General features: G+C 37.3%; 11 protein-coding genes across 22 annotated transcripts; 7 read left to right on the top strand and 4 right to left on the bottom strand.

The window, feature by feature from the left end:
* The first annotated feature begins 7,959 nt into the window (after positions 1-7,959).
* On the top strand, positions 7,960-21,011 carry LOC125226053. Its single transcript, XM_048129883.1, has 4 exons — positions 7,960-8,091; positions 8,239-9,360; positions 17,441-17,540; positions 19,361-21,011. Exons 1-4 carry the CDS (start codon positions 8,083-8,085, stop codon positions 19,465-19,467), a joined length of 1,338 nt encoding a protein of 445 aa, XP_047985840.1. The 5' UTR covers positions 7,960-8,082; the 3' UTR covers positions 19,468-21,011.
* LOC125226054 (peroxisome biogenesis factor 2) lies at positions 9,227-25,646 on the bottom strand. 4 transcript variants are annotated; one of them, XR_007177044.1, is made up of 7 exons: positions 25,533-25,646; positions 25,257-25,334; positions 25,094-25,171; positions 24,592-25,017; positions 24,135-24,356; positions 23,341-23,513; positions 9,227-9,348 (listed from the first exon to the last, which is right to left on the bottom strand). XR_007177044.1 is itself a non-coding variant. In XM_048129885.1 (6 exons), exons 2-6 carry the CDS (start codon positions 25,287-25,289, stop codon positions 23,430-23,432), a joined length of 843 nt encoding a protein of 280 aa, XP_047985842.1. In that variant the 5' UTR covers positions 25,290-25,334; positions 25,533-25,646; the 3' UTR covers positions 23,167-23,429. The 4 variants fall into 4 exon arrangements, 3 of the variants coding, with proteins under 3 accessions (XP_047985842.1, XP_047985844.1, XP_047985843.1); XM_048129885.1 differs by lacking the exon at positions 9,227-9,348 and having other exon boundaries at positions 23,167-23,513; XM_048129887.1 differs by lacking the exons at positions 9,227-9,348; positions 25,533-25,646 and adding an exon at positions 25,450-25,475 and having other exon boundaries at positions 23,167-23,513.
* Positions 25,647-25,792: 146 nt separating this feature from the next.
* On the top strand, positions 25,793-27,347 carry LOC125226155 (chromatin modification-related protein MEAF6). The gene is made up of 4 exons (XM_048130055.1): positions 25,793-26,103; positions 26,261-26,464; positions 26,546-26,582; positions 26,667-27,347. Exons 1-4 carry the CDS (start codon positions 25,957-25,959, stop codon positions 27,098-27,100), a joined length of 822 nt encoding a protein of 273 aa, XP_047986012.1. The 5' UTR covers positions 25,793-25,956; the 3' UTR covers positions 27,101-27,347.
* On the bottom strand, positions 27,339-30,233 carry LOC125226154 (osteopetrosis-associated transmembrane protein 1). Its single transcript, XM_048130054.1, has 5 exons — positions 29,944-30,233; positions 28,437-28,744; positions 28,113-28,348; positions 27,709-27,880; positions 27,339-27,597 (listed from the first exon to the last, which is right to left on the bottom strand). Exons 1-5 carry the CDS (start codon positions 30,012-30,014, stop codon positions 27,545-27,547), a joined length of 840 nt encoding a protein of 279 aa, XP_047986011.1. The 5' UTR covers positions 30,015-30,233; the 3' UTR covers positions 27,339-27,544.
* Positions 30,234-30,649: 416 nt separating this feature from the next.
* LOC125226011 (gonadal protein gdl) lies at positions 30,650-33,081 on the top strand. Its single transcript, XM_048129824.1, has 4 exons — positions 30,650-30,917; positions 31,005-31,165; positions 31,394-31,527; positions 32,116-33,081. The coding sequence occupies exons 1-4, from the start codon at positions 30,817-30,819 to the stop codon at positions 32,248-32,250; spliced, it is 531 nt and encodes a 176-aa protein (XP_047985781.1). The 5' UTR covers positions 30,650-30,816; the 3' UTR covers positions 32,251-33,081.
* On the bottom strand, positions 32,727-55,229 carry LOC125226010 (1-acyl-sn-glycerol-3-phosphate acyltransferase gamma-like). The gene is made up of 8 exons (XM_048129823.1): positions 55,121-55,229; positions 54,226-54,444; positions 53,607-53,779; positions 52,848-53,009; positions 41,120-41,320; positions 38,295-38,432; positions 36,588-36,807; positions 32,727-34,195 (listed from the first exon to the last, which is right to left on the bottom strand). The coding sequence occupies exons 2-8, from the start codon at positions 54,404-54,406 to the stop codon at positions 34,119-34,121; spliced, it is 1,152 nt and encodes a 383-aa protein (XP_047985780.1). The 5' UTR covers positions 54,407-54,444; positions 55,121-55,229; the 3' UTR covers positions 32,727-34,118.
* Positions 55,230-55,777: 548 nt separating this feature from the next.
* LOC125226501 (40S ribosomal protein S6-like) lies at positions 55,778-63,408 on the top strand. The gene is made up of 4 exons (XM_048130484.1): positions 55,778-55,865; positions 60,463-60,687; positions 62,365-62,430; positions 63,326-63,408. Exons 1-4 carry the CDS (start codon positions 55,778-55,780, stop codon positions 63,406-63,408), a joined length of 462 nt encoding a protein of 153 aa, XP_047986441.1.
* A 7,458-nt stretch (positions 63,409-70,866) lies between these two features.
* LOC125226665 lies at positions 70,867-78,661 on the top strand. 9 transcript variants are annotated; one of them, XR_007177104.1, is made up of 8 exons: positions 70,867-70,974; positions 73,054-73,132; positions 73,380-73,461; positions 73,558-73,656; positions 75,186-75,380; positions 75,950-76,038; positions 76,649-76,798; positions 78,424-78,661. XR_007177104.1 is itself a non-coding variant. In XM_048130720.1 (6 exons), exons 2-5 carry the CDS (start codon positions 73,109-73,111, stop codon positions 76,755-76,757), a joined length of 321 nt encoding a protein of 106 aa, XP_047986677.1. In that variant the 5' UTR covers positions 70,867-70,974; positions 73,054-73,108; the 3' UTR covers positions 76,758-76,798; positions 78,414-78,661. The 9 variants fall into 9 exon arrangements, 5 of the variants coding, with proteins under 5 accessions (XP_047986677.1, XP_047986676.1, XP_047986673.1 ...); XR_007177106.1 differs by lacking the exon at positions 73,380-73,461 and having other exon boundaries at positions 75,950-76,062; XR_007177103.1 differs by lacking the exon at positions 73,380-73,461.
* A 14,556-nt stretch (positions 78,662-93,217) lies between these two features.
* Positions 93,218-94,892, top strand: LOC125226219 (probable tRNA N6-adenosine threonylcarbamoyltransferase, mitochondrial). Its single transcript, XM_048130136.1, has one exon. The coding sequence runs from the start codon at positions 93,302-93,304 to the stop codon at positions 94,544-94,546; it is 1,245 nt and encodes a 414-aa protein (XP_047986093.1). The 5' UTR covers positions 93,218-93,301; the 3' UTR covers positions 94,547-94,892.
* LOC125226220 (protein stunted-like) lies at positions 94,893-95,998 on the bottom strand. Its single transcript, XM_048130137.1, has 4 exons — positions 95,841-95,998; positions 95,637-95,767; positions 95,473-95,500; positions 94,893-95,001 (listed from the first exon to the last, which is right to left on the bottom strand). The coding sequence occupies exons 1-3, from the start codon at positions 95,867-95,869 to the stop codon at positions 95,487-95,489; spliced, it is 174 nt and encodes a 57-aa protein (XP_047986094.1). The 5' UTR covers positions 95,870-95,998; the 3' UTR covers positions 94,893-95,001; positions 95,473-95,486.
* Positions 95,999-96,368: 370 nt separating this feature from the next.
* On the top strand, positions 96,369-112,703 carry LOC125226568 (traB domain-containing protein-like). Its single transcript, XM_048130568.1, has 11 exons — positions 96,369-96,508; positions 97,581-97,801; positions 98,708-98,803; positions 99,140-99,270; positions 99,877-100,001; positions 102,237-102,363; positions 105,282-105,421; positions 106,256-106,407; positions 108,331-108,436; positions 109,881-110,003; positions 110,656-112,703. Exons 2-10 carry the CDS (start codon positions 97,600-97,602, stop codon positions 109,993-109,995), a joined length of 1,194 nt encoding a protein of 397 aa, XP_047986525.1. The 5' UTR covers positions 96,369-96,508; positions 97,581-97,599; the 3' UTR covers positions 109,996-110,003; positions 110,656-112,703.
* Positions 112,704-117,325: the final 4,622 nt, after the last annotated feature.

A 117,325-nucleotide genomic window follows, 5' to 3' on the forward strand; every position in this document is an offset into this window, starting at 1 on the left:
GACTTGTGTGAACTGTGGGCAATGGAACTGCCTTTACCCCAGAAGTGGTACGCTTTCATAGACTTGCAAAAAAATTATAAATTGAAAATTAAATTACGTAGCTAAAGGCACAATTATTATATTAACATATTACTTGTCGTTAATTAAATATTAATGCAGGTTAGATGCATTAGCACATTGCAAGTCAATATTAATAATTATACAGAGTGGGGCCTGTAACAAAGGCGAAGAATTGAACTCTAGGCTATTCTCCTTATACTGATCAACATTTGTTCGGCGACTTTTAAAAATAACTTGTATTTTGATTTTCATCACCCTTGAAAGTTTTTTCTAAGAGGTAATGTATTGCGAATTCTGTTAAGTCTAAAGTGTGACAGACAACGTCAATGACAACAATAATGGCGTACATTGAAGCTAATATTTATTTTGTATGAAAAATTAAAAATTTAAAGACTTCATAATTTTTAAAAGTCACTTAACAAATGTTGATCAGTATAAGGAGAATAGCCTACAGTTCAATTCTTCGCCTTTGTTACAGGCCCCACTCTGTATATATAACTGTATAAATGGTGCAAAGTCATCGCACTTATATTCTAGTTATGGTGACATACGTTAGGACACTCATTAATATGTCGTGTCCTCTGACATTTGAATAAAGCGATACAAATGAGCTACACCATTTTAAAGGTACACTGTGTCCTTTATCCAGAAAAGGACATGTCTCTAAACATATGGAACCATTCATTTGGTTTAGGTATTGTCGTTCGGCTCCAATTTAAATATATTGGGTAAGTTAGGTACTTAAGAAATGCTTAAGAGTTGCTTAAGAGATAAATCTCTGTAGCCGACTGTATTATTTGATACTATTTAGTACCTTACCTTTTGAAAATTTAGCCTTGAAATTCTAGTATATCTATTTTGTTACTACATTTCTGAAAATATTACCTACAAAATAAATTTAGCCTGTGTCATGACATTACTGTTTGACTGATTGATGGAGAAAGTGATCAAAGCTTGAAAAGATTACTTAGTCAAACCAAAAATTACATACATTTTGTGTGGCGTTTACGATAAAGAGTAACGTAACTCATGGTAGAAGCTCGAGTTTTATTTTAAGACGCTACGGAAGCGAAAATGCTAAAATGGAAAGGCCCTTTCAATTTGGGAATTTCAGTTAAATAAACTAGTGTTATTAACTAGATTTATCGAAAAAAAAAATGTCCATTAAGAACAACTCAGTTCAAAGATATTACGAAAAAATCTTTAAAATTGAGGTTCTTCTCTCGACTATTTCCTCCTTCAAAACTTATTTAAACGGAACGAAATTTGAGAGTCTGAATAACAATGAAATAATCTGTGTCGGACCGTTTAGATTTTTTGGCTAATTGTTACCGATCTTGAGTATCACACCTTTGTTTGAGCCATATTGAAAAAGGCCGTTTTTAGAAATTTTGATTGGCTCTAGCGTCTTTTAAAATAAAAATAGCAAAAAAATCAAAACGGTCCGACACAGATAAAAATAATAATAATCTGTGTTAAAAAAATCATTGCTCTATTTTCAAAAACCAGGGAGGAAATAGTCGAGAGCGTTTGTATGGAGAATTGACCTGTATCGTATCGTCTTAAATAGATTTTAGGTACTCAAAGAAATGTTCATATTTCAAGCGACCGAATGCAAATTCGCTGTAATATGTACATATAATTATCAGTTATGTCACGATGCACGTGTCCTTATGGTCGCGCAAAATTTCATCGACAGTCCCTAACTTACTAATAGTGATAGGGACCATTTTTATCGTCTATCGCGCGACCATTAGGTGTTTCTCGAACTGATTTCGATTAGGTGTAGACTAGGAAGTTTGCGACAGAGCTGGATTAATCGCTAATCATGAGTGTCGGTCCAATGAGCTGGTTGCATGTTGATAAACTTACATGATAACCACTGGACAGTTTACAAAAGCTAGTGTAAATTTGGATTAAGTTTGATGTCTAGTGGCTAGTACAGAGCGTAAAATGGGGTATTTGACTGGAATGAAGCTTGCCTTGCTTGAGTTTTGACGATAATTAACGATTAATAGGCATTATATTGATATGATTATGTCCGTAAGTTGTCATCGGTATTCTCTACTACAACTATAATATATGAATATTTTGAACACTGATATTTTTGGCAGTTCGTTAGGAATATTTAAGAAAAGTGTTTCGTTTTCTTTCAACCCCTTATTTGCCAAGAGTGGCCCTGAAGCTTTAGTAGTTTCATGTGCTCTGCCTACCCCTTTATGGGATACAGGCGTGATTGTATATATATATATATATATATATATATATATATATATATATATATATATATATATATATATATATATGATTGTATATATATAGTGTTTCTTCTTTACTGAGTTAGATTTTAAAGTTTATGGTCAGCTATTCTTATCTTATTTTTGTATTAGATTTTTTGCAGTTGTCATGTAACTAATATTCATAGTATTAAGTTTATAAAAAAGTATATTTACATATATGAAACTATAGGTCTATTCTATAAGAAATTCTAGCTTTTAGCATATTTACATACATGTTTTATAAGACTGTTTGTTTCTCAATAAATTAAAAATATATATATATATTCAATTGCGTTCTTAGAGATGCCGGTGAGCTTTTATTATCTCATATAAAATTCTTGTGCCATACCAATTTTTTTACTTTTAGCAGTTTTGGAAAAGAATTTGACACGAACTCACAGCCTACAAACTTCTCACTCTGTATCTCATAATTTAATTTAATTTCATTCCAATTCATTTCATTTCAAAATTTTATATAACTAATTTTAGATACTTGGTGAGCTAGTAGCTACATAAATACATAAATATTATTGGCCATCCTTACACAAACTAACTAAGCCCCACGGTAAGCTCAAGAAGGCTTTTATTGTGGGTATTTAGACAACGATATTACAATATACATAATAACACAAACACTTAAAAACGTATTAGTTACGTAACGTACGTAATTATTTATTTATATCTTTGTGACAAAACTTGAAAGTCAAAAAACCTAGCTAGTTCAGCAAGTCTTGTACTTGGTTGCAATACAGCATAACAGGCACGTGATAAATTACTCTTATTTTTCATCGAAATCTAGATTACCTAAGTGGCTTCATGCCAAGATAAATATGCTCTCAAGTTCATACTGAAGAAGTGTGTCAGTACAGAAAAGCTTCAACTCGCTTATGGATTAAATGCCTTACAAGGACTCATTACTCAGCTAACACCAACTAGCATTTAGACTTACATTCATTATGTAATCAGGACTACGCTGTCAGTACTTAACGTACTTTAATATTTTCAATTCAGTGTAATCGCGACCGCGAAGAAATCAGAACGGGCTGATGAGGTCAATAATATGAATGGATTGAAAGGTTTCCTCCTTTTAATTAATTTGATAGCTCCGACCTCGCCGAACACAATAAATTGTCCCAATCACTGTGCGAACCTCGCACCAAATTACGTAATCTCATAAATAGCCTTTTTTCTTAAGAGTACTTTAGAAAGACTCGATAATTGGTACACATCTATTAACAATCAAGTTTGTGTAGCTCGTGGGGCAAAACTCGTATGTCGCACAATCAGAACCCCGATGGCGAATCTATATCCCGGTGACCGGACCTTATCTCCTAATCGCGAATTGCGAATTTTATTACTGTCTCTGCAACACTCAGTTGCGAACCTCATAATTAACAGCTCTGGGGACCTAGCCAACGTCACAATCGCTTATGCTTCGTAAGAGCGTAGCTAGCTGTCCATATCGCTCTTCTATTAAGGCACGACAGAGCTAGGCTGCGTTTCAATCGCCACGCAGCGTCAACTATTGTCACTTCGGCTAGGCGGCAGTGCAGACGGGCCGGTCTCATGCAGGCATAAAATACGATATTATGCACTTAATACGTAATAAAATAAATAATATTTATGTAAATAGTCTAAGATACGGCCAGCACCTTCAGGGTCATAAACCTTAAACCTGGGGTAAGTTTGACTATATACGTGTTAAAATACTTACGTGAAATTAATAGGTATAAAAGTACAAAGCACACTCACGCCCTACCAAACGGCTGCCAGTGCTTTGAGTCCTATTCAAAACGTAAAATTCTTTAAAAGAGATAAAATCTATCCATTCAAATGTATTTTTTTATTCATTTAACATTATGCAAGAATTTAATCATAGGTACCTACTAGTAAACATAAAAACTAAATTATGTGCATAAACGTATAAAACAAATTCAATGCTATTCGGGTACTTAAAGGCTGCCATTAAATAAGTTTTGCCCGTAACCTACCAAATTCCTGTCCCTACATTTGGTAATATCCGCTTCTTTGCTCCAATTCAATTAACTAAAACGCGCCAACGCCATTTGAATGGTTTTAGCTTTTAGCGGTTCCAAAGACATACATTATAGGTATAAATATAACCACAAAATATTGTCTTCGGTTACCGCGATAGTTACTCATGATTCATGAAATAAAACTATGGAAAACGCATTATCGCGTATAATGAATTTACATTTACCCCGTCAACCGTTGACCACGAATCCTGTAAAGTGTTCGAACGTCGAGATGAACTGTAATTTCATTATATTTACGCGATGTAATCCGTTTCCATAGTTTTATTTTACCACAAAATTAAAATTTTGAAAAACCCTCCGACATAGTGGACCGATTTTCATGAAACACGGCTAAGAACACTCCCGACTAACTCAGCTCTCAAACAAAAAAGAACTAATTCTAAATCGGTTTATCCGTTCGGGAGCTACGATGCCACAGACAGACACATACACAGATAGACAGACAGGCAAACAGACAGACACGTAGCGCATCTCTGGTGAAAAGGCACCCCTAATCCTTTGTCATTATCTAAATCTATATACTCAATTCTCTTTTGGCCATTCAACGGCGGCGGCCAGCGGCCCAGCTAATGTATTCGAAGTCCTTCCACGAGCATGCGTGGGGTGTCGTAATTTACATGTAAGCTGTAAAGAGCTTAGGGGCTTGCAGCCTTGTGCAAGGCGCCAAACCTCTTTTAAACGACGTAAATTGCCGGCTGGAACATGTGCGTTCGGCTGTTAGGAAACTGTCTCAAACAAGATGGATTTTCACAATCCTTACAAAGCTTTCTGTTGCGCAAATGGTTTTCATCAAACGTGATAATCTAAAATAATGAATGAAACAATTAGTTGATGCGATTATCTCATTTTCCCTTAATTAGTTTGAACTTGACGTGAGAATACGACGTAGCCCTTAATAGATTAATTGATAACCTTTTATCTCGAGCAAGCACTAATGAATTGTACCTATGCGGGCCGTCATCTAGAGCGACCTCGGATCGGATTTCGGAAAGTAAATTATAAAAATATACATTTTCAAAAATTACAATAAACGATGAGTGTTATTGATATTAAACGGTAATTTCTAGCAATCAATCATGTATGACAGAATAATTGAATGGTGATTAACTGATGATTCATACTCGTATACCTACAACCTACATACTGAAGCTGAACCGGCTCTTGCCAATTCATCCATTGATTGATCCAAACAGCATTGCATAATTGACAACTTGCATCTGAACTGCAGGCCCCGTAGCCGAATGGCATTTCTGCGAAACGACGCCACCGAAACGCCGCAGAAATGTAGTCTGGCTCTGTCGCGCGCGCCAATACGCAAGAGCGATAGAGATAGATAGCTACGAACGAGAGATATTATCGTGAGCGTTTGTGCTTTCGGCTACGCACACAGATATTGTGCATGTGCAGTGTATGTATACATATTTAGTGAGGGCCTAATCCTGGAAATACAATTATCAAAAAAATATGTAATGATTAGGTACCTATTTTAAATAACACTTTTAAATAATGATTCTAATATTTTTTACAAGCTTTTTATTAACTTTACATAGCAAGTGTACAACTATGTTTGTACGTATTGGTTAAATTTTGCAAGTCAATTCTCACATGTGGGTTTATGTACTTATGTATTAAATAATTACGATTAGGTACCTACATGGAGCTGATCTAATGATGGGGACAGGAGATTTCTAAAGAACTTTGTAATAAAACAACATTACCTATATCTGGGAATTTTGCACGAAGAAAATTAAATACAGTCATCGATAAAAGCTCATACCAATAAAAATGATTATTTTGTCCGAAAACTTATTCGATAAAGAATAAAAACGTTTCAACTTTATAGCACCGTGACATCTACACCAATTTAAATGTAATTTAACTAGTCAAATAAGTAGGTTGGTTATTAATCTTATCTTATACTTTTAAACGAGCAATTCTTGTATATTTATTTATTTATTTATTTATATATACCGACGATCTCGGAAACCGCTCTAACGATTTCGCTGAAATTTGTTATGTGGGGATTTTCGGGGGTGAAAGATCGATCTAGCGTAGCCTTAGATCCCGGAAAACGCGAATTTTCGAGTTTTCATGAGTTTTTCTTTCGCGTTAGTAAACGTAAAATATGGTCGTTAATTTCGCCGCGCGTGCATCGATTCCGCTTAGCTCACAGTCGTACGAGGTTGGTCTAATGTACGCAAATAGATCGTAGGTGTCAGGGTTTCGAATCCCGGCCAGAAATTAAGTTTTTGTTTTTTGTCTTTTTTTTTTTTTTGTATTTATAAGAGTTTTTTTTAATCTAAAGACGTGATATATTAAAATAGAACCGAGCGAAGCTCGGTCGCCCAGATATTATGTAGTTATACACAAATCTGTTCGTATTAATGTCTAATCAAAAGGGATTAGGATAATGTGAGCGTATTAAATTCTCCGCACCCGTTTACAAACGTAAATATAATCTTATTTCATTCTCATTTAATATATTCACCTGCAAACTATAAATGTCGCACGCATTGCATACTACTCATATGTTCTTAAATCGTAGGTAATAACCTAGTTTTCGTATCCACGTTAAATGCAATTATTAGGTTTATTATATGCCGAATGCACGAATGATATAGGTATGCAAAGCAGTATGTCGATGCAGAAATAAGGTGAGGTTGTAGGGACAAGCACGACTAACTTAACTTGACCACCGTCATTGTACTCATTGTTATAACAACTACCTACAGATCAATAAGATTCATACTTTAAATCAATAAAATTATTTATTTATGAAGGAAGGAAAATAAACTAATTGGAAGAGAAGGACATGCTGCGCCGACCCCAAATGACTGGTCAGGCGAATGATGATTTTTGAAAAAATACAAGCAATTTATTTAAGTAAAATGTTGCTTATAGTTTATACATATAATAAGTATTTAAAATTCGTCTCTTTTGTCAAATTTTGGGACAGTAAAAATATTTTTATTTATTCTTAAATATTTATTCTTAAAGTATCAAATATTTGGTAGCTAACAGAAGGCGTGAAAAAGGACACACCTAATGATGCTGAAAGAAGAAATACCTCGACTACGAGTATTTGTGTGTACGCCTGTACGGTCAAAAAACATCTGTTAATGCACTTATACAAAGAACGTACTTAGGTACACTAGTCTTATTTGAGAGGTATTTCAAAAGGCTTATTTCTCTATGGAAACCAAACAAAATATATTAATTCCTTAGAGAAATAAGCCCTTTTATAAAGGCAATAGTCATTTACGTCTCATTGCAGCATACTTTAGATACAAATTGACTGTAAACTTGTACAATGATTTCATTAAGCAAGTAGCAAATCCATGTCCCGATAATGATGACAAAGGACGTACTAAAAGTTTATTAAAGGATTTAGTTGAACTATGACCCGAGTTGGAGCTCGTTGCTGCACGCGTTGTGCTAGGTCGGCGGTCGGTGTGCGGCGCGCGGCCGCGCCCACCGGCACAGGCGAACGTGAAAAAGTATTACCCGTTCTTACACATATGAGATCGCTATATAAGTCTTAGCGGACTCATTTTGCTCTCATTTAGACTCACGCTCAACTTTGGCTAATACATCAATATTTGGCGGGTTGAACTCATATTTTATGAGATACGAAATTTGTATGATATAAATTTTAGGTAGTACCACTGAGATAAAAAAAAACAAATATGAATACGGTAAACCGAAATTTCGAAAATATATATTATTTCATCATACTTTTTACTTCATTACTACTAAAAATATTATGACCCAGTCCCGAATGCAGATTACTTGACACACATTGTCTCTTTTATCCCTTCAAGTGATTAATCTTTTTATTGCAGATAATATTGGCGGTCGCGTTGACGCTTACGAGTGTGTGTGCGTATCACGATCCGGACCTTAACTACCACTTGAGCCAATTGCAAGCCGCTCCGAACTGTGACAACGGCCACACGGGCTCCGGTCCCGGATATTCGTATCTGCCACCAGCTGTTCAGCTCACCACCTCTGGAGTAAAAGTGGCCGCCCCTGTCGTCTCGCAACAAGTGTTCTCAGCCCCTGCGTATCAGTATTCGGGATCTAACAGCTACCAAGAAGGAGCTGCATACCAAGCCGCAGCAGCGTATCAATCAGGAGCCGCCTATCAAGTTTCTGCACCCATTCAACAACAACTTGCACCGGCATTCCAAACCTCATCATTGATTTCACACGCAAATGCCCCTGCATACTCAGCTCAGAGAGAATTTCACGGCTACGCCACCTCCGCCGGGCTGTCTTCAGCGGCTTCGTCGGGAAAAACAGTGACACCTCTGGCGACGTACGCTCAGGCGCCCATCATCGCCAAAGTGACAGCGGCTCCGCTTATTGCCCGATTTGCATTGGCTGCGCCCAAAAATAACTTCGTGGCTCAGAACTTAGTGTCTCAACAGGCGTCTTACGCTGCCGGGTCATCAGCAGCATACAGTTCGGAGCAAACCGCTAGCCCAGTCGTAACGCAGGTGTATGCGGCACCATCTTCTGGATACGCGACATCTCCCGCCCTAAGACAACAGACTCCCCAACTTTTTGAGCCGTCACGATACCCCGTAGCGCAACCTGCTGTGTCACAGTATAGAAGCGCGCCGATTTCTGGATTGACATCCGCTGCGCCGGTGATTTCGCAATACCGAGCGCCAGTAATAGCTCAGTATCAGTCTGCTCAGCTCGCCCCCGCCGTGTCCCAGTACGCTTCACCAGCAGTTGCCCATGTCGCGCCTGCAGTGACCCAATTCGCTGCTCCAGTGATCTCCCAGCACGCGGGTCAGTCGGTGGCGTACTCCACGTCGTCCATCAGCCACCACTCCGGCGGCGGCGTCGCGCAGTACGCCGCGGCGCCGGTGGCAGTCAACCACAACATCGCCCTGGCCGCTCCAGCGAGGATCGCTCATGTCAAAAATGTTCACACGGACTTCCTGCAGAATTATGTAAGTTCTTACAATTTTTCCTTATATTTTAGAAGATTTAATCCATGGTTTTGATCCTTAATTATTCAGTCCGAATTTTAAAAAACCAAAATTTAAAAACTTCTAATTCTAAGATGTACATAAAATCATACGAGTATTGCTTTAAAACTATATATACTTACTTAAGTTGAAAACTTTTGTACCTAATGATAAACGTCTAAGTGACTGAATAACCGACCATCAATAACTGCTGCTATTTGTCATTGTCGAGTCGCAATTTTATCAAAGCCCCAATTAGCCAAATTTCTTTCTCCTGCTAATCTACCACTTATCAATTAGCCATCTCATGATTGATAGAATATTACACGGCTCAAAATGCAGCTAATCACCGCGTCCCGGCTTACAGCACACATGATTACTTCATATCCCGGCTAATAGGTGACGTAACGGATTTGATCGACTTCATTTGACTCCCAGGACGAGTTTTGCGCACGTCAAAATCTTGACCAATTACCCCGTATCGCTAGTGGCAAATTGTGCAATGTACCTACGGACCTACTGATTTACTTTTGCCTCTTAGTGATGTTTGTCACGTTGTTTGCTCTATTCAATTAATATGCGTCAAAATGTTATTAATGTTAACATGGTGTGTCTTAAAATGATCTGATTACCCAATTTCATAGAACATAGGCGAATATTCTTAATGTCTGATTTCTGTTATTGTTTTATCACGTTTACATTTCAAACTGCCAATGTGTAGGCAGAAATACCTACTTATACCTACTCAGAAAATAGAAACAAGTCGGTACCTAATACTCCACCAATTATGTGCCATACATTTCGACCATACGAGTACCTATAAAACAAATCTAGACTACATAATGTGATATATCGGTCATTTCGTCCTACTCAACATCGATACAAATTACATTTAGGCTTATTATTGTACATTCTTCAATCGATCAAGCACCGCCTTGCAAGGTCGAAATCAGCACACAATACACTGCAAGCGCGCATCGATCTTAATTTCAATAAATAAGTCACGATTCTAAATTTATTTCTCATTGTTCAACTGTTGAACATGCTTATTGTTTCTCTAATGTCCTTAACGATTATCGCTTTCATTGTAAATGAAAATAGTTCTTGTTTTATTATTTGTACCAGCATCAATTACTGAAAGGATAAAATCGATATTTAGAATTTCAAAATTAAAGAAGTACGCATAAACTTTTTCATGCACTCATACATTATACGATCATGATACAATAAGAGTTCATGATCCATGCACTGATGGCGAAATATTTTGTCCCTTTACGTATACATACATATATGCGCTCGAACCAAATTCAGGTTTTTAACGTTCGTGATGCCGAAAACCGTTGTTCCGTAAACTTTAACAATATCAAGTCTCATGGTAAACATTCAACGTGTTTTAGCAACAGACAGTGACATGACGACCATATGGCGTCTCGAGTGAAAAATATTTGAACTGTCGAATTTTGACAAAGTATATTGACTCTCATCTGTCATCTTACAAATTTGAAAATTGACTTGGGATTATAGGTACATTTTTTAAATGCGAAACAAGAATTGCGATGTTACGAGTTATTAAAAAACTTGATCGAATATAACTTCAGTTAAATACCATGTTGCAATCGTTCTGACGCATCACACAAAAGCTTTTTACTCGGGTATGCCTTAAGAAGACTTTATGTTGACAGAAACTTAATTCATTTTGCAATCAGGACTTTAGAAACTTGGACGCATGGAAAGTACAAACAGTATACTGCGAATTTTATTTAAGCAATAAAAGTCGAGATAAAAAGTCAGCTCTCGTTACATTTACACTCATGCGTAACCGATGCGCTTTTGTTCTTGTAGCTGCTTCAAATGTTGAGTACATATGTGGGAGTTTGTACAATCCCGATTTAGTGCGTTTTCACATTATCCGATCCGATATCGGATGCAGGACCGATATTCCATACATTTAAGCCGCCATTTTTGAATTTTTCCTTTGAAATCCTTCCGACATCCGATATCGGATCGGATAATGTGAAAACGCACTTACGGTCATTTGCACCAACGTCAATTACCAGACTGATTAACATCACGCAGCAGAGATCTATGAAAAATCCCATAGAATAAAGTTTTGCGAACGTTTTAACTGTGACAAACGGTTTGATGAACAATTGTACATAAATGTCCATTACATTTAATTACGCGTGCAATGGTAAATAAGTATATCGTCACTACTTTTTAAAAAACTTGTATCTTCATCTGTCAATGAAAAGAAAATTGTAGTAAGTATGTATGGAATGCATATAGACTTACTGCGTTTTAACTTTGAGGAGCAGCGTGAGATACGAGATTTTTTCAAAGTAGTGACGATATGTCCCTAACTTGGTTATAGATGTTACAATAATAGTTATTTGTTATACAAGGGGGCAAATTGTATTTTAACGCCGAGTGTGGAATTGAAAAACGAGCATGTGAAAGGATTCTATAGTTGAATCACGAGCGAAGCGAGTGGTTCGAAAATAGAATCCTGAACTTGCGAGTTTTTTAACACACGAGAAGTAAAATACATTTGCACCCGAGTGTAACACAGAACTTTTCCCCTCACTATAGCGAGGAAACTACAACGCAAAAAATGCGTTTATCACTGCTTCCAGTAGTTCCACAGGTGGTAAATCATCTTTATTACTAGATTCACCTACTTTTATCAATTTCAAAGCAGTTAATTTGACTTTATTCAAGGACAAATTACTTTACCCACTAGTGGATAAAATGCGTTTTTACCCGCTGGTATTAAAGGACAAAACACGTGTTTCCGAGCTAGTGAGGGGAAAACATATTGTTTTCATCAAACGCGCTTGGACTATATTCTATGTTCTCTCGCATTCATCTCTTCGCCTAATCAAGCATTGAGATATCCGCACGCGCCTTAATTGACAAATCATTTACCTATACGGCTTTAAAGACAGCCAGCTATATATGCAGCACCTGCTATGCCCTAATAGTAAAACATCTGCTCAAAAACTAAGGTCAAAGACCAGAACTTCAATATCGTAGACAAACCTCTTTTTTTCGTCATACAAAAGACATCAACTGGCTCAAGTTCGTATTGCATAACAGCAAAACAACTATCGCGACTTTAAAATAAAATGGTCTTAACTGCAAAAGTTTCGAGTAATTTCAACTTTATCAATTATTTTACAAAGGTTAGTTTTCGATGTGACTTTTGGTTACATTTTAGTAATTGAAATCTACATATCCCGTGTCTAATTACGTGTTCCTCATAAAGTACCTCAACATATCGGGTAGATAAAGCATAGTTAACATAGTATTGGCACGCGTTTAGCGACGAATAAAAAAAATATATTTAAAAATTAAAAAAAAACTGATAATCACATCTTAATTTTAATACGTTGATAACTCTATATTAGAAATTTGGTTGATCTAACTTTTTGCGTTTGTAAGTTATTGATGATGGACGTTGACCGGCGAAAATGCACTGTGAACAAATACGTGAAAAATCCCCTTGGTCTGGGTCAATGATTGCTAAATTGTTGAATTTCCAGAAAACTACTAGGCAATAATTATTGCCCAAATCATTATTTCATTAAAGGACAATTAAATAATAGTGGCAAAATAATTCAAAATATCCACTCCTTGCGGTCCACACGGAATCAACAGACAAAAAAGATGGATGAAAATCTTGTTCAGAGGATGATGAATACTATTTTCAGAAAAGTCCGTAATTTTGTGCATAAACATACTGAATGATTGAAATATATGTGACACGCTATAAATTAATAAACGATCTTTTATATTCTGCAATAAAAAATATTGTTTACTTTTTTCTTTTCATTTAAAAATTAAATTTCTCCCATCGCGTACCAATTCTAAATTAACTATGCTTTATGGTTCAAGTAGTAACTTACGAAAACTTTACTCAATGACGCTCACAAATGTGATTGTCATATATTTTGTTACCAATTAAAAAGTAAGTGTCAAATATCGTAACTAGATGTCGTGCAACGATCTTGTTTGTAAAAACGCAATAGCATGTTCTTGTTTTACTATATATAAATAATTTACCTACGTAGGTATGCAAAATTATGTGTACGTATACCTATGTAGAAGTAAAAATATGATACCGCGAAATGGTGTACATACGGGACAGATAGGCGAATATGTATTCCAATGCTTATAGGTAGATACATTAATAAATAAATAGGTATAGGGGTACTTCAGGAAAAGTATTCTCTCTCGCAATTTTAATACATAATTATTCGCTGTAAAATATTTATCAGCATCGAATAAATAAACAAGTGTAAACAGTATATTATGCAAATACATCGAATATAGTCTCTCAAAATACTGAATTATCGGAAGAAAGTTATTGGTTCTTCCTATGTACCTACCTTACAAAATCGTATCTTTGTAGATACTTTAGCAAATCGGCTTAATTAACCCTCTTAACTAATATGACACTAAGCCTTATTAAATGACTACAATTAATTTGACTGCAAAAATTACAACTTACTTAATCCTATTAAGTGCTAAGCGTGCTCCCATTACGTCTACAACTGTGCTTAAATATATCATGTCTGATAGTGTCAATGTCGTGGCCAGATCATACATAGAAATGTTATCATTTAAATATGAGAAAGAACACTAAAAATGAGAAAGAGTCCATCTAAGGCGAAGTTGTGTGTGTGGTCTAGGTAAGGTAAGGCGGGGTAAGATTGAAGGGTTTTTATTGAGAGGTCAGTGAAACATCTTCCGTAGAACAAAGCGCTACACGCGGCTTCCTATATATTCCTATCTTAACCCTTATTAAAAACCGGCCAACGGCGTGTCGGGCCACGCTCAGTGTAGGGTTCCGTAGTTTTCCGTATTTTTCTCAAAAACTACTAAACCTATCAAGTTCAAAACAATTTTCCTAGAAAGTATTTATAAAGTTCTACTTTTGTGATTTTTCCCATATTTTTTAAACATATGGTTCAAAAGTTAGAGGGGGGGACGCACTTTTTTTTCCTTTAGGAGCGATTATTTACGAAAATATTAATATTATCAAAAAACGGTCTTAGTAAACCCTTATTCATTTTTTAATACCTATCCAACAATATATCACACATTGGGGTTGGAATGAAAAAACAATATCAGCCCCCACTTTAGGTACATGTAGGGGGGGGTACCCTAATAAAACATTTTTTTCCATTTTTTATTTTTGCACTTTGTTGGCGTGATTGATATACATATTGGTACCAAATTTCAGCTTTCTGGTGCTAACGGTTACTGAGATTATCCGCGGACGGACGGACGGACGGACGGACGGACGGACGGACGGACGGACAGACAGACATGGCGAAACTATAAGGGTTCCTAGTTGACTACGGAACCCTAAAAACTTCAATCTTTTCCCCACCTTACATAATCCACACTCTTGAACGTGATAAAAAAATGTAAAGTTTTCAAGGAACAGGTACAGCATCATCGCTTACCATAGGTACGAAATTTACTCGTATGTTTAAACGAATTATGTTAGAGCGTCCTTCTGCTTAAGCGACTATGTGCAATATCTTTTTCTTGAACACAACACAATGCCTATTAAGACGCTACAGGAGCGAAAATGCTAAAATGAAAAAGAGCCCCCCTTTCAATTTGGGAATTCTAGTTTAATATACTAGTGTTATTAACTAGATTTATCGAAAAAAAATTGTCCATTAAGAACAACTCAGTTAAAAGATACATACATACATACATAATTATACATATAATCACGCCTGTATCTCATAAAGGGGTAGGCAGAGCACATGAACTACTAAGTTTCAGTGCCACTCTTGGCAAAAAGGGGTTGAAAGAAATCCAAATTTGTAACATTGCAGTTACAGGTTGCCAGCCTCTCGCCTCTCGCCTACACCACAATTTAACCCATATCCCACAGTCAACTTCTACGACACCCACGGGGAGAAAGGGGGTGGTGAAAATCTTAACCCGTCACCACACGGGAGTTAAAATATATTGCGAAAAAATCTTTAAAATAGAGGTTTGCTCTCGACTGTTTCCTCCTTCAAAACTTAATCAATCGGAACGAAATTTGAGAATCTGAATAACAATGAAATAGTCTGTGTCGGACCGTTTAGTTTTTTTGGCTAATTGTTACCAATCTTGAGTATCACGCCTTTTTTGCGCCATAATGAAAAAGGCCGTTTTTGGAAATTTTTGATTGGCTCTAGTAGCGTCTTTAGAAATAAAAACATCAAAAAAAAACTGTCCGACACAGATAAAAATAATAATAATCTGTGTTGAAAAAATCATTGCTCTATCTTCAAAAACCAGGGAGGAAATAGTCGAGAGCGTTTGTATGGAGAATTGACCCCTCCTGTATCGTCTTAAGTTTTCAACCCGCTCCACCATGAGCCACCGCGGCGGACATTGCCACAGCGCTTCGTAGGCTCTTCTCGTAACAGTAGCTCAAAACTTAGAAAGAGATAGTAATATTTGCAAAGAAATTTGACATTAATACAGACTTAACCACACTTTTCGATTGCAAATGCCATGCAGCTCGACTAGCCCTTTTACAGCACCGTACCTATAGTTATGTAGCTATAGGTACAGCTTAACCTTTTTACTTCTCAATTAATGAACAATACGGTGACAGGCAGAACAGGTAATAATGATCAGGCTTATAACCAATTAGTAACAAGAAGCAGAAATGATAATTCTATTCGCAGTAACAATCTGTAGACCGCATGGTTTACGAAAGCTCGAACTTTAGCTGGCATTCCCACGGCATTATCCGAGATGGATTGTGGATCGAAATGCGCAAGCCCAACTAAGCCTACAAACAGGCCTATTCAAACGTGCACCGACATCAGAACGAGGTACGAAAAGTGTCACTCAGTCCTCGTGCGTCTCGCAACAATACGGCAAGCACGAGCAAAGTGCACGATATCCAAATCGTCCACATCGTTCAGGGGGCCGATTTTTGAGTCTCACTGTCACTAAAATACCGGTTGAAAACGGTGAATTGCCTATTATTTTCAGTGACAATTTTCTGAATTCGAACGCCGTGAGACTCAAAAATCAGCCCCCTGATGTCCTAATCATATTAGTGTGAGTTAGAATTGCCTTGCTAACCTCACTCGCGCTTTTCACGGATCTTAAATATGTTGTGTTAAAAAACTCGCAAGTACAGGATTCTATTCTCGAACCACTCGCTTCGCTCGTGGTTCAACTATAGAATCCTTTCACTTGCTCGTTTTTCAATTCCACACTCGGCGTTTAAATACAACTTTGCCCCCTTGTATAACAAATAACTATTATTGGTTTGCCAGCATGTTTGGATGCCTGGTAGTGATATTGATAGTTGGTGCTCATTTATTTGATTCTGCCTGCGATGACCTGCCTATTATAAACGATACAAACAGATACAAAATTAAAACCTAATAAGTACCTAGTGAAAACATCTGCAGTAGTAGGTAAGTAGGCAGATATGTAAGAACACATCAATGTAAACGCCAACGAATTTGAAAGTTGTTTGTGGTATCAAATATACCGATCAGTCTATTTCCACATGTGTAACACTGTTTGTATCAATATTACATATACTAAGTGTCTATTGGTTTAACTGAACTCGAAAATGAATAAGTAGATAACATATCTTTAATGTCTTTTGGTACATACTTAGACACTACACAATACCCATATTTAATAGCACCTATCTTATGATACCTATCTATAAACTAACACAGAAAAGAAGTATGTATGTAGCCTAAATAGGTAGACAGTTAACAAATAAAGACTAATGTCACAATTAGTCTTTATATTACGGATACGAAATGAGTACATTCTTACTTAACTCAGCATCTACCAATAGGCATTAACAAGTTTTAAGAACTAAAATGTCCGGTAGAAAGTCTTACTTAGCTTACTTCCAGCATGATCGTGCCATTGCCTAAAGTTATACGAAGATTTGTCTTATTTACCTATCAAACTTCTACGAAGTGAGCGGATATCATTTCTATTTGTTAAGCTTAGCTTAATTCTATCGGACTACAGTGGTTAAAGAAAGGGTATTTGTCATTCGCAGGACGCGCACCCTCGCTACGCGTACGAGTACGCCGTGAACGACCCGCACACCGGCGACATCAAGCACCAAAAGGAGCAACGCGACGGAGAAGTCGTCAAGGGTAAATAACGTTAATATTTTATAAGATAACGGTTACAACCGGTATATAATGTGCCCATCGTGAACCCGCACAACCGCAAGGTTGCCCCATTGTGGCTCCATTGTTCCTACACTTCAGCTGCTTAGTGCAGGCAGACTCACCAGTGTCAGAAACCAGTAGGATGGAGACGTAGGTAGTCATGGGTAAGGGTAGGTACCTAACGTTATTTTTTTAACAGAATTGTGACTTTTGAACCCGAGTATCTACAGTAACAATAGATACCTACGACGAGAACGATCCACAAGGATAATATCAGGGCGACAAAGCTAATAACTAAATAATGAACTAATACTTTTTCCGCCGCTGGCTTTTGAACCCGAGTATCTACAGTAACAATAGATACCTACGACGAGAACGATCCACAAGGATAATATCAGGGCGACAAAGCTAATAACTAAATAATGAACTAATACTTTTTCCGCCGCTGGAAATGGTTAACAAGACGTACCAACGGAATACCATAGATGTTTATAGGCAGGGGTGCAGGCAGACCAAAAAAGAGGTGGCGGGACGACTCATTCTACCCGTAATGGTGGTCTCTCATACTACTGTTGAAATCTACAAACAAATTATTGCTCAATGAGTCTCATGGCAAGTGTATTCCGTTTTCTACTATTAAAATGAAATGAGCTTTGATATCACATAATATCATGATATAAAGATAAATATGCTATTTAATTTCTAATGATATTGATGGTTAGATAGATGGTAAAACCTGGCTGGTATTCGACTGAGTTCTGCCAAAACGTCAGCGAGGACGCTACTGTCTAAAAGAACAGAACCGAAAAACAGATGATGAACGGATGATTGGAGGCTGTCAATCGATCTGCAGGGGAAATGGTTGAGGAGTGCTGGCGTTGTTGGAGATTCAGAATATTAATGAAAAAATATGTAAAAAGTATACCTAAAAATATATAAATATGTAAGTTGTAATGAATTGATGATGTAATGTGACAAATGTAATATTGATCATTTGTTTATAAATATACTGACAGAAAACATTTAAAGCGTAGGCAGACAATCCTTTCTAAATTGCCGCCTTCGGCACAACGTGTCATTAATGTTGTCAATATACCGACCAGTCGACCGGATTTGACGACTGGTCTAACTTAGTGGGTAGTGCTAGCGACCGTGCCTGCTAAGCCGACTGTCCGGGTTCGAATCCCGGTAACATCTAGTAATAGTGTGATGAGTACGCATATTTGTTCCTGAGTCATGGATATTTTTTATGTATTTAAGTAAGTAAGTTACCTAAGTATTTGTACATATACCGTTGTCTGAGTACCTACCCACTACACAACCCTTTCATTGCAGACTGCTGAGATTGCCTGCAATTATTTTTTTCAGATAATTGCACCTTACCCACCAACGTACAAGGTGCTATCTGCTACAAAAAGAAATCGCAGATTTCGCCTTGTACGTTGTCGTCGAATTCAGAGCACCAATCAAATGCGTTTTCGTGCCGTGTAAATAGGCCGTAAAGGCTAATTTAGACGCGCGTCTCGCATGCGATTTTAGATACAATTGCAGACTATTGACATCCTATTATTTCTATTTAGCCGAGTGATATGACGCAATGCAATGACTATATGTCATATATAGTCCCTACTTTGAAAGAAACTTGTATCTTCTTTTTTCTATGAAATGAAAAATGTAGGTACAGCGTTACAGCGTTTTAACTTTGAGTACTTAGCAGTGTGAGATACGAGATTCTTTCAAAGTAGTGACGATATACGACTTCTCGCACCTTATAAAAGCCCTAACTGTGTCTCGTTATCCAGGTCAGTACTCGCTGGTGGAGCCCGACGGTTCCGTGCGCACCGTCGACTACGTCGCCGACTGGGAGACCGGTTTCCATGCCAACGTGCGCAACGACAGACACCACTAGTGCCCTGAATCGGGGATTACGTCAATGGGTCGATAACAGTGCAATTCTACAGATCCAGGAACGATAAGCTTGCTGTGCGACTGTTAGGCATACTTAGGCTAGAAGCGAACGATTACCAGAAAATAGGTAGAGGTACCTATACCTATATAATTTTGCGTAGGTATTCGCAGCACATTTAATTAATGTTTACGGGAGAAACGAAAACTGTTTCTACTCGTATGAGAGATGTACTTATTAGTTTGGGATCCATAGACCAAAGCGTATAATGCCTACTTTTTTAGGTGCTGTAATCCCTGCTTATTTTAATATTATTATGGTTACCAGGATCATCTTCCTATAACTACACTAATTCCAATAAGGCCTAGTTACCCTTTGGGTTGGAAGGTCAGATGGCAGTCACTTTCGTAAAACTAGTGCCTACACTAAATCTTGGGATTAGTTGTCACAGCGGACCCCAGGCTCCTATGAGCCGCGGCAAATGCCGGGATAACGCAAAGAGGATGGTTACCAGGATCATCAGTCAGTATCTGTGATTAAAATGGGTGCTTCAGTATGTATATCTATATAAGCACGCAGTTTATTTAGATATCTATAAAGGTTTGTGCAAGACTGTTTCATAATAAATTTGAAATTATTGATATAAAGTAGAGCGATCGATTTAAAACAAACAAGCATTTTGCAAAACTAGAAACCAGTTCAATTAAATGATTGCTCTTATATGCCTACCGATGATGAAATAGGTAGATACTACGTAGATGGACCGGACCTATGTGCGAAAATATAATATATCACAATTCCAATTAGATATAGATATCTAAGTAGTAGGTAGTTGGTATTTCAAAACTAATGAACAACTATAGTAACTAAATAGGAGTACAAACTGTAAAAATATTCTTTCGACACTTCTTAATTTTTATATTTGTCATCCAAAATATGGTAAAAACGAGGAAAACCTCATTTTCCTTATATGGCGAAGTCAGGACTGTCAGGAGTTAGTTACCTACTTGCAACCTTTTTAGTGCATGCGAGATGATACTGTACTTATATTATACCTAGGTACTGAAAGTTCGTCGAAATTAAGCAATATGAGTATTATGAGTGCAATACACCAGTCGAATGCGTTGACATATTACAAGAAAGCTAATTAAATTACATCAATAGTTCGATTTAGATAGATATAAGTATTTTATTAAAATTGATTGTGTGCAATCTATAACAGTTAAGTCCAAAACCCTAAATTTAAAATGATACCTACCTACATTCATTGAGAAATTTTGTATGTACCTATATAGTTACGCTAGATATCCTTTTGAATTACATAATAAATAATAAATGGTTATTAATTAAGAATTTTACGTGGATAGGCTTGTGCCATAACTTGAGGCCAATTCCAAACCGGACGCGCCAACTTTTTTTGTCAATAGAATTTCCGAAACGAATCAGTCAGCAATCGAATGACACTGCCGCAATGTTTGTTTTAATTTCTAATTAATATGCATTGCGCGTATGCAATAAACCACGTATGGTTTTTACTTGAGAAATAATATATTTTTCCCCTCACTAGCTCGGAAACACGTGTTTTGTCCTTTAATATCAGCGGGTAAAAACGCATTTTATCCACTAGTAGGTAAAGTAATTTGACCTCGATAAAGTCAAATTAACTGCTTTAAAATTCATAAAAGTAGGTGAATCTAGTAAAAAAGATGATTTACCACCTGTGGAACTACTGGAAGCAGTGATAAACGCATTTTTTGCGTTGTAGTTTCCTCGCTATAGTGAGGGGAAAAGTTTTGTGTTACACTCGGGTGCAAATGTATTTTACTTCTCCTGTGTTAAAAAACTCGCAAGTTCAGGATTCTATTTTCGAACCACTCGCTTCGCTCGTGGTTCAACTATAGAATCCTTTCACTTGCTCGTTTTTCAATTCCACACTCGGCGTTAAAATACAACTTTGCCCCCTTGTATAACAAATAACTAATATAATTATATTAAATAATGTAATTGAACTAAATTATTTCATATGCTGTTCGACTCGACACTAGCTGACCTCGACTATAGGTCTTATTGGATCCACACTTTGAGCAATTTCGATGTCGGGACTCGGGACCGAGCAAAGATCAGAAAAACGATATTTGAAGGAGCCATTGGACCTGCCATTGAAACAAATTATTTCGATAAGCCTCTATAGGTACGTACTATAAAATACGAGGAAATAAAAGGAATTTAGAAGTACCGGTTACCGGTTTAGCAGTAATTTCTATTTTCCAATGCCACTGTGAGGCACTGTGCGATAGAGATAGGAAGGCGAGTAAATGTACGAAATCATGCGTAATACTTAACGTCCATCCATACTTTAAATTAACTAAACTAGGGTAATCAACACTAACGGCCTGTTTCATCATCTAGCAGATAAAAAAATAACACTTTCTCTTTCTTTCGCCTGCAAGAAGAAAGAGAGCGTGTTATTTTTTATGTGATAGATATTGTAACTGGAGATTGTGAAACAGGGCCTAAAAGTTATTTTCTCAAGTTCTGTTAATAGCAACTTAGTTGAGGTAAATATGATCTATAATTTGTAAGATATTTAGTGTAAGTTTTGTATAATAATAAATATGTATACTTATCTCATTTATCATTATTATACACGGTACAGTCAAGTGTAAAAATATGGGTGCGTACAACTTATCAAAAATATGTCCCATAGCACTTTATGTCGGCGGAATAAGGTCTCGGTACATATTTTTGAGCGGATAAAATCGATACGTATTTTTGCACTTGACTGTACAATAATGTCTTCGAAGGTAATGATCTAATAAAGTATTATGTTAACAAAATTATATTATACAAAATGTAAACAATAAATACATTTACCTATATTACTATTTGTTTTTATAACAAATCACCAAAATTGCCCGCCCTCATATGCCAATAGTGGTAAGTGATATACTTATGTTTTTTTTAATAAAATTTAAATTAAGTATTTTACATATATTAACTTTTGAAGGCAAATTACCCTCGAAAACAAAGCTAGATGTTTATCCATACATATACCAACTGATGACATATACTTAACGAGAAAATAAACAAATGTAGATATACCCAATAATAATTATACAATGTGATGACTAGTTGTTACTATTACTACTACCATAGAGGAATAAGTAACTAATGAAAGAGTTGTAACTCCATACATTAGTAAATGCGAGTTATTTGTATCAGGCATAGTTATACTGACATCTAGCGACAATCACGGGTCAACTAGCGTAAATTATCAGTACTGCTACTTGTCAATAGATGTTGCGACGAACGAAGAGTCTAATGCTCACCAATTTTTAACTTATATTACAATAGTATTAATCAGTATTCTGTTTTCAATTATTTCTGCTTGTAATATAAGTTGTAAACTGTTCTAATATTATTTTTTGGCAGACGAGACACTGTTGACACCTTCGCGTAGTGGTACTGACAGTGATAACTCACGTTATTTGACGCATGATTGACGCGTGATTGTCGCTAGATGTCACTATAACTATGCCTATACAAATAACTCGCATTTACTGATGTATGGAGTTACAACTCTTCCCTTACTTATTCCTCTATGCTACTACTACTGTACAGGGGGGTTACCATGACGTACTAAAGCCGTTCAGTTTAGGTTGAGAGAAAGGGACACAGCTATAGCAGTTACATAGCTCCGTCCCTCTCTCTCAACCTAAACTGAACGGCTTTAGCACGTCATGGTAACCCCCCTGTACTAATACATTTTAAAGATACAACAGAAAAAAAAATTTTACAGCTTATTACGCATGTACTAAAGTTACCCTTTAATAATGTAATATAATACGCTATTTGTATACTTCTAGCTAACTGTACCTTATTTTTCTTTAGTCCACACTTCCACCATAGTTAACATTGACACCTCCACCTCACAAATCAATAAAAAGTCATTTTCTCTTATACACTTAAACCATTGTAAACCTATTTATCTCCTTTCCTTTGTAATAACATTTTGGACACGCGAAGTCTGGATCTAGCATTTTATTGGTCTGAAAATGAAACAGAAAATCTTTTAAAACATTTGCCTGTAGTCTGCATCTCTGGGTATTTAAATAAATGCAAACAAAATCAATCCTTAAAAGACTCCTTAAGCCACTTGAGGGTAACTCAACAAAATAAGGTTTAACAGTGACAATAAATGTAAACTTCATCAACTTCATCAAAAAGCACATCATTGTAAATACACCGTGTTTTTTTGTTTTCCGTTAAATTCGACACGCAGTTAGGTTCATCATCAGGAACCACCATGTATATCGCTTTTCGGTAAATTTGGAAAAAATATATTTTTCCTTTTCATACATAATAAATGAATTAATTGGTGTGAGAGGACCTTAATCATAACATGTGTCAGTGTCAAGTGTCTAAAGGCACATGTCAAAACAAATAATATCAGAAAGTGGTAAGGGATGCCACACATGTGTTCAGTAATTAAATTTACTTTTTTAATAATTCGATAACCGTAAGAGTTAGGACGCTAGTTTCTTAAAGTAATTAATTGTATTTGACCTAAAGGATCTTCCCTTAAAGTTAACGGAATTCAATAAAAACAGTGTATAACAATTTAATTGCCTAGAATCAAATTCAATCAAGAAGCAGAAAGGCAATCTCACCGATAAGCAGTAATAACAGAAGATATGTGAGCAGCCCATAGTATGCGGTAACACTGGTCTTGCCAAACAACACGCACACACAGTGAGGTGTGTCATAACGGGTGGACTAGGCTTTGCCAATGGCTTCACATGCTGCCGCCACCACACATACTTTAGTATGTTGCTGAGCCGTCTTTGGAGACCAAATATGTTCATTAAAGATATTATTGTGCCTATTAGTTCCTGAAAAACAAGAGCTGCTGTTATACCATTGATCCTTTATGATATAGACTTTTGAACCAAGTACTTTCAAATGGTTAGACTTGGGTTAGACATAGAAATGTTCTATAAGATATTGCAACATTATTTTTTTTTTTATTTTGTTACAAATTTACTACTGCACTAAGGGCTAGTTGTATATTTTTTAACAGGACTAATAAATCAAATAGTATGTTGAAAAAAAAAATTAAATACTTACAATAAAATTATGCCATAACAGTTCTCTTGTCCATGAGAAATCAGTCAGGTCCTCTCTTGTCAGTTTATCAGCAGTCAACTCCAAGCCCAAAATAAAGTCTATGAGCACTGGATATTTGCCGCTTCTTATAAACCTCAAAACATTTAAAATATCTCCAAACAACTGAAATGTTTCTAACTGATGCACAAAATTTTGTATCTTAGTATTAGAAGTCCAACTGTATATAGATCTATCTTTTAAATATTTTAATCCAATAGTGTATCCATAATACCAATAAAGTTTGGATTTGGAGAAATTAGTTGTGTTATATTTTAATGACAGCATTTTTTGTCCAAAAGTGCATTTGTAGTCATAGACTGAATATTTGAATATCCATGTTCGGAGAAGTAGTTCTAATTCTGGTAGTATGGGCTGCAGAATACCAGGCTAAAATCATAATTCAATTCATTGGTTAAAAGTAGGCAATAAAGTTATAGAGTAATTAAATAATAGTTTAACAAACCTCTAAAAATTTTGTAGCATTAAATAATTGTTGTTTCAGTAACTCTTCCAGCTGCTCATCTAATTGGCCCGCGTCCAACTAGAATGCAAACAATACAATACACTTTTTGCACAAGAGAACATTGTCAAAAATACTTTTGATATTGTTTTATATAATTATATACCTGGGTCACACGAGGAATATAACTTATAGCCATTTCATATGTGCAGAACTTGTCATTTCTTGATATAAATTTGTTTATCTGAAAGAGAAAGATACAAACGAATAACACTATGCAATTTTAAGCAACAAGTGCAACAACATATCTATACACTATATTTAGGAAGCAAAGTAGGTACTTTGAGTGTTATACAAACATGGAAAGTTTGATTATTCGAGTATTTCGTAAAATTTTACGATATTTAATTTAATTATTATCAAATTTCATATAGCTGCTCACCTGTTGTCGTCAGGAATGGGCCGTCGGCCGTCTCCTGTCGTCTCTACTGTCAGTGTCAACTGTCAACGGCAGAATTGCTTTGTTCGGCACAAACTTTAAAACGCTGCTTCAAAAACCATCATTCTATTCTAAAGCTAGGAACATACTACGCGGACGTCCGTCGTAAAACGACCGCGACCGCGACCTATCAGTGTGTTCCTAGCTTAATCGTCATTCCGTTCGTTCATTCGCCAATCGTTCATTCATTGTTCATTGTCTTATCTGTCAAAATCAAAAGTGAAAGAGAGTGCTTCATGATTCACGGCAATGGATATTGTGTGCCTATTTAATCGTTTTTTGTTGTGATATAAAGTTTTGCCGTATTAATTTGATCACTATAATTGATATTGAATTATGAGCACGTAGTAAATCACCAAATAGCGATATGGTTGTGTCACCGCAAAGCCCTGTTGATGAAACCCAAACTGTACGCGCTGCTAAAATCAATATGGCGTCAAAACAAAGTTCTGTGTCTGTTGCTGACACAAGAGCAGAACTTGCTGATTTAGTGAAGAGAAAGGCTGAAGTGGCTGTTAGTATGAACAATTATTAGTCTCAAAATGAATCTGAACGTCTTATAATAATACTTAGATTATTAATGAAACTATTTGACGTTGATACGTCATGAGTCATGACATGAACGTAAACATAGAGATGTTTCTATAAAAATAATAATTATTGCTTTTTAGGAAACACTGGCTAACTTGGAACGACAAATATATGCCTTTGAAGGATCCTACTTAGAAGACACGCAACTCTACGGCAACATAATCCGTGGCTGGGACCGCTACCTAACTACCAACAAAAGCACCAATTCCAAAGCAGACAAGCGCAATCGAAAATTCAAAGAAGCTGAACGACTGTTTTCCAAATCTTCCATTACGTCTATGGCAGTAAGTTCCTCTCTAAATCAACTGGCCTATGCTAAAACTTATTGTAATATATCATATAATGATTCTTTCATTGTTTTGCAGGCAGTTAGTGGACTTGTTGACCCAGCAGAAGCAAAGAGTAAGCATATTGATATTTGTAATTCTTCAACTAATCACCTTATTATTAAGATAATACTAAATGAATTTTCTGATGGTTTTACAGATGAAAGGCATAGTGAAACAGAGTCGCAAACAAATGAGGATTCATCGGACACACAAATCAGCTCCAACTTGAACATTGGCAGTTTGAACCACACAACAATTCATGGTTCTACAGAGAGCATTGCCTCAAAGCCTTCTGGCAAACAACACACTAATGGCATAGAAAAGGTCATCAGCCATTCTCAAACGAAGCAAAATGCTACCCAGAAAATGGCTGCCTCTTCTGGGATGCTGCAAAAAGCATTTGGCAGTGACAGTAAAATGCTATCTGCCGTTGGCCTGGACAGCAGACCTGGCACCCCAAAAGACAAGGATTCAAGTATAAACATGTTGAAGGGGGATTCAACACCAAACTCATTAAAACAAAAACTGAATAATAGCAATAGTAGCAGTAGTGTGAAGAAGAACAATAACAAGAAAGCACGACACAGATAGAACATTTTTGATGAGTTTTGAAATGCAATAATATTACAATGTACAACTCTAGATTTGGCTATGAATGATGTGCCTAGAACAATTTAATATTCCGGTATGGCTAGAGCAACTGGTCTTGTTATCATGCAACAAACATTTTCGAATCACCTATCTGATACAGCACAAAGAACAAGTCTTGCTGACAAAGTCACTGCCAATTGTGTTAGCCTTTCTGGAATTCAACAATAAAATACAGATGTTAACAAAATAATGTCTTTTATTTCTTTGGCTATATTTTTACAAAACACAATTCACAATTATACTTAATTAAACACATTTAGTGACAAACCCAGCTACTGGGTCTTTTACGATTTTGTTCTGTGGCAGATGTCATGTTTGGCTGGGTGACACACCTCCCCAAATGCTATATGAAACAAACTGCCAAGCAGATTGTCAATTGAAGTGTTAATTAATCCTCCCTGTACTAGACCTCATGAAAGTTTGCTTGAATCTGGATTCTGGAATAAAAGCATAACAATATAAACAGTTAAGAAAAAGGCAAGATAATTACATAATTGTCAAAATGTTGGATTAGACCATAAATGCCAATAAAATTCATTCATACTTACGCTTCAAAACATTAGGCAAATCCCTAATTGGCCCACAGTATCTCATAGCTAGATAGAATAGTACAGGCAGTGCTGATATAATTGCAGAACAGCACAAGAATACTATTTCTGGTGCCTTCCTCAACTTGCAACAGTCCAAGTCTTTACTCCACACTGACCTTGTTGTATTCATCTAAAAATATATAAAGTATTATAGGTGTAATCAAAGACCTGCTAAGCTAAACAATTGTATGTCAATTGTGTACAAGGCCTCCAAGTGTCCAGAGCTGGATTAGAGTCGGTGTCCTTTTCTGGACATATAACTAAACTGCTCAGCCATCTGGTAATGGTGGCAAGGGTCAAAATTTCCAAGTATATGACAATTTCTGAAGGTAAAGTTTCAAAAAGAAACATTATAAACTCACCAAGTCTACCACATCCATACAAACACTGTCAACGCCAATGCCATCAGCACTCAGGGACTTGTAGAACTCGTCCAGTTCCACATATAGTTGCATGCAGTTTTCGCACACCTTGTCTGTGTCATTCCCATATTTATTAATATTATCAAGGATACACTCCATAGTTTCATTGTGTAATTTATCAAACTTTTTTGTATTATTTGATGTTGTGGGGATATTTCCATCCCACTCAAAACAATCTGAAAATAATAATAAATGAAAGCATAGTGTAGTTTGTATACTGTAGAAGGCCTGTTAGAAGTAAATGCATCAACAAAATTTACTTACTGTTACAATTTCCTTTATCCCAAACAGATGCTATATGAGTCTGCAAGTCAAGCACGGCATCCAATCTATCCTGAGATAAATATAAAGATCTGCAAGTAGTGCCATTGTCCTCTGCACTCAATAACTCATTGAAATCCAATACAAAATTAGCATATTCATTGACACACTTCTCGCAGAGTCGTACGGGCCTGGCATAGATAATGGAGCACATTGTGAGGTTCGAAGCAGAATGAGCAAATGTTTTCAAGAGTTCTGTACATTTGACCGAGTCATTAGATAAACCACCATTCGCATTGTAGAGGTATGACCTAAAAAGATAGTGCTAATTTAATAGTAGTAGTGTTATAATTATTTTTTTAAATCAGGACTTAATCGCGTATGACTACATATTAAACTGACCTCTAACGTTTCAGGGACGGCGTTGTCCCCGTGGTCTCCGAGACGTTGGAGGCCAGTTTAATATGTAGTCATACGCGATTAAGTCCCGATTTTAAAAATAATTGTGAAAGTTTAAATCAGTAGTAGTGTTATTTCGAACATAATTATTATATTTGACGACCGGTCTGGCTCAGTCGGTAGTGACCCTGCGGCCTGCCTGCTGCGCTGCGGTCCCAGGTTCGAATCCCGGTAAGGGCATTTATTTGTGTGATGTGCACAGATATTTGTTCCTGAGTCATGGATGTTTTCTATGTATCATCATCGGCCTCATCTATAACAGACTATAGAACCAGTGTCAAGAGGGGCGACATCGTTTTTCATGACTATGTAATCCAATACGGGAGCGACAAACACGACCACAACTCGGGCAGGTGAAGTGTGCACTCGACGAACACGTATCGCGCTGATGACGCTTGGCGCGCTTACTTGCGAGTGTTGCAAACCAAGAGTTGTCGTGGATTTTGCATGATTTTCTATGTATACATATAAGTTAATATAATTGACGTTGAATTGAAATGAATTGAATTGAAATACATATAATTGACGACCGGTCTGGCGCAGTCGGTAGTGACCCTGCCTGCTACGCCGCGGTCCCGGGTTCGAATCCCGGTAAGGGCATTTATTTGTGTGATGAGCACAGATATTTGTTCCTGAGTCATGGATGTTTTCTATGTATATAAGTATTTATATATTATATATATCGTTGTCTGAGTACCTGCAACACAAGCCTTCTTGAGCTTACCGTGGGACTCAGTCAATCTGTGTAAGAATGTCCTATAATATTTATTTATTTATTTATTTAAGTATTTATATATTATATATATCGTTGTCTGAGTACCCATAACACAAGCCTTCTTGAGCTTACCGTGGGCCTCAGTCAATCTGTGTAAGAATGTCCTATAATATTTATTTATTTATTTATATTAGAAATTCTGGGAGCCAAGAGGAACACCAAAATAACAGAGGGCGTATAATACCATAAAAATTCTAATTTGTTTATCAGCCTCTGTCGTTTTAATACGCAAGAGCATATTATTTACAGGGGCAAATAAATACTATTGTTACTTACAATGGCACATCAGCGGTAAATAATTGGAAGTGCAAGAGGAAGACTAAGAGCGTAGAGCAGCTTCGATACATTTTGTTAATATTTCAGTGTAAACAATAAAATTACCACTACTTATGTTCTTAATCATTCAAGGTAATCAACATTACACATTTAAATTTCCTTTAGTATTATATTGAAATTACACTTTGAGAGGTTCTGCTAATTAAATTAACATGTTTTTCCAACTGTTTCAGCTTTCAGAATTAACACAAAGAGCTTGTAACATTCCTAATTCCGTCTGTTTTGATTTTGATAGCAACTTGTCAAGTGTCACGCAAGTGTCACTGACACTGACAATTTTATCTCATCAAGTCAATGGAAATCAACCAATCTGCCAGAAAACATAACAGGTCCATTACAAACATAGGAGCATTGAACATTTTAATGACAAGATTTTCTTGACTGTTTATACATAAATAAAGCAAAATATATCTATAATATTTCTGTAATTTCTGTTGTATTGCATCTCTTTCATCACTATGTAAAAGTGAAAGAGATGCAAAACAAAGTTTTCTACAGAAATGAAACAAGTATATATTTCCTTCTCTTTCTCATGATTTGCCATGCCGTTTAAGACTTTTCCTAAAACGCGAGAAATCGCTATTTATTTAGTGTTTTGGCGTTGTTGACATTCGTGTTGTGACAGTTGTGTTTTGTCAACTTTTGATCATTTTTGTTGTGAAAGTGGATACTTGCTTTAAACATAAAATTTTGTTTCTTTTCTTGTCTTCTCTCTCAATAGTTATAAGAAATAGGATTATTAGTAGCAGGATATAGTATTTGTGTATCAACTCTGAAAGTTACATTACATTTACATACTTTAACATAAAATAAATGGAGGCAATGGAATTTGTTGAACCAACTCCAGAAGTCTTGCAAAGGAAACTGTACTTTTTATTAGAACAATTACAGGATATGGCCAGAGAGCTCCCACCGTAAGAAACTGTGTTCTAGCTATATTCTAAACGTTATGACTATAAAATAATGTCTAACTTCATAACATAACCTCATTTTTGTTTCAGAAAGTACCAGATGCGAGTACCCATTGAGTTACTCTCAGGGCTAGCTAATTGCCTTCTGAATGACACGGTTTTTGAAATAGTCAAAGGCTTAATGGAAATACAACATGTAACTGAAAAACATTTGTTTCAGCAAAGGTTGCAAATAATAAGCAGGCATACATGTAAGCAAGATTTATAATTATTGAAATACACATTTGATCTTGCAAATATTTGTGTGAATTAGCCATAAATTGTTATATACTGTGTTAATCAAGCCAAAGTTACCTCCCGAGGTTTTCTTTTAAATCATGGGGTTTACTGAGGGTTTATTATGTCCAGCATGAATGATATGACTTACTACTTACTGAAAGTCAGAAATGCAAAATGAAATTTCTTTCAAATTGTTTCAGTGGAAATTCAAAATATGGTCAATAGTACTCCTAACCAGGAAGAATTAGAATTGCAGAAGGCAATCTTGCTAACAAAACACAAAGAAGAAATCAAACAAACAGACATGAAACTTGTCATGCAGTTAGATCAAAAAGTAAGTGATCTCCATAATTAGCAAAGAGGATCGAGTATTATAGAGAGTTACTGTCGAAGTAAAATGTGTAATCACAGTGCATAGACTGCCATCTCTTGACACAGGATTAAAACTTTTGAACCTCAGTTTTGACAATTTGGCCCATATTCTTAGCTTGATATGTTTTAAAATGTCAAATATTTATATCTAGCTGAGCGTACCCCAAAGGTGTAATGCCATCTAGGCCACCATACCTTTTTCTGTATGCTACTGAGGTACGTTTTTTTCTTAGACTTTATCTGTCTATACGGAATTATATATGTCTTTGATAATTAGTAATACGAGAGCAAGAAAGAGAACAAAACTACCATTCCCTTACTGTCTATGATCTGTTCTAGATAACTCTGCAACCCTATATTTTTTGCTGACCTTGGTCAAGTTGTTGCCTGAAGTGGCTTATCTCATTATGTATCTCCTCTCAAGGACTTTATATTTGCAGCTTTTGGTAATATTAGCTAAAAAGCATATTCCTAGTTTCCTTGGAATGGGTTGTATGTGTACATATGTGATTTTAGCAAACAATTAGTAATCATAATTGATGATTTGCAGGTGAGTGACCAACAAGTGACACTAGAAAAAGCTGGAGTGCCAGGGTTTTTTGTAACAAATAAACCTATTGAAGTGAAAGTGCAAATGTATCTCCTAGATTTCATATTAAGGCTAAGCAAGATGGACATTCCTTGACAACTGTACAGTATATACCTACACATAAATTTAATTGTATCCCAAATCGAGTTAATTGAAGTTAAGGAAATTGATTCTTTGCCATTCCAGTGTGAGCCGACCCTTACACACTATATACAATTGCTATCACAAATATTGGAGTGAAGATACACTTAACACCTTGAAAATAGAGGTGTATTCAAATATTTTCTAGCACCTTGGCTGCTCCAATATTTGTAAATGTACAGCCAAATAACTTGGACCTTATAATGTCCTCAGATACAACATCATAAAAATCTTACCTTTATGCTGACTCTTACTGACTTCTGCAACAAGCTGAAATGGTAAGGTATATTCAGTAATTTGTAAATTAAGTCTTAACTAAGCAATAAAATATGGTTATATATTCACAACTTTTGTGCACTTTTTATTTACGAACTTATCAATATGACAAAAGTTTGATTTTTCGGGTACGGGAATTTAAAAAAACTACTGTGCAAGATTGTAACCATATAATAAAAACAATAAATAAACACAATAATGATACAAATAATCTATCACAAATCTTGTGCTTTTTACGGTAATGATTACAAAAATAGGTATAGGTAGGTAAGTACCTAAATTTTTATTTCAAAATTTTTCGCTTTATTTATGCCAAAACTATCTTACTTAATAACGTTAGGTAGAGATTAGAAAATATTTGCGCACTGATTTGTAAACCATCTTCAGAAAACAAACATTGGCATAGTTACCACTAGGTATAACTCCAAATCCAACCATTAAAATTGGTTTGGTCAACTTTCTAAAATACTGTTGGCTTTTGACCAAATATATTCCTAAAATTGTTGAATAACAAAATTAAAGAGTTAAAATGTCGATTCCAGTCGGACAATTTCAAACACCACAAGTCTTATTCTAAAAAATTAAAGGGAACTATTAATCTATAAAAATACTACACAAATATTCTCCCCATCGCGAAACTACGTGGATGCAATTATATAGGTATTTTACAAAAAACTGTCCTGTGTAGACATATGTATCAGTCTTTAAGATTCAGCTTAGCTAGGATGGGTGATGTTTTCGGACTAAAATTGGCCCGCTTTGGGCATTTGTGCTATATCATTGTGCAACAAGTAAAAAAAGTGATATTTCACAAACATACAATGTAAGGAATGCTTTCAACAGATAGATAAATGTATTAAAATAGTTAATTGCATCCATTGTTTCGGATCACCAATAGACTATAAAAAACAGTAGGTACCTAGATGGGAAAATTAAAAGAACGCACTTTAATAGCATACGTGATTAGAACATTTTAGGATGTATCCTGCTCAGAAGTGATAACACATTCATTCAAATAGTCCAAATTTTACACAGGGTTTTTCATTTTGGTCTACTTTCATTAACCACAACCCAATTTGGACAATCTTCAGCTACTAGAATTTATTGTAGTTCTCAGGATTTTTAACACATCCACTGTCCATTTCCCTCCCCCGCACGGGTTACAGTAAGTCTTATTACAATTCGTAGTGGGAACCTTTAATAAACTTTATAAAACTGAATCATTAATATTGAGTTAATAGAAATGTAACATTCTTTTAATTTCCCGTTTTCGCAAGCATTAAATTAAATGCTTCATCACTCAAAATAATCAAATATAAATAGTTTCGTCCCTTACGACATCACCAAAATATAATACAACTACGAATAGAATACCGTCGTGTTTTGTATCGCAACATTTACAGCCACAATACCAAGTTAAACACACCTAGAAAAGGCCGATTGTTAACTGTATAAAACATTATTTATATAAAGAATTTTCGTTATTTGATTTTTATAGTATAAACTATAATATTCCTTGTGAATACTGTAACAATATAATGTAACTTTTATTTCTTTTCAGTCCCATAAGATGAACCTTCGCTAATTTTTGACATGCCTATTGACTTCTGCAGGATGACGTAAACTGAAACAAAAGAGACACATATTATTTTTGCAATGAATAGCTCTACCTCCTCAAAACCTCAAGTTGACTGGGAGTTATTTCGACTGGTTACCACCAACTACTATACTCCGTTTCTTTTAAGATTAGAATTATCTGTCAAACGGGTAAACGAAGAAGCAGTGGTCGTAAACATTCCTTCTTCGATTTCGGCCGATACCACTGATTTCTCGGAACTTATGCACATGCTGTATGTAGATACTTAGATAGTGACAGTGACGTTTAAAAATAGAGCATAGTGTGAGAACTCTGCCTCTTTAGGTTTTTTAATGTACAACCTTTCCATGAAAAATTGCACACACAATTTTTTTTTAATTCTTAGCTTTCCATCTTACAATATAAATTAACCAAAGTTATGTTTTATTATCTGTTCACAACGCTGAGTAATGTATGTGTTAATAAAACATGATAATAAATAAGAGATATTTATTAACTCGTATTCACTGTTCGATCCGCAGAATGTGCCCGATAAAAAACCTTATATCTCGTTCTTGACAGGTCTCTCTAATGCTAAAAAAACGAAGTATAGGTAGGTACCAAAAGTTTAATATCGATAGGAAATAATTCAGAATAGAATGAATCAAATGACGTCTACTACTTTTGCCTTACAGTTGATTGATTACTGCATAAGAATAAAATACTTATCAGCATGACTCTGCGACTACCAGCCTTATTTCTAGAATTAAAGGCAGGCATAGATACGAAACATATCATAGATATAATCATACCTGCAGTTGTGCGTACGAACGATTAGAAACAAACTGAAATAAATAAACATTATAGGACATTCTTACACAGATTGACTGAGTCCCATGGTAAGCTCAAGAAGGCTTGTGTTGCAGGTACTCAAACAACGATTATATATAATAAACAAATACTTATATACATAGAAAATAGAGGAATTATATCTGTCATCATCTCATCACACAAACAAATGCCCTTACCGGGATTCGAACCCGGGACCGAGGCGTTAGGCCAGACCGCACGTCAAGACTTTGAAGTCTTGTTATCATTATTTTTACGGTATGTTTAGTTACTGACAATCCAGGTCTCTTTAAAGCAAGAGTAAATAGGTATCTCATAGGTAAGCGTGCTCCACCCTAGACCGCATCATGACTTACCATCAGGTGTGATCGTGGTCAAGCGTCTACCTATTCATAAAAAAAAAACTAGTACTAACCCAATCGAGAAGCGAGTACCTATAGTTCTGATACGACAAAATGATTAACTGCATAAAATATCTCTCTTTTACCGACGCGGAATCTATCTATCCTTTATTTTATGAGCTAGAAAAGATCACGTACTAATCTTTACCAAGCAGTTTACTGTCTCCAGCAAGACTCATACTTGCTACCTTTTGGAACTCTGGTCCAATCGCCCGCCCTAGAGCATGTAAACAAAATATGAAGAGAAAGATGTGCACGCTTCTGACTTATCAAATAATCTCCATAGAACTTGCCACTTAACAAAATCGGACGGTTTGTTGGCCGCGAACACATTCATACCAATTTGTATTTCAATCTGATATCAAAACCAGTTAGCCAGTTACCTATCTACTTGGATATGATATGAAGGGCGCGAAGTCAGTATGACATTAAATAACATTCACATATTATCGATCAAACGGTTGCCGGGCAATTTCAATTATATAATCGACGATAACAATGCAATCGATCCCTACATCGAGTAGGTAATGTATAATTATTACAATGACAAGTCATTATATCATACTGTTTCATATGATATCACACAAGTTTTCTATGCAGTATGCAGGGTTAGGTCGCGATTTATGACATAGAATAGAACATACGCATCATAAAATGATGGTCTAAAAAAGGCAAATGGTTATAGTTGAAACGTTTTACAGTTGGAAATTATTTTATGAACAATAACGTCAATAACACAAGGTAAAAAATGGACGAATTGCAACCCATGCGAGCAGGTTATTAAATATTTGACTTAAGTATTTGTCTAAAGTGGGTTGATACATCCAAAGAATATAGCAACACCAATGGAGAAGTACCTACAGCAGTCCACCGCTAAGGCCGATAGTCCACTATCATACGTTTATCATAGAAATATGACCATAGGTCTGTGCCACTCTTTTTCTTCAACGTGAAGAAAAAGGATGGCATGTTGCCTATGATCATATTTTTATGATAAACATATGATAGTGGACTATCGGCCTGCGTAGGAGCCCCATGAGGTAGTATATGGGTGTGAGGGTGACCACGGCCCAGCCTAGCGTGTTGATGAGCAAGTAGATCCGGATAGCTTTCTTAGTCACGCTAGTAAATGAAGTCGCAAGCGAGAATGTTACTCATGCTAACAGTGGCAGTGGTAGGTTGATACTTACATCCAAAGAATATAGCAACACCAATGGAGAAGTACAGCAGTCTCCCGCTAAGTAGGAGCCCCATGAGGTAGTATAACATGGGTGTGAGCGTGATCACGGCCCAGCCTAGCGTGTTGATAAGCGAGTAGATCCTTATAGGGTACTGGAACGGCTCGATCCGTTCCACCCCCGACTCTAGGAAAAAGTCGCCGGTGTTTTGGAAGGATTCCGCCATTTTGTCCTGAAAAGATAATAATGATTTATTAATTTTATTATATATGTGACTGCTCATTTGCGGTTCTTTAGAGATAAAGAAGATAAAGCTCGTTAAGTGGCATGATTGCATCGCGACATGGACAGTAAATAAATAATTTATAATTTACTGCATCAGGCGTTACTTGTGATAAAATAATGTTGTCAAGTAAAATTCAGTGTACCAAACCAATATGTGTTTCGCTTATTGAAGGAATCAGTGAAATAAAATTGCTAGAGTATTAATTTATATCACCACTGCATCGCTTCTGTACCTAATTGTTATATGTACAAGGTTTCATTCAGCAGTAGTTAACTGGTATTTATGTCACAGAATAGTACCCATTTTTTTCAAATTTCCATCAAATAGGTAAATTAAATATTCTGAAACATTATCAAAATATCAATACCTAATCAATTTACGACTTGGATTATCTCCTATTAAAGTTAATCTCGTTACTAACCCTTATACGAGATAATATCTCGAGATAAGACTTTTGGGCACCAATTTGACTGAGAAATGTATGGTATCTTATCTTATTCATCAGATAACTACCTACTGTTAGGCCTCTTGTCCACGACACGGTTTCTCGCCGTGAAAACCTACGGTTAATTCGCCGCGTGTAGGCACGGTCGTCAGTGTTGTATGGATCACTATGGAAGCGGATCACGGCGTGATTTTCATCAGTGTTGTATGGCAGTCTATGGGAGCGTGTTGACGGCGCCGGACGTACGCACGGATTCGTGACTGTTTACATACGCTGATTTTGTTATAGAATGAGCATAAATCAAGAATTAGGTATTAATTACAGTAATATACGACACACTTTTAAAAAGGTTCAAGTAGCCTACGTATATGGGATAAGACCATCGAAGATTATAAAAATAAGCTGCTCTAACATGCCTTTTTTATTCTAAAATCGGATGTATCCGAAACCGTCTTTCCCTTTTTAACTCCCGACGCAAAAACGACGCGGTGTTATAAGTTTGACGTGTCTGTCTGTCTGTCTGTCTGTGACATTGTAGCTCCCGAACGGATGGACTGATTTAGATTTAGTTTTTTTGTTTGAAAGCTGAATTAATCAGGAGTGTTTTTAGCCATGTTTCATGAAAATACGAGTAGGTCCACTGTCGGGGGTTTTTACAAAATTTTAATTTTGTGGTTATTCTTTCTGTTTCCTATTATGTAATAAGCAACGATAATCTTTTTTTTCGTAAGAAAATTCATTGACGCAGCACGTCTTACACAGCCCGGGATAAAAGCGCTACTAGCCCGTACTTGGCCAAAGTCTCGCCCGGTGGCTTTGCCGTGTCATGTACAAGCTCGCACGTTTTTTCAACCGTACGGCTAACACGCCGTACGGTTGAAAAACCGTGTCGTGTACAAGAGGCCTTAGTGTTAGTTTAGTTACCATCAGGCCGGCTGTCTGCATACCTACTATGTTTGCCATCGACAAAGTATTAAAAAAAAGTTACCTTGATGACGAATAAATCGTGCACCCACTGCGAAGCCGCGGCTTCATCTTCGGGAACGTTTTCCACGGGGATGCGTTCGATGTACAAGTGTGCGTGCACTTGCTTGCCGTACAGCAGGCTCGTTATGGTCGGCGGGTTCTAGAAACATACATATTACAAATGTCAATGTGTGTTATAATAGAGAAATTCTACAAGTCTGGGTGGAAAGCGAAACACGAAATTTGAAATTCCATTTTCCATAATTAATGATGTGTGATTGCAGGCGTGTAGGTGAATAACTCGGAAAAGACTCAGCTAACGTCAACTTATGTGTGCGTCCGATCGTAATAAAAGCCCCGCACGCGGGGCTTCGTTAATTAAGGGATCGAGAATAAGGTTTGCATGTTTCATGAATCTTATGAATTTCATAATCTGCTGAATCTTACGATCGGCCGCTGACGATAATTATGTACATGTGGTACTCACATGTCTTAATAAGTAACTATTTTTTTTAGATAAGTAGATAATGAAGATATGCGTACCGTGTTCAATAAAAATTAAAATCGAAAATGCATCGATTAAATGATAAGATTGCAGTCACCAATCACGTGGAAAATACTTAGTATAGACTTAAAAGAGCCAGTTTCAATAAACAAGTCTACCTTTGTACCTAAACTTAACAGGGGATGGCGGCGCCATATGTATGTTAATCGGTTTCTTTATTGTGAATGGTGTAACACGTTCTTAAATTAAATGAAGCTTAACATGCATATTTCTACAATTATAATACAAAATACGTTAACCTCGTAAGACCCAGACTTTTCTCCGATTTTGAATTCGGATTTTTTTTATAATTTACTTCCCAAGTAACAATTTCTGGTACTATAGTGGTCGAGAGCACCAAATTAAATCACATTAAATGGTCCTATAAATAGTCTATATTGGTACTGTAGAGCCGATTTGGCGCAATTATGCAGCCATTTAGTGATATAATAGGGCTATAGCAGTATCATCCGTGACGTTTAAGGACTTTAAGGTCTATAATGGTGATGTGATGATGACTATTGTGCTAATTTGTTGACATAGAGGACACAGTAACGCTATTATAGTATCAATTTATGCTATAGTAGCATTTGAGATTCCGTTATACAGGTTTTTTGTTCTGTAATAGCAGTTTCCGTCCCTTTTAATGCGAATGAATGAAATTTCTAAAATAATTTAATGTGTGTAATATTTAACAAAAACTGTTCTAAACGAGGAACTTTATGAAAAGTGGCGTGTGAACTTGTGAAGTTTAGTGTCAATCAAAATAATTTGGATTTCGTATAATTCCATCATTACTGCAAAAAGGTATGCGATGGAAATTTTATCGTTAAAAGAATATTAGTTTAATGGAGTATTTTAAGTGCGCCCTCGATTTATACCTGTTTTGAATAAAATAAATAAATATAATTTAATACAATAAAATTATTGGCACCATAGTTTCTACTATGGATCCAAGAAGTAAAACATACGCTTTTATAGTTCGACTATGTCACTTATCATACGCATTCACTGCCATAAGCCCGTCATTGTGGATTCAATTAGGGTTGCATGAGACTTTAACTATGATCCAGTTTAACTTATAAGTTCTTTTCTTTATATAGAAAACAATACTTGTTTTCAATGTTTTACTATAGAAAGATCTTCTAAACAGTTTTTTTTTATAAAACATATAGTAAACTCAGCTATAACGCTATTGTGTTTTAAAAGAGATACCGAAACCATTATTCCACAGTTCTGTGATATAAAAGAGTAATTGTGACGTATACGGCGATGAGATATAAAAGGCATTAGAAAACGACTATTAACGCTTTTCAAAGCTATATAAACGTATCCTGAAAACTTCATTATACAGCAAAATAGCTCTATAATGGTATTCATATCACTACTACAGTGTTAAATACTGTAGCAGTGTTTTCCAAAGCCACTATATCCCAAAATAGTGGTATAGTTAGGTTTTAATTTCTGTTAAAATACGACTACTAAAAATACTATAAGCGGCTTGTTGGGAACCTTAATAGCGCAAATTGATAGCATTACAGTGATTCCTAACACTATTATACAATAATATTGTTCTTTAGTAGGTTATTTGATCCTGTTATAGACCAGGCCTATAGCGGCTCTATAAAATGGTGATATAAACGTTTACATCACTTCCTAATAACACCTTTTAGCTGTATAACACAACAACTATAGCGGCTTGTCGGGAACCTTAATAGCGTAAATTGATTGCATAACAGTGATTTCTAACACCATTATATAATAATATTGTTCTATAGTAGTCATATTTGATCCTGTTATACACCAGGCCTATAGCGGCTCTATAAAACGGTGATATAAACGTTTACATCACTTCCTAATAACACCTTTTAGCTGTATAACGCAACAACTATAGCGGCTTGTCGGGAACCTTAATAGCGCAAATTGATTGCATAGCAGTGATTCCTAACACTATTATACAATAATATAGATCTATAGTAGTCATATTTGATCCTGTTATAGACCAGGCCTATAGCGGCTCTATGAAATGGTGATATAAACGTTTACATCACTTCCTAATAACACCTTTTAGCGGTATAAGCTTATAGAGCTAAAAGGTGTTACTGGAGGCTTTTATACGACAAGCGGTCACGCAGAAAACCTTTATACGACATCTATAGTAGCTTTTGGCGTCGAAAACCAAAATTATAGCACTAAAATGTTACTTGGGTTATATATGAGAGTTCAATACTCGATTATTTTTGTATTACTTGTACAACTACGCCGAGACTTACGAGGTTAATAAAATCTTATAAAAATATTACCTTCGCGTCTTTCTCAAATGCCAGCTGGATGTTGTAAATAGCTGGAATCTTCCCCCTGAAGTGCGGCAGGCTGGTGGTGAATCCTCTCGTGCGAGGCGTGAGGTGGTGTTTGAGGAGCGGGAGGTTTTTCTCCTTTGCGAACTTTAGGGAGGCTTCGTGCTTTTTCTTTGTGAAGCGAGTTCCTTCTGGGGTCATCAATAGCTGTAAAAAATAAGTTTGTTTAAAAATAAGACCACCAATACTATGGACGACCGATCTTCATATATAGCCAAAGTTCCTGGGTTCTAAAGTAATACATATATTTGATGAACACAAGTATTTGATCTTCGTCGCCTAGTACCTACGAGCTGATTTTTGGAGCTGTGGTCGATTTGTATATGTTGTCTCCCATATTTATTTTGCTATATTAGTTTTAGTTTTATTGGGCATTTTCCGCAAGTCGACATCCGTCGTGCCTATTTTGCGTGAAATTAACGTTGTAGCACTACTCTAGCCACCCCAGCTCCTCTACGAATCCTAGCAGTGTTTTCAGGTTGCTAAATACCTCTTTCAATGTGTTCGTCGTACCTAGATACTTGTTCCTATATACTTCTACCTGTTTACACTCTAGAAGAAAGTGTTTGGTGGTTTCTTCTGCTTCCATGCACGCTCTGCACATGGGGCTATCGGTTATACCTATGTTATTGAGGTGTTTGTTCAGTGTGTTGTGTCCTGTCATTAATCCTACTAGTTTTCGCAGTTGCTTTCTGGGAGTTCTGAGTAAGATTTTTGTGAGCTTTGTATTAGGTTCAGCAAGAATTTATTTGGTTTGTCTACATGTGTCTAATTCAACCCAGTATTTGTTGTGTAACTGTTTGTAGTTTTGACTAAGTTGGTTTTTCCTGTATGACACTGGTAGGGGTATGATGGGTTCGGGTCCATATGCTGGTGTGGCTGATCCTTCTCGGGCCAGTTCATCCGCTGCATCATTCCTTCTTGATCCACTGTGCCCCTTTATCCATTGTATTGTTACTTTGTTGTCCTCTTCGCACACTTCCGTGAGTCTTTGGTGACATTCTAGTATTAGTTTCGAAGTAAGTTTTGGGCTGTCTAGTGCCTGAAGCACTGATTTGCTGTCTGATAGTATCAGTATGTTTCCATGTTTTACCTGTCGTCTCTTTATGGCATTGCAAGCTTCTATTATTCCCACACATTCAGCTTGGAATACCGTGCTGTGTTCACCTAAGGGCTTGGATATGTGTATGTTTAAGTCCTCTGAGAAGACTCCACACCCTGTTCCCGCCTTTGTTTTTGATCCGTCTGTGAAAATTCTTAGGTTTGTTTGGTGTAGTCCTTCCTTTGGATCTTCTGTTAGCAATGTTGTATAATTTTTGCTATATTATTTTGTTTATTGTATAATTGTATATTGATGTGTGATCGCTTGAGGGTAAAAGCCTCCTCCATCTTCTTCCATTTGTATGTTAATTATATGTAGGTATAATGCCATGGTACTACATGCATAGTGCCTATTAATTACCACATTATGGACCAAGGTTCGATTTCAAAAACAAATCGGTTATAGTATATAATATACATCATATAATACCAATGACCAATGTGGCCATAGTGGGTCTCGGGAGGTTGAAAATGATACGGATTTTAGGTGTTTTATTCAATAATCACTAACTAGTTTCAACAATGTGTTTGCGAAATGTTAATAAATATATTTTTGCAAATATTATTTATTGCCCGTGTTGAACAAAGTGAAGCAACTATTAAGCGAAACAAAGTTCACTTTTCAAATATGTACCAAGAAAACAATAGCCTATTAAAAGTTATTCGCTCTAACCATGTATTTATTGTATTTCTAAAGAAAAACAAGTGAATGTCAAATTGTCACCATTATTTCTTTCGACTTTGAAATACCTTTCCGTTTAATTTATCGACTAATTTTAAAAATCAATAAATTAATATGGAATGTAATAAACATTACAAAATAAATTTCTGGGTAATTTCAATAATTGAATGCATAATTAATGTCCTTCTTATTTAGATCCCTATCTACAGTAATTACCTACAGTCACTAACAATAACCTCGCACAAAAATATCTGACACAATCTTATTTCTTCTAGTCTAGAGCCATAAGAACATGGGCATTCAGAATTTGGGACCCCCCCAATTAGCTAGTTGTTAACAAAAATTAACTCACTGCCAGTTTTGTGACGATAATTAAGCATGAAATTTCAATATAAATATTATTTTTGTGTTAATTACATAAACTTTAAGCGATAATCTACATTCAGAATGAGAAAAGTGTACATTTTTAGACAGATTTCATGCTTAATTGTAGTCACAAAACTGACAGCGAGTTAATTTTTGTTAACAACTTTTGCTGATTGGGGGGACCCAAATTCTGAAAATGCCCACATAACAGTTTTTATTGCTGGTGAAGATATGAAGCGCCTTTTCGTGCGAACGTAATCTTCGTTTTCCTCTCCGAATATTATTTTTTACACCGCTGTATAATCAACCACAGCTACGCCTATTCGTTTCATTTTTAGGGTTCCGTAGTCAACTAGGAACCCTTATAGTTTCGCCATATCTGTCTGTCCGTCCGTCCGTCCGTCCGTCCGTCCGTCCGTCCGTCCGCGGATAATCTCAGTAACCGTTTGCACTAGAAAGCTGAAATTTGGTACCAATATGTATATCAATCACGCCAACAAAGTGCGAAAATAAAAAATGGAAAAAAATGTTTTTTTAGGGTACCCCCTCTACATGTAAAGTGGGGGCTGATATTTTTTTTCATTCCAACCCCAACGTGTGATATATTGAGTAAGGGTTTACTAAGATCGTTTTTTGAAAATATTAATATTTTCGGAAATAATCGCTCCTAAAGGAAAAAAAAGTGCGTCCACCCCCTCTAACTTTTGAACCATATGTTTAAAAAATATAAAAAAAATTACAAAAGTAGAACTTTATAAACACTTTCTAGGAAAATTGTTTTGAACTTGATAGGTTCAGTAGTTTTTGAGAAAAATACGGAAAACTACGGAACCCTACACTGAGCGTGGCCCGACACGCTCTTGGCCGGTTTTTATTTTTACTTTAAATGAAAGAGTGAATATTTCCTGAAAACTTTTGTCATTTGCTGGCAAGACGCTTTTAAACTTACTTACGAGTAAATAAATACATAGTATCTAATTGAAAGTTAAAAAATACCTACAAACCTGGCACCTGCCTACACACTACGCCTACGCAGCCATGAACTTAGCTCGTTTCTGTTACTTGATCATAACAACATTCGTAAGTAAAGATTAAAATACGGATGTATTCTATATCCTGTCGTTATATCTATAGGTATAAACAATGCCACAACTCTGACTCTGTGTTTGCTTGATATCTCGCAAATTACCAATTGGTGACAATACATTAGCCTAGCGGTAAGTACGTGCTACTTTCGTTCCAGAGGTCGCGGGTTCGAAACCCGGTTCGCACCAAACGGCAGTCGCTTTCGTAAAAACTAGTGCCTACGCCAAATCTTGGGATTAGTTGTCAAAGCGGACCCCAGGCTCCCATGAGCCGTGGCAAATGCCAGGATAACGCAAGGAGGATGATGACATTTTAAAAGTATAAAAGTACCGGTATGCCGAAAATGCTACGAAAATTCACGTAAGTAATAATAATATGGTGTGATTGGCGTTTATATCGACTATTGTCATCTCGGTTAAGCCTCCTATCAATTAATTTGTTTCATTTACTTACAAGCAGGTGATCACGCATATTTTGATAAGGACTGATGTCTATATGCGATATTTAATTCGCCATGTTTTGAAGATAAACTTTTTGAACGCCAAGAACACTAACAGGGTGTCCACTACTAAACCCAAAAAAAATTCCCTGACTTTTCCCTGACTTTCCATGACCATTTAAGAAAATTTCCCTGACCACTTTCATTCTACGATGACATTTGCTTAGGGTTGCAAAAAAACAGTTTTTTTTCTGTCTTAAAAAAAAACCCGAAGAAAAGCAATTTTTTTACAGTTCCGTTCCTCAAAAAGGAAAAACGGGACCTTTATAGGATCACTCGTGCGCGTGCGTCTGTCTGTCAGTCTGTCACAGCCAATTTTTTTCTGGAATATGTTTGTTTTCTAAAGTACGAAATAATAAAATTTGCAAGGCAGTTTATACTTTTATACCTAGGGTTTATTTTCCTTTATGTTAACTATTAAACTTTAATTTTTGGTCTTATAAAACTAACATTAACGAATTTATGTTAAAATGTAGTTGGTAGTTATCGCCATTTATTTTTGGCTATACCAGTGCCGGCCCGTGCACTCTCAATCAGGGATATCAGGGTAAAGCGAGTTTGAGTTTCGGCGCCCTTGGACATTCCGAAATTTTTTCCTTTTTTATACGGCCCTGGGGCTAGTAGTTACAGTAGTACATAACATAGCAAACAAAATGGAGTACCTAGTCTATCAGAGCAGAGTCAGGAAAGCAGGCTTGAAATGAAAACGATATTTCGAGCGTATAGTGAGTGCGAAGTATTGACTAAGTAACAATAGTTATTTGTTATACAAGGGGGCAAAGTTGTATTTTAACGCCGAGTGTGGAATTGAAAAACGAGCAAGTGAAAGGATTCTATAGTTGAACCACGAGCGAAGCGAGTGGTTCGAGAATAGAATCCTGAACTTGCGAGTTTTTTAACACACGAGAAGTAAAATACATTTGCACCCGAGTGTAACACAAAACTTTTCTCCTCACTATAGCGAGGAAACTACAACGCAAAGAAATGCGTTTATCACTGCTTCCAGTAGTTCCACAGGTGGTAAATCATCTTTATTACTAGATTCACCTACTTTTATCAATTTTAAAGCATTTAATTTGACTTTATTCAAGGTCAAATTACTTTACCCACTAGTGGATAAAATGCGTTTTTACCCGCTGGTATTAAAGGACAAAACACGTGTTTCCGAGCTAGTGAGGGGAAAAAATATATAACCTGCGTAGAAATAGTAAACGCGAGCGAAGCGAGCGCGAATTTTTTTCTCTGTTGTCAGTGTCGGGATGCCCATTTAGGTGTTTTGCCACTACATGCCTTTAGGTTTTCAAGTGCTTTAAAGTTTTCTCATCATCACGCTTATTATCCTCCTATGCTCCTTTAACTAATACAAAATTGCGCCTCTATGTGACGTTTTGGGCCATTGGCTTTATGAGGAACTCCGCTTTGGATTATCGGATCGGATAGATACTTAGTATTTGGCAGGGCTCGGATACCGGTTAAATTTTCAAACCGTTATCATGTACTTGCGGACAAACCTTTAAATTTCGTTTTCGCTCGAAAAACCGCTATTTTTAAACCGGTTTTTAGGAGAACTCTTTCATAAAGGTTTCGTTCAATTAACCGGTTTAGAACAAAATAAACCGGTTTATTCCGCAGCATGATAGGTAATACTGTTCTAACCAAACAAAAAACTCGCTGCGTGAACATAGGTATTTAGGTGCGTCTCGCCGCTCGTCGAATAAACCGGTTTATTTCGGTTAAAATAAAGTTCTCTTAACGTTCGCGTTCTTTAAAAAGTTAGGAGTAAAATCGAAATAAACCGGTTTTATGTTATGTTATATGTTAAACCGGTTCCGAGCCTTGGGATTTGGACAGCGACATAACTTTGTCTTTGTCGTTTTCACGTCGCCCGCCCTAGCAAAAGCACCTTTCCAGTTAGGTAATCTGAATCACAATAACTGAATTCATACCCGACCCCTCGCCATTTTGGAATATGTGGGTGGGGCACGTAATGTAAAAAAAATCTGGATTTTGGGCCGGATAAATTAAGGTCAAGCATGAAGATATCCCTCATTAGCAATCACTGGAATGGAGGTACTATATTTGTCATAAAAAGTCTTAAGAGACAATTCTAAGTTGCCTTGAAATTACTACCGGGAATCCATCTATGGTGTCATGGATGTGGCCAACCCAAGAAATCATAAATTTTTTTCAATACTTTTTGTTTTTTTTTCTTGGTGCCAAATTTTTCCCTGACCTCCAAATTATTTCCCTGACTTTCCCTGACTTTCCATGACCACTATGAGCTTCCCTGACTTTTCCCTGACTTTCCCTGACTTTCCAGAAAGTGGACACCCTGACTAAATCGTTGGGTACTAATTGTGCTTACAAGAACTCTTCGCGCCTAGGTCTCTGTCATAGTAACATAATTTGCGTTTCAAGTAAGGTATACATTAGATATCTTGCGTTCGTTTAGTATGCATGTGTCTTGGACTGACTTGGGTGGACAAACATTCAAAAGATGAAACGTGAAAAGGAAAGACCCCAAGGCTAACTGAACAGAATAACAGGATTTTTTAGGCATTTGTAACTGGAGCAATTATTATAATCACTGATTGCGTAAAATAAACTTTAGCTCACGGAACTTAGATAAAGGGCTACCTAAGTACCTACCCCAAGTCGCCGACCACTTTGCATAGCCACGTGCGGTCAAAGTTTGCGTCGTCGCGACAGACTGACCGATAATAGCTTTTATATAACAATATATTACACACAATTGCTGTGATTGCGATAACCTGCGAACTTATAGTAGTCTGGACTATTATCTACTTTATTCATAATACAGTTTACTTTTAACAAATATAACTTGGTATCAAGATAAGTAAATACTGTACTTGAACAGAGACCATGGCAATGTTGGTTTTTTAGTGCGATTTCTTTGGTTTAAAGTTAGGCCGTTGGTGTATCCGCATCTGATTTGAGCGCTCGTGCCGTTGGGGTCAACGCACTACATACCGGCCTTACAGGTATCAGGTAAGATAAACATTACGCAACAGATGCTGGTCGGAACATTCTAGAATCAAAATGTTTTGAAGATTTGAGTTATAAGACGTCAAGCTGGTTACGTTTTTCTTGACCGTGAAATACTTGGTTGTAATCGTATACATTTCAATACGTCAGAATGTTGTTATAGTAGTAGGTATTGTATGTAAATGAGACACTCAAAATAACATGGTACCTATATTAAAATATGTAAGTATGTATATTTATTTGCGTTGTGTTTCGTGTAATATGTAGGTAAGTAAAATACTAGACAAGAATCAATTATCCTATCCTATAACTCTAATAAAAATATAATAGGGGTCACAAATGTGTGCATATTAAGATGTCTATATTTTAGTGGCCTGTAAAGGCTATCACAGGGCTAACAAAGGCTAAATATTATCAAATGGGTAGGTAATATAGGTAATGCGTATCTAGAATAAAGCAAACACAACACGCTTACAAGTGATAATGAAAGAACTACCTAATCACTCACAATATAATATCAAAAATCAAATCAAATCAAAATTCTTTATTGTGATATAAACATACATTATTTAATACATGGGATGGGGCCGCCCAGTAAGCAAAATTGCTTGTGTCGGGAGACACCGCTCTTCCTAAGGTTGAAGTTTCAGAGGTATGTAAGTAATTAATATGTTAAACATAATTATGCTAAAAATGTATCTATCTAAACATAAGCAGGCAAGCGTGTGAGCGTGCGTGCATACGCGCTCGCGTTTATGAGCGTGTATGTGTGTGTGTGTGTGTGTGTGTGTGCGCGTGTGTGTATGTGTGTGTAAGTTCCCTGGAGTTATGCTAGTAAATTTTCTATGTCATCGTATCCTTTGGTCTTCAGCCAATTTATTAGTATCTTTTTGCATGCATAGTGTGTTTTAGAATATATATTGAGTTCTTTATTTATCTTATTATATAAGTGTACTGACTTTTCGGTAAACTGTTTGTTGGCAAATGCAGTTCTGGTGCGGTTTGATATTGCAACATTTCCGATTTTCCTTTTATTTTTATACTTAGAATTATAAGGCAGAGTTTTGTGTTTTTTCAGGGTACATTGCAATATGTGTAATTTTCTTACGGACAGAAGGTCACTTATTTTGTATAATTCAGCAGTTGAAAATCTCCTCTTTTTGAAATACATTATTTTTATTAATGCTCGCTGAGCACGTTCAAGATGAATGAAGCGAGTTTTAGCTGCACCACCCCAGACAGGAATGCAGTACGCCAAGACAGACTGAACCAGCGATATATATATTTCGTTTAGTAGGTTACGTGTCTTAGTTTGATTCTGTGTATAAATAACTGGCACAATGTGCCTCAGCGTCCTGAAGATCCACGTCAGTTTTCTAACCCTACAGATGATGTGTTCTATGTGAGCATACCAGTTTAGGTGTTGATCTAAAGTAATTCCTAAATATTTTGTTTGGGTAATTTTTTCTAGAGTTGGGCACGTACAAGGATCAGCACCTAATGACTGACAGGAGTGTATTTTAAGAGCCAGATCAGATTGTGGTTGCGTGCTGTCTGAGATGGAAAATATAATTAGTTTTGTTTGTATTTAATGTTAAATAATTTGCTCTTAGCCACTTAGATATTAGTGCCAAACCAGCCTCAGCATTTAGTTTAACCTCGTCCCAGGATTTTCCGGTAAAAACTACGGCGGTATCATCAGCGTACGAGAATAGGTTTGCGTTCGGGATAGCCATATTGCAGAGATCGTTGATATAAATCAAAAATAGAGATGGCCCCAGTACGCTTCCCTGTGGTACGCCATATAGGACTTCCTCATCTGTACTGATAACATCACCAAGTTTGACTTTTTGTTTCCTGTTCGTTAGGTAACTTTTAAAAAGAGATAGTGGTATACCTCTAAAACCATATTTTTCCAGTTTTTGTATAAGGATGGGAATAGAGACAGTATCAAAGGCTTTTTTTTAGATCTAAAAAGACTGTTAAGCATTTATTATTACAATCCAAATTGTTTGAAACTAGAGAGGTGAGAGCAGTAACTGCATGTATGGAATGCATATTAGTAAGGCGGCGGAATTGAAAAAAGTCGTCTAGTTTTAAAGTTGATGTGACTGGAGAGTATACTGCTGACAAGTGGTATCGTTGTGATCGGTAGACTTTACTGAGTACGAAATAATGACTTGTCACATTCTCAGACTGTGGGGGGGTTAACTATGACGTCACAAAGATCGCGGTCCCGGGTTTCAATTTATTGCCAATTTGTCTAGAACCCCTTATCCAATTTTGAAAAATGAGGTGTCGATTGAAAGCGTATAACATGCTGATTAAGATTTGTTATAAGTGAAAAGTATAGTTTTGTTAGTTATTTTTTAATTAACAATAATGCAAAAAATACTTTTTTTTTTACTCTCTTTTTTTATTTTTGTGACTCAAAAAGGCAATGAAAACGGCCACTTAGCTAAAAAATATGTTATATAAATCATTTAGCTACATTATTAAGCTATCTGCTGCTTTTGAAATTTCTACGATCGGATAATAAATAAGCAAACTACAAGCACATACCTGTAGGCGGGGAGTACCGCTTGACACGCGTTCCCATACATTCGGCGTCTACCAAATTACACCTCGCGCAAAATTCGTTTCAAGCAGATATACCTCTAATCTTATTCATCGTAACCTATCAATATTTGTATCATTTGAAAGTACAATTAAAGTCCTTTAAGAAACAATATCAACCATTTTCTTAAAATCAATAATCGCCAGTCTACGGTGGTTACAAAGAAAAAAGCGGGGATTCAATTTGACTGGTTCCCTAGGTTTGATACCCTAGACGAGTTTAAAAGGGGAGGTAAAGGTGACAAATATGGGTCGTTCTCTGGCCTGAAAGCTACACAGAGGGCCAGGGGAAGAAAAACTAGGGTTTAAGTTATTTTTTCTTTTATTTGTTGATTTTATTGTGTTTAATTTTTTTGTAATTTTATCAAGAATACACGCTGGTTTCTTTTTGTGAAAATGCCCTTTTTTTATGAGAAAATCGATGAATTTCATGGCATTTTCCGATAGAGACTAAAATTAACTTTCAAATAAGGCCACATAGTCATACTTTTACTTATATAATATTAAGGGAAATAGCCCCGGCGGAGTAGTGCAAGCGGGACAGCAGTGTAGCAATCCATAAACCTGACTTCACTGGTTCCTCAGTGCCACACATAGTGTTACGAGGTGCCCTGCGCGCCCTGCTCTCTAATATGTGGGTCAATACTGCTTCAACGCAAACGATTGAGATGTGTGATTTTTTTGACACTGAGTGTATTTGCAGGAGCTGCATGTACTTAACAAGTGTACCCCAACAACTATTTCATGTTTATAACGCATTATTAATAATAAATATGCTCTTAATGTTATCTTGATCTTGACTTCTGTCGAATAATTATGTTCTGAGAAAAGTGGCTAAAAGTAATGATTATAATTACTAAAACATTAAAGGTAACTTCATTTTAGTGATTTAATGTGTATAACGACCGAAGTCTAATCGTTTTGATTTTAAGATTACTTTTTAATACCTACTGGGTCAAAAAACCGCACCTCTAAGTCGTTTGAGTTCAAACGGTATTACTTGGTATTACCCTTAATATTATATAAGTAAAAGTATGTATATGTGGCCTTATTTGAAAGTTAATTTTAGTCTCTATCGAAAAATGCCATGAAATTCATCACATTTCTCATAAAAAAGTGAATTTTCAGCAAAAGAAACCAACGTGTATCCTTGATAAAATTACAAAAAAAATTAAACACAATAAAATCAACAAATAAAAGAAAAAATAACTTAAAACTAAACTTAAACCCTAGTTTTTTCTCCCCTGACCCTCTGTGTAGCTTTTAGGCCAGAGAACAACCCATGTCACCTTTACCTCCCCTTTTAAACTCGTCTAGGGTATCAAACTTTAGGAAACCAGCCAAATTCCATACCCACTTTTTTCCTTTGTAACCACCGCAGACTGGCGATTATTGATTTTAAGAAAATGATTGACATTGTTTCTTAAAGTACTTTAATTGTACTTTCAAATGATACCAATATTGATAGGTTACAATGAATAAGATTAGAGGTATATCTGCTTGAAACGAATTTTGCGCGAGGTGTAATTTGGTAGACGCCGAATGTATGGGAACGCGCGTCAAGCGGTACTCCCCGCCTACAGGTATGTGCTTGTAGTTTGCTTATTTATTATCCGATCGTAGAAATTTTAAAAGCAACAGATAGCTTAATAATGTAGCTAAATGATTTATATAACATATTTTTTAGCTAAGTGGCCGTTTTCATTGCCTTTTTGAGTCACAAAAATAAAAAAAGAGAGTAAAAAAAAAGTATTTTTTGCATTATTGTTAATTAAAAAATAACTAACAAAACTATACTTTTCACTTATAACAAATCTTAATCAGCATGTTATACGCTTTCAATCGACACCTCATTTTTCAAAATTGGATAAGGGGTTCTAGACAAATTGGCAAAAAATTGAAACCCGGGACCGCGATCTTTGTGACGTCATAGTTAACCCCCCCACAGTCTGAGAATGTGACAAGTCATTATTTCGTACTCAGTAAAGTCTACCGATCACAACGATACCACTTGTCAGCAGTATACTCTCCAGTCACATCAACTTTTTCCGAGACCCTCTCGCCGCTCTACTATATAGACTTACTACGTTTTAACTTTGAGGAACAGTGAGAGATTTTTTTAAAGTAGTGACGACATGTTGCTCAGAAAGGCAGAACTCATTCCTGCTTTTTTTTTTATTTATTAAATAGGTGTAAAAAATATAGGAATAAAAAGCAACAAAAGAGCATGTAAACAGTCTTCCCTTAAAACAATAAGTTCTCATTCATCTTATCAGTAATTTTATGGCTTAATTGGTAGAGTATAACAGTTGACTCACCCATACAGGATCTGGATAGTCACATATTTCTTTAATCTGCTTCTTAATCGTCTCCTTATCTTTATCAAAGGACCTCTCCAAAAATACAAATTCTGAGAACTTCCACATCCATCCGATTGGTGGCATGTATTGAATGGACTTCTTTGCGTATGCTTTGCAATTCTGAAAGATTATAAATCATTAATAATATACCCAGTTTAAATTTTCAGGTTTAAAGTAAAATCTATAAAGTCAATAGTTAGACAGAATCTAATTACTAATCCATACTAATATTATAAATGGGAAAGTGTGTGCGCCTGTTTGTTTGTCTTTCACGGCAAAACGGAGCGATGACTGGACGTGATTTTTTTAAGTGCAGATAGTTGAAGGGATGGAGATTGACATAGGCTACTTTTTGTCTCTTTCTAACACCCCTCTCCCCTAAAATGGGGGGTGGAAGTTTGTATGGAGCATTCCGCAACTATCGAACTTAACGCGAGCAAAGCCGCGGCCAAAAGCTAGTCCATATATAACTTTGCCAATGAAGGCTAGCAATGATTAACTCATTTAGGATGGCAATATTTAACGAGGCTTAATCATGTTAAGATAATAGTCACACCTTCCCATTAATTATTCATAGGACAAAATGATGTCCCTGTAAAATCATCAATTATTCTTTTTTGTATCTACAGTTATTAATTAAAAAAGGGGCTTTAATTGAGAACTTTTCTTGTCTTGAATTATAGGATAAAAATTTAGTTACAGTAGGTCAAAACTTACCCCTAAAACTTGGATAACATCACAGAAATGCCAACCCATCAGCCAGTCTATTTCAAAGCTATGGTTCATAAAAAGATAACCATGTTCTTTACCATAATACTTGTCATATTCATCTTTCTTTATATATACAGACATTTTTGTTCTTGCCCACCATTGTGACATGAACACCAACTCTGAAAAAGAAGACTTGTTACTAAAAAAATATCTTTATTTAATATTTACATACTGGGAGAATCTGATAAGTCAGTCATAAAGACCAAACAAAACTGAACACTTGAGAATCCATGTAAAAGTAACGTGAGTTATGACTTCATAGCGTGTCTATTTTAATTACAGCAGCAAATTAAAGGATCTACGCATATATCTAGAAAGTAACACTTATTTAGAGATAGATTATCACTTGAAATTGCATCTTGAATAAATGGAACATGCCATAAAATCGTGAATCATGTTACTCTTGCCGTTGATTGACCCTTGATATGTTCTATAATCAAATTTTAGTAAAATATATCTTGACTTATCAAGTTCTACAGGCCAGTCCCCTTTATATAAATGCATAATGTTTATTCATTAACATTATTTATATCTATAATGTTAAATGTCTTGAGTTATTACTTACGGCTGTTTAATGAGTATGCCAGATAATAGTTTATCTTTCTGTAAAGCCTCTTGTTGAATGGCCTGAGGGTAACCCATAGGGTTGCCTGCACCAAGCTGAGTGCCAACCCTGATGTAAAGTAGGATATGGCGAAACAGACATGGATGAAGGTTGACTGTTTAATTATGTCTAAACTTATCATTTTACAAATTTGTCAGCTACTTGCAGCAGTCATTAAATCTGAAAAAAAAGTAGGACTTAAAATATAATATGTGTGAACAGTACATTATGTATTAATACAAGTGTTCAAAATTGACAAAGCACCATTGAAACCTAAAGTGGTTTTGTATTGTGAGTTATTGAACTGGACTTTGTATTGTTGATAATATCATGCTACAGTCAATTTATTTCTGCAAACTTATAAGGCACAAAGTACAAAAAGTTCGAGTGATCGTGTTATGTACTTTGTACGCAATAGGGAATCGTCTGATGAGAAACCTTGGTTTTCGTAGTTTCACTAAACAATTATAATGTTGTGTCTATTAATCAATATGGAGTTAAATAAGAAAAGGAAGATTGTCTTTCATTATATGGTGTTGCACGCCACACAACGTGGGGACTATTTATATCAGTTTCCATCCGCTTACAGCAACAAAGTTAACACAGAGGCATTCATTCATAGAAGCTACATATAAAAATACTATTGTAATACATAGTGCATCTACATCATAAGTTACAGATAGTAACATTTCAACTGCTGGTATTTATACGCAGCAGGCATCATTAAAATTACAATAATATAATAAATTAGCAAACCTCCGGCTTAAAATACATAATCGCGAATTATATCGCTGTCGACAAAATTATACAATACTACTACCCTTGGGAACTTTCAATTACATTGTTCTGTACTTACCGATTACCAAATGCAGAAGGTAAATTCCATCAAACAGGTTAATACGAATCACTAAATTAAACTGCGGAATTTAGTTTAGATGAGATTCACCATTAGCACATGACAAACGGGAACCACCAATGCGCAACCAGGGAATGCTCAACCCAAGAATGTACAACCCAGCAATTGGCGTCCATGGTGTACGAGAGTTCTTGGGCCGTGAATTGATGGGTTGAGCATTCTCGGTCCGTACAAGCTTGGTCCGGGGCGAGAATTCGAAGCCACTCTCTTCACAGGCCAGCAGTGTACGACCCAGTAATTCGCGTCCACAAATCTGAGTTCCATGGCTTTGAATTGCTGGGCTGCGCATTCTCGGCCCGCCTCGAGAATGCTCGACCCATCATTGTACGACACAAGAATTGGAAGCCACAAACCAGAGACAATTTTTTTTTTTCAAGGGAGCTGTCAAAACCATAAGGGACGTTCTGACATGTGCTCTAATTCTCTTGAAAAATATCGGTTTTTTCTAGTGACAGCTTTCAGTGACATTGACAGTCTTGATACCTATACCTGTCGCTTTGTGTTAGGCAAATGTTAAGTATTTTATTAAATAAATAAAATGAAAGTATGTATTTTGCGTCTGTGTAATGTTCTCTGCAAGAAGTCGTGATAAAGGAAATGGATGACAGAGATGTCGTATGGTTAAAAGGACCCATGGCCCGGCGAGGCATGCTGCGAGAGCGGCATAACAAGGCCGTTGGTCCGAGTGAGTAAATGTACTAATATTATTTAGTTCCTCCATTTCTTCCTACTTACTTAACAATGACGGCTCATATTTCAATTTTTTGACAAGGCGTCATGCCCCATGTTAAAATATCCAAGTTCTAACTATATCTTTGTTCTAATTATTATAATTCCACACTTGCAATTAAGACCGTTATGACCCCCGCTCTCATTTGGTCCTCAATTATTTAATAAACTGTTTGCATTATGTACCAGTGTGAATAATGCTTTCACTGACATGGAAAAAATAATTTTATTTTACGTTTCAGAATCTAACGTAATGAATTGAAGTACAGAAACTGCAATTAACGTATTCTTCAAACAACAAGCATGATTAGAATGTATCAAAGCCACATTATATCAGCCTATCAACCTCGATTGAAGACCAGTGACATGGGCCATTTGTTCAACAGAATACATATGCATTAATGTAATATGTTTTAATACAGCATTCTCATGACATGAATTAAAGTGAGATCAGATCAAACCACAGATCATGTTGTGTAAGTCTTGTGTATTTTTGTATTTACTGAACACATTATTGCTTTAACTTAGAATATGTATATATACTCATCCATACTAATATTATAAATAGGAAAGTGTGTCTGTCTGTCTGTTTGTTTGTCTGGCTATCACGTCAAAACGGAGTGACAAATTGACATGATTTTTTAAGTGGAGATAGTTGAAGGGATGGAGAGTGACATAGGCTACTTTTTGTCTCTTTCTAATGCGAGCGAAGCCGCGGGCAAAAGCTAGTATGTATATATATTAGAGATAAATATGGACTTTGCCAAATATGAATATTCAGATGAACATTCGGTAACACCATATTTTTGAAGCAGATGTTAAGATTAGAACTATTAAATGATTGATAATGGTTACATATGTTCTTATGACTTAGTGGATAACTAAAACTTAGTTAAAACAACTCTGAACTCAACTCTTAAACTATGGTTTTTTTACTTTTTTTTAATACAATTGTACAGTGAAACCTGGATAAGTGAGACTTCAAGGGACGCCAAAATTTATCTCACTTAAAGAGGTATCCCACTTATTCAGGGTCTCAGTTAGATAGGTATAATACAACGTTTGTTTCACTTACAGAGGGTATCACTAATAGAGGCCAGAATAGGGGGATGTGTCAGTTATAGAGGTGATAAGGTGTTTTTCATATAGTTATTATTAGTTGCATGCTAAAAGAAAAGGTAAATATGCCTTGTCTTTAAATAATTTAATATAAATATTATAAGACTTTAATGTCATTGTGTCATATATATTTTATATTATGAAAGCAAGATGAAAGTTATATTTTTTTTTACAATTTTTATGTTACAAATCGAAATTTGAGTTTTAATTAATTAAAATAACCAATAAAACCCTTAAACTCACCTAAACACAAAGAATCAATCGCATAATTTACAGATGGGCTAAGAATTATTAAAAATATGGAAATAGATTTTCATATAGTCCAAGTTACAGAGGTCATAGATTGACTGTATCTCAGATATAGAGGTAAATTTCTATAAAATTCTTAACAGACAATTAAGTGAATAGACATTTAAAATATAGTCTCAGTAACAGAGGTAAAATACACACTCTGTCTCAATAATAGAGGGAAATGTGACTAAAAAATCGAAAAGGCTAATCTCAGTTATAGAGGTCTGTTTTGTCTCACTAACAGAGGTAAATCTGTGCGAAAGTGTCGGGACCGCACCTTGGGTCCCAGCTAAAGAGGTTTCTCACTTATCCAGGTCCCACTTAACCAGGTTTCACTGTATTTATATTTTGATGCATAAGAAGGTAATTATCTCTTTTTAGTACTCATAGTTCCTTAGAAAGCAACTAAAATAGGAGCTTCTTATTCAATAGAATATGTAAGATCATCGTTAGTTATTTACTTTGTTTATTCGGTAAATATTCGGCATTGCCACCAAATCATTTGGCCGAATGTGAACATTAAAAAACTTGCTGAATACTGAATATTTACCGAATATTCGGCCCATCTCTAATATATTTAACCATGTAGGCCTTGTAAAAAGTACTTATGAATTGAATAGTTGTTTACCTACATATATATTTTGTTAGTAAGCTAATTATTAGATTTTGTTTTCAGGGTTCCGTACCAAAAAGGAAAAAAAAACCCTTATGGTGTGACTCTGTCTGTCTGCCTGCCTGTCACATTCCTAAATATCTCAGGAACTACTTAAGAATATAACAAGAATAAGAATAGTTTATTGATATTAAGAAATAATTGCAATAAGGTATATTTGTCCTGTAGCCCCAAACGTGGCAGCCAAAATGAAATGAACATAAGCGTGCATGCGCGCGCCTATAGTTAAGATTTTCAACCAGTTCTTAATAACGTGTTTTGCTACTAAAGGGGACTTTTTAGATATGTTACAGGCTTTAAATACTGAGTTGTAAATACGCGGATGCAGAAAGTTAGGAAAACGTTTAGCAAATACTGTTTTCTGTGTGCGAATACTGTGTGTGGTGGGAGTAGGCATTTGAATGGTTCTATTTCCGAGTAATGTGGTATATTCTTCAGAATTTATAGTTTTTCGATGTATGATAATGAAACGCGAAGTATCAGTAATTTCTTCACACTGAGGACGTCCACATCAATATAAAGGGTCACCATTGTAAACCATTGGGGCTTTCCAAGCATGACTTTTAGCACAAACCTTTGGGCCCTTTCAAGGGGTAGAGCTAGTGGAACCATCCCACACGCCAATGCAGTACGACATGATCAATTCAGACTTTTCTGACTCTTGCCGATAGTACATCAATGTGTTTTTGAAATTTAGGTTTTCATTGAGTGTAATGACTATATAGGTACTTTACTATTCTGCAGTTGCTGACTACATACATCACATGTCCTTTGAGAGAGAGTTGTTGGAACATCTGTAGAATTGTCACAGTAAAGTTTAAGGTTTCGTCGTGTACTGGGGGCAAAAGCCGTTTTATGAAAACATAAATAAGTATTTCCTTTTAAAGATGTTAAGAGAGAGCAGGTTGTCTGCAAGCCATTGGCGATCAAAGATAAACCTGACTCAGCTACAGCAAAGCAATGAATTTGAAATTTGGCATAGTTATGAACCTCTACAAATTGAAAGTATTATTTTTAGAAATTTATTAATGTTAATTATAGAAAATGACCAAACTGAACGGGGGGCACGTCCGTCCGTCTGTCCGTATGTCCGTCCGTCCGTCTGTCTGTGTGTGTGTCTGTCTGTCAGTGGCATCGTAGCTCCTGAATGGATGAACCGATTTAGATTTCGTTTTTTTTTAAGCTGAGTTAGTTGGGAGTGTTCTTAGCCATGTTTCATGAAAATCGGTCTACTATAATAACTTGTGATTGTCTAAAGCCGTAGGTTGCAGGTTCGAGTCCTGTTGGTCGTGTAAATTTTTCCTTTAATTTAAAAATATGCTATTAATTGATATTGATGTTATTATTCCACATTTTTTTTACATTAATATTGAATTGTTGAAATATTAGGTGTAATATTATACGGATTGCCGACATACGTTTTGATATATTGTAAATACTAACCCTAATGGCATGTTTACTAACTTTCTAAGGATACCCTGTTTGTCCGAAATAAAAGATTTTATTAGGTATACAGATATTGACCTATACTTCCCTGTCTGAGTGGGTTCATTTGAGCTGATATTTAGTTTCAGGCTCATACCCAACAAAAACGAAGTGAGCAAATGCATTACACTACACCTTTCCTATTTTGAAAGTCAGACTAAGGTTCAAATCAGAATAGCAGACACTACATAGTTAAATTTTTTGGTCATGTAATATAATAATGGCCACTGTATCTGATAATTATTATTAAGTACATATTTATTTATTTTCCTTTTCAGAACATTGGTGTTCCGGACCTGTGAGAGGCATGTGCAGACTTGCAGAGCTAAAGGCAACCTACGGAGGCCCAGCTGACACATTACTAAAATGTAAGGTTTACACTGGGCAAATGGTGCCCTTACTTCTTGTGCCGTGGGAAGCAGGATAAACCAGCCCCTCTAGCACAACTTGCCTTGTCGCGTGCGAGTCCATACTTGAAGTCGCGCTTGATGTATGGACTCGCGCACTGTTCTTACTGTTTCCCAGATCTGCAAATTTTTATAATAATATGCAGCAGGGAATAAAATCTGTGATATTAAAACACTCGCTCTAGTGCTTAACAAGCTCTTTTGCATTACTTTATCATCCGACATTCTATTTCAATATACCTTTTAATATTAAAAGAGGCATAAGCTATTAAAATTTAAACTCTTTGGCTACCAAAGACGCTAAAATGCTTTGCGCCTACAACCCAATATTGAATTGTAAATTGTCAAAAAGTTCTCCTCAAACATATCAACCCTGATTCGGCTTTCGCCAACCAAAAATCGCTCATTAGTATGAACATGCGTACGGGCCGTACGGCTGCGTTCAGCGGCGATGACGCATAGGCGACTTTATACTAACGAGCGATTTTTGGTCGGCTAGCGCCGATTCCGCGATATGTTTAGGGAACCCTTCTTGTCTCGCAAATTTCAGACACTTTGGTAGTCAATAATTTTGACAGAAAATCCCCGGACTGACCAACGGCAAAGTGCCCCGCCACGCCGTCTCGGCCCCAAACGTGCGTCCGAGATCCGCAAGCTGTTCAACCTGAGCAAGGAGGACGACGTAAGCAGCCATGTCGTCAAGCGCGTGCTGCCGCCCAAGGAGGGCAAGGAGAATGCCAAGCCCAGATCAAAGGTGATGGTGCAAAATCACACAGAAATTATCCTATCAGAGCTTGGAAAGGGTGAGCTCATATAACATCTTCATGGATCTATAATCTTCAACTAAAATATATAATTCAACTTAAATACATTTAAATATGAATGAAAATTTATTAAAATGAATAGTACCTATGTTCAGTAATAAACTGAGTTTTATTAAAAACATATTAAACAATGTGCTAATTCTTATTAAATTAATTTGGTGATGAGGTCTTAGTGGCTCAGTTGGCAGAGAGTTGAAGTATCGCCCAGGGCTACTTAATTTTTCCTCTTTTACGTTTAAAAATGATATTTTTAACCGCCACCTCAAATCTCTCAAGGAAGGTGGTTTTCAATTTGTCTATATGTTTCTTTTATTTATTTTTTAATATTTGTTCCACGATATCTCCGTCGTTACTGGACCAATTTTTTTTTTATTGAATGTATATGCATACAGATTGTTCCCAATTTTCTCAGAACCCAGTTCTGATGATGGGATCCTGGAGAAATCGAGGGAACTCCTCAAATCTGAAAGGAACACATATGGTGATTTTTGTGTTTTTAAGGAACAGCATGCATTTACGTACGGAACAGTGACATTTGGTGCAGTGGAACCGCTGATGATGGTCAGAACGGAACTCCTCAAATCTGTACGGCACGCTTATAGTGACTTTGGTATTTTTATAAGAACAGCATGCGCTTACGTCCAGAACAGTGACATTTGGTGCAGTGGAACTGCTGATGATGGTCAGAACCGAACTCCTCAAATCTGAACGGCACACTTATAGTGACTTTGGTATTTTTATAAGAACTGCGTGCGCTTACGTCCAGAACAGTGACATTTGGTGCAGTGGAACTGCTGATGATGGTCAGAACCGAACTCCTCAAATCTGAACGGCATACTTAGTGACGTTGGTATTTTTATAAGAACAGCATGCACTTACGTCCAGAACAGTGACATTTGGTGCAGTGGAACTGCTGATGATGGTCAGAACCGAACTCCTCAAATCTGAACGGCACACTTATAGTGACTGGTATTTTTATAAGAACAGCATGCACTTACGTCCAGAACAGTGACATTTGGTGCAGTGGAACTGCTGATGATGGTCAGAACGGAACTCCTCAAATTTGAACGGCACGCTTATAGTGACTTTGGTATTTTTATAACAACAGCACATTGACATTTGGTGCAGTGGAACTGCTGATGATGATCAGAACCAAACTCCTCAAATCTGAACGGCACACTTATAGTGACTTTGGTATTTTTATAAGAATAGCATGCATTTAAGTTCAGAACAGTGACATTTATTTAGTTATGTTTGTTACGAATATTGAGTTTTCAACTTTTCAAATCAAATTTTGTCTTCGATTTCTTATAATCAGATTCATGAGGAATTGTTGAGGAAACTCCTCAAACCTCAACGGTATATGTCTGTCGGCCTAGTGAAAAAGGGTATAACTCAAATTGACTCGGTGAAAAAGGGCACAAGTCCTATCTCGTTCTTGTGACCTTTTTCACCGAGTCAATTTGAGTTATACCCTTTTTCACTAGGCCCACAGATGTATATTCATTTGTATTGCCATCAAATAATTAAAGTATTAAAAGCAGTTTTAGAAAATACCTATACATTTCTACATAATCCAACAATTCGCAAGTAGCTTTCACAAGAACCCCAAAGGCGGCGGTTTTTTTTCTTAAAAATTATGTTTTTAAATTTCAGGCACACCCGGCGTCGAACATAGAAATAACAACCAATCTAAATTTGATTTCGCTACTTCTGCCCGAGGTAAATATCGATCCTCTCGCTCACTTAATACTAGTACCTAAGTGTAGGTATTCATTTGTACTTGTGGTAAAGCGCTGGTGGCCTAGTGGTAAGAGCGTGCGCCAATCCGAAGTTGCGGGTTCGAACCCCGACTCGTACCAATGAGATTTCGAAACTTATGTGCGAAATGTCTCTTGATATTTGCCAGTCGCTTTCCGGTGAAGGAAAACACCGTGAGGAAACCGGATTAAACCTAATAAGGCCTACTTAGTTGTTACTCTTTGGCTTGAAAGGTCAGATGGCAGTCATTTTCGTACAACTAGTGCCTATCTCAAACCTGAACGGTACCTATACGTATATTGATTGTATTTGGTTACATAGCGAAAGTGATGCTTGAATATTTGCCAATTTTAACAAATGTTAGTTGTAGGATATGGGTTAAATTGTCAAAACTGAAGGCTAAAAGTTTTAATTTTGTTTCGAGAATATATTTATTCAAAAGACAAAAGTACAAGGTAAATATAAGGTACTAACTTGTGCCCGCGGCCTCGCTCGCGTTAGAAAGAGACAAAAAGTAGCCCATGTCACTCTCCATCCCTTCAACTACCTCCACTTAAACAATCACGTCAATTCGTCACTCCGTTTTACCGTGAAAGATGGACAGACACACACACTTTCCCATTTATAATATTAGTATGGATATGTAAAACTAGGAATGTAAACTATGTAATGTGGAAACTATGTAAATAATACTAGGAAGTTATGAAGGCCGTACTACACTTATTGAAGAATTAAACTTATTTTTTGAATAACTCGATAACATTAACAGTAAGAGTTAAAACACTAGTAAAACACTAGTTTCTTAGATAAATTTATTGTATTTGACCAAAACAATAATTTTGTTTTTCTTTTTCAGTTTCGACCAAACGTGAGGTGATTCTTGAAGTCAAGAAACTTCAAACGGAAATTAAACGTATACGCAAAAAGGAGCTTTCATAAAAGCACCGGTTGGAAGAAGCTCACCAAATGTCCAACAAGTCTCTGCGTACCAAATCTTAAAGAATATAAAGGCCCTGTGAAACATAATTCAAAACACCATGAGTTATGACAGAAAGCGATAGATGTTTTAAAGACAACAAAATTTATGAAAAAAGTGAATCAGGGAAATTAAATTCAATGTGTGCGTGTGGATGAGCACCCTCCGAAAAAAAAACACGCTGATCATTCACTCATTAACAGGTGCTCACTCAGTTCTCACAAACTACCAACGAAAACAGTGAATGTATTCATTTAACGTTTAATATTATATACTTACCAGCATTTAATAAAAAATATGCCAACTTACCTCTATAAATTGTAGATCACCTAGTGACGTAATTGTCAACTATTTTGAATTTCGATCATTAGCAGCTGTTTAATAGACGCCATTTTTGTTACGCATACTACTACAAACGTATACATACATTATATACGCACACAAACAAATATTATCGGCCGACAACTGGCGGGGGCTCCGGCATGCCAAAAAATGTCGGAAGCGTCCTGCCGATATCGGGTGAGCGTCAGGACCCCTGGATCACTACAGATATTTGATGTTTAGTACATACTAAAATTTAGTACCTATTTGATACTATTTGGTACCTGAGTACATATATTTGGTACCTCCACTGATATATAAAAATCGAGCGAATAAAGTGGCCAGACATTCTGACGTCAGGATGTCTGGACCATTTTTGGTTTACATAGTTCTAGACAACACTACTAATTGATATCTTAGTCAATATTTACTACCTATTTGAATAGAATAGAATAGAACTCATTTATTCAGGCAACACATCAGTAAGTACAAATCAATTAATAAAGTAGGATAAAACACATCAAACATCAATAGATAAAATAGGACAAAAAGTTGCACAAGGTAAAAAGTACTAATAACGATGTGAGGCCTAAAATGGTCTCCACTCAGCATTGCAGATGACACGGCTAGCGTGGTCAACGGCGCTGGTTTTCTGTGGAGCCAGCGGATTTGGTACCTGTCAATATATTTTTTTCAAATTTTTTTGGCGTACCAGAAAAAAGTTATGACTGAATTTAAGAGCCCGGCCGTGCCGTCGAAGTATGTAGCGCCTGTCAAAAGTATAGAGGCAAATCCGCCTGCCCTCCTGCGCGCGTCAACTTAAATAGGAATTTAGTTTTAGGCACTCGCACATCATCTCTACTACTGACTAGTGGCATTAATATAGTCGAAATATATAAGTAATTAGTGTAATTACATTAGTTTTCCATTTTCCTCCTGAGAGACCTAAACACGTGGCAACAGTTGGGCAAATTCTAGGGGGGAAATAGCATAAACTGTTATAATTAACAGCGTCATTGGTAATATTGGTATATAGGATGTATTTTGATGATGTGGACCAGTCTATGGTCCACGAGCTCCGTTATAAGGGTTCATCATATAAATAAACCACTGCTTTCGGTAACATTTGTTTTTGCATCGATTAGTGTCAATTATGAATTAAGAATAAATACAAACATCAAATCAATCATCTACTATCAGTACCTACAACCACAATGCCGCCAAATCTGCCATACAGCTCTACAGCTGCTGAACACTCGCAAAAATGACCGGCTGTCAGGGGTAAAATGATTTACAAATTTCTCCGCCAGGAGATGTCTCTCATCGACATGACATGAGATTAGACGTTATTGAGACTGTAGGAGGTTCTCTCAGGAGGAAAATGGAAAACTAGTGTAATAATTACACTAATTACTTTTATATTTCGACTATATTAATGCCACTAGTCAGTAGAGATAAAATAAAAAAAATGAAAATAAATATTATAGGACATTCTTACACAGATTGACTGAGGCCCACGGTAAGCTCAAGAAGGCTTGTGCTGTGGGTACTCAGACAACGATATATATAATATATAAATACTTATATACATAGAAAACATCCATCATTCCATCCATGACTCAGGAACAAATATCTGTGCTCAACACACAAATAAATGCCCTTACCGGGATTCGAACCCGGAACCGCGGCGTAGCAGGCAGGATCACTACCGACTGCGCCAAACCGGTCATCCGGTAGAGATGATGTGCGAGTGCCTAAAAATAAATTCCTATTTAAGTTGACGCGCAGGAGGGCAGGCGGATTTGCCTCTATTCTTTTGACAGGCGCTACGTACTTCAACGCCACGGCTGGGCTCACAACTTTAAATTCCATCATAACTTTTTTCTGGTACGCCAAAAAAATTTGAAAAAGATATATTGACAGGTACCAAATAGGTAGTAAATATTGACTAAGATATCAATTAGTAGTGTTGTCTAGAACTATGTAAACCAAAAATGGTCCAGACATCCTGACGTCAGAATGTCTGGCCACTTTATTCGCTCGATTTTTCGATATCAGTGGAGGTACCAAATATATGTACTCAGGTACCAAATAGTATCAAATAGGTACTAAATTTTAGTATGTACTAAACATCAAATATCTGTAGTGGTCCAGGGGTCCTGACGCTCACGATATCGGCAGTTAGATGGTGCCTCGGACAAAAACTGTTGTAGGAAAGTGCCATCGGCATTATATCCGCAATTTTTGCGTTTTATATCGTTTTTTAGTAATAGTGATCTTATATCGTTTTTTAGTAATAGTGATCTATTAAATACATAAATGAAGACCTGGAAGCGCATAAATCTTACATTTTACATCCTTCCTACATCCGATATCGGATCGGATAATGTGAAAACGGCCTAAGGGTTCCTAGTTGACTATGGAACCCTAAAAACGATTCTGGCCCCGTAGCCGAATGGCATTTCTCCGACGCCAAACGAAAGCGATACGCCGCTGGCTCTGTCGCGCCAATACGCAAGCGCGATAGAGATAGATATCTACTAGCGCTTCATTTCGTGAGCGTTTCGTGAGCGATTGTGCCATTCGGCTAGCCACCCTGAGCAGCGTACTTCTGAACAAATGACGTACGAGCTGACTGGCGAAACTTGACCAAAGATAATGATGCCGGCCAAAGCAATTATGTTTGTGGTTGGGTTTTAAAGAAATGTCTGCAAAAAGTCGTCAAAGGGTGTCCACGGTGTAGGTACGCATTACTTGACAAGTCGCCAAATGAGAAAAACGCGTTCATACAGGCAAAAGAATATAAAAATAAAAAATTTGCCATCCCAGCTAGGAGTTAGACAAGAGGTACAAATAATTGCTGTCCTTTTTAAGGCAAAATGTGCCAAAATTGGCACATTTGTATCATAAACATAATGCGCTACGAGTAGGTATTACGTGTTTTTATTTTGCTCCTTGCTGCTACGTGCGGTTAAACAATGACTTGCCTCGTTGTAAAACAAATGACTTCTCACTTCTAGCACATCTCAGACACTGGCGATCAAAGAGGCGCGTTCCTAGCACACATTCTAAGCTCGTGTAGGTGAACGCGTACTATGCTTGTGTGAGTAAGATATACAGGTTGACGGTTCGCGTTTTTGACAGGCGGTAACTGTGAAGTAACCGAGAGGGGGTGGGCGGTGCTTTCAGCGGGGAGCAGGAGTGGCCATACTGATAGTACTCTTTATTATACTGTGCTTCTAGGGACCCTATGAAAGAAACAAATGGAATTTCATTTCCTTGATTTACTTTAAAGTGTATTGTAAAAATAGTGTCATTTACTTAAGACGATACAGGAGGGGTCAATTCTCCATACAAACGCTCTCGACTATTTCCTCTCTATTTTTTGAAAACAGAACAATGATTTTTTCAACACAGTAGTAGTAGTAGTAGTAGTAATCACTTTATTGTGTACAACAGATTCATATACAGTTTACAGGAACAGAGGTACAAAGGCGAACTTATCCCTATAAGGGATCTCTTCCAGCTAACCTTAGATTAGATGAGAGGAACATTAAAGTAGGCAAGATAGACAAACTTACAGAAGTACAATAAAGGTCAGAAATAAACCAAAATAATGTCCACAAGTAAATAAACTACATAAATACTAAATAATATTATGAAATAAACTACATATACGAATACACAAATAAAATACGATATATAAATATATATATACATAAATATGAATATCGCAAGAAATATGTACTTCTCAAATAGGAGTAGGTTCAGAAGGAATACACATAACCAGATCACGCTTGGTTGGAAAGCCAAAGCTTCTTCAAATTAGTCTTGAGTGATGCCACAGACTGAGACTGTTTGAGAGACCGGGGCAGTTCATTCCACAATTTCACCGCGCGCACCGTGAAAGACTTTGCATACGTACGTGTATTATTTGTCGGAATGGCAAGCGTAAGATTAGTGCTTGAACGTAAGCGGTGTTCACTGCCTTCAGCCAGATAGTTAAATCTCTCAGATAGGTAAGTTGGCGAACAGGGGTTATAGAGTACGTTACACAGATTATTATTATTTTTATTTGTGTCGGAGCGTTTTGATTTTTTTGTTATTATTATTTTTAAAGACGCTGGAGCCCATCCAAAATTTCCAAAAACGGCGTTATTGATTATGACGCAAAAATGTGTGGTATTCAAAATTGAATTAACAATTAAGCAAAAAAACTAAACGGTCCGACACAGATTATTTCATTGTTATTCAGATTTCGTTTCGATTGATTAAGTTTTGAAAGAGGAAACAGTCGAGAGCGGAACCTCGATTTCAAAGATTTTTTCGCAATATCTTTTAACTGAGTTGTTCTTATTGGACAATTTTTTTTTTCGATAAATCTAGTTAATTACACTAGTATATATTTAACTATAGTTCCCAAATTGAAAGGGGGCTCCTTTTAATTTTATCATTTTCGCTCCTGTAGCGTCTTAACTAATATCCTTACTAATGCGCAAAGTAGTACCTAGTTTACTAATAATCCATGTCGAAACTTTAGAGGACAGTATATCTACTTGTAATGTACAATACACGTGCGATTAGATAATTCGTAACTGTTGTCGACTTACAAGTTACAACGTTCCCTATTATTCATTTTATGTCACTCGTTTAGATTTCCCCTTTTTTGCACTTGTATCGTAAATAACTAATAATGTTACTACATTTGATGTCACTTGTCAGTTTTAGTATAGGTTATTTTTTACACATTGGTTTATGCTGAGAATGCGTTTACTCTCAGCAGAAACATTATATTGTAAACGAATGATGGTTGTATATTTTTGAAATATTTCATTAAATAGTGTTTACGAGTGTTTAGTGGACACATCGCCTCGTGATGTGTAATGAATGACCAACCTAGCACACTTGTATCATATGAAATAAAATTCAATGCATTTGTTTAACATTATGTACAGATATTTAGGGTGGTAATATCATTAGTGTTATGTGTGTCCAGATATGTCAATACATTATATGCAATATGTCCTCTATTATAGGATGTATATAATACTAACTTTTGCCCGCGGCTTCGCTCACGTTAGAAAGAGACCAAAAGTATCCTGGGTCACTCACCATCCCTTCAACTATCTCCACCTAAAAAATTACGTCGATTCGTCGCTCCGTTTTGCCGTGAAAGACGGGGAAACAAACAGACACACACACTTTCCCATTTATAGTATTAGTATGGATAAACGAATTCTTAAATATACCTGGCAGGCAACTATGGTCGCGCGATAAATGATAAAACATGAGGCCGCCCCTATCTATATATATATATATAGATGTTTTATCATTTATCGCGTGACCATACTTGCCTACGTGGGCTAAATACTACACCCGGGAAACAGTTCTATTTTCATCTAAAAACTATTGTGTTTTTTTTTACAATGCCAAACTGATTTGATAGATTCGTTTTCATTTATACTCAAATACACTTTTGTTAATTACTTGATAATCCTATAGCAATAATGACAGAGGTAATTAGGTACCTGGGCCATTTTTTTTTTTCAAAGTTGTCCACCCCGCTTTTTTGTAACATGGGTATTTTTTACGCGATTCATACTCAGAATCGAAAGCTCTTTCGATCCTGATAGGAGAAAATAAAGTCCCAAGATTTCCATACATTTTTTTCGAACCTTCCATTCCGTTACCGCCATATAAAATGTATGAAAAAATGGTAACGGAAGGGGAAAAAACTTTGGGACACTTTTTTCTCCTATTAGGAATGAAAGAGCTCGTGATTCTGAGTGGAAAACACATAAACATTTCCAAATCCAAAAACAAAGTGAGGCAGACAACTTTGAAAAAAAAATGGCCCTCCTACTTTTAATCTCCTTTTCTGTGATTTTCATACAAACTTCTAGCCCTCAAGTTTACCTGCTATTGTTGTTATTGTTATTGGCTATTACCGACACATTTAAAGGGAATTGCACTATACTGTGGTGCATTTTCATGCATTCTATCTGTGCCTAGTATACTTTAAATATCACACTATATTCATATTCTTCATAGGTCCACAATTTCAAACCCCCCCCCCCCCCCCCCCCCCCTCAGCTAATCTAAAAGAAATCCCTGTTTGGGTTTTGGAAAAAATTATAGATATTTACATAATACATGTATGGTTTACTCAAATATTCCCTTGTACTTTTCAATATTATAAATGTGTGTAAATAAACTGTTAAGTTTAAATTATGAGGTATTAATTATATTTTCCTTCCTTATTATTCCATCCAGTCGGTACCTATTCAAAAAGCAACTCTATTATAATTATCTCATTGAAATCTTGTTTTGTATAACTTGTTATTGTACAACTTACTTATCGTCCATTTCAACTTTTGAGAATCGATTCGTATTGTACAATATAGGCCGGCTATTGCCGTCAGTCTTAAAATTATAATCTGAAAAAATATTATTTTATAAAAATCAGATCGAGTGCACGCGGAGTTTCATACAATTTCGCGACTGTCTTCTACATACACTCTTGTTATTTAAGATTAAGTACTCAGATCAATCTGACAGATTGCATACAAGTTTTTTTTAAAGATTATGAATTGTAAGGCTGTCTGTTGACGGTCTAAGGGTACCTGAACTTAAAATGTTAAATCCAAATATAATTTGACTACGTTTTATGATTTACTTATTTATATTTGTATATTTACAGAAAGAATGGCAGAGAATTTTGCCAACTGTCACGCGAGAAGGCAGGCACAACTGAACGGGGCCGCGCGACCGACCAGACGTAATCGCGAAGCACAACTCGTCCGAGCGACGGCAGTCAATAATAACATGCGGGCTCTGGAAGCCGGCATCATCACGCTGCGATACTTCCTGGTCGCCGTCAGCGCTCGCATAAACGTCGGCGAAGTGGTCGCAGACCCTGACGTCCCGGAGATGGCCGAGGAGATCGAGGTGGCGGACTGGGCCGAGGAAGTGCCCGACGCCGAGGTGGAGGTGTTGCTGCCCCCCGCACCACCCGCGCCCCCCGCGCCCGCGCCCCCCGCGCCACGCGCTGCGGTATATGCCTGGAGCAGCCACCCACGCGCGTGCTCATACCTTGCGACACGTATTATGTGACCCGTGTCTCGTGGGAGTACAGCAGGCTTCCGGAGCTAACCGATGTCCATATTGCAGGAGTCATATTGGCTCCTGCATTAACATATATTTATAAGGTGGGTCTAGATTCTTTTTTTCTTTTTTATAAACTTTATTTTTGCATATTCATATTCATATTCATATTTATTGATATTGCATATTTATACATTACACGTCAGAAACATAAACATTCATTATTACTAAGTACATAATTCTTATTACTCTAAGAATTAAATTATAAAATTTATAAATGTGTTCTATATAATTTAAATAATTTAAATACATTATCGCGCTAAATATTACATTTCAAGGAATTCATTGATGTCATAGAAGGCATTATCAATAAGCCATTTTTTTAATTTATTGTAAAATACATTATCATTGGATATAGCGGTTATTTGTTCGGGGATACAATTATAGATTTTAGGGCCAATAGCATAGGTCGTTTTGGTAGATTTGGTCAGTCTGAAGTTAGATGTTTCGAGTAAACCCCTGTTCCTGTTCCTTAAGCATCTCAAGTTACCGGCTCTGTGTGGGAATGTGTCAATGTGGGTTCTTACGAACTTTACAATGTTAAAAATATATTGCGATGGTAATGTCATAATACGTAATGATATAAATAGTTGTCGAGCTGGCGATCCAGAAGGCACGTTGGCTATTATTCTTACCGCTCGCTTCTGCAACACGAAGACACGACGCCAGTCAGCGGCGACCCCCCAAAATTCTAGACTGTAGTTTAGCACAGAATGAAAAAGGGCAAAATAACTATTCCGCACTTGTGCTTGAGGATGAACAAAAGACAATCTTTTAAGTGCAAAACAGATGCCTGCCAACTTAGTGCATACTAATTGAATTTGGGTGTCCCATTTTAGCGATTGATCGAATGTAACACCCAAAAATTTGGCAGAGTTGACTTGCGGGAGGATTGTGTTGTTAATGGTAACCACTAGCGGTCTTGGCGGTCTCCCTCCTAGGTTAAAGTGGAGAACCTGAGTTTTTGACACATTGAGGACGAGCCCATTAACAGAAAACCAATGTAGGAGTTTATGTACGTCACGGGTGATTGACGTCTCTAAGCTGTCTATGTTAGGAGCGGTTATTATGTCGCAAGCGTCGTCAGCAAAAACGTACATATTGCCGTCTACGGCGTCCGGTAAGTCATTTACTTGTAATAAAAAACATAGATTAGCCAAGGACGAACCCTGGGGGACCCCAATGTCCACAGACCCACAGTCAGATTTTACCGATCCACTATTTATTACAACGGATTGCTGTTTTCTTCGTTTCTTTCTTGTATGGTACGCGTAAAAAAGACGAGTGGCGTGAGTAACAATTTGAGGCGAAGCCGAAAATTATTAATAAAGACGCCACGAGTGTTTTTTGACTCAGTTAAACACCGTTGCATACAATACTTTTTCTACGACCATGTACTTACTTTTTAATAGTTTTGTAAAATAACTTTCGTGAAATTATTATATTTATTTCCTATATTTTGACTTGTCGGTCTCCCCTCTGTTCCTGCCTCCCCCTGTCGCTCGCTCCCCGGCCGGCGCCCCGCGGCCCGCTATAAAGCTACCTAACAATGCTTTAAGATCTATTTATTTATTTCAAAAATAGTGATACAGCATGACAGTATTTAATACTAAATCACTGCAAAACTAAAAACAAGTACAAAACATTTTTTATACATGATAAACTGTTGAAAGACGTACATCCATCCTCTCGCAGAACCTCAATAATTCGTCGCGTACAGCACTCCATCTGCCAGCAAATAAATCGCACTCAAGTGCTGATGCTAAGAGAGCATTCAGGAGGGGCAAAGGGCGAACAAGAGGAGATTTTCTGTGAGACACGGTTCGCGATACTGGGCCTACAAATAAACCACGATCACGAGGCCGGAAATTGACTCTGGTCGGCATAGGAACATAAAGGCGCAGTAATTGCGCTACGAGTTCAGGACAGTATGATTCACCTCGTATATCGTATGCGTGGGTGCGCAGGGCGCCGAGCGGGGGCGGGCATCCGCCATGTAGGGTTTCAACGATCTATGCACGACACTGTAAATGACGAATAACAACACAGGAGTAGAAAAAATATGAAAAGGGGGAGGGGGGTGCCTCGGAGAATGAAACTAATTGTTTTTATATACCTTTCAGGGGCGAAGGGGGCCAGTGACGGTCTAGCGCCGTCGAGCCGTGGGCTCAAAAGCCTATGAATAATGGAACCCACATTTGGGTAAGATAAATTAATGTTTTTTTTTTATTATCTCTAAGTGCCTCGCTTACTGTAAGAGTGAAGGAACGTTCACACAATATAGTCATAGATAATAAATTAATATTTTTTATAAATAATTCTATTGATATTTATACTTTAAATGATGTTAATGATATAATTTAAATTGTATAGAAATATTCCTTTCCATTCTTGTAAAATTGAATTAAGTTTATCATAAACGTGATAGTGAATATAAGTACAATTTTAGGTCAAGAACTGAGCCACGGCAATAGGCTGACCGTCGAGCCAAGGGCTCAAAATCCTAACCGTATGACAGAGTCCTAAACTAGGTTTGAATAATTCAAATTATTACTTTGTATCAGCTCTACAAATCAGTTTTCAACAAATACTAAAATAATACTTGAAATGGAATTTCAACTTAATAGATGGAGCACGCGATTGCAGCCTTCGTGAAGATTTCATTAAACAATGGAACTGAGTCAACTGACAATCAGCTCATCAATTTTATCATCAGTATGGCAAGGGTAAAATCAACATTTTATCTAGTCTTCTACAGATCTACGTTTTTAATACATGAAACTATCAGTTACATTTTACATAGTAAAACATGCTTAGATACTTTGCATATTTGCTTCCAAGAAATTACGAATGACTTAAAAACTGTTCCTGATAAAATCTTTACAGAAGTTGATATAAATATAATATAAAGTTGATATTAAAATAATATCTTATTGGCCATAATTATCCGGAAAATGACGTTATAGACATTTTCGCGAAAAAAGATTAACAAAACTTTTTTTTAAATAAGGTCAGTGTCGGGAAGGCCCAGAGTAGACTGTCTTTCTACCCAGAAAGACCGTCTACTGAATGTAAATTGTGTATTTATATATCTATCACTTCTTACACGTCCGAAGATATACTAGTTTTCTATCCTTAATCCATTGGTCTTCAATAGATATCCCTAGGACGAACACTAGTTAACAAAAAACTTTAATCGTGTTTCGAACTCGACTATCCAGAGGTTTAAACAAAAAATTTACCTACCGGTACTTTAGAAACTTTCCAAAATGAAGGTGATTATTTATTACTTTTAGGTTTATTTGAGATAATTAATAATTCCATTTAAGCTTAGGAATATGTCCTTGATATAATAGTTTTTGTTATACAAACTTTGCCCAGTTGTATTTTAACGCCGAGTGTGGAGTTGAAAAACGAGCAAGTGAAAGGATTCTATATTTGAACCACGAGCGAAGCGAGTGGTTCGAGAATAGAATCCTGAACTTGCGAGTTTTTTAACACACGAGAAGTAATAGTTATTTGTTATACAAGGGGGCAAAGTTGTATTTTAACGCCGAGTGTGGAATTGAAAAACGAGCAAGTAAAAGGATTCTATAGTTGAACCACGAGCGAAGCGAGTGGTTCGAGAATAGAATCCTGAACTTGCGAGTTTTTTAAGACACGAGAAGTAAAATACATTTGCACCCGAGTGTAACACAAAACTTTTCCCCTCAATATAGCGAGGAAACTACAACGCAAAAAATGCGTTTATCACTGCTTCCAGTAGTTCCACAGGTGGTAAATCATCTTTATTACTAGATTCACCTACTTTTATCAATTTTAAAGCAGTTAATTTGACTTTATTCAAGGTCAAATTACTTTACCCACTAGTGGATAAAATGCGTTTTTACCCGCTGGTATTGAAGGACAAAACACGTGTTTCCGAGCTAGTGAGGGGAAAAATACATTTGCACCCGAGTGTAACACAAAACTTTTCCCCTCACTATAGCGAGGAAACTACAACGCAAACAATGCGTTTATCACTGCTTCCAGTAGTTCCACAGGTGGTAAATCATCTTTGTTTCTAGATTCACCTACTTTTATCAATTTTAAAGCAGTTAATTTGACTTTATTCAAGGTCAAATTACTTTACCCACTAGTGGATAAAATGCGTTTTTACCCGTTGGTATTAAAGGACAAAACACGTGTTTCCGAGCTAGTGAGGGGAAAACATTTTTAATAATAAGCAAGCTTTATAAACGGTATTTTTTTACAGGCGCCGCGCTGACAAGTCGCAAGCCATCGCTGAGTCGCTCGTCAATATAAGGACTTCCACATACTTATTAATTATTCTATTTAATACTTTTACGACTCATTGTGAACCATATGATAGTTTAAATTATTTTATATTTACAGGGACCACTGGCCTGTGACTGCTGAGTGCAGAGCCACCGAGTCATCGTAAAATTTAGTATGGTTTTTTTTACTTTTCTATCTTTGACGTAGAAGTATAAAATAACTGAACTAAACACTCTTTTAGTCCAGTTATATATATTTCTTAATTTAAGTATGTTTTTGAAATTTTTTTAAGTTTATTTTATTTTTGTCTATGTTAAAAAACATAAATAACTGAACTACACTTAGTCCAAGTATGTATGTTTTTTAAACGTCTGTGGAGGGTGGGTGGTGGGGAGCCACATCAGCACGGGAAGCATGGTCGCGCGATAAATGATAAAACATCTGGCCGTCCCTATCGCACTTACTGATAGTGCGATAGGGACGGCCTGATATTTTATCGTCTATCGCGCGACCATGCTTCCCGTGCAGGAAACCTCCTCGAGAGCCTAGGCACTTCTAATTCCTCTTGATCCGATTGATCAGCTGGCATCTGAAGGGTCTTGGCCGGTGCGCCCTGGGGGTAACGGTAAATAATTATTGTCGTGACATACGAGGATATTGCTTACCGATGCCGCTAATGTCCTGATCCTGATATACCGGGGCGGAGAGGGGCTGGGAGTTACCTTCTAGTTTAAGTTACAGATCACCTTCTCATCCACTTGGAGAAGCAAACAGCAGGTTCACGTAAACGACAACTTGAATTTGCTGGGGCCTGCCATAACTGACAAAAAGTGAGTGAGGCTGTAGATATAGAGGTAAATTCATTTTTTTTTACTTATTTTGCTATTTTACATCGGTTTCGGGTAAGTCCCAAGTGGCCTACTTTCTTTTTCCTATGAGTTGAAGTGTCGAGCGAACCTTACAGCCCGTCAAGGACGGAGCGATAATTTACCGAAGATATATAGCATTAGCAACGCATTTATGATATATTTTTGTTACGTACTATTTGACAGAAATTCACACACAAACCCATGTAAGATATATTATATTTGCATAATAGGCTAGTTTCCTACTAGTCAAATCAGCTTCTTTTTAAAAACTGTCAAAACTATTTGCTAATATGGAAATACTATGAAATACTGAGGAGTGACGTCACGGTCAATTCATTGACTTTATATCTTACTCTTTGACATTAAATTTTAAACATGCTACTGTCCATATATTTCGTCTAATTTTGTGGTGCTTTAGGGGCCCCCACATCGGGCGTCTCGCGAGCGTCGCGTCGGGCCAACTGTATGGGCAAAGCCTGATGCCGCGTCGACGTCGCGTCGATGCGGCGTCTTTTTCCATACAGTTGGCCCGACGCAACGCTGTAACTGTACTGTAACTTTCTTCTCTTAGGTCTATGGAGAAGCCACACAGTGACTGTGATATGAAGACAACCGACAAGCTGACTTACCTGCTGCCGCAGCATCACCAACCAGCCTTCGTGCGCGCCTGCATGGCCTAAGTTACCGCCTCGTGTGCAGCCTTTCCCAGCCGGATGAATAGGTATGTACGGTACACTATCTAGTATCTAGCTAGGAACATACTACGCGGACGTCCGCCGTCGAGCGACCGCGACCGATCGGTGTGCACGGTCTTCGGGACGTGGCTTCGGCTGACCAAAACATCCAGCGAGCCAGATTTCGATCGGACGTACATGCGCTCAAGGCCACGTCCACGACCGTCGACCGATAGTTTGCACGGTTAAGTGTATATTCATTGTCCAGATCCGCGTCTGCGGTCGCGCGACGACGGACGTCCGCGTAGTATGTTCCTAGCTTCATCCCCACTTCATTTCATTACGATATGATAGTATGAAAGTGCGCCCACGTTGCGACGCAACTTTTTTGTCTGCGTGTTCGGCGACAAGCCTGCGCACAACTGTCTCCTTCCCTATTGATTTAATGCAAGTGCGCACACGACGACAAAATTGTTCCCGTTCAGTTGTCATTTTGACATTTAAAATGCCGATTGTTTAAGATGACATTGATATCTGTCGTTTAAGTGAAGAAGTAAAGGAAAGACCGATTTTATATGACAAGAATGTTGTAAAAGAATATTCCGACAATTGTGAGAAAAAACGATGCCGGGTTGTAAAATTCTAAGCAGTTCATCAAAACTTTTAAACACTCATTCTGGAGTACCAAAAATTTTTTTTTCATAAGGTCTCAATTTCATGAAAAAAGGAAAAGTTGCGTCGCTGTCGTTCCCGTGGGCGCACCTTGCAAATTGAGACAAAAAAGTCACAACTTTGTCGCCGGCGGGGCGCACCCCACTGCCATCTATGAGCTAATAGAAATTAATTTTAGATACACACACAGATTTAGATTACACTTAGATATCACTATTGTATCTTCAAATACATAATATAACAATTCCATTGCTACCAATAGTAATATTTTAGGTGTCCTGTTTAAAGATCTTTGCTACGTTTACCTGACTCTGTATATCTTTGGTATATCCCGTTTTCTTGTGACAGCTATGTGACGGATCTTAGTACCTATAAATCATGTATTACCAAGTTCTATAACGTCTCATCATCCTCCTTGCGTTATCCCGACATTTGCCACGGCTCATGGGAGCCTGGGGTCCGCTTTTACAACTAATCCCAAGATTTGGTGTAGGTTCTAGTTTTTACGAAAGCGACTGCCATGTGACCTTCCAACCCGAAGGCGAGCCGGGGTAGAAACCTGCGATCTCCGGAACGAAAGTCGCACGTACTTACCGGTAATAACATCTGACCCTTTAGCACAACTTGCCTTGTCGCGCGCGAGTCCATACATCAAGCGCGACTTCAAGTATGGACTCGCGCGCGACAGAGCAAGTTGTGCTAGAAGGACTGATATAATATATAAATAATAATTTTGACGACCGGTCTGGCGCAGTCGGTGGTGGCCCTGCCTGCTACGCCGCGGTCCCGGGTTTTAATCCCGGATGAGCACAGATATTTGTTCCTGAGTCATGGATGTTTTCTATGTATATAAGTATTTATATATTATATATATCGTTGTCTGAGTACCCATAACACAAGCCTTCTTGAGCTTACCGTGGGCCTCAGTCAATCTGTGTAAGAATGTCCTATAATAATATTTATTTATTATTTATTAATATTTAATAATAGTAATTTCCAGGCATGCAACCTCCCCGCGCACCAGTCCGAACAGCCCTGCTAACTGCGGCACCGTGCCTTCTGCCCTTCTCCTTCCGTGCGATCACCAGCATCCTCTGCAACTCTGCCAGCGTCCGCGATGTGTCCACTGGCGTCCTATACCGACGTACTTCAAACGCAGCGTTGTTACTATTTATATTACATGTTATATTACATGGACCTATATATGGGCCAATTAGATCAGTCAATGAATGCTCAAAAGGGGGTCTAGGTGGAATGGCCGAAAGCAGAAAGTTTCACTACGGGATGTTGTTAGGGGTAGACAGGAGACATACATACTAAAAGTCCTCGGACTTTGGACGTGAGCTCGAAGAGGGGGATGAAAAAAAGTCCCATTTTTTTGGTTTTTTGCTCATATTTCAAAAACTATGCGTCATACGAGATTTTGATTTACTACACTTTGAAAGCTTATAAAATTCTCTATAACTTTGATCTAGAAACTTTTTTCTATTCTCATCCATTATCTAGGTATGAGCTCCTAAAAACTGTAAATTTTTTAAAAATCGTTTTCCCCCACTTTTTGCTTCATACATTGCTCCATATCTTGCAAAATATTTATCTTAGACTAAAGTTTTCTTAAAAAATCTTGTAGATCATTCAAGTTACCCTTCGGGTTGGAAAGTCAGATGGCAGTCGCTTTCGTAAAACTAGTGCCTACGCCAAATTATGGGATTAGTTGTCAAAGTGAACCCCAGGCTCCCATGAGCCGTGGCAAATGCCGGGATAACGCAAGGAGGATGATGAATGGGGATGGCACGGAACGAAAGCAACTTACTGATTCCTGTGCAAACCAAAGTACCAGCTGCTCCGGAAGAAATACTGAAGTTAATATTTTGCCGGTGCACAACAGATTGTAGTAGTGGTAGATGTGGGTGTGAGAAGGCCTTTATATACAGCTAATTGTATTGTTACCTGTTGTGTGAATGCATTTATACAGCATCTTAATACAATCATGTTCATGAAATACATATTTTACACGTTTATCACATACATTTGTTGTTTAATTTCGTTTTAAAGTCGTATAATTATTCAACGGTACATGACCCAGAAGCATATGTACACATATTATGAAAGGTATTTGAATGATCTACAAGATTTTTCAAGAAAACTTTTGTCTAAGATAAATATTTTTCAAGATATGGAGCAATGTACGAAGCAAAAAGTGGGGGGGGGACGATTTTTAAAAAATTAACAGTTTTTAGGAGCTCATACCTAGATAATAGTTGAGAATAGAAAAAAAGTTTCTAGATCAAAGTTATAGAGAATTTTATAAGCTTTCAAGGTGTAGTAAACCAAAATTTCGTATGACGCATAGTTTTTGAAATATAAGCAAAAAACCAAAAAATGGGACTTTTTTCATCCCCCCCTCTTCGAGCTCACGTCCAAAGTCCGAGGACTTTTAGTATGTACACAGTATAAACCAGTAATAACTCTTCTTACAAACTTCACGCCGCGCGGTGTGTCCCCCTCCCGCCCCTCGCATGCAGCGAAAACATGCGAAACTGGTAATTATTGGGCTGGACAGTCGGGGCCGCGTTTGCGCGCTGTTTTGATGTGTGTGTGAAAATGACGTCAGTGCCGAGGTCATTTCGTTACTTTAGTGTTTATGGATGTATGGAGAACAGTTCTAAAAATCCGGATATAACATTCTTCACAATTCCTAGACTTGCAGAAAAGTAAGTGGTTTTTATACTTATATTTTTGCAGCGTTAGGTAAAAGTGAAATATAGTGATGCATTAAAATCAATAAGGATTTACCTGTAACGACATTAATTACTTTGTAACCAAATACTTGTTTTTTATTTAGGTAGATGATGCGATCTATCTTATCTCGAAAGTTTGGTACCTACTTAAATATTGTGGAACCATCTATTCAGACATTTTATGTAAATACTTTTTCGTCAGTATTTAAGAAAAAAACACGTACCTACTTGAATGGTACGTAGTAGAAAGTGCGTTTTTGTTTTAAATAATATCTAAGTATAACATATAAATTACCACATACGTGATGTGAAAAGCCGTCCCCGTGAATATCTCATTTTGCTCGGGATCGTTACACAATCTAGTATTGCGCTTATGAGACTAATATATGAATAATATTTTTTTGTGTATTCAATATTGACTGGTGTGGTATTGTTACACTAATACTTACAGTTACCTAATAGTACCTATTAGATAACAACAACTTACTTTGTACGAAGTTGATTGATTAACTTTATAGTAATTTTGTTCAACCCTGCGTGACCTTGCGCAGTAGAGACCGCCCGCATCTACCTGCCGGAGATTAACTACTGAATATTCCTTATACTGTGGTATGTATGTCTCCTGCCTGACTACCCCAACAACATCCCGCAGTGAAACTTTCTGCTTTCGGCCATTCCATCTAGGATCGTTCGTTGACCAAGCTAAATAAAGGTTGTTTGCCAGTGTTTACTTTGTATATTAAGTTTCTTTTCTTGTATTAGTAGGCAATAAAAGAATATCTGTATTATATTTGTAGTATTTTTAATTTACATTTTTATCGTTGGGTATTCCCTGTTGTCACTGCCGGAGGGAGCATATGGAATATGCATGACTGCCATATATCTGTCTATACTGCCGACTGCAGTCGTCACGGCTTTTCATCTTCGTGCAAGAGCGTCACGGCTTTTCATCTTCAGGGGATCAAAGTAGTAATGGGCTAAGTGCGTTTTCACATTATCCGATCCGGCAAAAATCCAAGATGGCGGCTTAAATGTATGGGATATCGGTGCTACATCCGATATCAGATCGGATAATGTGAAAACGCACTAACAGTACTAATGAAATACTTAACCTCAAGGTTAAAGGTCAAAATAAGGCATTTTGTATAAACCGTCGGTGGTAAACAGGTATACGGCCCGCCTGATGGAAAGCGATCACCGTAACCGCCAGATCACCTGCAACTGTGTCCGTCAGGATGGCGTGAGAGATGTCTGAATAGTCACAAAATTTGCTCCAAATAACTGACCTAAACTGTACCTATTTGCTAAAGCGAAGAAAACTGTAAGTACATCAAGAAATTAAGCATTAAATAGATAGTGACATGGACATGCCGTTCTGACGTCAGCTTGGCACGCATAGCCGTGTATCGTCCCAAAGTGTGGGAACTATGTTCTGAAACATATATCAATAAACTGTACCCCACTAAATTGCCAACAATAACATTTTCCCCTCACTAGCTCGGAAACACGTGTTTTGTCGTTTAATACCAGTGAGTAAAAACGCATTTTATTGACTAGTGAATAAAGTAATTTGACTTTGAATAAAGTCAAATTAACTATCTTTAAAATTGATAAAAGTAGTTGAATCTAGTAATAAAGATGATTTACCACCTGTGAATATACTGGAAGCAGTGATAAACGCAGTTTTTGCGTTGTAGTTTCCTCGCTATAGTGCGGGGAAAGTTTAGTGTTACACTCGGGTGCAAATGTATTTTACTTCTCGTGTGTTAAAAAACTCGCAAGATCAGCAAGTCTTTCACTTGCTCGTTTTTCAATTCCACACTCGGCGTTAAAATACAACTGCCCCTTGTATAACAAATAACTATTACTTCTCGTGTGTTAAAAAAAACTCGCAAGTGCAGGATTCTATTCTCGAACTACTCGCTTCGCTCGTGGTTCAACTATACAATCCTTTCACTTGCTCGTTTTTCAATACCACACTCGGCGTTTAAGTACAACTTTGCCCCCTTGTATAACAAATAACTATTAAATCACACCGGATATCGGTCAAATGAACAACAATATTTTTTTCTGCTCTCATTTATTTAATCCTTGAATGACATGCATGTTTGCCATCAATTTGCAACAGGCGCTTGTAGCAAACCTAGCAAAAACCGCGACGAGTGGAGCTGGAGGTACAGCCTCTTCAGAGGCCGTGAAACCCATGATAGGTCCTGGTTTCAAACCTTGGCCCGAAAACAGGCAATAAGGCACAATGATGAACGCTTTCGTGTGGACTTTCATTTTATGGCCCCTGTACACACATGGCCAACGGTTCCACCAGCCCTTTGTGAAACCCCTTGGCCAAGATAAGAGCCGCTGTTTACACATTGGCGAACCAATCACTTGGCATTGGCTCTTCATGAAAGATGGACGTGGAATGAAAAAATCTAGGAAATTCTTGGTCATAGACGTTGTCAGAAAAAAAATATTAAAAAATAATAACCCCGTAGTAAAATTAAATTATTTGCAATATTAACAATTTTTTGAATATTCTGATAAGAACATTTATCTTTTTTAGGAAATACATTAAACATTTGCAAGGTTATTTTATTTCCTAAAATCTACACTATTATTGGCATAGATAAACTTATTATTTTCGTAAATATATCACTACTGTCCTCTCTGACGGCTGACGACCAACTGAATGAAGCGCCAACGTGTAAACGCAGTTGGCCATTGGCGCCAAGATCCTTTGATGTGTGGACAAAAAACCGACACGAATCGGTTGGCCGGCAAGCGCAAGCGCCAACTGCCAACTTACGGCCAAGTAGCCCTCTACACACATGGCCAAGGGGGTTGGTGGAACTGTTGGCCATGTGTGTACAGCGGCCATTGTTTTAATTGTGACATACCTATGTGGTAGATTACGCTGATCACGAATTGGACTATATACAAGCGGTACCTACTGTCGCTCCATCAGAGATGCTGCTTAAATTAAAATTAGGTGCACAAACTAGCTCCGTTGGATGTGGCGGCGTGCTTAATGAAAAACGAAGAATACTATCCTTTGTTTAAGGCTACGTCCAAATCCACCAATATTATTAAAATGGTAAGTAGCTACCATGTAAGTAAGTTCATGAAAAGCATACAAGCACAGTACGCGTTCACCTCATATAATTTCATTAATATCTGGGCAACCGAGCTTCGCTCGGTTCTGTTTCGTATCCTTGACATGTGTCGCCATCTAGTTCAAAAATGAATAGTACCTACATCGAGCGAAAGAATTCTCAGCCTTAACAACACAACTACTCCACACGAGATGGCGCGCATTTCGCCACAAAAACTCAAATAGTGTATTTTCTATTCGTTTTAGCCTTGACCTGTGTCGCCATCTAGTGTTTGCAATAAATAGTACTTACATCGACCGAAAGAATTCTGTCTTAACAGTACAACTACTGCACACGAGATGGCGCGCGAAGAAAAACGCATGAAAACTCGAAAATTCGCGTTTTCCGGGACCTAAGGATAAGTTAGACCGATTTTTCACCCCAAAAACCCCCACATAACAAATTTCTGCGAAATCGTTAGAGCGGTTTCCGAGATCGTCAGTGTAAATAAATATATATATAAATAAATAAATAAATAAATAAATAAATATACAAGAATTGCTCGTTTAAAAGTATAAGATAAGATGTATAAGTATTATACCACTCTTCGATTCACCTACACGAGCTTACGACCATACGACTGTGCTAGGAAAGTAGGAACTCGCCTCTTTCATATATTTGATCGCCAGTTTACGAAGAGTGCTATAATATAATGCTGTTCGCTAGTTTGCAAGCGGCACAGCAACATCTAGCGAAAAATCTGGACATCTAAAAATACTTACACATTTTACGACGCCAAGACATTACCCAGTTTAGTTTACAATGGTAATAGTGACATCTAGTGATAACTTGCACTGAGGCATATTAGGCTAGTTTCTAACTAGTCAAATCAGCTTCTTTTTGAACTGTGAAAACGATTGGCTAATATAATATGGAATTACTATGAAATACTGAGGAGTGACGTCACGGTCAATTCATTTACTTTATATCTTTCTCTTTGACTATTAAATAGAAATTATGTTTAAACAGAACTACTGACCATATTTTTCTTTTAATTATGTGGTGCTTTATTTGCTTTATTTCGATATGCTTAGGGAAATTAACAATAGAGGGCATAAAAATCAATTATATGCCGTAGTACGCTAGATGTCACTGTTACCTCCGCAAACTGGGTAATGACTGGTTGTCGTAAAATGTATAAGTATTTTTTGATGTTCAAAATTTTCGCTAGATGTCGCTGTACCACCCGCAAACTAGCGAACGGCATTCTATGTAGGCTTGTGCCGTTTCGTTCGTTGATCGGAGCGCTCCGATCTCGTTCAGTCGCTCTCACGAACTAGTTCGCTCTTTTAGTTCAGCTAGACCAGCGACCAGCGACCATTGCGGTCGGAAAGATCAGAACGAATGGGACCGAATAGTGTCAAATGATACGAATAGTCCACAGATAGTAACATTCCGGGCCGAAAGGTTGTAAGTAACCGAAGTTTAATATGAAAACTTGACTTTTTTTTTGTTGCTCTGCTAAGTAGCTCTCGCTCTCGGTCGGCGCAGTCACACATTCGTTCTCGATCCAAACCGCTCGCGTTCGCCGATCCTGTACTGAACTAAATGAGCAAAGACCGATTCTCAGAGCATGGAAAGATTCAGTTCATTTCGGTCATTGATGGGATTTTATTTCTAACAGTTCATAGTTCGTGAACGACACAAGCCTAATTCTATGGCTAATTACATGTATTAAATTGGAAATTTTATAAATGCTTTCTTTTTTTGGCAAATAAGTTAGCGTTCAAATATTTATTAATGTGCCTGGTTGATGAATGACCTATTTAGAAATCCCGCCATAAATATGTGGCGTTCCATGTTAAAAGGGTCCACATGCTTTATGTTCTAAAAAAAGGAACCTTTAGGCATGGAAAGTCACATGAAAAGTTGTCGTAACTTAATAATAGATGGCGCTGCATTCGAAAATCTTGACTGATAACTCTATACCATACTATTCAATATACTCTAACTCTATGCTTTATTTCGTGCACTGCATAAAAGCGAACTACCTTAAATATAGGAAACTAGCCTAATGAATGCTGATCGTGATGGGCACCCTGCCGAGGGGCCGGGCCTGGAGGGTGGTTTTTAGGTTTCTTTTTTAGATAAGTATAGTTTAAGATTTTTTCTGCTTAATAGTAGGTACTATATTTAGTTAATTGTACATATTTTATTCTTTAATGTTTTTTGGAAGTATACAATTTATAATGTTTAAACGAGTTACATTAAATTAAATTATAAAATTATAAATAACAGCACAATAAAATAGTATAAATAATTACAGGCATATCATTTCCGGTTGTTCTCATCTTGCTAACGGTGAGTACTTGCACAGGCATAATCTCGTAGCCCGGATCATTCACCAGCAGCTTGCTCTTCAATACGGCCTTGTGGACCGCGAAGTACCGTACTACAAGTACTTACCTGCGCCAGTTCTTGAAAATGGCCGTGCCACGCTCTATTGGGATCGATCTATTATCACTGACAGGACTATTGTAGCCAATAAGCCTGACATTGTGATAATAGATCGACCGCAACGCCGGGCCGTGCTCGTTGACATCACCATCCCCCATGATGAGAATCTCGTGAAAGCCGAGAAGGACAAGTCCAGTAAGTACCTAGACTTGGCTCACGAGATAACCACCATGTGGGATGTTGATTCAACGATCATTGTCCCGATAGTCGTTTCAGCGAACGGTCTCATAGCGAAGAGTCTCGACCAACATCTTAAGAGACTCTCGCTCGGTGGTTGGATCAAGGGCCAGATGCAGAAGGCGGTAATTTTGGACACAGCGCGGATAGTCCGACGGTTCCTCTCTCTGCAGCCCTAACCACCGGCAGCTTGGGCCCTGCCCCGCTGCTGGCGGCACCCTAGGTTAGGTTTTTTATAATGTGTTTATATATTTTGTATTGTTTTGTATGTGGTCTTGTATTTTACTTTTATAATCATATTATAAATAACCTAACTTAAGAAGAAAGATAAATAAAGGATTACAATAATAAGTCCCCAGGGCAGCTTGTGGCGAGCTGAATGGGAAATGGCGTCCTTTGGGTCCCATGGCTCCGAGAGTCAGTCAGGCCCCTCCCTCCGGCTCGCCTTCACTGGCAGGCCGCAGTGAACACTGAGCAGGGGGCCGATTTTTGAGTCTCATTGTCACTAAAATACCGCTTGAAAACGGTGAAATGCCTATTATTTTCAGTGACAATTTTCTGAATTCGAACGCGTGAGACTCAAAAATCAGCCCCAGAGGCCGCAGGACTCTCACCTCTGGCTTGCCTTAACCGGCCGTCCAGTCCAGAGTGGGGTGCCAGAACTATAAAGCTAGGAACATACTACGCGGACGTCCGTCGTAAATCGACCGCGACCGCGACCGATTAGTGTGCACGGAACAAAACATCCAGCGAGCCAGATTTCGATCGGACGTCCATGCGCTCAAGGCCACGTCCACGTCCGTCGACCGATAGTTTGCACGGTTATGTGTATTTCCATTGTCCAGATTCCCGTCCGCGGTCGATTTACGACGGACGTCCGCGTAGTATGTTCCTTGCTTAAAGCTAGGAACACACTACGCGGACGTCCGTCGTAAATCGACCGCGGACGGGAATCTGGACAATGGAAATACACATAAAGCTAGGAACATACTACGCGGACGTCCGTCGTAAAACGACCGCGACCGCGACCGATCAGTGTGCACGGAACAAAACATCCAGCGAGCCAGATTTCGATCGGACGTCCATGCGCTCAAGGCCACGTCCACGTCCGTCGACCGATAGTTTGCACGGTTAAGCTAGGAACATACTACGCGGACGTCCGTCGTAAATCGACCGCGACCGCGACCGATCAGTGTGCACGGAACAAAACATCCAGCGAGCCAGATTTCGATCGGACGTCCATGCGCTCAAGGCCACGTCCACGTCCGTCGACCGATAGTTTGCACGGTTATGTGTAATTTCATTGTCCAGATTCCCGTCCGCGGTCGATTTACGACGGACGTCCGCGTAGTATGTTCCTAGCTTTATGTGTATTTCCATTGTCCAGATTCCCGTCCGCGGTCGATTTACGACGGACGTCCGCGTAGTGTGTTCCTAGCTTAAGACGTGAGTTGGCACAGTGGCTGTTTCGTACAGACTGGGTAGAAAGCGGTGCACGCCTCTCCACACCCTGAGCCGCTCACGCCATAGTACAAGTAGAGAAGGCTTACTCCTTTGATAAATTGATATTCACAAAATGCCGCCATTCTAAATTCTTACCTACATTAACAAACGGACCGCACGCGAGCAGCCGACATTGAATTCTATTGCACCGCGCGAAGGTCGTCACAACTGAATGGGCCGCGAACTCGCGGCCTCCAGCATGTACCTGTAGCGCGGCAATAAAATCGCGGAGTGAGCCGCCCCTGGTTATAATCTTATGATTCAAGTTTTGAAATTACGTACGTTTCTTTATTATTATAAATAAATTTATCCATACCTAAGTACCTAAATTTAGTTTTTCACGAGTACAAGTACAAGGTACGAAAGTCTGGAATGCTATAAAATTTTATATTTTTCATTTCATTGTATGCTGGTTACCCCGTGTTGTTCTAGGATACAACAATTCATTTTAAATTAACGTCCTTCTATTTCGTATTTTAGCAAATATTATAAACAAATATTTCCAGCCGGCGTATTATGATTCCAATTTTATCACTTATCCACGTGGATAAAGCATCCGTCACGCTTTGGCAAGTATGTCAGTGTGAGAGTGACAGTTGTCTTATCCACGTGGACAAGTGATAAAACTGGAAGCATGATACGCCGGCTGGACAAAGTTTATTCAAGTTTAAGGCTTAAAGCATGTACCCATTATACCCATACGCCATGGGTAAAAATAACGAACCTAAAAGCTAAATTTCTGTATTAATAACGAATTTAACAATTTATTTCATATAATTTACCATAGAATCCGTTCGCTAGTTTGCAGGTGGTATAGCGACATCTAACGAAATATCTGGACATTAAATAATACTTATATATTTTTTGATGCCAAGTCATTAGCCAGTTTAAAGAGGTAATAGTGAACATCTAGTGACAATGAAGAGACGACAAAATTAACAATTTATTTCATATAATTTACCATAAAATAACGTTCGCTAGTTTGCAGGTGGGCGATAATCTATACCCGAGATATAAGAGAGGGTGAAGGAACACATAGCGGCAGTTAAAAATCGCCATATACACAAATCTGCAATCGCCGAGCACTTGCTTACTGCGGAAATGAATCACTGGATTGAGCTACACAAACCCAAAGTTCTTTCCACCGAGCGACACTATTATCCCCGGATTGTGAGGGAGGCGATTCAGGCGATCGAAATTAAAAAATATCCTAAAAATCTCCCCTAATCTCCCCTAGGGAAGACGGGTATTAAAGCGCGCGGGTAAACGCACAAGTCTGATCCTGTATCAACTAGGAAGAGAGTTTTAGAGTTTTGGTCCAGCACAAAAAGGCGGTCCGGTTTTACTTGGCAGACGTAGGCCGCTAATTTCGGCTGCCGGCAGGGGCGGCTCACTCCTCAATTCTATCGCCGCGCTACAAGTACATGTCAGCGGCCGCGAGTTCGCGGCCCATTCATTGGCAACGACCTTCGTGCAGCGCAATAAAATTCAATGTTGGCTGCTCGCGTGCGGTCCGTTTGTTAATGTAGGTAAGAATTTAGAATGGCGGCATTTTGTGAACATCAAAGGAGTGAGCCTTCTGTACTTGTACTATTATATATTCTGTGCTGCCGGTAAAGTTTTCCGCCCCTGGATAACTGCATGGTCTAGTACAGCGGGTAGATCTGTCGCCAAATCTAGTATGGTACCAGCATATGGACGGATCTCTTAGTCTTGATGTGGAACGCTCTCGACGACGGCCGGTTGAAAATGGCGCGCGATGAATACCACGAAAAACTGATCTTGATGAGTGGCCGCCAGTTTGCGCCTTTAAAGCAGCAACCTCCCTGGTAAGATCAATGACATGTTTTGCAATCTCGGATATCCCTGCAGCATGAGTAGGTACTGTTATTGTCTAAAGTTTGGACATTCAGAACCTGTGGGATAATCTCGTATACCTTGGCCGCCGATTCTGCTTACTACGCGGACGTCCGTCGTCGATCGACCGCGACCGCGACCGATCAGTGTGCACGGAACAAAATATCCAGCGAGCTAGATTTCGATCGGACGTCCATGCGCTCAAGGCCACGTCCACGTCCGTCGACCGATAGTTTGCACGGTCAAGCTAGGAACATACTACGCGGACGTCCGTCGTAAAACGACCGCGACCGCGACCTATCAGTGTGCACGGAACAAAACATCCAGAGAGCCAGATTTCGATCGGACGTCCGTGCGCTCAAGGCTACGTCCGCGTCCGTCGACCGATAGTTTGCACGGTTATGTGTATTTCCATTGTCCAGATTCCCGTCCGCGGTCCATTTACGACGGACGTCCGCGTAGTGTGTTCCTAGCTTTAAGCTAGGAACATACTACGCGGACGTCCGTCGCAAATCGACCGCGACCGCGACCGAACAGTGTGCACGGAACAAAACATCCAGCGAGCCAGATTTCGATCGGACGTCCACGCGCTCAAGGCCACGTCCACGTCCGTCGACCGATAGTTTGCACGGTTATATGTATTTCCATTGTCCAGATTTCCGTCCGCGGTCGATTTACGACGGACGTCCGCGTAGTGGGTTCCTAGCTTTAAGCTAGGAACATACTACGCGGACGTCCGTCGCAAATCGACCGCGACCGCGACCGAACAGTGTGCACGGAACAAAACATCCAGCGAGCCAGATTTCGATCGGACGTCCACGCGCTCAAGGCCACGTCCACGTCCGTCGACCGATAGTTTGCACGGTTATATGTATTTCCATTGTCCAGATTCCCGTCCGCGGTCGATCCACGACGGACGTCCGCGCAATGTGTTCCTAGCTTTATATGTCTATTTCCATCATTAGTCTCTTTTCTCTGATTTCCATTGTCCAGATTCCCGTCCGCGGTCGATTTACGACGGACGTCCGCGTAGTGTGTTCCTAGCTTCAAGCTAGGAACATACTACGCGGACGTCCGTCGTAAAACGACCGCGACCGCGACCTATCAGTGTGCACGGAACAAAACATCCAGAGAGCCAGATTTCGATCGGACGTCCGTGCGCTCAAGGCCACGTCCGCGTCCGTCGACCGATAGTTTGCACGGTTATGTGTATTTCCATTGTCCAGATTCCCGTCCGCGGTCGATTTACGACGGACGTCCGCGTAGTGTGTTCCTAGCTTCATTGTCCAGATTCCCGTCCGCGGTCGATTTACGACGGATGTCCGCGTAGTATGTTCCTAGCATAAAGCTAGGAACATACTACGCGGACGTCCGTCGTAAAACGACCGCGACCGCGACCTATCAGTGTGCACGGAACAAAACATCCAGAGAGCCAGATTTCGATCGGACGTCCGTGCGCTCAAGGCCACGTCCGCGTCCGTCGACCGATAGTTTGCACGGTTATGTGTATTTCCATTGTCCAGATTCCCGTCCGCGGTCGATTCACGACGGACGTCCGCGTAGTGTGTTCTTAGCTTTCATAACGAAATATCTTTTGCTCATTTTTTGCGCATGGCAACATAATTGAATCGTAAACTTTAAAATCGTCACCTCATCCCTAGAATATCACTCTATGTGAAAAATATTTTATAGTCTGTGGTTGCTAGCGAAAAGTGGACGCCTATTCCTGGGTCATTCTTTTTACAGACAAACGATTCCAAAAAGTGACGCCGACCTGCCCGGCCCGAGTGAGTGAGACAGGCTGGCCGAAGAACCGGACTACCGGACCAGGGAGACTAGAGATAAGGAGGAAAGTCTGTCGAAGTAGAACAGTCGCAAAAATGACCAGCTGAGGCCTTGTAATTGCAGTTACAAATCTCTCCGCTTGGAGCGCATGTCTCGCTCAATGATCAGCGATGTGAGATGACATTAGACGTTCTTTTCTCTAGGCTGATTTCGTCAGACTGAGCAAGTCAAACGTAGTCCCGTGGTAGTGCGCTGGCTTCGTACGCAGATGTTCACGGGTTCGATTCTGACAGCGATCTTTTTGCTTTTTGTTTTTTTTTTATACATTAATTTTCTTTTTGTGTATTTTATTTATTGTTTTATTCATACAAATGTTAACTTAAGCCCTTTTACATTGTTTGCCCCATCTTAGGATTCTTCGGTAATGTTGTAAGTCTTGCGAATGAAATTTCGAAAAGTTGTGACAAAACAAAATATTTTTGGACATTATAAAAATAAAATAATTCAAGAAAAATATTAGTAGAAAAAAATAAAAAAAGGTCTCATCAGGTTTTGAACCCGGGACCTCTTGCTCCGTAGGCGGGGTCACTACCGAGAAGGCAAAGGTGGTTCTGCAATAGCAGGTAGATAAGGTTTGACAATCTCTTAGCCTTCTCGGTAGTGACCCCGCCTACGGAGCAAGAGGTCCCGGCCTCCCGGGTTCAAATCCTGATGAGATCTTTTTTATTTTTTTCTACTAATATTTTTCTCGAATTCTTTTATTTTTTTAATGTCCAAAAATATTTTGTTTTGTTACAACTTTTCGAAATTTCATTCGCAAGACTTACAACATTACCTAAGAATCCTAAGATGGGGCAAACAATGTAAAAAGGCTTAAATTAATATTTGTCTGAATAAAACAATAAATAAACACAAATAAAATACACAAAAAGAAAATTAATGCAAAAAACAAACAGCAAAAAGATCTGTCAGAATCGAACCCGTGAACATCTGCGTACGAAGCCAGCGCACTACCACGGGACTACGTCTTGACTTGCTCAGTCTGATGAGTCTGACTAAATCAGCCTAGAGAAAAGAACGTCTAATGTCATGTCACATCGCTGATCATTGAGCGAGACATGCACTCCAAGCGGAGAGATTTGTAACTGCAATTACAAGGCCTCAGCCGGTCATTTTTGCGATTGTTGTACTTCGACAGATGTTCCTCCTTTATACTTCTATTCTCCCTGAGACAGGTGCATGCAAGCGAGCATAGACTAAATAGACCATGAAGACAAAGTTTTTTTTTTAAGGCTGTCCTGTTTTAGGGCTGTCCCGTACGATTTATTTCGATTAATCGATCAATCGTAATGAAAAACTTTGGGAATCCTTTGCAGCGTCCCTTCCAAAATGTCAAAGTGCCACAAACAAAAAACATATTCACATAATAAAAAAAATATCTTATTATCGCTCTCACGTATACATAACTATCTCCACTTAAAAAATCACGTAATTCGTCGCTCCGTTTTGCCGTGAAAGACTTTCCCATTTATAATATTAGTATGGATTATACTACGAATTAAAATTAAAGTTATCTTCGCTCGCATTAAAAAGTGGCGAAATCAAACGTAAAGTGGCTTTGAAATAAAAAGCTGTTGAGTGGCAAGGATACCCATCCCTTGAACGCTCGCATTAAAAAATTATAATTTCTCAAAAAGAGGGATGTTGTGCAAAACCATGTCACTCATTATGAAACGGCTATCATTCCATAGCAAAAAAATACATGTCAGACTCAAATATCAGGTCCATCCCTTCAACTATCTCCACTTAAAAAATCACGTCAATTCGTCGCTCCGTTTTGCCGTGAAAGACGGACAAACAAACAGACACACACACTTTCCCATTTATAATATTAGTATGGATTATACTACGAATTAAAATTAAAGTTATCGACTATTCTAGTTTCTAATGCCTAATAGACACAAATTGTATATAACTATCGGTTAAAAATTGAGTAGAGGGTCCTCCCTAACTGTATTTGACAGATGTCAACTGTCAGCCATCTGGAGTGTCAGGTCAGTTTAAAGCACTTACCTAGCCAATGCCAATAGGTTATAGTTTAATTCTTAAAACATTTTTTTCTTAAATTGTGTATTGCATCTAATTCAATAATAATTATTTTTATCGTTCCATTAATAATATTTTGAGGATCATTTTTTAATGTTCAACTATGTTTAGTTTCTCCTGTTTAACTCTGAGAAGACTGCATGTAAAATCGCTGAAGTTACTTCATCGCAAGAAACATCTTACTTTCTCAGAAAATACCCTAATTTTAGGAATAGAAACATCATGCGATGATACCGGTTGTGCCATCGTCAGTGGTGCTGGTAACATATTAGGAGAAACATTATATTCTCAAAACGTAAGGCATCTAAAATATGGAGGAATAAATCCTACAATTGCTCATGAACTACATCGTGATAACATTAGAAAGGCGGTTAACGAAGCACTAGATGCGGCATCTAAGCGTATGGATAACATAGATGCTATAGCAGTTACAGTCAAACCTGGGTTAGTGAACAGCCTCGAGGTGGGAGTCAGATATGCAAAACACTTGTCAAGATTGCATAATAAACCATTAATACCTATACATCACATGGAAGCACATGCACTTGTGGCTAGAATGTACCATAACATACCTTTCCCCTTCTTAGCCTTGTTAATATCAGGCGGCAATAGCCTTCTAGCAGCTTTCAGAGATGTTGATGATGTACTCTTGCTTGGTGACACTCTAGATAATTCACCAGGAGAAATAATGGATAAGGTTGCTCGCCGTATGAAACTCAGGAACATCCCAGACTACTCACAAGTTGCTGGTGGAAGAGCAATTGAGCTAGCAGCAAAGAAGGCTGATAAGCCTGATATGTTTGAGTTTCCATTGCCATTGGTGAAACTTAGAGATTGTAGTTTTAGTTTCAGTGGCTTAAAGGATTTTGTTGAAAGAAAGTTAAAGGAGAATGAATTAGAGCACAGGATAATAGGTGATAGACTTATTCCAGAAATAAACAATTTATGTGCAGGTTTTTTGCATGGTGTAGCAGAGCATATAGCACACAGAACAGAAAGGGCTGCCGCATTTTGTGAAGCTAACAAAATTATAACTTCTAACAAGAGCATTGTAGTTTCTGGTGGAGTTGCTTGTAATGATTACATATTCAATTCTATTAAGGTTATAGGAGATAAAAGAGGGTATCAAGTTTATCGGCCACCACCCCGAGTATGTACGGACAATGGTGTAATGATAGCCTGGAATGGAATAGAGAAGCTGAAATCAAAGAATGAGTGTGTTATATTGAATTCTGATGTTACTGTCGATCCTTATGCAACACTTGGAAAGGATATCATAAATGATGTTAAAGCTGCTGATATACAAGTAAGAGTTACAAGAATAAGAAAAAAAATGTCCTCAACATAACTATATAAATGTTGGACACAGGAATAAAATATTAGTGGAATTGGCTAGTACTTCAAGTACTTTCAGAGTCCACTCAATAGGAATTAATGACTACTCAAAAATATTATACATGTAAAATCGGGTAACTCACGTAAAATCTCACGTAGTCTGCGTCAGGATACCATCAGCATCGCGCATGCTCAATGAAAATGCTCCTCGTTACGGAGCGAAACATGTCGAGCGACCTTTGACAATTTTACGTGAGTTACTCGATTTTACATGTTTAATATTTTTGAGTAGTCATTAATTAATTACATTATGTATGTGTATCATGTTACTGTACCATATATGTTAAGAAATAAATAAATAATGTTTTTATCAGATTTTTAATAAATTAAGACTATCACTTGCTGTAATTACAATTATCAATCATCATGCATGTTTGCCAGTGGTTCTGGCTGCCGCTTGTTGTGCATCTGCAAAAATAAATAATAAAATTAACATTTTGTATAAGCTGACAGTGAAATATTAGTTGAGCACACATAGACACACATTATTATTGGGTTGCAATCAAGATCGGCATAGTTTTAGATGGACTGCTTGGCACTTAATGTTTTAGTTTTTTCTAATATCAAACAATTACTAGCAAAGATAGCTAGTAGCACACTTTTTTTTCTAATTTGTTAGTATTTCAAAACAAACATTTTTATCATTGGGACACAAACAACATGTTTCACATTCTACTATGACATTTCTAATCAAACAAATCACAAAACTTATTTGTTAATGTCTAAAAAGTTAGTAAAGGTTTCATATATTACTATGGCATATTAAATTATCTTCATTTGAATTCATAGTCTTATGATAAAATTCGAATAAGACCAGAAGACGTTTATTAATATAGAAAAAAGCATCTAATCACATTTCTGTTGCATCTCCTAACTTACACTGTATACTTAATTTATTCTTTCTCATCTGAAAACATAAACCATATATATATTTCAAATACACAAAAAGAAGGTGGAAATCAAGTTTCAAAGTAGTCGAGTGACAACTCTGAGATCAGATGTGAATGGGGATCATCCTATTTGAGGGTAGAATAGATACTCACGGGCAGGTTTGCCATTAGCCCACGGCGTGATACGAATGCGGGACTCATCTCGCCTCATTGCCTCAGCTCGGAGCTCTGGTTTCAGTGCCCGACGGAGCACCTTAGCGGCGATGTTGGAGTAGTTAATGTAGCTAAAATTAAATAAAGCTATCATTGCACTGTTCACCAAAGAAACTATTATCCCAGTGAAAGATCATAACTCACTTAAGACCGACTGCTCTCCAGGCACTCATTATTGCAAGATTTTGATATCTAGTTTCAGCAATAAGAGATGAAGATTCCCTGAAAACTGGTCTTTTCTACAGCAAGTGATGTAACAGTTACCATAGACTATCTAGACAGATGACGAATAGGTTAGGATACAGATAAGATAAAGATGTGAACGTAGTAAATAATCACAATTTGCAGCAGTTATAATCAAGTCTTGAATAGCCTGAATCGAGTTAAGTGTTGCCAGACTATGATCAAACCACTAAATTGGGGTTTATTGTGTTGAGAAGTCATTATTTGTATATTCATTATTTCAGTTTGTGTAAGCACCACTGAGCTTAAGCTTATATAAAACTAGTATTTTATTACTCTTTACCTTATTTTATTGTTATTATATCTTCTATGTATGTAGTTATGTACCCAATAAAATAAAGCTACCTACTGTAATTAAAGGGATTATGAGTTTTACTTGAGGCAACACAGGTAAAACAACTGTCATTTTGAAAAAATATTTAAGTGACGTTGCGTTGCGTTGATCGTTTCATGTTCATGTCGATATTTTCATTTTAAAAAGAGTTGGAATTCTCTTTTTTCCCTTAATGCTATATTTTGCTTATTGTTACAAAGCTTACCGCTTATGTGCATAAAAGCCTCCACAAAGAGTAAGTTGTATATTATACTTGTTCAACACATTTCGTCGACATTTAGATTTTAATAAAAACAAGTTAATATAAAACTAGTTTAGCCATATTGCGTATTTTATATCCTAAATATATGTATTTCACGATTGAGTGTCGTAATTTATATTGTCTTAGACGTGTTTTATTGCAACATATGCATTTGAATCATTTTCCTTGCACCATAGTTTTAAAATAATTTTAACACGTCACTACCAACGATCGCAAGATGCTTGCACATATTCTAGAAGTATATATTTTATTTTGTATTTACTTGCGTTGTTAAGGTTGCTGGAAGTTCAAGAAAGCACTCAACTTACAGCAACCAACAAGAAAAGTATAGTGGTGCAATGCACAACAACTTTGACATACATACCACTAGGGCAGGCTCCTGTATTTCCCGGTTCTTGATTTCCCGGGTAATCCCGGTATTTTATGGTGGCGAAAGAACCGGTTCAAAAATTTAGGAAACTGTGCTCCCGGATCTTTTGAAAATATCAGATTTATTCATTTTTTTAATTGTATCTGCATTTGGATCTGTGCAATGGTATTTGTAAATAATTACATTTTTAGTATTTGTAATTAATTAGTAAAGTTGAATCTGACAAGATAAACATGATATTTACATTATTTACCTCAAATAGTGCAATTTGCAACATTGCTTGAAACCATTGGTACTATTGTACATCCTTATGTAACGTAAACAAACCACAGTAAAGAATTGTTTAGGGCAAGAATTTGTTAATTATTTCAAATCCAATGTGCTTATTCTCTCAAAATACTCAGACGGACGGACAGAGTCGAGACATAAGGGTTCCTTTTGAATTTTTTTGTATGGAACTCTAGAAATACTAAGACCCGGGAAAAAACTGGGACTCCCGGTCCCAGTCCCAATTAGAACCGGGAAATGAAATTTCGCATGCCCTACATACCACCTTGTTCCAGTCATATGACTATTGTGCCTTTTGTAAAAAATAACAGCACAATATTTTGTCCAGGCTACTGTAGTACTGCTACAGATGTTATAAATCTACTGTAAATAAAATATTGTTTTCAGGTCCGTACTCTAAAATAAAATGGATGCTGCCGACTCCTTGCTAAGTAACAGTGTGGCTGGCAAGCAGGTTCTGGAAGAAGAGGAATCATTATTAAAGCCCAGCCCTAAGCCCAATGTGAAGAGTGACTTGGTCAATGAATGCAAAGTGTTCATAAGGGCTGAAGACGGAGGGGGTGATACACATCTCAATATAACTGGGAACATGAGACCGGGGCCCAGTGGTAATGTTTATTTAAACTTACTTCAATATTGCTTGATTTTATAGAGCCTAGAATACAAAACATTTTTTAGTGATTCTGGCATACTATTCCAAATAGTACTGTAGTCTCCTAGTAGTAGTAGGATCTCAAAAGTAGATTTATTGGTAACTTATAGCTGATACTTCTAATTTCAATTGCATTTGTTTTTAAAATAGGGCTTATTTGGCTTAGTATAACAGTATTTTTTCTGTAACCTTGAGAGGCAATGGAAAAGGCTTGTTAGATTTTCCTAAAGTTTGGTTTAGTAGATATGAGCTATTTCCAAAATTACCACAATTTGAAAGTTATCTCAACTTTACATCTATTGGAGATTTAGTACATTTACATTTATTCGAGTGAGCTTTCAACTGTGCTAATACCCTTATACAATTACAAACCTCTGTTGTGTACTTACTGTAACAATCTTCAAGTGTAGATATTTAAAATTATACCCTACATAAACAATCATATTAACAGCCTGCCTCTCACAATCTACATATTCTCAAATACTGAACTACAGACCTCATTCTCTTTATTATTACATCAAAGTAATTTGACCCAACTACTTAAACTACACAATTTAGACTAAGAACATAAGACCACTAAGCCAAAAACTTATAACAGATTCCACGGCATGAGTAGATAATCTAATAAGTGTATCTTGCAATCCAAGCTGATGCATTGTTAGGGCTTCTTCGCAGTTGAGTGGGTAAATAAAAGTTCAGTAGTGCCACCGCTGACACTTGACACACTTCTTAAAATGTCTCTCAAAAGAAAAAACGCTATAAGAAGAAGTAAATATATAAAAAGTAATCATGACATTTGTGTTTGTTTAACAAAAATACTTTAGCTTTTACTGTAATGTTTTTTATTTGTGTTTATTTACAGAAAAACCTAAGTTTGTGACTTCCACGCCAGATCAGAAAAGAGAGAGCCCTTCAGATAATCAGATTGCTGATTCTAACCCAGAATGTGATATTGAAGGTAAATTAAATTAAGTGTCACGATTTTTATCTTGTTACAGATTGATTTATTGTTAGTTCAAGAAATCAATTGGAAATTACTTGTTTTTTTTTAAATATCTTATGAATTCAAACAAATATTTATATTGCTTTGAACATTATGCCATTGGCTCAGTCAGATATATCTAATAGAAATTAAATCATCTTGTGTTATCCCGGCATTTGCCACGGCTCATGAGAGCCTGGGGTTGACTTGGACAACTAATTCATACTAATACCCTTCCTTATACCTTTTTTCAACAATACTATGACTACAGAAATTATCTCGGGCCTATTCAATTTATTTTTCTAATTACAGGAGTCCCTGACTTGCCCATGGATGATGGAATGCCCAGCACAGTGACTGTGTTGGATGCCCCCGATGGTGGAAAGGTTTATTTGGTGGGCACTGCCCATTTCAGCTTGCAATCTCAAGAAGATGTATCCAGGGTAAGAAATCAATAAAGCAAAAAATAGAGGGAGCTAATAGTGGTTATCCATACTAATATTATAAATGGGAAAGTGTGCGTGTCTGTTTGTTTGTCCGTCTTTCACGGCAAAACGGAGCGACGAATTGACGTGATTTTTTAAGTGGAGATAGTTGAAGGCATGGTGAGTGACATAGGCTACGTTTTGTCTCTTTCTAACCCCCCACTTCTCTAAAATGGGGGGTGGAAGTTTGTATAGAGCATTCTGCAATTTTCGAAATTAACGCGAGCGAAGCCGCTGGCAAAAGCTAGTATTTATTACATATAGAAAAACTATTTCAAATGCCTTGTTGATGTGTTTCTTAAAGTATTTTACCTTGGCTGCCAATTATTGCAAAGTGAAAAGGGAACAGTGTTTTCTACTGATCATCCGTTGCTGCCCTTGGTGTATTTTTTTACTTTAAATTTTGCTGATATACACTGGCACGCCCATTTTGTCAGTAAAAAAATGCTGCAATTTAAGGAATATAGGCGCGAAAGATGGATTTTCCATAGAAAATATGAATTTCGCTTCTTTTCCTATCAACAAAATTTGTGTCTTTGAGTATATGTTGTTTGTATGTTTCAGGTAATACAAGAAGTGAACCCACATATTGTAATGGTCGAGTTGTGTGAACAGAGAACCAACATATTGTTACTAGATGAAGAAATAATTTTAAGGGAAGCTAAAAATATTAACATTAAGAAAATAAGGTGGGTTCATTTCATTTTCAATAACATTTAACTCCAACAAGTAATTATAACAGGTTAGCACTGATTGACTTGCACGTTATCTATTCGCGGATTAGCAAAGGAAAGTTCTAGTTTACGATTGACATTTAACTCCACTTGTGAGCCATTGCACCTGCTATACGTGCTCTGCTTGTTGTTTTATAATAACTAGAACTTTTTTTATTATTTCAGTGTGCTTATGATTTTTTCGCAATGCTTTTGAATCTATGTGAAATTTCAGTAGGTATCTATTTTCAGTAGGTAGGTATTAAGGTAATAGAACTACTGTTGTTGTTTGTACTAGGAACTCTATAGATAAGTGCCTAGGGCGTCCACAAGATCCTTCCACGCCTTTCTATCTTTAGCCACCGCCTTGTCCTCATTCTATAATCCAATTACGAATTGAACGGAATAAACGTAAACAAACTACTGTCACTGTCAAAATAACACGTGCAGCTCAAGTCAGGGGTTCTCATTGTACGGGCCGAGAGAAAATCAAATTACTTTTAACTAGTTATTAACGGTCACTCTATTACATACTTAAAATCGTGAAGCGATCGAACACAATGACTGTTATATTATATTATGATCCCAAGCAAGTCAATATAAAAATCGGTCCAAAATTGACGAAGTTCTGTCATATCAGATACTTACAAAACCAATAATTAAATTTATAACCACCATATTATCTATCACCATCGCATTTGAAGACGGTTTTAATTAGCTATTAAAATTCACTACCACCTAGTCTCAAAAGTTGCTGCAAAATAATGTTTAGCGGCCCGCTACTTGGTCGCCCAGGTACATTTCCACAGTAATACCAGTGCAATAAACAAACTACCCGACGAAAACGGCTTTTTAATTTCAATAAATATACCAAAACGTTTAGTGTTGAAATTTATTTTCGTTTTAACAGAGTCATTATTTGTGTAATGGAATATGTAAAGATTTTTAATAAACCTGTAAAATATCGGCAATTTTGGTACCTCGAATGGTGCAATTTTTTTATAGCACTGGCCACACTTTTTAAGTTTACAATAATAATAATCCTGTATCTCGGGCAAAGAGATAATGTCCTAGTTTAAAACACAATTTAATGTAAACAAATTAAAATCATGAGAACATGTACATAAATAGGTATTAAAAATAAAATTAATTACACTTGGAAAACATGTGTTGCTGCGTCAGCGTTTATAACATCTAAAAAAATAGATCGATCGTGTATATTTTATATTTTTACATTGTTATTCAAATTCATAAATTGCAAGAACTGCATTTTAAAAGTATGTAACTTTACGGTTAGTAGGACAAATTTATTTTTTTTTTGCTAAATAGACAAAGTATATCTACCTATTGATTATAAAGTTATACAAAACATGAAACGCTTGTGAAAAAGTTAAAAAATGATTGATCAGTAAAATGACAAAAACTGGCAATAACTACAATCAAAACTATTATTAATTCAAAGTTGGCAAAAAAATAATAATAATCAAAGTATCAGTAATTTAGTCTAATCTGTTCGTGTACTTAAATCTCACCATAATCAATTGAGTTTATGTATCGTCGTTCAGCCGTTTTCCTGACGGGACAGTCAGGGTCCCCAGTTTGATGGTTGCTTGGTTTTTTGAAGAGACTGCATGTGGCACATTTCGGGTCTTCTGCTTTATTGGGGCATTCCTTGTCCGAGTGGCCTAGATTACTGCAATGTCCACACGTCAGTTCTGGCTGTCTACATGTTTTCGCAGCGTGGCCATAGAAATGACACTTCAGACATCTGGTAAGGGTTGTAAAGTCTTTCACGAGACACAATGACCAGTTAATGAAAGCTCGGTTCTGAGATACGAGAGCTCTTCGTATATTGGCTGGGACTTCAATTATAAAATTACAAGTTTCTAAATCTTTTTTACCTGACTTGTGGCCTAATTTAATAGAAGCTAAGAATTTTTCCCTAGTTAAGTTTGGAAACTTATCGGCTATATTCTGCTCGTATAAACAACTGTAGACCTCTTGTTCCCGCATAGTAGACGGTACACCTAGTAGAAACAATAATTCCGGCTAATTAAAAATAGGAGTATAGCTCATTCCGAATTCTCGCAGCTCGTTTTCAACGCTCCGCCTTCAGGTGTGTACGGGCCTTTTGCGGGCTCGCTTTCCTCCTGGAAGCCGACACTAATAGACTACTAAATTCCGATATCTCAACTTAGTAAATGTTTTCAGGGCAACAATGGCCCAGAACGGAGTGTTCAACGGTCTCATGTACATCCTGCTTCTGAACATGTCTGCACATATCACACGTGAGCTGGGCATGGCGCCCGGCGGAGAGTTCCGACGAGCCATGGCTGAGGTGAGTTTGGTATCCCAAGCGTTTCCATGGCAACAATGTCACAGAGTGGAGGGTTCAACCTTATATCCAGTACAGAAAAATGTATGAGCAGAATGTCCTGCTTCTGAGCATGTTTGCGCATATCACGGTTGAGCTGGGCGTAGCACCCGATGACAAATTCCGACATGCCATTTGCCATGGCAGAGGTGACTACCATCTCAAGCATTTTCAGGCCACAATGGCCAAGTACATAACTTTTTTATACAATCTATAACGTTATCCATTTCTTTTTCGTTTTTCCTGTATTTTTAGCATGTTTAGCTCCAATTAAAAGTTACCAGTCTGGTTTTCGTTCCGGTCACAGTACAGTTACAGCCCTTCTTAAGATTACTGATGATATTCGGGCCGGAATGGACAACCGTAGACTTACTATACTATCACTGTTAGACTTCAGCAATGTTTCAACACAGTTGACTACGATGCTTTACTTGCTGTTATTCTCTTGGCATTTCTCCTTCGGTCATTATTTGGTTTCGTAGCTATCTTGAAGGTCGTCGGCAACGAGTTAAAGTAGATTCTTCTTGTTCTTCGTGGCGCAGCACGTTGGCCGGCGTACCGCAAGGCGGCGTGTTGTCTCCGCTCCTATTTTCTATATTTATAAATTCAATTACCAAAAATATTTCCTCTTCATACCATCTTTATGCCGACGACCTCCAGATTTACAACCAGTGTGCTACTAATGAACTTGCTCAAGCTATTAGTTTCACGAATCGGGACTTGGAGTGCATCTCTAGTTGGAGTAGCCGTTATGGACTGAAAGTCAATCCGTCTAAAACTCAGGTCATAATTTTAGGTAGCCCTCAACTCACTGCTCGGATTGACTTTCACAACTTGCCAGCCATAGTGTTTGACGGTATCCAAGTTCCGTATTCGGGCCAAGTAAAAGATCTTGGTATCCTAATTGATAGCACACTCTCGTGGGTTCCGCAAGTCAGTGAAGTCAGCAGGAGATTGTTTGCTTCTTTGGGATCACTTCGTAGACTTCGTAATTTTTGCCGCTTGCTACCAGAATTGCGCTTGCGCAAACACTTCTACTTCCCATATTAGACTATGCTGACATTTGCTACTTGGACGTTACGGAAGATCAGCTCAACAAACTCGAACGGCTTCAAAATGCCTGCATAAGGTTTGTTTTTGGCTTTCGTAAATACGACCATGTTTCTGAATTTCGTGCTCAGCTCAGATGGCTCCCCATTCGTCAGCGTCGCAACTCACATATTCTAATCCTTCTGTATAATATTCTCTATAACCCAACCACACCTCCTTATCTTAAAAAACGTTTTAGCTATCTGTCTTCTACGAGTTGTGCGGAGAAGCTTCTTCTTGTTCCTCCATCTTCCTCTTCTAAATTCTTTGTTAACTCTTTCACTTTTCGGGCTGTTCGTTTGTGGAATGCATTACCGTTGGATGTCAGATGTGCAAAATCCCTTCCCTTATTTAAAAGTCTTTTGAAAACTCATTACCTCTCACTACCTTGATTTGCCTTTATATTTATATAATATATTTGTGTATTTTTTATATGTATATTATTATTTTTTGCTATGTATTGTATGTATTTTATTATTTAGGTATAAATAAAATATTTATGTTTATGTAACTACTTATTTCTTAGTTTTTGATGTGTGCAGTTTTATTCTACACGTAATTTTCATGTTGGCACTACCCGTTTCATTGTTTCTGGTAATTTGTTTCCTGCTACCCAAAGGTTGTCTGGTAGAGATCGCTTTTAAGCGATAAGACCGCCTGTTGTTACCTAGTTTTAATCGTTTTATTATGTGATCTCCTTTTAATAAGTGGTGCACAATAAAGTATATATTATTATTCTCTTTATTTCTTTCAAGTCTTAGGCTAGGCTGTTTATAATATGAATATAAAAGTAAAATACTGTCAATATAAAACACATATAAACACATTATATCTAGGGTGCGCCAGGCACCATGGGGTTAGGGCCCCGTCGAACTATCCGCGCTGTGTCCACACCGCCTTCTGCATCTGGCCCTTGATCCAGCCACCTAGCATCTCTTAAGATGTTGGTCGAGACTCTTCGCTATGGGGCCGAAGTATGTCTTACAACACCATGGGGTCCCGGACAGGAGGCCCTTTTAGACAGCACAGAGGCCCTTTTAATCTAAAGGCAAGGGATACACGTGGCGGATACCATCCCCGAGCGCACAATATGATACATCCGGAGATGGTCCCCGCCAGGTGTAAAGACTATTTCAGTGCAGCACTTTTGTGTTGCGATGGAAACTAAGGTCATGGGCTATTGTTGTGCAAGTTGGATGGACTGGATAATGGTCTATGGGAGGAGACTATCGGACACCTGCCATGACAACTAGTCTCAAGATTGTAAAAGACAGGCGGTGACTCGCCAACTCATTGAGTGGGCCCTGCAAAACGGCCGCACGCACGGTGCGACAACAGAGCAACACTTGAAGAGTGGCTGAAAGGTTGTCGAGAGGTGAGACTGCGGTAGCCAGATCCCGGTGATCCGTTCAGCAGGCCGCCGGCGTTATGACATTTTACACTTCCAACCTGGAGCATAGGTCCCGCTCTTGCGAATCCACTCTGGCCGGCCGGTTAAGGCAAGCGCAGAGGCGAGGGCTAGATGGAAGTGCCCTCTGGAATAGGGGTCCGCGGTGTCGCCACTCACCGTCAGCTCGCCACAAGCTGCCCCCGCGGGCTTATTATTATTATTATTAAAAGATTGATTCAATATCAAATAACTGATTTTCAATTATCTATGTCTTATTGTTTAAACCAATAAGTAATAAAAAGCAGGAGCCATCCAAAGTAGACACAGAGAGCTGCATAGAGAAGAAAGCAATGACAATCCCAAATAAATATTGAAAGCCATTTCATAACAAAAAAATTTACAGGCCAAGAAGATCCCCAACTGCATGGTCCAGTTAGGAGACCGAGCAATAGATGTCACTCTGCATAGAGCCATCGCGTCATTAACCTGGGGGCAGACCATACGCTTCGTATGGCATCTGCTCACATCCAACCAGTCTATTAGGTGAGTCTGTCAATCAAGTCACCTGCAATAATACGCTACTCTTCAAAGACCATAAAAGTATTGTGATACTTCCTTCTCGCTCTAAAAGGTGAAATATTCTATGGCGCCTTGTTCTGTTCTGTCTGACAGAAGGCGCCTCTCAAGCTTGCGCCGCGTGAAACAGGGTTACTGCTAACCACTTCGATCGCTATTTGTCATTTTCTTCATGTGTACAATTATCAGCAGCGGTTGGTCCATACAAGCCGATTCCCACCGGCTTGCCTAATATTGATTACTAGTAAAGTACCTAATGTTATGGTTGGTTGTGGTTGGTTTCTTTTTGCTTTGGTGTTGTCTAGCAGAAATTTTCACCAGCCGCCACTGACAATTATATACCTATATTATGCTGTAGGTCACATAATGTTTACTTTACTATTCGGCTACTTGCCTAACAATAACGTAATTGTTTAGCTATAACATAATAGTTAACGCGTCTAATTTTATACGTAAACTCAATGTATCAATGTATGTCTCGGTGAGAACTGCTGTGGAGGTAAATGCATGTTTACCATATACTTAAGTTAGTTTTTATACAAAATTATGTACATTTAACTCTGTTTGTTCTCCTAATAAATAAATAAATGGGATCCTTCGTATATTTGTAATGACGTCGTGAATTTTCAAGATCCCATCTGAAGGGATAGCACATGATTATCGCGAGAGTATGTCGCAGCGAGATAGACTACCTGTCCTTATGTCATAGATATAATTAGAAGAAAACGTGTGATCTATCTCACGGCGACATACTCTCGCGGCAATCATGTGCTAGGCCTAACTGTCTTTTGTTTTTTCCAGTGTGGAAGAAGTGGAGAAGTGTAAACAGAAGAAGATGTTGGAAGATATGCTAGAAGAGATGGCGGAGGAGTTCCCAGCGCTGAAGCGAGTTTTCGTTCTCGAACGCGACATGTACCTCTGTCACTCTCTGCAGGTCGCGGCGCTGCAGCCTCGTGAGTACTATACTCTGTCAAACAAGTCTGTCAGTAAATAAGAACAAAGAAAACGGATACCTGTAGTTTTCTTTGTTCTTATTTACTGACAAACTTGTTTGACAGAGTATACATTATAACCTCTACAATACATATCGATAATGGGCACCCGGTTAGGGGAACGTCGCGAGGCAGTGTCCTAGCGCAGCAAGCGACTGATGCAGTCCTACCCAGCTCTAAACCGAGGCACATTTGGCACAGACTCTAGGTCTGCGACTGCCATCTGACCTTCCAACTGAAAAGGTAAAATAAGCCCTGCTGGGTTTAGTCTGGTTTCCCCGCGATGTTTAGCTTCACTGAAAAGTGACTGGCAAATATCAAATTACATATTTTGTACACAAGCTTTCCAAAGGCAAAGCCAAGTCCAAAACAGACCATTTATCACATTGTATTTGAGTGCCCTGTTACCAGATGTAATGGACCAGCTGAGGACTTTAAAAGCCTGACATAAACCAGGGTTCGAGGATATATATCAATGGATATATATCAAGATATATATCCAGCTAGGTTCGACGATATATATCAATGGATATAAATATCCGATATATATCTTTTTTTTAATAAATATTTCAATACAAAAATGGTTTTGAAAAATGTAACATTGTTAAAAAACTAGTTTTTTGGGTTTGTTACTGTTTTTCTACAAAACTTTATATTTTTAGTACATTTTTCCTTATCTAAAGTAGTATTCATAAATAACGCAACAAAAAAATGAAATGCCTTCCATACAAAATGGATATATATCAAAGTTGATATATATCCGATATATATCATAAATATCCGATATTTTGATATTTATTATAAATATCGGATATTTTCGAACCCTGACATAAACTGCGTGTTTGTACCTGCAGACTTCTAAATTTTAAGTTTAGCTAAATGTAAATAAATTATGTGTGTAATGAATCGCCAGACGATAAATAAATACCATCGCCATACTGATAACGTGACGCGCTCAGTATTAAATCAGCAATTCCCGTCAACTTTGTACAAAAATTAAGGGAAAAGTTAAATTTGTTTTTATTAATTCCTATTTTGTTACCAAGATTTTGTTGCTTAATTGAGATTTTATTAAGTTTTATTTCGTCATTAAGGTTCTCTAGTATCTATATTTTCTTAATTATAACAATTATCCTGTATATATCTTACGAAAGTCGAATTATATTACTAAATGTTGGTAACAAATCAGGATCAATTAAAATTTGCTGACGTGGCATTGTACAAAGTTGACGGGAATTGCTGAAATATGTTACTTAGGATGTAAGTCTTTATCTGTACATTTATTTACTTCTTACGTTGCGGAATGGAGTATCGAGACAAACCTCGATGGTTTAGCGATGCTTTTTAAAATATTATATGTAATTTGTGATGTTTAAGTAAAATAAATAATTAAAAAAAAGTTCTGAAAAACTCATTGATACAAGTCGGAATTTGAACCCACGACCTGCAGATTTAAAAGTAGTAAAAGTACCTCTTATCTTACCGCTAGCACCCCTCGGACACTGGCGATCAAATATATTGAAAGAGGCGCATTCCTAGCACACAGTCTTAGCTTGTGTAGGTGAACGCGTACTATGCTTGTATGAGTGAAATATGACAGGTCGACTGTCCGTGTTTTTGACAGGCGGTAACTGTGAGGTAACCGAGAGGGGTGGACGGCACTTTCAGCTGGGAGCGGGAGTGGCCATACTGTATGATAGTACTTTTGATTATACTGTGCTGCTAGGCCACTAGCACTTCGCCAATACCTAATACCTATATCTTTATTTTTCGCATATTCTGTAATACTTTTTGAGAACAACGATGATGTCACTAAAGAAAACGAATATTGTTAATGATAAAGTTAAAAATATGGAAAATATTTCATCATTCGATATGTTTCAGGCCGCGAACCGTGCCGCATTGTGGGCGTGGTGGGCATCGGGCACGTGGCCGGCATCGTGCAGCACTGGGGCAAGGTGCGCCCGCAGGACATCCCGCCGCTGCTCAAGTAAGTAAAACCGGGCTTACGTTACTCGCTCGCGGTCGCACTTTAAGTACGGTCGACCAAGGCTCGGAACCGGTTCATTTTTTACCGGTTTATTTCGATTTTACTCCGAACTTTTTAAAAAACGCGAACGTTATGAGAACTTTATTTTAACCGAAATAAACCGGTTTATTCCACGAGCGGCGAGACGCACCTAAATACCTATACGTTCACGCAGCGAGTTTATTGTTTGGTTAGAACAGTATTACCTATCGTGCTGCGGAATAAACCAGTTTATTTTGTTCTAAACCGGTTAATCGAACGAAACCTTTATGAAAGAGTTTTCCTAAAAACCGGTTTGAAAATTTAACCGGTATCCGAGCCCTGCAGTCGACAACACGGCTGTGAATACAAAGTGCCAAAAATATGTATACATACCTTTATGTACGGGCACCAAAGTTCTTTATACATATTTTTGGCACTTTGTCTGTATTCACAGCTGTGTTGACTGTACCTACATGCTAGCCGTTCTTTCGAGTGAACAAGTGGCCGAGGGGCGCCACGCGTGGCACGTACCTACTGTTCTTCTGAGTTTTACGTAGTAACTTATTAGTATTAGTTAAATAAAGCGAAGGTATTTTTCGTTTTGCGGACAAGTGAAGGATCTGTACGTTAGTAACTTATTAATAATCTATTCTGTGGTAAAACATTCTCCTCTCTAGTAGTTCTCTCAAGTCTGAGCATCGACATGCAGAAGAACTCATGGAACTGACAAAATTGAATCTTGTGATTCAACTTGAGACAAAATTTAATGACTCTTAGGGAACGGCAATTGTTCTGCTGCACAAGTCAGTGGTTACAGGCCCCAAAGCTATAGTAATATAACACGTGGCACTATTGAATTTTGTAGGTCTTTAAAAAACAGCATTAAGTTGCGAGAAGTCTGTTCGAAAAGAGAAGTGTCTTGGAATGTTTTTGACCCCATGGATACATTTGACGACTCTTCTTTTTCCGAACATATACTCTAACAACATTTCAGTAAATAGTTAAATACATTTGGAAATGAAAGATAATATCTCCTCAAAATAAAGAAAATATTGCAAATATTATTTTGTTGGCAATAAACCTTTATATTAACCATTTAATAGTCCGTTTGAGCCACTTCGACATATTTTCTTGTAAGGGCATTTAAGGGTCGGCTCACACCGGAATGGCAGCGGCCGGCAGCGATGCGGCGAGCACTTATAGTGTGAAATAATTTTAAACTTTATCCTCATATTTAAAAAGAACAGTATCGCTTGACTAACTCAAACAGGTCGCGCGGCGCCGGTCGCCGGCCGCTGCAATTCCGGTGTGAGCCTTACCCTTTTACCATTCATGTGCAAAAATATACCTTATTCAAACATAAATTAATATGTGTTGTCTATTTGTTCAGAATTCCATAGCCAACTTGTCACCTTTGTTCCAGGATCCCGCCAGAATCCCTGTCAGTGCGCATCATCCGCGTGTCGGTGCGTGTGGCGTGCGTGGGCGCGCTGGTGTACGCCGGCTACCGCCTGTGGCCGCGCCGCTGGCTGCCGTGATGCTCCCCGTGAGTACATAATACCCCTCCTAGGGCGCCTACAAACCTGACCAATCGTCCGCGCTCCGCAGCTTATCGTATTAGTGCGTGCAGTGCGGGAAAAGATAACTACGATACGCTACGGTAGGTGAACCATTGGCAACTTGTCAATTCTCCCTGTTGCACCTTAGCGAACGAAACAGTACCCACTCTTCCATTATAAAGCGTCCGATAGACAATAGCGGTATGTTGGCTATAGGGCGATCGATTGTTTGTATATGAACCGGGAACCATGTCTAACCGGCGCACCTGCCAATCTAGTTCCCGAAAACAAGCAAACCCTGATACTGGGCCTTGCGAAATTGATATAAAATGCCTTGATAGATATGCTATTAGAAGACCCCTAGTGTCAGTGGTGTATATAACTTAAACAAATATGATAAACTTTTATGAAAAAATATCATTGCATTTTCATAAATCATTACGACTGTTTGTCCTCACGTCCAAAAATATCGATTTATGCTTGTCAATTTGCCTGGTCTTAATTTTGTTTACGCTCGCTTGCATAACTGTAAGCTTATAGATAGAAACCAAGATATAAACAAAGTAAAGAGCGACACGTCAAAGTCTTTAATTAGACAATGTATAGAATCACGAATTAAAAATAATAATTTATTTTCAGAACGCCTAACTGGACCATCGGAAACACACATATAATAAATTTAGGAAGACTAAACTGTAAATATTATTGGATGAAAACTCGCTCATCAATTATCTGATTTATTATTTTATTAATAAATAGGTTAGGTATGAACATGAGTCTGTGACTAGAAAGTTCTATTGCTAAAATTATTGTAATGTATGTTTATTGAGAAGATATTAATTTTGCATTTTATTCTGTATTGTAGAGAGAAAATGTAAACGGATGGTACTGATGGTACCTATGGTACTGATTCCTTATAATCTGTTATAAAATCTTAGATACTATACCAAAGGCCCATTTCTCAAAACTGAAAGTTACAAGTTACAAGCGGAAATCTCTTTCCAACTTGTCATATTAGACATTGAGTACCACTTGTAAATTGTAACTTGTAACTTCTAGAAATGGGCCCCAAGTCTAAATTCTGAATAGTCTCTGACTAGAATGTACTGATAGAATATTTCCTACTAAATTTATTTTATGGCCTAATACAAATAATGATATTATTTTCCCAATTATCACACGCTTGTAAAACTGACGTCCCTTTCCTAACTTGGATGTAAAGCTATTTCCTCATTGATAGAATGGGGTTGCATTTGTGCTCCTTTGCACTAATAAGGAATAAATTGTGAGTACGCGCGCCATTTGTCATATCTGAGCAGCCAAGGTGCTCCAAAATATGTAAACAAGTTATTTATAATAAAGACATGTTCAGATTCTGCAGATATCTTATCGCCTTATAAGATATTGATATAATGCCGATAAGTGTGGAAAGGGCTTTAGCTTTAGCGTTTTTGTTGTTTGGCTTTGTTTTGGCCAACTGTGAGATTTGTTTATTAAAATCAAACTTAAAATATTGTAAATATTCGATTAAAATTGGAATTATAATTTAAAATATCGAAACGTACGTTTCATGTTTTGGTTCTGTATATGTTGTTAAAAATCGATTTTTAAATTAATTATAAAGAAAGTTTGTTTTGTTTCGTTGTTTTAAGTCTTCTTTGTTAAAAAAGCAGTCCAAGTAATTTTGTTTTGGACTGTTAAATTGTAAAGCGATAGTTAAAACGAAATAAAAATTATATTATCATAAATGTACATCATCGATCTGAATTTGCGTTATCTATTTCATTTTCAAAATTCGAAGATTGCTTTACTTGCTTATTGCTTCTTTATCGCTACAAAATAAATATGCGTTATTATTTAAATATATAAGTTTTAAATAGTAATACCATTCATATGCTAGCTTAGTTTGTTTACAATTATTATACATTTGTTTACTAAGGGATAAAACGCAATTGTAAAAGTTATAACGCCTATCATGGGTTAACGTTTTGGTAATGCATTGGTAATGTCAACTCTTGGTAGCTGTACTGTAAGGGCTTGCCACACTGCTACGTTGACGAAATATTAAAGCCCTCTGGTATTTTGCATTTAATTATTATAATTATGCAATTTACACACTTTCATCAGCTGCAGTAATATTATGGATTTGTTTTCAGTATATTTGTTTTATTGATTCAATGCATTTGGACATTTAAATACTTTTACATCTTATGACATATTATTTAGGGTCGGTTGCACCAATCCGTCTCTGACATACTTAATGTTGATCATCTAATTATCGTTGATTTTGAATGGTGTAACTGAATCTTAATATACCTAACTATTATAAATATTATGTATATAAATATTATTACCGTTCTTCACGTTAATTTAGTAAGGACTGTGATAATATAAGAAATTAATTGTTAATCTCCATCCATTTATGAAATAAGAAATAATATTCGTGATAAAATACTGCGTTCTTGTCATTTGATAATCTTGTCACACTTGTTGGGGTTGCGTTAAAAATATAAACAAGAAAAAAATTGTTTAGATCGACCATAAAGCTTCAAACAACAAAGTATACCAGTGGCCCATTTCTCGAAACTGAAAGTTACAAGTTACAAGCGGAAGTCTCTTTCAAACTTGTCATATTACACTTTGTAAATGAGGAGGCACACTGGCATTTTATCCCGCCAGGCGGCGCCTGTGCAAGTGCCTAGGCATATCACTGTCATTCATATGTGTGAGAGAGAAAAATATCTTTTCGCTCTCACGTATGAAATTCTTTATCTGTGCAATGGACTAATAAGGTGGCGCCATCTGTCATAATCATAATCTTTTAGTGTGCCTCCTCGAGAAATGGGCCCCAGGCGGCCTAGCCGATGTTACAATTGTTGATATTGACGCTACGTGGCCATCGATTCCATCGAAACACAACTGGTTCTGTCGCGCCAATAGGCTACTTGCCTCCTAGTCAAAACAAAACGAATTTGAACGACTTGCTGTGTGTGTGACGTCATGGTCAACTCAGTTACTTTATATATTTTTTCTACCTGACTTATTAAATAGAAATTGGATTTAAATATAACTTCTGTCCATGTTTTTCCTATAATTATCTGATGCTTTATTTCGTGCATGGTATACAATATTTTACTTTGACTACAGTCAAGTTCTCTATTGGTAGGCATACCTAATAAAAATCATAAATTATGGATAGTCATTTGCTAAAATAAGGTGAGGCTAGAGATTTCATAGTGAACTATTCTTTTGAATGCAGTTTTTAAATAGGTATTAAGTTCAGACCTGTTTCGGGTTTCATAAGTCACAAATGTATCTACTACTGTTTATATTTTATTAACGCAATCGTAACAATAGTTTAGAATTTTGACCTAGAAATTATATCCACCGTAGCAGTATAATACGGCAATTATTATCAAATTAAGCCATGATAATGGTTCAATCAATGTTCTCTCTCTGCACACGACATTATGTTCACTATATTATGAAAATAAAGAAGTCATCTAACTTAGTCGAGGTCACTCAGGGTCAAAATACGTTGGTCACAATTTTCAATACACGTATTTCACAATACTTACATTGGTTTAACATGAACTGACGAATATCGGGAATTAAGAATTGAATGCCATATGAGTATTAGGGTGGAGCGAAAAAACACTTTTCTGGAATTAGCAAACCTAATAGTTATCAATCAATGCCCCTTACTCTATGAAGCCTTTGTGCAAATTTTCAGCTTTTTAAATCAACATCTTCTGCCTCCGCATTAGGGTTGAAATTTTGAAAATCTCATACAAACCTAAAAATTCAACTTTCAGATAAAAAAAAATTTCGGCAGTATTATGTTTAGTATATGTTATTGATACATATCATTATGAGAAACTACAAAAAGTTGCGAAAATAGCGTCAAGAATCGCCAAAGTTTGTCTAGTTTCAGTACATTCGCCAAAATAGCCGCTAAAATACTGAAAATTGGCGATTTTTAACGCTATTTTCACAATTATTGGTAGTTTCTTGTAATTATATGTATCAATAATGTATACTGGACATAATACTGCCGAATTTTTTTTTTATCTGAAAGTTGAATTTTTAGGTTTGTATGAGATTTTCAAAATTTCAACCCTAATGCGGAGGCAGAAGATGTTGATTTAAAAAGCTGAAAATTTGCACAAAGGCTTCATAGACTAAGGGGCATTGATTAATAACTATTAGATTTGCTAATTCCAGAAAAGTGTTTTTTCGCTCCACCCTAATGAGTATGACTACTGAATTGTTGGCGCTATAACACAATAAGTTGGTCTCCAATACAAGTTCACGCTACTTTTAGTCATATGTCAAGAGGAAAATGCTGAATTGTCCAACTTCGACGTAGGGAACAAATCAAATTATTTTATTAAATATTTTTTTATTCGTTTTTGGGCGGTCGGGGTGGTGTAATGGTTTAGCACGTCAGCCGCGATAGCTGTAGACCCGGGTTCGTTTCCTGGCTTCGCCACCAGTGGGCTTGATCGCTTTTTCTTTAGTGTATGGTATCTATTTCAGTTTGTCCAACTTCATTAAAGTTTACAATGTTGCGCATCTATGTCGGTTTAAGATGAACCAACATAAGTTCTGTTAGTTAGTAGTTGTTCATGATCTCTAACTATTTCAAAGTAATGTTCCACTCTGATGTAGTTAGACCCCAGGAGCGACTGATTCTGTAGACAGTAAGTGCAGCTTATAAATTATAACGATGTGATTAAGTGTGAATTTAGTATGTACAGTAAGCAACAGAAGTGTCTAAGCCATGCGTTTCATTATTTACAATCTTTACACGCTCTTTTTTTCTTAGTATTAAAATTCAGTTTAACTTTATTTGTTACTTCATTTAGATTTGTAAAACGAATCTCTGAATTTGTAAAAAGATAAATCAAAAGATACAGCCATTAACATGTGCTCACTCAGTTCTCACAAACTACCAACGAAAACAGTGAATATATTCATTTAACATATAATATTTATATACTAACATTTAGTAAAAAATAGGCCAACCTACCTCTATAAATATTAGATCACCTAGTGACGTATTAAATTTTTTACAAATAGTTTCTTATGCTCACTCAATCCACACACTTTTGAAAAGCCGAATTTTGATGAAAAACATAAGATTTAGACCGCTATTATATGTGTATAGTTTAGTAAAAGTGAAATGGGAATTTGTAAAATACAAAACGAACCACTAACGTGTCAGGTTTTTTTATAATAAATTTTTGTAAGTGCTCACTCAGTCCACACGTTTTGAGAAAGTTAAAAATGTAAATATCTTACGATTTGTAGCACCTAAGACACTCGAAAGTACTTCAACATTTAGTAAAAATTTTTACTAAATATCCACCATCTAATATTTTATATTCGTTGTCTGGTTTTAAAGATATTCAGACATAACTTTTCTCATACAAATGTATCAAGTAGGGTGACCACACTATGTCGGCTCCTGATTTTCCCCACCTTCCCATTGTCATATTGAGATTGGGGAGTTTCGTTCGTTCAATTTTGATAATATTAAACTAATACCATATTAATTATCCATCTGCAAACTGTTTTTAGGTTATGTTCTTGGCCTAGTGATGATGTGTATTGTGTAATTTTTATCGACGTCAGGATAATAACCATATCGACATGCATGCATTAAAAAGGACATGAATGATAATTGGTAAGAAACAAAGAATATAATACTTCACTAGTAAGAAACCAGAACCTGGTAATTTAATCGCGCTAACAGATGAGCGTACCGGATTTGTAAGTGGGAGCGAGAAATAGTTATTCTTTTCTCGCTCCCACTTACAAATCCGGTAAATATTATCAAAATTGAACGAAACTCCCCAATCTCAATATGACAATGGGAAGGTGGGGAAAATCAGGAGCCGACATAGTGTGGTCACCCTACTTGATACATTTGTATGAGAAAAGTTATGTCTGAATATCTTTAAAACCAGACAACGAATATAAAATATTAGATGGTGGATATTTAGTAAAAATTTTTACTAAATGTTGAAGTACTTTCGAGTGTCTTAGGTGCTACAAATCGTAAGATATTTACATCTTTAACTTTCTCAAAACGTGTGGACTGAGTGAGCACTTACAAAAATTTATTATAAAAAAACCTGACACGTTAGTGGTTCGTTTTGTATTTTACAAATTCCCATTTCACTTTTACTAAACTATACACATATAATAGCGGTCTAAATCTTATGTTTTTCATCAAAATTCGGCTTTTCAAAAGTGTGTGGATTGAGTGAGCATAAGAAACTATTTGTAAAAAATTTAATACGTCACTAGGTGATCTAATATTTATAGAGGTAGGTTGGCCTATTTTTTACTAAATGTTAGTATATAAATATTATATGTTAAATGAATATATTCACTGTTTTCGTTGGTAGTTTGTGAGAACTGAGTGAGCACATGTTAATGGCTGTATCTTTTGATTTATCTTTTTACAAATTCAGAGATTCGTTTTACAATTGTTTTAGAACTTTTACTAAATGATCAGCATATTTTTTTTTATTTTCGGAAGGTGCTCACTCAATCCACACACACACCATAAATTTGATGAAAGGAAGTAATAATTAAAGCATAAATTTCAGCAATGTAATTTTTTTCATATGTCCCACACCATGGTAAATACGGGTACGATCCGCCTGGTGATTAGCAGTTACGGTAGCCTATGTCGCCTGCCAATCTAGAGCCTCCACATGCGCGTTGCTGGCCCTTTAGGGTACCTTTCCACTAGAGATGCGCAACGTGATAGTACATATTTGATATCCACCAATCATGTTTACTGTTCACAAAGCGTAGCGCTAGTAGGAACGGGTTCGACTAAGCTGATTGTGGATATCAGAAGCATCCATAACACATCTCTGGTGGAAAGGCACCCTTAACAGTCCTCAGCTAGCTGAGCTAGCTCGCAGGATTACGCGCGTCCGCGGGAGAAAAATCCTCCTATTGGGTAACCGTATTTACCATGAACTTGTATTTTGGGGTTCAATATAAGTATATAAATTGTCGCATCCCATAAAAAAACTGTCGATAAAGCATTATATCGAACACGAGAGAAAACCAAAACCTAATAATCATCGGTTTTTCTAGTCATAAATCTGCGCATCCACACACCCTGGACCCGTATATGGTCGCACACTGCGGCTTCTTCTTCTTCAACCTAGCGTTTTCCCGGCCTAGCGCCAGGGTCCGCTTTCCTACTCAGTCTTCTCCACTTTGCCCGGTCTTCAGCATACTTAGACGTGAGATTGTTCTCTTGTATGTCCGCTCCCACGAC

Source organism: Leguminivora glycinivorella, chromosome 5 (assembly GCF_023078275.1).
Source record: "Leguminivora glycinivorella isolate SPB_JAAS2020 chromosome 5, LegGlyc_1.1, whole genome shotgun sequence".
In the NCBI taxonomy this organism is placed as follows: domain Eukaryota; kingdom Metazoa; phylum Arthropoda; class Insecta; order Lepidoptera; family Tortricidae; genus Leguminivora; species Leguminivora glycinivorella.

Bases quoted from the DNA above. Each gene is read 5' to 3' on its own strand.
- LOC125226155 (XM_048130055.1), top strand. From the start codon at position 25,957: ATGGTTGTGTCACCGCAAAGCCCTGTTGATGAAACCCAAACTGTACGC. The intron at 26,104-26,260 runs GTTAGTATGAAC...ATTGCTTTTTAG, and splicing joins AGAGAAAGGCTGAAGTGGCT to GAAACACTGGCTAACTTGGA. The intron at 26,583-26,666 runs GTAAGCATATTG...ATGGTTTTACAG, and splicing joins TGACCCAGCAGAAGCAAAGA to ATGAAAGGCATAGTGAAACA.
- LOC125226054 (XM_048129885.1), bottom strand. From the start codon at position 25,289: ATGGCTATAAGTTATATTCCTCGTGTGACCCAG. The intron at 25,172-25,256 runs GTATATAATTAT...TTTGCATTCTAG, and splicing joins ATATTCCTCGTGTGACCCAG to TTGGACGCGGGCCAATTAGA. The intron at 24,357-24,591 runs GTAAGTATTTAA...CTTGTTTTTCAG, and splicing joins TGTTATGGCATAATTTTATT to GAACTAATAGGCACAATAAT.
- LOC125226568 (XM_048130568.1), top strand. From the start codon at position 97,600: ATGGATGCTGCCGACTCCTTGCTAAGTAACAGTGTGGCTGGCAAGCAG. The intron at 98,804-99,139 runs GTAAATTAAATT...TTCTAATTACAG, and splicing joins CCCAGAATGTGATATTGAAG to GAGTCCCTGACTTGCCCATG. The intron at 108,437-109,880 runs GTAAGTAAAACC...CCTTTGTTCCAG, and splicing joins GACATCCCGCCGCTGCTCAA to GATCCCGCCAGAATCCCTGT.
- LOC125226501 (XM_048130484.1), top strand. From the start codon at position 55,778: ATGGATGACAGAGATGTCGTATGGTTAAAAGGACCCATGGCCCGGCGA. The intron at 55,866-60,462 runs GTGAGTAAATGT...TAATTTTGACAG, and splicing joins TAACAAGGCCGTTGGTCCGA to AAAATCCCCGGACTGACCAA. The intron at 60,688-62,364 runs GTGAGCTCATAT...TTTAAATTTCAG, and splicing joins CCTATCAGAGCTTGGAAAGG to GCACACCCGGCGTCGAACAT.
- LOC125226154 (XM_048130054.1), bottom strand. From the start codon at position 30,014: ATGTATCGAAGCTGCTCTACGCTCTTAGTCTTCCTCTTGCACTTCCAA. The intron at 28,745-29,943 runs GTAAGTAACAAT...CTATCTTTTTAG, and splicing joins TTTACCGCTGATGTGCCATT to GTCATACCTCTACAATGCGA. The intron at 27,881-28,112 runs GTGAGTTTATAA...ATATATTTTTAG, and splicing joins GTATGGATGTGGTAGACTTG to ATGAATACAACAAGGTCAGT.
- LOC125226665 (XM_048130716.1), top strand. From the start codon at position 73,109: ATGAATAATGGAACCCACATTTGG. The intron at 73,133-73,557 runs GTAAGATAAATT...TCAACTTAATAG, and splicing joins ATAATGGAACCCACATTTGG to ATGGAGCACGCGATTGCAGC. The intron at 76,039-78,423 runs GTGAGTGAGGCT...AGTAATTTCCAG, and splicing joins CCTGCCATAACTGACAAAAA to GCATGCAACCTCCCCGCGCA.
- LOC125226010 (XM_048129823.1), bottom strand. From the start codon at position 54,406: ATGATAAGTTTAGACATAATTAAACAGTCAACCTTCATCCATGTCTGT. The intron at 53,010-53,606 runs GTAAGTTTTGAC...ATAATCTTTCAG, and splicing joins ATGTTATCCAAGTTTTAGGG to AATTGCAAAGCATACGCAAA. The intron at 41,321-52,847 runs GTGAGTCAACTG...TATTTTTTACAG, and splicing joins ACTATCCAGATCCTGTATGG to CTATTGATGACCCCAGAAGG.
- LOC125226219 (XM_048130136.1), top strand. From the start codon at position 93,302: ATGTTTAGTTTCTCCTGTTTAACTCTGAGAAGACTGCATGTAAAATCG.
- LOC125226011 (XM_048129824.1), top strand. From the start codon at position 30,817: ATGGAGGCAATGGAATTTGTTGAACCAACTCCAGAAGTCTTGCAAAGG. The intron at 30,918-31,004 runs GTAAGAAACTGT...TTTTTGTTTCAG, and splicing joins ATGGCCAGAGAGCTCCCACC to AAAGTACCAGATGCGAGTAC. The intron at 31,166-31,393 runs GTAAGCAAGATT...AAATTGTTTCAG, and splicing joins AATAATAAGCAGGCATACAT to TGGAAATTCAAAATATGGTC.
- LOC125226220 (XM_048130137.1), bottom strand. From the start codon at position 95,869: ATGAGTGCCTGGAGAGCAGTCGGTCTTAA. The intron at 95,768-95,840 runs GTGAGTTATGAT...ATTTAATTTTAG, and splicing joins TGGAGAGCAGTCGGTCTTAA to CTACATTAACTACTCCAACA.
- LOC125226053 (XM_048129883.1), top strand. The intron at 9,361-17,440 runs GTAAGTTCTTAC...TGTCATTCGCAG, and splicing joins CGGACTTCCTGCAGAATTAT to GACGCGCACCCTCGCTACGC. The intron at 17,541-19,360 runs GTAAATAACGTT...CTCGTTATCCAG, and splicing joins CGACGGAGAAGTCGTCAAGG to GTCAGTACTCGCTGGTGGAG.